This window comes from Rhinoderma darwinii, chromosome 4 (genome assembly GCF_050947455.1).
Source record: "Rhinoderma darwinii isolate aRhiDar2 chromosome 4, aRhiDar2.hap1, whole genome shotgun sequence".
In the NCBI taxonomy this organism is placed as follows: Eukaryota; Metazoa; Chordata; class Amphibia; order Anura; family Rhinodermatidae; genus Rhinoderma; species Rhinoderma darwinii.
Window position 1 is genome coordinate 3,932,519 of NC_134690.1, and position 139,962 is coordinate 4,072,480.

General features: G+C 46.5%; 1 protein-coding gene across 1 annotated transcript; it reads left to right on the forward strand.

The window, feature by feature from the left end:
* The first annotated feature begins 39,915 nt into the window (after positions 1–39,915).
* Positions 39,916–104,207, forward strand: LOC142759172 (vomeronasal type-2 receptor 26-like). Its single transcript, XM_075861092.1, has 8 exons — positions 39,916–40,292; positions 40,660–40,824; positions 67,902–68,096; positions 70,737–71,028; positions 81,694–82,515; positions 102,485–102,700; positions 102,862–102,985; positions 103,105–104,207. Exons 1-8 carry the CDS (start codon positions 39,916–39,918, stop codon positions 104,010–104,012), a joined length of 3,099 nt encoding a protein of 1,032 aa, XP_075717207.1. The 3' UTR covers positions 104,013–104,207.
* The last annotated feature ends 35,755 nt before the right edge of the window (positions 104,208–139,962 follow it).

Below are 139,962 nucleotides of genomic sequence, written 5' to 3' on the forward strand. Positions count from 1 at the left end.
GCAGACCTAGCAGATAATAATAGCAAAAATAAGTGACCAGGGCAAATCTGGAAGATAATAAAAGCACTTATAGGTGACCGGGTCTGATCTAGCACATGATGATAGTACTTAAAGGTGACTGGTGCAGTTCTTGCAGATAATAATAACACTTACATGTGACCAGAGTAAATTTTGCAGATTACAATAGCACTTACAGGTGAACAGGGCAGATCTTGCATATAATATTAACACTCACAGGAGACCAGGATAAATCTAGCAGATCAGAATAACACTTAAAGGTGCCCAGGGAAGATCTTGCATATAATAATAACAGAAGAAAATGCAAGGAATGGATGCAGCGCTAAGACAGGTATTGTAGTTAAAAAATAAACTCTGTTCCCAATTTTATTTCAGAGATATATTAAAAATGAAAAAGTATGATCCAGGTACATGGTATGGTACGTGCGTGTGGGCTGTGCTTACGCATTTCGGACGTCTACTACGTCCTTATTCATGATGGAAAAATTTAAAAAAAGTTATGGCTCATAGAAGGAAGGAAGTGTAAAACGAAAATGTAAAAAAAAATAATGGCTTGGACACTAAGGGGTTAATAGCATTTATAGGTGATCGGTATAAATCTAGCAGGTAATAATACCACTTACAATTAATCGGGGCAGATACAGCAGATAATAATAGCACTTACAGGTGACAGGGGCAGATCAAGCATCAGGGAGGCAACCCCATCACCTACCTCCGATCCGGAGAAGGTAAGTCAGGGCCGCAAGGCCCAGAGAAGAATCAAAGCCCCAAAAAGTGGAGCCGCATCGGTAAGTATGGGAAGTGCAGAGGTCAGAGGAGCCACTCGCGGTCTTTTGGTCGCGTATCGCCAGCTGCCTCTCCAGATACGAGGAGGCAGGGAAGAAGGCTGATGGCACAAGCCGTGGATGCAGAGAGGTGATAGCTGCCCGGATCGTGGAACTAAAAAAGGACATTAGCTTGCTGGAAAGCAGGCGCCAGGAACTACTGGAGGGCGGTGGACCTTTCAAGGAGAAACTTATTAATGAGACCCGGTTTGAGGAAATGACCAGAGGTCCCCATGGATGAAAATGGTTGGGGATAGAGGAAGGAGAGGAAGCTCATACCTCGATCCTGACCTCATTGGACGGCCAGCTCCCAACCACACAGCACAGCGGGATCCCAGCAGAACAGGTGGCGCTACCACCGAGCACTGGATCCACGGGATCATCAGGAGATGAGGGCCAGTGGCTGGCGGACAGCGGGCGAGGAGGGGCGCTGATGGAGGTCATCCGCCAAGTAGAGTCGCCTGCCCAGGACTTCCAGGGCTTCTCGTTTGGGGAGGACCTTGGACCTGATGTCAGGGTCTGAAACAAAGGGGAGAACGCAGGACCGGCCGAGGAGGTGAGGCTGATATATTGCCCCCTGATGGCGGCTTTGGCTGAGGTGCTAGGCCGCTGTGCAAACTCCGCCGCTCAGCCAAGCCCATGCACTGATGTGTGCACGGAGCAGTTGGGCAGGGAGATTAAACCAAGGAAAAAGGCACCCGGTGTTGACCCTGCTTGTAGTAGCAGAAGAGGCAGTAAGGGAACAGCAGAGAGGCCAGACACGGTGTAAGAAGTGATTCCCAGAGCCGGGAGGGACTTACCGGCAAATGATGGTCGGACCCCGGGCAGAGCAAAACCTGTGGTGCTGACATCCCCGGTTGCTGTAAAAAAGGTCCACGTCAGCAGCGGTGCAGGGAAGGCCTATGATGAGGTGGGCTCAGCCAGGGAGGAAGGTGTCAGCGGGGAGACCAAAGCGGCTCCCTGGCTGAAAGGAGCGGCCGGAGTGAAGAGGGAGAAGCATCTGCCCCAGCACTTAAAATTACAGTGGTTGACAAAAGAATGGACTTTGTGGAAGGCCCTCCACAAAAAGAAATAAAGGACACTGAGGGAGAGAAAACCCTAAGTGAAGTTGAGAATGGCAGAGGGCAGGGTGACAAGTCTCCTAATGGGGGTGTGATTTTACCCATACCCCAAGGTAGAATGCATCTGCCGTCACCCAATGAGGCAGAAGGGGAAGTGGGGGGAAATATAAAAATAAAAATATGATAGCCCTTAAAACCCCTAGCCCAGCCTAGTGAAGTGATATAAATGGGGGGGGGGGCTGAATGTAGGCAGTGAGGAAGGTGCGGGGGAGTCAGGTATGGAAATAGAGGTGCAAGGGGCAGTGGAGGAGGTAGGTGATAGGCAAGGTGTAGGTGGTGGGGTGGAACGGGAGACTTGTCTGGCAGGCACGACCACTCTCCATTCTGCACCAGTTATGGCAGGAGTTGAGGTTGGCCCGAGGAGCTACGCCAGCATAGCAAGAGGGGCAGGGACACCACTATTGTCCCTGGGCTCTGGGGACGGCATATTGCAGCGGCATCTCCTAGAGGCCATAAAAAAAGGGGATAGATCAATACTAGTAGAGGGTGGAGAGGTGGACATGGGATTCTAGATCGAAAAACATGCTCTGGGGTCTTTCTCAGAGGAAAGGAGAGGACAAACCGTATAGTCTCTCCCGACAGTCGGGCAGGGGACCCGTAGGAATGTGGCCCGTCTCAAGTGGAGGGGTAAGGATGCATGCGCAACAAGATCTAGGGTTGTGGAGCGTCTCCTTGGGATGGTATTCAGGGCAAAATACATCTTTGCCCTGATCCACGCCTACCGGACCCCCGAGTTTGATATTCGCTTTGTTCGCACCAAGGGGCTTGAGCTCTTCTGGGGGAACTATGAGCTAGTAAAGAACGGACCCGTATGAAAAGACTTTGCTGTCCAGGCTATGACCCGCCAAAGCGAAGGTCAAAAGAGTGACGGTGATGACCCGAAATTAATCACTCTCTTGCTTTGACATCATGACCTGGCTCGGGCGCTTTGGCGAGGTCATGAAGATGCCTAAAAATAATTGCTACGAGCACGGCATTTGGTCTGGGGCCTGGACGTTTATGGTCAAACTAAAACATTCAGGTCACTCAGTTTTCCACATCCCTTCCTCAGCCTTCCTGGGAAGGGACAGAGTCCTGGCCTTCTACCAGGGGCAGCCGAAGCTGTGTCACAGGTGCGGTGACCCCACACACTTCAGTGCCAACTGCAATGAGAAGAAGTGCACATTGTGTGGGGAAGTAGGCCATCTCGCTGCATCTTGTGCGTGGATTCACTACCACCTGTGTAGTGACTTCAGTCACCCGTACAGCCAGTGTCCTCGGTCCTTCTCCAATGCGGTTTCAGTCCCAGTGCAAGGGGTTAGCCTGGGGACTGGCAGAGGGGAGGGGACCGAGGGGCCGAGTGCCAAAACATCTGCCCAGCTGAGAAGAACGAAAAAGCGGAGGATGGAAAGGGAGCAGGGGAATCCCCAGGAATCTGTGGTGAACCCTGTCCCTGCCCACCAAGCAGCTTAGGCTCCTTAGTACAGCGAGCTGGATGAGGAGGTCAGGAGGATAAATGCAGACGCGACTTCCTCACATCCCTCACATCAAGAGAGTGTGGATGAGGGAGGGAGGGAGTGGCTAGAACTACGACGGAAAAAAGAAAAAGAAGAAAGATCAAGGGAATGTAAGATCTCCCCCTCGCCAGATTAAGTGCCGGAGAAAAGCGAAGCCGGCTCCCCTCTTATTGATCTCTTCAACCGGTTCAGGGCCTTGGAGGACATCCCGGCCTCCACACAGTTGGGAGAGGCAGGAGGCCCTGGGCCGGAGGGAGGAGGAGCAGAGAGGCCTCGAAGAGGCCGTAAGTCTCCAATTCCTGGGGTCGCTGGTTCACTGGAGCGGAGATCGGCCCGGAGACCAGAGAAGAAAGGAATGCTCAAGAGAGTGGTGAGGGGGATATGGTAAGGGGGATGGATATAACGCAAAAATCTCTCAAACAAAGCATGGCGTCCTCTTTCTCAGAGGCTGATGGGGGTAGGAGGGATGGGAGGGAGAAGAAGAAGGTCGTCCAATCCAATCACAAATGATGGCTGTACTCTCCCCATTGACGTTAGCGTCCATTAATGTCGCTAGCTTTAAGTTGGATAGGGCAAGATTCATGGCCTTTGATTTTCTCAACCGATTTGAGGCTGACATTTTATTTTTGCAAGAGACCCGGCTGTCAGATCTGACCGCAATATATAAAGCCGAGAGGGAATGGAGATCTGGGCCCTCGTACTGGTCTCTTGCGGCCGAGCCGTATAGAGGGGTGGCGGTTCTTTTTACTTCACCAGTGAAATGCCGCGCGGGTTATTGAATTGGAAATGGGGAGGTGTTTGATTCTTGACGTCCTCATGAAGGGACAGGAACTCCGCGGGAGGTACCAAGGAACCGCAAGGTGTCAGTAAATAGTAAAACCGTTACAGGACTGATTGATAGTACAGGATCCCTAAAATTATCCAGATTAGGGATAATGGAGGTGGTCAGATCCTTTTTCTCTCAGTTCTTGGGTAGGTAGGAGCAGGATCGAGACAAGATGGCGGCTTTCCTGGCTGAAGCCATTCCTAAGCCAGGAGTAGACTCCTGCTTTGGCATTTTGATAGAGCCAATGAAGGAAGAGGAAGTAAGACTGGGGATTGAGAGGCTAGCCCCCAAAAAAATCCCCAGGTCCGGATTGCTTAGCGTTCGAGTATTATAAGACCTGAATTTGACTCCTCTCTTGACCATGGTGTTTAATGACTGTCTTTACTCGGGCAGTCTGCCCAGGTCAATGAGAAGGTCGGCCTTGATTGTTCTATCAAAGGGAAAGGATCCGACGCGTATTGAGAATTGGAGACCCATAGAACTTCTCAATACGGATAGGAAGACTCTGGCAAAAATAGAGTTTAATCGGTTGGTCCAATTTGCGCACCAGCTCCTCTTGGGGGCACAACACTGCTCTGTTCCATGGCGCAGTACGTTTAGTACTGTTCTCAGTGTCCGGGAAGCCGTGGAAAGGGGCAGGGCGGGCCTTTGGGAGGGGTATGTGCTGTCTTTGGATCAGGCAATCGGGTCGACCATGAGTACCACTGGGCTGTCCTTTTAAGGTATGGTCTGCCGGGGGAGTTTGTCGATTGGCTTAAAGTTTTATATGTGGGGGCAGAGACCTTCCCGCTTGTTAATGGTTGGTTGGGCCGTTCTTTTGTGGTGGGCTCTGGGGTTCGCCAGGTGCACAAGGAGGGGAGGTTGCAGATTCAATAGACACTCCAAGAACCAGAAGCGGGAATAACTGGAGACCACAGTAGGGTTTAAAGAAAATTAGTCCGGTTCCCAACAACTGGTGGTAAATATCTCCACACATGTCTTAACTGCTACTGAATTGTCTGTATTAAATAAGGCCTTATCATTTTGTCCAACCCCTCAGGTTGATTGGTTACATCTAGATGTCGACTTACATAATTTTCGTAGAAATGTAAGATAAAAAACATGGTTCTCACTTAGGCACCAACCTTTGATTACATCAGCGAATACAAATAGAACTGAACTAACACTGAAATAATGGGGTTTGTACAATATAAGTAATACTCAGCCACCTAATAATATGCATGTGGTGGAGACATTTATCTCTACAGTAAAAAATGGCATTGAAGAATTCAAGGGAGAATGGTCTAGAAACCATCATTTCTCAAATACAAAAAATATGTCATTTGAAGAGATCAGTGCCCTTAAGGGATTGGTGCATAACGACGACCTAGTGATTAAACCCGCTGATAAAGGGGGTGCGGTCGTCATTATGGACTGATCCATGTATATTGGGGAAATCAGATGACAATTGGATGACAATTTGGTTTACTAATGTGTTGAGGTGCACAGATCCTTAAACGGATGAAGGTGGTTATAGACAACCCCTATGCCGTTGATTTGATAGATAAGGATTTACATACATACTTAATACCCTGTGTCACATAGGGTTTGTAGACCGACTGGGCCGTACCGCCTTGGCAGTATGGCAGCTGGCCAACAGGGCACAGGTTACTGTCTATAGTTTGCATAGGGTACCTGTGGCAGCTCGGACAGTAGCAAGGCAGGCTCGGCTGGGACTAGGCAGCAGGTAGACCTCAGGCGTGGAGTAGTGGGACAGGCTTGGAATACAGAACAGCACGACTACAGCACAGCACAGCACTTGACCAGGATAGCACGGGATACAGGATACAGGTACAGGGAACACTGGGAACTGGAAAACACTAGGAGACCATTTGCTCAGACAAACTAGGATATGACAAACAACACTCAGGCATGGAAGCAAGGGGCTGAGCCCTTCCTATAGTCCAGAGCAATCATGGGCTGATTTCACTTTAAAGTCCAGTGTGCGCACTGCCCCTTTAAGAGCGGGCACAAGCGTGCGCGTGCACCCTACGGGACCCGGCCGAGGTTAGTGGAAGTGAGTGCTGGCATCTCCTGAGGAGGAGACATGGGTCTGCGCTCGCAGACCCATGGCTGCGGCCATCAGGGGGTGAGTGAACTTGATGGCCCGCGGCCATGGACATGATAGTATCGCTCCTCTTACGCCCCCTCTTCTTGGGGACAGAGCGAGAGAGAACCTTCTTCAGAAGGGTAGGAGCATTGAGGTTCTCCTCTGGCTCCCAGGACCTCTCTTCAGTACAAAACCCCCTCCAATCCACCAAATAAAAAGTTTTTCATCTCACTATCTTGGTGTCCAAGATCTCCTTAACCTCGAAAGTGTCTGAAGGGCCGCTGAAGGCAACCACAGGGCTAGGGGTCTTGGTAAAGCGTTTCAGAACCACCGGTTTCAGGAGAAAGACATGGAAGGAGTTGGGGACCTTGAGGGTAGGAGGCAGTCGAAGCTTGTAGGTGACAGGGTTGTTCTGCTGCAGGATCTCAAAGGGTCTGAGGAACCTGGGAGAAAATTGGTAGTATGGCTGTTAAGGATCTGCCAGGCACAGTTTCTGTATCCACGCCCATAGGTAATCAGTCTGCACCTGCTTCTATGTCTGTGAGACTGACTCCATCTTCCACCACTCAGGATAGCAGGCTTAGGAGTGGGAGAGCCTATCACAGCCTGGCCAGACGAAGCTAGCTCCCGCCCTCTGTCTATTTATATCTGCCTTTCCTGTTCCTCCTTGCTTGTGATTCTTCTCTGTTGGTTTCCTGGCCCTGCTGAAGCTTCTTGAACTACTTGTCCCTGCTTCGTATTGACCCTGGCTTACTGACTACTCTTCTGTTCTGCGTTTGGTACCTCGTACACTCCTGGTTTGACTCGGCTTGTTCACTACTCTCCTGCTCTGCGTTTGGCACCTCATACTCTCCTGGTTTGACTCGGCTCGTTTACTACTCTTGTTGCTCACGGTGTTGCCGTTGGCAACTGCCCCGTTTCCCTTTGTTCTGTGTTTCCTTGTCTGGTTGTCTGTCGTGCACTTACTGAGTGTAGGGACCGTCGCCCAGTTGTACCCCGTCGCCTAGGGCGGGTCATTGCAAGTAGGCAGGGACTGAGTGGCGGGTAGATTAGGGCTCACTTGTCTGTTTCCCTATCCCTGTCATTACAATGGCCCTCTCAGTTGAATATTCCTGGAGGACAGCCAGACCTTCATGCCAGGAAGTAACTGAGGAGGTTCTCTTCTCCTTGTGTCCGCCTTCCGTTTCTTGTGGTCGACCGCCAGCAGGATAGAGGATCGAGTCTGCTGCCAGTTCTGCTGAAAGTCACTAAAAGCCGTGTCAGCAGCTAGTAGCTCGGACTTATCAGGCACCAGGGGAGGAATTTGTGGGTGTTGGCCATAGACAATAAAGAACGGTGTATTCCTTGTGGACTCACTGTTGTGATTATTGTATGAGAATTCAGCCCACGGGAGCAACTGCACCCAGTCATCATGCTGCTTGGAGATGAAGTGGCGTAAGTAGTTCTCCAAGATCTGATTGATCCTCTCAACCTGATCATTGGACTGAGGATGCTAGGCCGAGGAAAAGTTCAACTTCACACCGAGGAGTCCGCAGAGGGCTCTCCAGAACTTTGAGGTAAACTGAACCCCCCGATCAGACACAATATGCAGCGGCATGCCGTACAGGTAGAAGATGTGTTGGATGAAAAGCTTGGCCATTTGAGTAGCAGAAGGAAGACCGGTCAGAAGAACGAAGTGGGCCATCTTCGAAAATCCATCCACAACCATCCAGACAGTACTGCATCCAGCAGAGAGAGGCAGATCAGTGATAAAGTCCATAGCTATATGCTGCCAGGGAGCATCAGGCACAGGCAATGGCTGGAGAAGGCCAGCAGGTTTGGAGTGAGCGACCTTGATAGCTGCACACACTGAGCAGGTAGAAACAAAGTATATAATGTCCTTGGGCAGCGCGGGCCACCAGAAATGACGGGCAATCACATCCCGGGTCTTACGGGTCCCCGCGTGACCTGTCAGTCTAGAGGAGTGTCCCCAGCGGAGGATTCTCCCTCGGTCAGCCAGGCGCACAAAAGTCCTCCCAGGAGGACTGTCCCTATCTCTCGGAGGATTGACAGAGACAATGCAAGATCAATAATGTTCTGTGGAATTTCCATGGTGTCTTGTGTCTTGAAAGACCTGGACAAGGCATCGCCCCTCACACTCTTGTCGGCCGGGCGATAATAGAGCTCAAACTGGAACCAGGTCTGATGAGGGTTCAGCTGTGGGGCCGTTTGAAGATAGGTGAGGTTCTTGTGGTACGTAAAAATCATGATGGGATGAGCTGCGCTCTCTAGTAGATGTCTCCACTCCTCCATGGCCAATTTGATGGCCAGTAACTCTCGATCCCCAATCGAGTAGTTGTGTTCTGTGTAAGAAAAGAGCTTAGAGAAATATCCACATACCATTGACTTTCCCTTGGAACCTCTCTGGAACAGGAGTGCATCAGTACCGAGAGAGGATGTGTCCACCTCCGACGAGAACTGTAGAGAAACATCTGGATGATGGAGAATAGAGGCTGACGTGAAGGCATTCTTCAGGCTTTTGAATGCAGACTCTGCCTCAGGAGTCCACACCTTGGCGTTCGTGCTCTTCTTAGTGAGGTTAGAGATAGGAGAAGTCAGTGAGGAGAAGTTTGGAACAAACTGTCTGTAAAAATTGGCGAATCCCAGAAAGCGCTGTATGGCCCTCAAGCCTTGAGGATGTGGCCATTCCAGGACGGACTTTACCTTTTCAGGATCCATCTTGAGACCTCTATTTGAGACAATGTAGCCCAGGAAGGGTAGAGCAGCTCTCTCAAACACGCACTTCTCCAACTTGGCATACAGACGATTCTCCCTTAACCGCAGCAAAACTTTACTGACATGTCTCTGTGTAGTCATAGGATCTGGAGAAAAAAATCAAGATGTCATTAAGATAGACTACTACACAAACATGGAGGAGGTCACGAAAGATGTCCTTAACAAACTCCTGGAAGACCGCGGGAGCATTACACAGGCCAAAGAGCATTACTAGATATTCATAGTGTCCATCACGGGTGTTAAATGCAGTCTTCCATTTGTCATCCTGGCAAATCCGGATAGGATTGTAAACCCCACGCAGGTTTAGTTTGGAAAAAATCTTGGCACCACGTATACGATCAAACAGTTCTGAGATCAATGGCAATGGATACTTATTTTTCACCGTGATCTGGTTTAGACCCCGGTAGTCAATACAAGGACGCATAGAACCATTCTTTTTGACAAAGAAGAACTCGGCTCCTGTCGGGGAGGAAGACTTCTGTATGAAGCCCCTCTCCAAGTTCTCTTTAACATAAGCGGACATGGACAGAGTCTCTGGCAAGGAGAGAGGATATACCCTACCACGGGGAAGGGATGCACTAGGAATCAGCTCAATAGGACAGTCATACGCCCGGTGTGGGGGCAATGTCTCTGCCTCCTTTTTGCTGAAAACGTCTAAAAATGCAGCATAATAACCAGGCAATCCTGTCAATGACCGAGGCAGATGAGGCTGAGCCGAATGAATCTGCACCAGGCAACAGTTGTGACACTCGGGGCCCCACTGGAGAACCTCTCAAACAGGGCAGATCCGGTGCACATCCTATACAAGTGACATATAAAATCAGCGACAGTGACAAAGGCCGTGGGTCGGCCGAAACGTCCTATCGTCCTATCAATTCGCTTACTACTACAATACCACCATTTTTGTTGCAATAAAACTTAAATATAGCTTGCATCTTGATCTCTTTTGTATTTTTGTGTGTGCTGGGGTTATATTTCTTCAGGACTGGGGCATGTAGTCGGAGCTAAGGCAGGCCCAGCAGCACGGGGTTAATGGAGTTGGATAGGACATAGATCAATAGAAGTTCGGAGTGGAGAGCCCCTACTTGGAGCCTCAGCGGCTTGGTCACAGCTATAACTGGGTCTGGCAGGGGTAGTCCATTTACCGATGCAACCATCAATGGTCTCTCCAGAGGGGTAGTGGGTAATTGAAGAAGGTCCACCAGGTCTCTACAAATTAAATTAGCAGTGGATCCAGTCCAGAGTCCAGATACGCAGAGACCTGATGTGTTTTATCACCGGAAACTATGGTCACGGGTATGGATAATTTAGACGGGAGTCCTTCTTTGCCCTAGGCTTTGGGGCTTTTGGGGACACAGACGCACCACATGGCCTGCGAGGCCGCAATAAAGACAGAGTCCCGAAGTGCGTCTGTGTTGTCTCTCCTGGGTAGATAGCTTACATACAGTAGGTCCATTCTCACAGACTCCTTAGGAGGATCGGCACCTGAGGACAGCAAGGAATGCTGCAAGGTAGGGAGCGGATTAGGAAGACCTCCCTCCCGATGAACCTCTTGGAGCCATTCTGGGAGACTTCTATTAATTCCGGGCGGCCAGAAGGATGAGGTCATCCAGGGTAGACGGCAGGTCTTGAGTGGCAAGTTCGTCCTTAATTTTAGGAGACAATCCATGCCAGAATTTAGCCACCAGGGCCTCATTGTTCCACAACAGTTCTCCCACTAGGATGCGGAAGTGGATGGCGTACTCGCCCACGGAGAGGTCTCCTTGGCGTAGGTTCAGCAAGGAAGCCACTGCAGAGGAGACTCGTCCAGGTTCCTCAAACACCATGCGGAATGTGCGGAGGAACCCATGGAAGTCACGGGTCTCTGGTCCTTGTCTCTCCCAGATAGGGTTCGCCCATGCAAGGGCCTTGTCAGTAAGAAGAGAGATGATGAAAGCGACCCTTGCACCATTAGACGAAAATGCGCTTGAATACAGGCTGAAGTGGATCTGGCACTGGTTCAAAAATTCATGACAGGTGCCTGCATCTCCATCATAGCGGTCAGGAAGTGGCAAAGAAAAACGAGGATCAACATTGCCAGGAGGTGTAGTATGAGGACCAGTACTGCCAGGAGGTGTATTAGGAGGAACGGCAGCTTGTGCCTCCTGCCGACGTGCGAGACTGTTCAAGGACTGAAGGAGTTGGTCCTGTCGAGACCGGAGGTCTAGCATAACCGTCCGCATATCTTGTGACGTCATCTTGGTCTTGGATCGACCAGCGGGGTACATGGCCCGAGCATACTGTCACGTAGGGTTCATGGACCCACTGGGTCGTACCACCATCTTATAGTCCAGGGCACTCATGAGCTGACTTCACATTAAAGTCCAGTGTGCCCGCTGCCCCTTTAAGAGTGGGCACGAGCGTGCTAGCGCTCACCTTCGCGACCCGGCCGAAGTGAGTGGAAGTGAGCGCTGGTGTCTCCTGAGGAGGAGACTGGGGCCAGTGCCCGCAGACCCATGGCTGCGGCCATCAGGAGGTGAGTGAACCTGACGGCCCGCGGCCATGGACATGACACCCTGTTATGAAGTGACTCCTTTGCTTTACATTTTGATCAAGATTCATAAAAATCTAAAGTCACCCCCTGGTAGACCTATTGTCTCAGGCAGAGAGTCTCTTCTTAATCCAATAGCTATCGTCTTAGATAAGGTTCTAAGTCATATATTAAGGATACTTCAGATTTCCTGACTAAAATCAAGTTGGTGACAGTCCCACCTAATGCAATTATTTTGTCCTTTGACGTCACAAGCCTGTATACCATTATCAACCGTGATAGAGGTTTGGCTAGCGTCAAGAAGGCCCTTCATACAACATCATATTCAGATGATTGTAGGGAATTTATTCTAGCTCTCTTGGATATCGTTCTAACTAATAATCATTTCTTGTTTGATGATAAATTTTATTTACGGTTAAGAGGTCCAACCATGGGGAAAAATAAGCCACATATGTCAACATCGTTATGGCAGACCTTGAGGAGACGTTCATCTATGTATCCCACCACATATTTGGCACTGAAATGGCATATCTAGGGAAAAACATCAATTTTTACTTTGCACCATCCGCAGCGCAATCATTTATGGAAAAGACCTGTGGGGTGAAAATGCTCACTACACCCCTTAATAAATGCCTTGAGGGGTGCAGTTTCCATAATGGGGTCACTTCTCAGGGGTTTCTTTTAATTATTTCACATCTGAGCCCCTGCAGTTGTGAACCAATACTTTGTAAATCGCCAAATTAGGCCTCAATTTGACATGGTACGCTTTCACTCCTGAGCCTGGTCGAATGTCCAGGCAAAAGATTAGTGCCCCATGTAGGGTGATTCTAAAATCAGGAAACCCAGCATAATAATTAGAGAGCTGTCTTGTTATGGTGGCACTAGCTGGGCACCACATATTGGCATATCTATGGAAACAATCCCATTTTCACTCTGCAACATCGAGTGCACACTAATTTCTACAAAACACCTGCAGGGTTAAAATGCTTACTACACCCCTAGGTAAATGCATTGAGGGGCGTAGTTTCCAAAATTGGGTCACTTCTGGGGGGGTTTCCACTGTTTTAGGCCCACAGGCACCAAGAACCAATCCAGCAACATCTGCACTCCAAATGGTGCTCCTTCCCTCTGAGCCCTGCCGTTTGCCAAAACAGCAGTTTATGACCACATATGGGGTATTGCCGTACTCGGGAGAAATTGCTTTACAAATGTTGCGTTCTTTTTTTCCTTTATTTGTTGAGAAAATGAAAAAATTTGCGATAAAGCTACGTCTTATTGAAGAAAAAGGATTATTTTGTTTTCACTGCCCAATTCTAATAAATTCTATGAAACTTCTGTGGGGTCAAAATGCTCACTACACCTCTAGATGAATTTCTCAAGAGGTGTAGTTTCCTAAATGGAGTAACTTTTTGGGCGTTTTCATTGCTTTGTCCCCTCAGTGGCTTTGCAAATGTGACCTGGCCTCCGCAAACCATTCCTGCTCAATGTGATCTGCAAAAGCCAAATAGCTCTCTTTCCCTTCTAAGCCCTGCCGTGTGTCCAAACAGCTGATTATTACCACATGTGGGGCATTGTTTTACTCGGGAGCAATTGCTTTACAAATTTTATGCTGCTTTTTCTCCTTCAGTCCTTGTGGAAATGAGAAAAAATTAGCTAAACCTACATATTCTTTGAAAAAATTTTGAATGTCATTTTCAGGGCCTACTTCCAATAATTTACGCAAAAAACCTGTGGGGTAAAAACACTCACTATACCCCTAGATAATTTCCTCAAGGGGTGTCGTTTCCAAAATGGGGTCACTTGTGGGGGGTTTCCACTGTCTTGTCCCCTCAGGGGCTTTGTAAATGTGACATGGCCTCCGCAAACCATTCCTGCTAAATGTGAACTCCAAAAGCCAAATGGCGCTCTTTCCCTTCTAAGCCCTGACGTGTGTCCAAACAGCCGTTTATTACCACATGTGGGGTATTGTTTTACTGGGGAGAAATTGCTTTACAGGTTTTGTGGTGCTTTTTCTCCTTTAGTCCTTGTGGAAATGAGAAAAAAAATCGCTAAACCTACATTTTCTTTGAAAAAATTTAGATTTTCATTTTCACAGCCTAATTCCAATAATTTCTGTAAAAAACCTGTGCTGTCAAAATGCTCACTATACCCCTAGATAATTTCCTTGAGGTGTGTAGTTTCCCAGATGGGGTCACTTTTGGGGGATTTTTACTTTTTTGGCACCGCAAGAGCCCTTCAAACCTGACATGGTGCCTAAAATATATTCTAACAAAAATAAGGCCCCAAAATCCTCTAGGTGCTTCTTTGCTTCTGAGGCCGGTGCTTCATTCCAGTAGCACGCTACGGCCACATGTGGGATATTTCCTAAAACTGCAGAAACTGGGCAACAAATATTGAGTTGCATTTCTCTGGTAAAACCTTCTGTGTTATAAAAAAAATTGTATTAAAAATGTATTTCTGCAAAAAAATATGACATTTTTAAATTTCACCTCTAATTTGCTTTAATTCCTGTGAAAAGTCTAAAGGGTTAAGAAATATTCTAAATGCTGTTTTGAATACTTTGAGGGGTGAAGTTTTTAAAATGGGGTGACTTTTTGGGGGTTTCTAATATATAAGGCCCTCAAAACCACTTCACAACTGAACTGGCCCCTGTAAAAATAGCCTTTTGAAAGTTTCTTGAAAATTTGAGAAATTGCTGCTAAAGTTCTAAGCCTTGTAACGTCCAAGAAAAATTAAAGGATGTTAGAAAAACGATGCCAATCTAAAGTAGACATATGGGGGATGTTAATTAGCAAAAATGTTGTGTGGTATAACTGCCTGTCTTACAAGCAGATACATTTAAATTGAGAAAAATGCTAATTTTTGCAATTTTTCGCTAATTTTTGGTGTTTTTCACAATTAAATACTGAATATATCGAGCAAATTTTGCCATTAACTTAAAGTGCAATGTGTCACGAGAAAACAGTCTCAGAATCGCTTGGATAGGTGAAAGCATTCCGACGTTATTACCACATAAAGTGACACATGTCAGATTTAAAAAATGAGGCTCTGTCAGGAAGGTCAAAAGTGGCTAAAGAGGGAAGGGGTTAAGACATAAAATTTACAATGGTCCATTCCACCAATTCCATCCAATAATTGGATACTACTGTCTACGTGTCATGGGAGAGACTAAGCATTGACTTATATATCAAAACAACAGATTTCCATAATTTATTACTCTATAACAGGTTTCACCCAATAAATATGGTTCACTCACTAAATTTAAGTCAACTACTTTGGGTGAAAAGAATTGTCACAGACCCAGAGAATCATGACACAAGACTGAGGGACATGACAAATAGATTTGTTAGGAGAGGCTATCCTAGGAAAATAGTAAGGAGACACTTGGATAAGGCTATGTTGATGGATAGAGATGTATTATTGACATCTAATAACAGAGTTGATAAATGTAGCAGGATTGCGATGGGTAGCACTTTTAGCCAATATAGCACCAACATAAGGAGGATTATCCATAAACGCTGGGCTATGCTAGATAATTTCTATAAACATATACCTGAATTCTCTCTACCTCCTCTATTTTCATATAAAAAGGCCAAGTAATCTGAGAGATAAAATAGTTAAGTCAGATATACGGACCTCTAAATCTGTGGGTCAAGACACACAATCTGGAAGGAAGGGTAGCTACCCCTGTATGTCACTTGACAATTGCCCCCTTATGCTCAAGGGAATATCTTTACACACCCTCTTTCATCAGAGAAATTTGACATTTACTTTATGTTGGTAAGACGACTACCGAATGCCGTTTAAGACTCAATAATCACAAATCAAGTATCCGTACTGGTAACAGTGAGTTACCTGTTGCTAGACACTCTGTGGAAGCAGGGCATCCTGGTGATAGCCTTAGGTTTATGATTATAGCTCATGTTCCACCATTGAAACGGGGGGCAATAGAGAAATTATACTCAAACAACGAGAAGTAAGATGGATCCATCGCCTAAACACATTGGCTCCACATGGTTTAAGTTTCATTATCGATATGTTTTGGTGTTTTGGTATTTTTGATGCTATCTGGTATTCAGTGAGGGTTACTTGCCCAATTCCCCGGGCCCTATATTGAGTTTTAATCTGTTATCTATAGGTAGAATGTGATATATCTTTATTTTATATCTCTTTACTGTCATATCGAGCCAAATTGGGTAATTTTCACTATTTTTATATTTTCACATAATATTATTGGAAGTTGGCTGAGCACTCACTGGTCGAGAAGAACACAACTGATTTGAGTATTTTTGTACCAAAACTGTTCTCTATGTCATGACAATAAGATAGTATTGTGAAACCCTTTCTACGCCTGACCTCATATTAATTTTCTCTGCTACGCCTGATTGTATATTAACCATCTTTTTGTATACATCTTGGTCATTCTTTTGTACTTTGGTTGGTTGTCCTATATTGCACACATATTGGTCCTATGACTCTGACCGCTCGTTCAGTGTGTCATTTGCTGGTCATTTGACTCTGATCACTCATCAGCCATCAGTCACGTTCCAAAGGGGTAAGAATATCAGGGACAGAGTGATGCATAGTTGCTTTGATCCTATACCTCAAAAAGGAACATGGCTTTATAGGAAGATTCCAGGTACATACAAATGTGGTAGTTGTAGAGCTTGCAACTTTATCCAGAATGGGAGAAAATTCTAAAGTGCCTCCACCAAAATCGAGTATGATATACGAGATGTTGTGAATTGTAAAACAGCAGGTGTGGTGTATCTTATTACATGTCCATGCCCACTGAATTATGAGGGTAAAACTGTTAGGCAAATTCCGGCGCCAAATTAGGGAACATGTAGGAGATGTGACAAATGTCAGAGATACTCTCATATCTAAGCACACACGTGCAAAACATCATGGTAGAGCAGAATGTTTAAGATTTCAGGCGATTGAACTGGTCCGTCCTCCAAAACGTGGAGGGGACTGGGACAATCTAATCCTGAGAAAGGAGGCCCATTGGATCTACAGATTTGCATGTACACAGCCAGAGGGTTTAAATGAGCAGACAAACTATACCTGCTTTATTTGAACATATGTCCTTCTAGAGTCTTCTATAAGTGGACTTTGTACTTGCTATTTTTATTTATGTTTACACTCATCTGTAGTCATCTATTAATTTCTAAGTCTCTAATATTGGTATAGTTGTCCTCTAATATGATCAGAATTGTACTACTGTATTAAACACTATTATTGCCTTCTCATTCACACCTAGTGTGTGAACAGAGGGTTTGCTTGACTAGTGGCTGCCAGATTGCAGTGTTGAGCTGGACAGCAATCTTTATTCTCACGTCAATATTTTAGCTCTGTCCCCTAGATGGGAGGGCTTTGGGCAGTAATGAGATGCACTCTGAGGTCTGTTTCTGCGCCTGCGCGTTCGGTATGATGATGGTGGTGGGCTTCCGGGTACGTCAATTGACGCGCCGGGAGTCACATGACCATACGTCACGGATGACACGGGCGACTGTGATTGGCCGTCTTTGAGGCTTAGCCTCAGCCCAAGGGGAGGAGTATTAATGATATAAACTCTGAGTCCTTAGTGAAGCGTCCGCTGACATCTATGCGAGCACGCTTCCGTGAATATCTGTTACAGATCTATATCACTGGTGCTTCAGCCAGGTTGATAAAAGTACAGACCCCTGATGAAATAATATATAGAAACGCGTAGGATCAGATGAGAGAGGGATTGTAGAGTAGGCGACAGTGGTATCGTTGGGTAACCCCAGCACTAGGGTACATAGGAGCGGTAACTGCAGGCTCTGGTGTGTTGCAGGGTCCCATTCGCTGATACACCAATGCTTAAACGCTGATCCCATATTTTCAAGCATACTCAATTAGAGGAGGGTTCGCAAACAAACCAGCAATTGCAGTATATATTTAATACCTTTTTTAACAAGCACGGTGGGCTCTTCTCACAGTGGTGATTGTATCCCTGTTTTTAGAGAGTTATCTAATAAAAATTATAAGTTTTACTCATTAATCACTTCAGCGAATCGCTATATAAATAAAGATTATTATTATTATTATATGAGCCTGTTTTGATCCCATTGTTTCTTTGGGGTGGGTCGTTACACATCCCGAAGTTGACATTGGTGACCCTAGAGTGGATCGTGCTCCTTTATATAGGGGTATGATCTTCCTAATTTTGGGCCGTTCTGAGATTCAGAAATATAGCGCTTCCTTGCTGATGCCGTTTGACATTTATTTCTCCTTTGAAAATGATTGTTCGGTATTTAGGACAACTTCCCAATCTACAAGCTTGTTGGTCTATAGCGTTTATGTCAGTAGTAAAAATCGGGCAATTCTAGATGTAACAGTACAGCGGATAGGTATTTCAATTTACCTTTTCCAAGATGGTGACCATGGTCCCTTTTGAGCTAATACGCAAGCGCGCATGACGCGCTCTGTCAGGTGACCTCCTTCTCACCTCCTTCTCACGACTCTCACCGATCAATTATATGATTGGCTGTTAGTGAGATTCGGAGTAGTCGATGTGAGAATATGCTGTGGGTTTCTTACAATGCCGAGACCTCGGCGTGTCATGTTGGTAATAATACATTACCTTGAATTTCATACTTATAACTGGTGTGATGTCCGTGACGACTCGGGGGTGAGTGCCAGCTGTAACTCATGTCATTATGATTGACTCTTTAATGCACATTTATTGTTATATATGTTTATAAATTATATCAAATTATTTATTCACATGTCTTCCACATGTCTCTGCACTAATCATGATACTTTTGGCTCTGTAACGTCATATTGTATTTTGCACTTTAACATTAATCATGTTTGATTATCTTTTCTTGCCTATTTGTATTTTTGCACCCTATATAAATACTTTGAGCACATATATTCATTGCTTGACAATGCCTTCAATGGGAAGGTGAAACGTTGCCTGTATGTTTGGTGATTACATTTTGGACTTTTCTATACTATTGGAGTGCTGCCTTTTCTTTTGGATTGTGGTCTATGTTCACATGTAAATGTGCCAAAAGTGCTACATGATCGTGACATGGTGGGATGTGTAAAACTGTAATGAATGGGCTTGATTATGAATTTAAAAGGACTGTATAGGTTGAACTGAGCATAATAGGGATGCGGCGTTAGTAAATGTACATCAGGCCCGTTCTGTAATTCAGACCTTTAGGGAATCTTGTGTCTATTTAAAGGATCTCAATAGCTTCCCAATTTAAAATCATTTTCTTCCAGTCCCCCCTCTCTTGGGAAAACCTTCACTATGGGGAAAACTTTCATTGATTTTGTCTTGCCGTAGTGTATTTCAGCAAAGTGTTTTGAAACACCAGAAACGCTACGTTGCTTAGGGTGATAAATGTTGGTCAAGTGTTCACCAATGCGTCTTTTTAAGGGTCTTGTGGTACAGCCCAAGAGAGGCTCAACAGGGCGGCTGCTCTTTTTTCAAACCACCACCTACCTCCAGGTGAGCACAGTCATAATATCATGATTTCCTGCCCGAGCACCAATTAATGATGGGACGTGGTGTCGTTACCTTGCATTTGTGGTGAGCAGACCAACTTGTTTCTGTTTTTCTTTACTAGATAATAATAACACTTACAGGTGACAGGAGCAAATGTTTCAAAAATTAATAACAGAGAGGACTGGAGAAGATCTAGAAAATTATAGTAGCATTTACAGTTGAGCAAGCCAGATTTATCAGATGATAGTAATAACACTTACAGGGGACAGGGTGAGATATAGCAGATAATAATACCCATTACAGGTGATCGGAAATCATTACACTTACAGAGGACTAAGGCAGACTCAGCAGATAATAATTACACTTACAAGTGTCCAGGACAAATTTAGCAGATGTTATTAACCATTACAGGTGGGCGGGGCAAATCTTGCAGATAATAATAACTCTTACAGCTGAACGGGCAGATTTAGCAGAAAATATTGGCAGTCACAGGTGACCGGGACAGATCTAGCAGATATTATTGACACAGGTGACCGGAGCAAATTGCATAAAATAATAACACACATGACAGGGGCAGATCTAGGAAATAATAATAACACTTGGAGGTAGCCAGGATAGATCTAGTACGGATGTAGCCATCTTTAACTTGGTTCTGATAACTTGCTGCTTCGTGATATCACACAACAAAAGCCATTAAAAATGCATTGAAAAAGTCAAGATAAGAGACCTAGCCACTGTTTATTTAATGCATTAATAGTCAAGGTAAAGATGGCTACATCTGTATATAACAATAACATTTACAGTTGACCTGTCAGATCTAGCAGATAATAATAGCACTTACAAATGTCCAGGGCAGATCTAGCAGATAATAATAGCACTTACAGGTGACCAGACCAGATCTAGCAGATAATAATAACACTTACAAGCTTATAATGACCGGGCCAAATCTGGCAGATATTAATAACTCTTACAAGTGTCTAGGGCAGATTTAGCAAATATTAATAAGCCTTACAGGTGACCAGGGCAGATCTTGCAGATAATAATAACACATAAAGGTGACCATGGTAGATCTTGCAGATAATAATAGCACTAACAGGTGACCGGGATAAACATATCAGACAATATCAATAATTACAGGTGACCAGGGCAGATCTTGCAGATAATAATAACAACACATAAAGGTACCCGGGGCAGATCTTGCAGATAATAATAACACATAAAGGTGACCAGGGTAGATCTTGCAGATAATAATAGCACTAACAGGTGACCGGGATAGACATATCAGACAATATCAATAATTACAGGTGACCGGGGCAGATCTTGCAGATAATAATAGCACTTACAGGTGACCAGGGTAGATCTTGCATATAATAATAGCACTAACAGGTGACCGGGATAGACATATCAGACAATATCAATAATTACAGGTGACCAGGATAGATTTAGCAGATAATAATAAGACTAACAAGTGACCATAAAAGATCTAGCAGATATTAATAATACTTACAAATGACTAGGGCAGATCTTGCAGAAAATAATAACACTAAAACATGACTGGGGCTTGTCTAGCAAATAATAATAGTACTTACACATGACCAGGGCAGATCTTGCAGATAATAATAAAACTTACAAGTGACCAGGGCAGATCTTTCAAATATTAATGACCTCACAGAAGACTAGGGCTTTAGATGTAGCAGATAATTAAAACAACACTTACAAATGACTAGGGCAGATAATGATTACACTTACAAGTTACCAAGGCAAGTCTAGCAGATATGAATTACCCTTACAGGTAACCATGGCTGATCCATAAAATAATAATACCACTTACAGGTGACCGGGGCTGATCTAGCAGATAATAATAACACTTGCAAGTGACCGGGCCAAGATCTAACAGATATTAATAACACTTACAGATGACTAGGGCAGATCTTGCAGAAAATAAACACTAAAAGTTACCTGGGGCTGGACTAGAAAAATAAATAAATAAATAAAAATAATAATAATAGCACTCACAGATGACTAGGGCAGATCTAGCAGATAATAATAGCTCTTACAGGTGACCGGTGCAGATCTAGCAGATAATAAATCTTACAGGTGACCGGGATAGATCTAACAAATAATAATAGCACTTACGGCATACATCTAGTCGATAGTAAAAACACTTACACGTGACCGGGGCAGATCTTACAGATAATAATAACACCTACTGGTGACCAGGGCAAATGTTGCAGATAAAAGTAACAACACAAAAAGGTGCCCGATGCTGATCTAGCCGATAACAATAACACTTAAAAATGACCAGGGCAGATCTAGCAGATAATAATAACACAATAATAATTCTCTAGACGTATTGCTTGCCCGCTTGTTGTAGTTTCAGTCCTGAATATAAAAAGATGATGAGAGATCTCTGTACTGACCTGTGATATATTTATACATATACCGTCTTTTTTTCTTTTTTTAGCTAACCCTAATTTTAATAATCTTTCTGGGTATTGTAGTCCACCCAATCAACTGATTAATTTAGTTGCCTGCCTTAGGACCGGCTCAAGATCATTCTTGTGCACTGGTGCCCAAAACTGTATACAATATTCCATGCGCGGTCTGACTAGTGATTTATAAAGTAGTAATACTATGTTCTCGTCATGTACATCTATGACCCTTCTCATGCACCTCATGATCTTATCTGCCTTGGCAGCAGCTGCCTGACACTGATAGCTACAGTTCTGTTTACTGTCACTAAATCCTTTCCTATGTCAGTGTTGCCCGGTGTTTGTCTTTTCTCCTTTTCTTATGCAGATGTATATTTATATATATTTGGTATAAGGAGCCATATTGTTCTACAATGGGATAAATGACAGAAAGTGCTGAAATATATCTGCACCCATGGTCACTACTTTATGCCACAAGTCAACACTGCTGGGAACCTACATAACATTCACGTACTACACCTGTTCAGGAGGAATAAGTGACACTTTTATATAATCTTAAACTAAAGTTTAGGCACTTAATGTCGAAGTTCATGTTCTATTATTCTTAAACAAAATATATGGCCAAAAGTATTGGGACATACTAATTATTGAGTTGAGGGGTTTCAACCCCACCCATTGCAAATAGGTGCATAAAATCCAGCACACAGTCATGTATTCTCCATGAATAAACATTTCTAGTATGATGGGTCATAAGGAAGAGCCCAGTGACTTTACATGTGGCACTGACATAGGATATCACAAGTTAGTTTGTGCAGTTACTGATTTGATATATCTGCCCCGTTTACCTGTTAGTGCTATTATTATCTGCTACATTTGCCCGGTCAGTTGTAAGTGTTATATTAATCTGCTAAATTTTCCCCGTCACGTGTAAGTGTTATTATTATCATCCATTAGATCAGCTCTGGGCACCTGTAAGTGTTATTATTATCTGTTAGATCTGCGCTGGTCACCTGTTGTTATAATCTGCTATGTCAGCTCTGATAACCTGTAAGTGTTATTTATATTAGTAAGATCTGCCCCGGTCACCAGTAAGTGCTATTATTATCTGCAAGATCTGCCCCGTTTACCTGTAAGTGATGTTATTATCAGTTAGATCAGCCCTGGTCACATGTAAGTGTTATTATCTGCTATATCAGCCACATATGTCTGTAAGTGTTATTATTATCTGCTAGATCTGCCCTGGTCACCTGCGAGTGCTATTATTATCTGCTAGATCTGCCCTGGTCACCTGTATGTGTTATTATTATCTGCTAGATCTGCCCTGGTCACCTGTACATTTTATTATTAACTGCTAGATCTGCCCTGGTCACCTGTAATAGTTATTATCTGCTAGATCTGCCCTGGTCACCTGTAAGTGCTATTATTATCTGCTAGATCTGCCCTGGTCACATGTAAGTATTATTGTTATCTCCTAATCTTCCACGGTCTCTTGAAAGTGTTACTATCTGCTGGATCAGCCACATATGTCTGTAAGTGTTGTTATTATTATCTGCTAGATCTGCCCATGTCACCTGCAAGTGCTATTATGATCTGCTAGATCTGCCCCGGTCACCTGTACATGTTATTATTATCTGCTTGATCTATTCTGGTCACCTGTAAGGTGTTCATATTATCTGCTAGATCTGCCCTGGTCACATGTACATGTTATTATTATCTGCTAGATCGGCCCCGGTCACATGTACATGTTATTATTATCTGCTAGATCTATTCTGGTCACCTGTAAGGTGTTCATATTATCTGCTTGATCTGCCCTGGTCATCTGTAAGTGTTATTATTATCTGCTAGATCTCTTATTTTCTATCAAAAATATAAAACATTACAAGTGAAAATTGATCAAAACAAATGTTCAAAACAGAACATGAAACAAAAATCAAATCCACATATACACAGAACATAATATACTAATCAAACCAAAACATAGTTTAATAACAATTTCCCTTTTTTTTCTCTGTCTTCATTTTATCCTTTCCCCCTTGATAAACATGATGTAATCATAGAATTAAAATAAACCTCAATCAACTAAACCATACAAAGAATACATAACAATAGACGTCAGAGGTTATAAGACTGGTCCAGCCCACTCACATACCAAAACCGATCCAGCTACACTCACATAATAATACCGATCCAGTCACACTCACATACCAATACCGATCCAGCCACACTCGCATACCAATACCGAGCCAGCCACACTCACAAACTAATGCTGATCCGGCCACACTCACATACCAATACCGATCCAGCCACACTCACACATCAATACCGAGCCAGCCACATTCACATACCACTACCGATCCAGCCACATTCAAATACTAATACCGAGCCAGCTACACTCACATACCAATACTGATCCAGCCACATTCCCATATCAAGACCGATCCAGCCACACAAAAAATAATACTACCAAACAATACAATAACTCTCCACTTACCATGGACCATTTGCCTCTAAAACTGCTTAAAAAAGTGAAAATATATACACACACACACACACACACACACACACACACACACACACACTTAAATACAATACAACATATACAAATATAACATATAATCACACTGAATTCACAATACAAGACAAACAATATAAGCCCTATAATACCATAACCAAATCAATATACAAAACCCAAAGACCATGGTTCAGTGCCATGTAAGCCTTTTATGCTAAACCATCTATATTTCAAAACAAAAATCTAAGGTGATAGATGTTTCAGCCCACCACCAGGATGTTGGAGGCTGCTAGGCTAAGGAACCCTAAAAGAGACACCCCTCCACAGGAAGGATGCCTTGAATGCAGCCAGCTTTTCACACGCCAAAGAGCGTACCTTCACCAGGTTACCAAGGATGTTCCTACTTACCTCTTCTACTGGGAGGATTTTCCGACACATCGAAAATAAACATTGTGTATTCAAAGTGTAGAACCTACCCACTGCACTAACTAAGAATAAAGTGTTCCGGTACCTACCACCCAGGTCTCTAAATGTCCCATAGGCCCACTCCACAAAGGAGAAGCCAACCAATGGAAGCCCCAACCCGATTGTAGACCTCTATATAAAAGGTACAATTAAGCAGGAAATGTTCCATGCTTTCCAGAGTGTCACCACACTCCTCCCGGGGACAACTATTTTCCTCAGAGTTCCTGTACTTCAAATTATCCCAAAACATCGAGGGTATCCGAACTGAATTTAATAGACTAAACCCTACCTCCAGATCTGACCTGGGCAGTAACTGATGATCGGTATCTTCCGAAAATGAGTCGATAGGCCCCTTATCTCCTACATCCCCAGACCCCACTGATGGATGACCTTCAGAACCAGTGTAGCTTATTCTGGGAGATGCTCAAGTGGTGTGCGGAGGTCCTTCACTCGACCTCTTGTTTCCCATTCCTGGAAGAAAGACTGAAATCATCCCCTACAGGAAACTACCCATGGAGGAACCCACTCTTTCCAGAGGCTTGACAAATAGATTTTTTTTAAAAAGTGTTTACTAGGAACACCAGAGTGTTGACCATACACAACCCCCTTTGTCTCCTTGTGCGGTATGTCATCTCTCTCTTAATTAGGTTCAGTTTGTTTCCCATAATATTTGGAAAAACAGACCATAGATCAGAGTCCAGAGAGGTTCTGGCAAAATGCAGGTAATATGTAAAATGTAAAATGTACTTGTCTGCCGAACTGGCAAGAGGAGTGTCACTGTTACGGACAGTGCAGGCGCGCTCTTCTCTCTTCAGCTCTTGTACTGTCTCCAGAGATCAGTCTTGTCCTTGTCTGCCAAAAGCTGAAGAGTGAGAGCGTGCGCACGCACACGCTCTCCTCTCTCCAGCTCTAGCTGTGACACTGTCAGTAGCTGATTGGACAATGTCAAAGCCATATTAAATGCCCCCTTGCCATTAGACGCCCCATTGACATTTCACGGAGGAGGGTAGAATTTTTTTTTAAAGTGCTCCATGATTTGTGCAGCCCTGCCCATTACATGCTGCATTCAGCTGCACATGTATGGGCAGGTGAAAGCTTCTCTTTAAAGGGAACTCAATATTTTATTTTCGAGAATTTAGCTCCTTATTAATCGCCGCTATTTTACCGCTGGATGAATTGTTTGCTTGTGAACGGGCACCATTTAGCTACTCTCTGATCAGTCTTAGTTTCTTGCCTGTATCCTCATATTCCTGTAGATATGCTGTGATTCTGGAGCAAAACATTAAAATGGATTTGTTGGTTTGGAGAACCCAGCCCCCTTTGGTAAGGCCGGGTGGAGAAACTCTGCTGCCATCTCTTTCATCTGCCCTCTGTGAGGGGTTAACGTTGCCAGATCTTGCTGTGGCTGTACTTGCCTGGGGAGCCCTGCGGTTTCCTCGTGTTTTAAGAGGGGGGTGCGGGGGATACATCTCTGTGTCCCCGGCTTGATCTCTTTACACCCCCTGTCCCGCGGCCGGTTGATGCTCCACAGCCCCCCCTGCCAGCCTACCCCGGGAGGCTGGAGCCTGTGAATCCTTCTCCATGCTGTAGAAACCATTCACTCCTGGAGAGAGAGGGAGCAGCTCTCCACAAACACCTGATTCCTCCAAAAAACGAACTGGGAATGAGCTCAAGCACCACTAACTCCTCCTCTACCTGTGGCTGCTGGAAACAGTATCTGAGAGATCTGCCCATGTCATCTGTATGTGCTATTATCTGCTAGATCTGCCCGGTCACCTGTAAGTTTTATTATTTTGTGCTAAATATACCCTTTTTTTAATGGCCGTGTTCGCGGACCGCAGCCTCATCTTATCTGCTGACGGCCACGTCCGCAGACCTCCTTTCTGTGACCGACTTCTCCTTTCCCAGAGATGTCAGCTCATCTGTCAGATCTGTCCTGTAATGTCCACGAGGGGGCCCGTGCTGCGCTGGTGCCCGGCCTTTAAGGGCCAGCACGCGCATATGTATTTAATTAAGTCATTATTTCCCAGACCACCCTGAACTATAAAAGGGCCCTGTCATTTCACTCCTTGCCTGAGCGTTGTTGTAGTCTTCCCATGTTTGTATTGCAATTGGTCCATTAGTGTTATCCTGCTCCCTGTGTTCCAGTGCCCTGCTACCTGTATCCTGTATCCCATGCTATGTTTTGTCCCTGAACCTGTCTAGTGTTGGAGTCGTGTTGCTGCTGTTATACGCCACATCTGGTGTAATTTGCCACCCCTGATATCAACCTCCACGTATGGCGCAACCTGCCACGCCTACTGCTATATGCCACGTCTGGTGTCATCTGCCACTCTTGGTATCACCACCCTAGCCACATCATCCCTGCCACATCTAGTTCCATCTGTGCTAAAGCCTCTGCCATTGTCTGGACTATCTCATGTACCCTTGTGCTATGAACTCTTTGGATAGACGTTTGCATAGACTATGATTTGGCCAGCTGCCTCTACGCGGAGCGGCCTATTGGGTCCACATACCCCTAGATCGTGACAGTATGCTCAGGCCATGGAACCTGCTGGCCAATCTAAGACCACAGATCAGGTGATACAAACAGATATGTGTGACCTACGTGCAAGCCAGGATAAACTCCTCATGGCAGTAAGTACCTTCATCGCACCCGACTTGGCCAACCTCCTGCTTCTCTTCCGGATGCTGCTTCTGTTCCACTGCCCGTCACTTCTCCTGTCTGTTCCGGATCCATGGTGTTGTTGCCTCTACCTCCCCGCTATGATGGTGACCCTAGAGCTTGTATAGGTTTCCTCAACCAATTTATTTTAGGCAATGAGCTCATCTCTTTCCCTCTGATGAGGCCAAGGTAGCATTTATCATTTCCCTTCTCGCTGACAAAGCCCTGGCATGGGCAAATCCCATCTTGGAATGTGAGGGACCTGAATTCTCGGCCCTAGCTTTATTCCTACAGACTTTTTATACTGTGTTCGAGGAGCCGGGTCGAACATCCTCTGCAGCGGCCACTCAGCTAACCCTCAAGCAAGGGGTGTCCACAGTAGGAGAGTATGCTATCTCCTTCCGTACCCTGGCAGCAGAATTGGTGGTGACCTTTTGGCAGGGACAGTCCTCACACATCAAAGACGAGCTAGCAGCCCATGATCTTCCTTCTACCCTGGATGCTCTTATCCTGTTGGCTACCTGGATCGACATGAGGATCCAGGAACGTGCTCAGGAGGTTCGGCGGGAGAGACATTTCACACAGACTGGCGCCCTCGTTCCAGAGACTATTGCCTCCTCCTGTTGTCCTACCTGAGGAACCTATGCAGGAAGACAGAATAAAACTGTCCGAGCAGAGTAAACAGCACAGGCACTCTTCAGGTCTGTGTCTGTATTGCAGCCTTAAAGACCATTGCGTGCGACAATGTCCACAAAAAAAAAGGAAACTCCAGCACCTAGAGTTGGTTGGAGAGACAACCCTAGGTGGAACATTCCTGTTACCATCATCTCTGGTGAGAAATGACACTCCTCCTCAGCCTATCTGGACTCTGGAGCAGCTGCACATTCTAGTGGATCGCCTAAATTTACCCACAGTTCTTCTGGAGAGATCCCTGGCGGTTGCCTCTGTGGATAGACTACCTTTTCCTGATCCTGTCATATTAATCACTAAACCACTGACACTGCAAATCTGAGTTCTCACTTGGAACAGAAAACATTTATCGTTCTACCTTAGTACGTTGTCCGGTTCTCGACTGGAGTTCTGCAGAGGTCCTCCAATGGGAGCCCAAATGACTTGCTCCTCACAGTCACTCTCCGATCTACCATCACATTATGCTAGTTTTGCAGACATCTTCAGTGAGAAGGAAGCACAGACTCTTCCGCCCCATCACATCTACGATTGCACTTTTGAATTACTTCCTGACGCCTCTACACCTCGAGGTTGAGTTTATCCCCTCTCCCTGCCAGAGACTCTAGCCATGTCTGTCTACATTAAGGAGAACCTCGAGAGAAGGATTGATCTTCAGGTCATCCTCTCCAGCAGAATCCAGATTCTTCTTCGTGAAGAAAAAGGACTGATCTCTTCGTCCATGTATCGACTACTGGTGTCTGAACCAAATTATGGTTAAGAATAAGTATCCCGTACCGCTTATCTCAGAACTTAACAATAGAATTCCTGGGGCCAAGTTTTTCACAAAGCTGGATCTACGCGGAGCTCATAACTTGACCCGTATCCGCAAATGTGACGAGTGGAAAACCGCATTTAACACTCGAGACGGCCATTACAAATACCTCATGATGCCCGTTGGACTATGTAACGCTCCAGCTGTGTTCTAGGAGTTTGTAAATTATATTTTCCGGGATCTGCTGTATGTCTGTGTGGTGGTCTATCTGGACACCAGCCTGATTTACTCACCTGATTTGATAACACATCGGAAGCATGTTCTCCAAGTTCTCTTGCGGTTAAGGGGGAATCACCTATATGCTAAATTTGAGAGATGTGTGTTCAAGAGGAACTCTCTGCCCTTCCTGGGCTACAACGTATCTGACCATGGTCTAAAGATGGATCCAGAGAAGGTGTGATCCGTCTCAGAATGGCCACAACTACAGGGTCTTCGTTCCATACACTGATTTCTGGAATTTGAATTTGCTAAATTCTATCGGCAATTCATCCCGAACTGCTCATCTCTGACTGCTCATATTATCATCTGCTAGATCTTTAATGGTCACCTGTAAGAGCTATTATTATCTGATAAATTTGCCCTAGTCATCTGTAAGTGGTATTTTTATCTGCTAGATCTGCCCTGGTCGCCTGTGAGTATTATTATCTGCTAGTTTAGCCCTGGTCACCTGTGTTATTATAATTAGCAAGATCCTGCACAGTCACCTGTAAATGTTGTCATTATCTGCTAGATCTATACCGGTCACCTATAAGTGGTATTATTATCTGCAAAAATTTGCCCTAGTCATTTGTAAGTGTTATTATTGTCTGCTAGATCTGCTCTGGTCATCTGTAAGTATTATTATCTGCTAGATCTGCCGAGATTGCCTATAAGTGTTAATATTATCTGCTAGATTTGCCCTGGTTGACTGTAGGTGTAGTTATTGCTAAATGCTAGATCTACCACAGTCACCTGTGTTATTATTTTCTGCAAAATTTTCTTCGGTCACCTGTAAGGATGTTATTATTGTCTGCTATATCTGCCCCAATCATCTGTGTTATTCATTTTTGCTAAATTTGCTCCGGTCACCTGTAAGTGTTATTATTATATGCTAGATCAGCCCTGGTCACCTATATATGTGTTATTATTATGTGCTAGATCTGCCCTGGTCACCTGTAAGTGCTATTATTATCTGCTAGATCTGCCCCGATCAGCTGTAAGGGTTATTAATATCTGCGTTATTTGTCGGTTAACCTAGTTGGTTGTAAGTCTAATTAATGTCTGCTAGCTAAGTCTGCCAAATCATCTGTAAGTATTAATAATATTTGCTAGATCTGATCCTGGTCACATGTAAGTGTTAAAATAATTTGATAGATTTTCACTAGTCACCTTTAAGTACTATCATTATCTGCTAGATCTGCCTCCGTCACCTGTGTTATTGTTATCTTCTAGATTTGCCACAGTCACCTGTATGTGTTATTATTATCTGTAAGATTTGCCCCGATCCCCTGTATGTGTCATTATTATCTGCAAAAATTGTCCCAGTCACCTTTAAGTGTTTTTAGTATCTGCTAGATCTGCCCTGTCACCCGTAAGTGCTATTGTCATCTGTCCCAGTAACCTGTAAGTGCTATTGTTATCTGCTTCATCTGTCCCAGTCATTTGTAAGCGTTATTATTATTTGTTCGATTTATCCTGGTATCCTGTGAGTGTTATTACTATCTGAAAAATCTTCCCTGGTCACCTGTAAGTATTATTAACATCTGCAAAATCTGCCCTGGTACTGTTATAATCTGCAATTTTACCCCTGTCACCTGTAAGTGTTATCATCTGCTAGTTTTGCACCAGTCAACTTAAGTACCTACATTATCTGCTAGATCTGCCTAGGTAATTTGTGTTATTGTTATCTGCTAGATTTACCACAGTCACCTGCAAGTGTTATTATTATTATCTATTAGATCTGCCCCAATCACTTTTAAGGGTTATTCATATCTGCTAGATTTGGCATGGTCACTTGAAAGTCTAATTATTATCTACTAGGTCTGCCCCAGTCATCTGTAAGTGTTAATAATATATGATAGATCTGACACAGTCACCTGTGTTTTTGTTTTCTCCTAGATTTGCCACGGTCACTTGTTAGTATTATTATTACCTGTTATATCTGCCCCGATCACCTGTAAGGGTTAATAATAACTGCTAGATATGGCCCCGGTCACCTGTAAGTGTTATTTATATCTGCTAGATCTGCCTTGATTACCTGTATGGGTTACTAATAACTGCTAGTTTTATCCTGGTCACCTGTAAGTGTTATTATTGTCTGTTAAATCAGCCCCAGTCACCTGTAAGTGCTATTATTATCTAGTAGATCTTACCTGGTCACCTTTAAGTGTTATCATTATCATCTACCAGATCTTTCCTAGCCATCTGTGTTATTACTTTCTGCAAAATTTACTCTGGTCACCTGTAAGGGTTATGACTATCTGCTAGATCTGGCCCAGTCACTTGTAAGTGCTATTATTTTCTACTAGATCTATACCGGTCATCCAAAAGTGCTATTATTATCTGCTAAATTTGCCCTAGTCATCTGTAAGTGTTATTATTATCTTCTAGATCGGCCCCGGTCACCTGTAAGTGTTATTATTACCTGCTAAATATGCCCGATCACCTGTAAGTGTTAATATCATCTGCTAGATCTTCCCCAATCACCTGTAAGTGCTATTATTATGTGCTAGGTCTACCCCAGTCACATGTCATTAATATTATAATCTGCTAGATCTGCCATCTGTAAGTGCTATTATTAACTGCTAGTTCATCCACTGGCACTTTTTATTGTTATTATTATCTGCCAAATCTGCCCCACCCACCTGCAAGTGTTATTATTATATGCTACATTTTCCCCGGTCACCTGTAAGGCTTATTAATATTTGCTATAGCTGGCCCTGTCACCTGTAAGTATTATTAATATCTGCAAGATTTGGCCCGGTCACTTGTAAGATTGTAAGTGTTATTTTTATCTGCTAGATCTGCCCCTGTCAATTGAAAATGCTATAATTATCTTCACAATTTATCCTCGTCACATGTAAGTGTTATTATCACTTGCTAGATTGGCACTATTCACCTTTATGCCCTGGTCAACTGTAAGACTTAATAATGTTTGCTATTTGAGGCTCAGTCACTTATAAGTGTTATAATTATCTATTTAATCTGCCCTAGTCACCTGAAAGTGTTATTAATATCTTCCAGATTTTGCCCGATCACTTGTAAGATCGTAAGTGTTCTTATTATATGCTAAATCTGCCCTAATCCCCTGTAAGAGTTATTATTATCTGCTAGTTTTGCCATAGACATCTTTAAGTGCTATTATTATCTGCTTGATCTGCCCCAGAATCGTGTAAGTGATATTATTATCTGCAAGATGTAGCACGTCGGGTTTACTCACCTCCCAACGGCATGCATCCGTGAGCGCTGGTCCCCATCTCCTTCCTAGTAGATGCCAGCGCTCACTTCCGCTCCGTTCTGCTGTGTCCCATAGGCGCGCACATCAGGAAATCATCATAATCAACGTCCCATGACTTTCTGGTCTATAAGAAGGCCCCAGCCCTTCTAATCCTTGCCTGAGCGTTGTTAGTTTTCCCAGTCTGTCTTGCAAATGGTCCCTTAGTGTTTCTCATTCCAGTTGTTACCCGTGCCCTGTTATCTGTTCCTGTATCCCGTGCTGTTCTTGTTCCTGTGTCTACTAGTGTTGGAGTCGTGTCTACTGCACCTGCTTACATTTGCCACGTCCAGTGTCATTTGCCACGTCCAGTGTTTTCTGCCACGTCCAGTGACTTCTGCCACATCCAGTGTCTTCTGCCACTCCCAGTGTCTTCTGCCACGTCCAATGTCTTTAGCCACATCCAGTGTTTTCTGCCACATCGGATACTGCCCGCCACATCTGGCGCTACCTGCTGCACCGGCCTCCTTCCGTGTTGAAGCCAAAGCCACCATCTGGACTAGTACAGGTATCTAAGCGTTACTATCTATTACTGACTTTCATATAGACTTTGACCTGGTCAGCTGCCTCTCCGCTACAGCGGGCGGCTTAGTGAGTCCACATACCCTGTGATCGTGACAGTACACTCAGACCAAGGAACCCGCTGGCCACACCAAAACCGCAGTCCAGAAGATACAGACGGAGATGCATGACCTACGCACACGTCAGGATCAACTCCTTGAAGTGGTAAATACTATCATGGTTCGTCTGGATCTACTCACTGTTCCACCTCCGGTTCTTCCTCCTGAGGCTTTTGCTGTGCCACTGCCCGTTGCTCCTCCTGTTTGTTCCGGATACACAGTTCATCTTCCTCTACGACGGTGATCCCAGAGCATGTAGAGATTTTATTAATCAATGCACGGTTCCATTTAGGCTACAGGCTCATCTCTTCCCCTGCAAGGAGGCCAAGGTAGCATTTATCATCTCCCTTCTTGCTGATAAGGCCATCGCATGGGCGAATCCAATCTTGGAGCAATAAGGACCTGTATCCTCGGACCTAGCCTTGTTCCTGCAGTTCTTTTGTGCTGTGTTCGAGGAGCCGGGTCGAACATCCTCTGCCGCAGCTACTCGGTTGACTCTCAAGCAAGCGGTTTCCACAGTAGGGGAGTATGTTATCTCCTTCCGTACCCTAGCAGCCGAGCTTGCATGGAACAATGAGGCACTGGTGGCGACCTTCTGGCAGGGTGTGTCGTCTCACATCAAGGACGAACTGGCAGCCTGCGACCTTCCTTCTACCTTGGATGCCCTCATCCTGTTAGCCACTCGGGTTGACATGAGAATCCAGGAGCGCACTAAAGAGGTTCGACAGGAGAGCCGGGGTCACAGACCAGCACCCTCAGTCCAGAGACCACTATTGCCTTCCCCTAGTGTGCTACCTGAAGAACCCATGCAGGTAGACAGAGTCCAGTTATCTGAACAGGAGAAGCAGCGCAGACGCTCCTCTGGACTATGTATGTATTGTGGCCTTAAGGGTCATTTTGTGCGCCAATGCCCACAGAAACCGGGAAACTCCAGTACCTAGGGTTGGTTGGAGAGGCAACTCCAGGTGGAACGTCGCGTAACGTTAAAACCTCTCCCAAATTATCGATTCCTGTGGCCATCGTCTCCGGAGAGACGTCACATTCTTCCTCCTACTATGTTGACTCTGGAGCTGCTGCTAATTTCATCCAGCAGGATCTAGTGGACCGCTTACGTTTACCCACAGTCCGTCTGGAGAGACCCCTGGCTGATTATACTCATCACGGAGCCATTGACACTACGGGTCGGAGCTCTTCACTTGGAGCAGATCACCTTCCTGGTACTACCTAAAGCTATCAATCCTATCCTGATGGGTCTGCCATGGCTCCGCCTACATGCCCCGATTCTTGACTGGAGTTCCGGAGAGGTTCTTCAATGGGGTTCCAGATGCCATAGCCATTGTCTGTCACAAGTCCGTCCTATTATGCCACCTCTGCCTCAATCACTCTCCAGGCTACCATCTCAGCATGCCAGTTTTGCTAATGTCTTCTGCAAACGAGAAGCTGAGACGTTGCCTCAACATTGGAATTATGACTGTCCCATTGAACTGGTTCCTAATGCTTCTCTTCCCCGTGGACGGGTATCTCCTCTCTCCTTGCCAGAGACTTTATCTATGTCTGCCTATATCAAGGAGAATTTGGAGAGGGGTTTTATTTGAAAATCTTCCTCCCCAGCTGGAGCCGGCTTCTTCTTTGTTACGAAGAGAGATGGATCTCTTCAACCCTGCATTGACTACCATGGTCTCAACCATATCACGGTCAAGAACATATACCCATTGCCACTTATATCCGAGCTGTTTGATCGCATACGAGGAGCCAACAAATTTTCTAAGCTGGATCTGCGGGGGCTTATAACCTAATCCTGATTCGCCGGGGTGACGAATGGAAGATGGCATTTAACACCCGTGATGGGCACTACGAATACCTAGTGATGCCCTTCTGACTGTGTAACGCTCCCGCAGTGTTTCAGGAATTTGTCAATGATATTTTCCGAGATCTCCTCTATATGTGTGTTGTAGTTTATCACAATGATATTTTGATTTTCTCCCCAGATACGATGACCCATCATAGGCATGTCCGTCAAGTTCTTCTGCGACTACGAATAAATTGCTTATATGCCAAGTTGGAGAAATTCATCTTTATAAGGAAGTATTTTCCCTTCCTGGGCTACATCATCTCGTATCAAGGTCTTAAAATGGATCCTGAGAAACTAAAGTCAGTCCTGGAGTTGCCACGTTCTCAAGGCATAAGGGACATACAGCGGTTCCTGGGATTCGCCAATTTCTACCAGCAGTTTATTCCAAACTTTTCGTCTCTGATGGCTCCTATCTCTACCCTTACCAAGAAGGGTGTGAATGCCAAGGTATGGACTCCAGAGGCAGTGTCCGCATTAATTAGCCTCAAAAAAGCTTTCACTTCAGCTTCGATCCTCCATCATCCTGACGTATCTCGGCAGTTCTCATTGGAGGTGGGCGCTTCCTCTGTTGGTGTTGGTGCACTACTGTTCCATAGGAGCTCCAAAGGAAAGGCAGTGGTATGTGGCTACTACTCATGACTTTTTTCTTCTGCTGAGCGCAATTACTCTATTGGAGATCGGGAGCTACTGGCCATCAAATTGGCTCTGGAGGAGTGGAGACATCTTCTAGAGGGCGCAGCTCACCCTAACTTGATCTACACCAACCACAAGGACCTTACCTACCTTCAGTCCACTCAACGACTAAATCCTCGTCAAGCCAGGTGGTCACTGTTCTTCACCCGTTTCCAATTTCTGCTCCACTACCGTCCCGTTGACAAGAATGTGAGGGCCGATGCCCTGTCCAGATCGTTTCAGACGGACGACACGGTGGAGTCCCTTCAGACTACCTACAGATGATTTGCAAGGACAATGAAGGAGACCCATCCTTTATTGTCACTGCAAATCTTCTGTAGGTTAGAGAAATCCCTCTGGGGAGGACTTTTGTTCGGTTGGCAGACAGGAGAAGAATTCTCCACTGGGGACACAGTACTAAACTAGCTGGGCACGCTTGTGTCCATAATACTAGAGACTTGATTGCTCATCACTTCTGGTGGCCCACGCTACCTAAAGATGTTCTGGACTTTGTCTCTGCTTGCACGGTGTGTGCTTCTAACAAAGTTACTCACTCCAAACCGGCCGGCCTGCTTCAACCTCTGCCTGTACCCAATGCCCCCTGGCAGCACATTACAATGGACTTTGTGACAGACTTTCCCCCCTCAGCAGGATGCAACACTGTCTGGGTGGTGGTGGACCGGTTCTCTAAGATGACACATTTTATCCAGCTGACCGGCCTACCTTCTGCTCCCCGACTGGCGAGTTTCTTCATTCAACACATGTTTCGCTTGCATGGCTTGCCTCTTCACATTGTGTCGGACCGGGGGGTTAAGTTTACCTCAAAGTTCTGGAGAGTCCTCTGTAAACTCCTGTATGTGAGATTGGACTTTTCCTCAGCCTATCACGCCCAGTCCAATAGGCAAGTTGAGAGGATCAACCAGATCATGGAGAATGATGTCTGCCACTTCATCTCTTCACAGCACGATAACTGGGTACAACTTCTTCCATGGGCTGAGTTCTCGTACAACCACCACACAAGTGAATCTACCACTACCACTCCATTTCACATTGTGCACAGTCAACATCCTAGAGTCCCTCTTCCAGTGTCGACTTCATCCCAGGTACCCGCTGCTGACTCTGCATATGGGGACTTACTACAAATCTGGCAACTGACCCGGTTCTCTATTTTGCTGGCAGTCGATTGCATGAAGCAAAATGCAGATACAAAGAGAAGAGAGCCGCCTCAGTATCTTCCGGGTACTAACGTCTGGCTGTCCTTTCAGAACATTCGTTTGAAGGTGCCCTCATACAAGTTTGCTCCCAGGTTCCTTGGTCCTTTCGAGATTCTGCAATAGATAAACCCTGTCTCCTATAAGCTGTGACTGCCTCCTACCCTTAGAATCCCCAACTCCTTTCATGTGTCCCTCCTGAAACCCATGGTCCTGAACCGCTACAGCAAGACTTCTAGTTCCACAGTTGCTCCCAACAGTTCTTCTGATATATTCGAGGTGAGGGAGATCCTGGACTGCAAAAGGGTAGGAGGAAGGACTTTCTATTTGGTGAACTGGAGAGGGTTTGGTCCTGAGGATTGGTCCTGGGAACCGGAAGAGAACCTCAGTGCTCCTGCTCTTATTAAAAAATTCCTCTCTCGCTCTGGCCCCAAGAAGAGGGGGTGTAAGAGTGGGGATACTGTAGCGTCCATGGCCACGAGCCGTCGGGTTTACTTACTTCCCGACGCCCGTATGCATGGATCCGTGAGCGCTGGTCCGCATCTCCTTCCTAGGAGACGCCAGCGCCCACTTCCGCTCCGTTCTACTGTGTCCCGTAGGGTGCGCGCACACGCTCGTGCCCGGCCTTAAAGGCACATCAGTAAATCATCATCATCAACGCCCCATGATTTCCTGGTCTATAAGAAGTACCCAGCCCTTCTGGTCCTTGCCCGAGCGTTGTTAGTTTTCCCAGTCTGTCTTGCAAATGGTCCCTTAGTGTTTCCCATTCCAGTTGTTACCTGTGCCCTGTTACCTGTTCCTGTATCCCGTGCTGTTCTTGTTCCTGTGTCTACTAGTGTTGGAGTCGTGTCTACTGCACCTGCTGTCGTTTGCCACATCCAGTGTCTTCTGCCACGTCCAGTGTCTTCTGACATGTCAAGTGTCTTCTGCCACGTCCAGTGTCTACAGCCACGTCCAGTGTCTACAGCCACGTCCAGTGTTTTCTGCCACATCGGATACTGCCTGCCACGTCTGGCGCTACCTGCTGCACCGGCCTCCATCTGTGCTGAAGCCACAGCCACCGCTTGGACTAGTTCAGGTATTTAAGCGTTACTATCTATTACTGAATTTTGTATAGACTGTGACCTGGTCAGCTGCCTCTCCGCTACAGCAGAGTGGCCTAGTGGGTGCACATACCCTGTGATCGTGACACTAGATCTGCCCCTGTCACGTGTAAGTGATATTATTATCTTCTGCTAGATCTGCCCTCGTCATCTGTAAGTATTATTATCTACTCGATCAGCCCCGGTAACCTGTATGTTCTTTTATTATCTGCTAGATCTGTCCCTGTCACCTGTAAGTGCTAACTGTCAAAATAAACCACTGAACACTTGAAACAAGGATACAAATCTCATTGGACACGGATATCAAAGTCCTAAAGGAACAAGACACCATAAAATAGGTCATTGATCACTGAAGACCAACAACCTAAGACACTAAACTACTGGGCATTAAGACTGGGATACTAACATAAAGAACATCATGCACTGGAAAGCAAAAACACCAGTTGCCAGGGAATAAATCATAAAATTGTTGGACACCAGGTCACTAATCACTGTATACCAAGACCATGGACACTAACCCACTGGACACTTGAGACTAGAACACAGATCCTATTGGACACCAGAGACCAAGGCAGTAAACCACTAGATACCAGGGATTAGGGCACAAAATCACTGCACACCAGGGACTAATACACTAAATCACTTGCCACCAAAGGCTAGAGTAATAAGCTCCTGGACATTACAAATGAAGACCCTAACACAGGAGAAACGGAGGCACTAAATCACTGGACATCGGGGACTAGAGCTCTAAACCGTTTGACTGCAAGTACCTGGGCACTAAACCAATAGACATCAGAAACTGGGGCACTAAAATTCTGGACAGCAGAGACTGGGGCACTAAACTACTAGATACATGAGAATAGGACACTAATCCACTGGACACTAGAGATTGATGCTCTTAACCACTAGACAACAGAGAATGGAGTACAAAATTACTGGGCACCAGAGCCTGGGGCACTAAACCACTAGACACCAGAAGCTGGAGAACTAAACCACTGGACACCAGAGACTGAGGAGCTAAACGACTGGACACCAGATACTGGGGCACTTATCCACTGGACACCAGAGAAATAAATCACTAGACACCAGAGACTGGAGAAGTAAATCATTGGACACCAGAGACAAGGGCTCTAAACTACTGGACACCAGAGAAAGGGACATTTATTCACTGGACACCAGGGACTGGAGAACTAAATCACTGGACACCAGAAACTAGGGCACTAAACCACTGGACAGCAGAGACTGGGACAATAAAAAACTAGACAACATAGACTTGAGAACTAAACCACTGAACACCAAGGACCAGGGCACTAAACTACTGGACACCAAATACTAAAACACTAAACCACTGTACACCAGAGAAAGGGACATTTATTCACTAGACACCAGAGACTGGAGCACTAGATCACTGGACATCAGAGACTGGAGAACTAAATCACTGGACATCAGAGACTGGATAACTAACTCACCGGATACAAAAGACTGGGGCTCTAAACCACTGGACAACAGAGACTGGAGTACAAAACCACTGGGCACCAGAGAATTGAGCACTAAACCACTGGACACTAGAGACTGGGGCAATAAACCACTGGACACCAGAGACTGGGGCACGTATCAACTGAACACCAGAAACTGGAGAACTAAACCACTGGACACTAGAGACTGGGGCAAGTATCCACTGAATACCAGAAACTGGAGAACTAAACCACTGGACACTAGAGACTGGAGAACTAAACCAATGGACACCAGAGAATGGGCCACTATACCACTAGACACCAGAGACTGAAGAACTACACCAATGGACACCAGACACTGGAAAACTAAAACACTGGACTCCAAAAACTGGAGTACAAAAGCACTGGACACAAGAGACGGGGGCACTAAACCACTGGACACCAGAGACTGGGTCACTAATCAATTGAACACCAGAGACTGGGGCACTAAACCACTAGACAACAGAGACTAGAGAACTAAACCACTGGACACCAGAGACTGGAGAATGAAACCACTGGACAGCAGAGATTGGGACATTAAACTACTGGATACCAGAGACTGGTGTACTAAACCACTGGACACCAGAAACTGGAAAATTAAACCACTGGACAGCAGAGACTGGGACATTAAACTACTGGATACCAGAGACTGGAGCATAAAACCACTGGACACCAGAAACTGAAGAACTAAAGCACTGGAAACCAGAGATTTAAGTACTAAACCCGGACACAGAGACTGAAGAACTAAACTAATGGATACTAGAGATTGGGGCACAAAACTACTAGACACCAGAGACTGGGGTACTAAACAAATGAACAGAAGTGACTGGGACACTAAACTACTGGACAACAGAGAATGGAGAGCTAAACTACTAAACACTAGAGACTGGAGAACTAAACCAATGGACACCAGTGACTGGGGTACTAAACCAATGGATACCAGAGACTGGGGCACTAAACCAATGGACACCAGAGACTGGAGAACTAACCAATTTATACCAGAGACTGGAGAACTAAACCAAAGGACACCAGAGACTGGAGAAATAACCAACTGGACACCAGAGACTAGGGCATTAAACCACTGGACACCGGAGACTGGGGCACTTATCCACTGGACAATAAATGCTGTGTAATATTTCCGTAACGAGTCTCTGCTATAAATGATTGTCCCTTATTTCTGGTATTACAAATAAGAAGCAGATAATAACTATTATATATAAAGAACAGGCGACACCCCGGCTGCAGCTAAATCCAGACCACACTGAGATGTATTATACTGAAGTGTATAAAAGGGGGGGGAGATGCTGACATCTAGTACATTGTCCCCTGTCCTACACCATGCTTCATGACCCTGCGCTCTACAGATACCCGCTCCTGTTCTGTGTTATATGGGGGTGCTCTGTGTTATTTGGGAGCCTCATGCGCAGACCTCTACTCTCAGCACTCACCAGGACTGCCCTGTTACTTGTACTGATTCTGTATGTGACACATTGTAGATCCCAGAATCCTCCACCAGCCTGTCATCTGCTCCTAGCCAGGACTCTTAAGGATTATGAATATTTTCGGGACGGAGACATCATTATCGGAGGAGTTTTCACAGTCAACTTGTGTATGAAAGGATTTAATCAACATGGCAGTTTTCAAATTTACATCTGTATGGGGTAAGTGTGAACAGACCAGTGTTCAGGACCCTCATGTACAGTCAGTGTTAGGCTCTGTTCACATCTGCATTGGGGTCCCGTTCTGACGTTCCGTTGGAGCCTTCTGTCAGAACGGGACCCTGAGCAGACACAATCTGACACAAACGGAAACCAGAGGTTTCCGTTTTCATCACCATTGATTTCAAGCCTGTTGTTTTTCTAGAAGCAATAGCTTAGTCGACTATGCTATTGCTTCCTGCAAAACGACGGGTTCAGTGCACAACAGAGACAAACAGAAACCATGGACACCGGATCCGTCACCATTTAAATCAATGGTGATGAAAACAGAACCCTCTGGTTTCGTTTGTGTCAGCTTGTGTCTGTTCAGGGTCCCATTCTGAAGGAAAGCTCAGACGGAACTTCAAATCGGGACCCCACACAGAAGTGAACAGAGCCTTAGGGTATGTTCACACGGCCAAATTTCAGACGTATACGAGGCGTATTATGCCTCGTTTTACGTCTGAAAATACGGCTCCAATACGTCGGCAAACATCTGCCCATTCATTTGAATGGGTTTGCCGACGTACTGTGCAGACGACCTGTTATTTACGCGTCGTCGTTTGACAGCTGTCAAACGACGACTCGTAAAAATACAGCCTCGTCAAAAGAAGTGCAGGACACTTCTTTCAGACGTTTTTGGAGCTGTTTTCTCATAGACTCCAATGAAAACAGCTCCAAAAACGAGTTGGTAAAAAAATGAGTTGGTAAAAATGCGAGTTGGTAAAAAAACGTCTGAAAAGCAGGGTCTGTTTTCCCTTGAAAACAGCTCTGGATTTTCAGACGTTTTGGTTGACTACGTGTGAACATACCCTTAGGGGACGTAGGCAGCCAAGAACCTGCACTTGTCGCTCCCTTACTCCATTATTTGCAGAGATGTGCTGTAGTGTCATTTATGGGAATCCAGTCAGTCAGTTCAATTTATGGCCAAAAATTGCTGAAATATTTACACAGTTTACAGCATAAAGGAGGTTTTCTCGTTACCTACATTGATGTCCGTTATATATTATGATGGGGGGGGGATGAGTTATAATGGAATAATAGATTCATTCATTGACATGCTGCAGTCTCTCACATTTACTATTACTCAGCAGTGGATGTCAGCTCATATGACAAGTCATCATTGTGATGACAGAGGCTCCAGAGCAGTCTACCCAGTGAGATGACGGCTCCTGACACTGTCCAGTAGAGGGTCATCCCATTTTATAGAACTTCTGCTGCTATAAATCTTCTTGGGCTTCCACACTGTTATATGATGTCCTTCAGGTTCAGTCTTTCTCAGACCGAGCTTGTCTCACAGAAGTAAAAATCCTTCTTGACCCCACAAGTGTTAGGGTATGTGCACACGATAACTGCAATTATGTCTGAAATTACGGAGCTGTATTCAGGAGAAAACTGCTCCAGAATTTCAGACGTAATTGCATGTACTCCCGTTTTGCGGGGCGTCTTTTACGGATGTAATTTGGAGCTGTTCTTCATTGGAGTCATTGAAAAACGGCTCCAATTACGTCCTGCACTTCTTTTGACAGCGACGCGTAAAATGACAGGTCGTCGGCACAGTACATCGTAAAACCCATTGAAAGTATTGGGCAGAAGTTTGCCGACGTATTGGAGCTGTTTTTTCAGACGTTATTCAAGGCGTAAAACGCCTCCATTACGTCTGAAAATAGGTCGTGTGAACCCAGCCTTAGGACGTTCCTGCGTTGGACTTCTCTGGTTGGTGTCTCTCATCTCCATGCCACACATGATGGGCAGATCTGTTGGTCAGTCTTGCTCTGTACCATGTGCTGATGCAAGAGCAAGGTCAGGACCTCTGTGCAGGAGGGACTGGAAGAGGAGACAGCTCTGCTGGTTTATCAGGAGGTGGATGAGGAAGAGGAGGAGATGGAAACATTAACAACAGCTTGAGGAAGAAGAAAATCTTGACCACACATCTGCTGGTGGCACATGTTAAGTGTGAGCATGAAAACAAACAGGGTGAAGAATTCCAGTAAGGAGTGCAGCGTGATGTCTCCCGGTCCTCCAGCATGCTTACAGGTTACAGGAATTACCAACAATTTGTGTGTATTTTAAGAGCTTCCTATTATTGAAGTGTTAGGCTGGGTTCACACACACTATTTACGGACGTAATTCAGGCGTTTTAGCCCCGAATTACGTCCGAAAATGCGGCTCAAAAGCGTCTGCAAATATCTGCCCATTCATTTGAATGGGTCTTACGATGTTCTGTGCAGACTGTCACTTTTTTTACGCGCCGCTGTCAAAAGGCGGCGCGTAAAAAAGATGCCCGCGTCAAAGAAGTGCCTGTCACTTCTTCAGACATAAATGGAGCCGTTTTCCATGGACTCCATGGAAAAACAGCTTCAATTATGTCCGTAATGGATGCAGCGAAAGACGCCTTCACATGCAATTACGGCTGAAATTATGGTGCTGTTTTCTCCTGAAAACAGCTCCGTAATTTCAGCCGTAACGGACGCTGCCGTGTGAACATACCCTTACAGTCTTACACAATGTTGGGCTCTGTCAATTATCTGCAGTTATATATTCCAGCTCCGTGTACAGGAGGCTCAGACATTCCTGTGGAGCGACAAGTAAGGGTATCTTCACATGAGATCCTGTATATACACAAGCCTGGACCAGCAGGTGACAACAGAGAGGAACAGCAGGACTACCCAGAACCACAGCTATGGAGGATACAGCAGACAGACAAACCCAGATACCAGCTAAGGAGTAGAAGTAGCCCCCCCGCCGCTGCTAGAGGCATCTGTTATTACACTGGTGGTCACTATCATGACTAGCTGCTATGGAGGAGCCCCAACCAAAGAGCCAGAGCGGGAACATACTCTACAGCAAATGTATCAGACATAGGCGCCAGCCTGGCCCCACCCATTATTACTCTGGCCACACCTCCAATACCAACCTGATCTTATCGGAGACGCATCATTTTTTATTTACTAATTATGAATCTATATTGAAAAATATATTTATAATCTGTGTCTTTTTCTGATTGTTATTTTTTTTCTATTTTCTTTACATGGTTATGGGGCGGCCATCTTGTCTGAGCTGCTGCAGTTTTAGAGATTTGCTTTACAGCAGACGTCAGGACGTCTCAGTCAAATGTGTCAGGTTGACTCCTCATTGTCCTCCACTGTTCTCTACTCCAGTCTAGTTCTCCATTCTTGTGCCAATTTCATATCGTAGGTCAGCACTGGAGTCCAGGCACAAGCAATCTATGATTGATCCTTCTATCAGGACAAGTGTTGCATTCTGGGAGGTGCCAGGTATTGGGGACTGTCTCACTGACTCCTGGACACACATTGGTCATGGGGGTTGGTTAGTTAGTGGAGCCGGTAGTTTTCTGGTCACATTGAGATCTACCAGGATTTCTATACTGTTATTAGAGTCCGTGTCTATCATCCTTGACCGCAGATGCTAATGTTCTATTTTTCTCTGGTCTGTGTGTGATTGAACAGTCACCTTTTATATCATTAAACAAGGAGAGAAAAAAACAAAAAACACCCAGCGCACATCGTGCATCATCTCTTGTTTAAAGTGACAAAGGGTCGGCGTTGTGCTTACCTTGTGGTGCTGCACTAGGAGCACAACACCCAGAAGTGCCTGTATGGTCTCAAAGGACTGCAGCTGGTAAATCCGTGCAGGGGCTGTCAGGGCTCCCTCAGCAGATCGAGATAAATGGAGAAAAAAAGGAGGATAAAATTCTCCAGCGCTGTCCAAATGTTGTGGAATTGAAGGATTCAATCCAAGGCAAGAAGTTTAAATAAGATATATGTTTAATGGATAAGAATGATACGCATTACGAGATCAGACCGATCTCTTCATCAGGCAAAGAAACATACATGATGGACCCAGCAGGGTTTAAATAGCTTAAAAAGACCGCCAAAAAGAATGTTTCTGGGGTCAAAGGTCAAAGGCAAAAAAAAACAAACTTTAATAACAAAAGCAATAGAACAAATACCCAAAATTGATAATACACATAGAGACTGTAGACATGAACTTTGTTACTGTTCTGCAGTGTATGTGGCTCAGTGTAGGAGAAACATGAGAGGACTTTTGCCGTTGTGCTCGTGGAATTAAAAAAAATGGTTCAAATTGTAAAAGATACAGCTATGGGGACCCGTGTGGCCCCCAGCTATGCCAATCTTTTAATGGGGGATTTCGAAGATTCATACATCTTGAACCATCCCTGGGCTTAACCAAATATACTGATGTACAAGAGGTACATTGATTATCTCTTCTTTCTATGGAAAGGAGATAAGGGTAAAGCTATACTGTTTTGTGGATCCCTAAACAATAACTTGTGGGGTCTCACTTTCACCAGCAATTTGAGTGATACAGCCATTGAATATCTGGATCTTGTTATTTCATTCACTAATCACCAATTTACATAGTTACATAGTTAGTACGGCTGAAAAAAGACACATGTCCATCAAATTCAACCAAGGGACGGGAAAAGAGAAGGAAAAACCTCTACACATAGGAGCTAATACTTTTTTGTTCTAGGAAATTATCTAACCCTTTTTTGCAGCATCTCCTGTCCCTGCTGTGACGGCTCCTGCGGTGTCTCCTGTCCCTGCTGTGACGGCTCCTGCGGTGTCTACTCTCCCTGCTGTGACGGCTCCTGCGCTCGGCTATTCCATAGATTCACAGTTCTCACGGTAAAGAAAGCTTGTCGTCTCTGCAGCTTGAACCTTTTTTTCTCCAGACGGAGGGAGTGCCCCCTTGTTTTTTGAGGGGGTTTTACAAGGAACAGGATTTCACCATATGTTTTGTATGTGACATTAATATATTTATATAAATTAATCATGTCCCCTCTTAGTCGTCTTTTCTCAAGGCTAAATAGGTTTAATTCTTTCAATCTTTCCTCATAACTTAAATTCTCCATGCCCCTAATTAGCTGCGTTGCTCTTCTTTGTATTTTAAACAACTCCAGCACATCCTTTCTATGAACTGGAGCCCAGAACTGGACTGCATATTCTAGATGAGGCCTCACTAATGCTTTGTAAAGTGGCAATATTACATCCCTGTCCCGCGAGTCCATGCCTCTTTTAATACACGACAATATCCTGCTGGCCTTTGAAGCAGCTGATTGACACTGCATGCTGTTATTTCGATTATGATTTACAAGTACACCCAGATCCTTCTCAACAAGTGACTCCCCCAGTGTAGCGCCCCCTAGGACATATGATGCTGCAGATTATTACACCCAGATCCTTCTCAACAAGTGACTCCCCCAGTGTAGCTCCCCCTAGGACATGTGATGCCTGCAGATTATTACACCCAGATCCTTCTCAACAAGTGACTCCCCCAGTGTAGCGCCCCCTAGGACATATGATGCATGCAGGTTGTTGGTACCCAGGTGCATAACTTTACATTTATCTACATTAAACTTCATCTGCCAAGGGTGTAACCCATCTGGTCCCGGGGCCTTGTGCACATTTATTTTATTTAATTTAGCTGGGACCATATCTACATTCATCCAATTCAGTATATCAACTGATATATTAACAGCACTGGCACCGGCTACATCAGCTGCTCTTTCTTCAGTTGTATATACAGAGCGGAAGAACCCATTTAGTAACTCTGCCTTCTCTTGATCCCCTGTGACCAACTCCCCATTACCATTATCTAGGGGTCCTACATGTTCAGACCTTGGCTTTTTAGAAATTATATACTTGAAGAATTTTTTGGGATTTGTTTTACTATCCTTGGCCACCTGCCTTTCATTTTGTATTTTTGCTAATTTTATTACCTTTTTACAGATTTTATTAAGCTCTTTATATTTTACAAAGGCTACAGCTGTATCCTCAGATTTGTATTTTTTAAATGCCTTTTTTTTGTCATGTATTGCCCCTTTCACAGAAGGTGTAAGCATGTGGGGTTTAATTTGAGTCGTTTATACTTGTTACCTATAGGAATACATTTTGCACTATAATAACTCAATGTAGATTTGAAAATCTCCCATTTATCATTTGTTCCATTATTTGACATTAGTTCTTCCCAGTCCATATCCTGAATTGCCGCCCTCATCCTGGGGAAATTGGCTTTCTTAAAATTAAATGTTTTTGCCCTCCCAGCCAGCGTTTGTTTTTTACAGTATAGGTAAAATGTAACTATATTATGATCACTGTTACAGAGGTTTTCACGAACATTGACATTCCCAACAAGATCTGCATTATTAGAAATGACCAGATCCAACAGAGCTTCACCTCTAGTCGGGTCTTCCACAAACTGGCCCATAAAATTTTCCTGCAACAGGTTGAGGAAATGTCTCCCCTTTGCAGTTGAAGCTGAACCATGACACCAATTAATATCCCGGAAATTAAAATCTCCCATTATCACTACAGTACCCGCCTGTGCAGCCCGCTCCATCTGTTTATATAGCTGACCTTTCATCTCCTCAGTTATATTGGGGGGTCTATAGATTACACCAAAAGTAATTTTTTTCAGTGTTTACTTCCCTTTCTAGTTCCACCCACAAGGTTTCAACCTCCTCACAGTATTCACCCACTATTGCCTCTTTCACACTCGCCTTCATATCATTTCTCACATACAGACATGCACCACCACCTTCATATCACCTCTCACATACAGACATACACCACCGCCTTCATATCACTTCTCACATACACCACCGCCTTCATATCACTTCTCACATACAGACATACATCACCGCCTTCATATCACTTCTCACATACAGACATACAGCACCACCTTCATATCACTTCTCACATACAGCACCGCCTTCATATCACTTCTAACATGCAGCACCGCCTTCATATCACTTCTCACATACAGACATACACCACCGCCGTTCCTATTTGTCCTGTCTTTCCGAAACAGTGTAAAACCCTGTAGATTTACAGCCCAGTCATGTGAAGAGTCCAGCCATGTTTCAGCAACACCAACTATATCTATATTTTCTTCCAGTATCAAGGCCTCCAGCTCCCCCATTTTGCTTGCTAGACTTCTGGCATTTGTGAACATACACCTTAACTTGCCTGTCAGTTTTTCACTTTTATTATCAGAAATGTGATTTGACATTATTTGGGCATTTTTATTTACACTGCCGTTCTGTAACGAAAGGATCTCCTTATCTTGTTGCCTAGTCCTCTCCCCACATTCTGTTTCTCCCCCCCACCAATATAGTCTGACCCCTCTCTAACCTGGCTACCCCTTTTTTTCTACATTGACCTCCCTCCTCAGCCCTAGTTTAAATACTCCGCCACCCCAGCTAGAATTCTCTCCCCCAGCACAGCGGACCCCCTTCCATTTAGGTGCAAATCATCTGCAGAATACAGTTTGTACCCCAATGAAAAGTCAGCCCAGTGCTCTAGGAACCCAAAGCCTTCTCCTCTACACCATGCATTTAACTCCCTGAGCTCCCGCTGTCTTTCCTGTGATGCGCATGGCACAGGCAGTATTCCTGAGAATACAACCTTGGAGGTCCTTCACTTCAGCTTGTAGCCTAGTTCTTTAAAATTATTCTTAAAGAGCCTCTGTCACCAGATTTTGCAACCCCTATCTCCTATTGCAGCAGATCGTCGCTGCAATGGAGATAAGAGTAACGTTTTATATTTTTTTTAAACGAGCATTTTTGGCCAAGTTATGACCATTTTTATATTTATGTAAATGAGGCTTTCTAAAGTACAACTGGGCGTGTTTACAGTAAAAGTACAACTGGGCGTGTATTGTGTTCGTTACATCTGGCCATTTTTACTTCTTTTACTAGCTGGGCGTTGTGTATAGAAGTATCATCCACTTCTCTACACATCGCCCAGCTTCTGGCAGTGCACTCACTTCCTGCCCCAGGTCCTGCATCGTGTCGGCCACATCGGCACCAGAGGCCACATTTGATTCTGCAGCAGCATCGGCGTTTGCAGGTAAGTCGATGTAGCTACTTACCTGCAAACGCCGATGCTGCTGCAGAATCAACTGTAGCCTCTGGTGCCGATGTGTCCTCGCTGGTCCGACACGATGCAGGACCCGGGGCAGGAAGTGAGTGACGTCACAGCGTGATCTCTCGAGAACACGCTGTGTGTCTGCACTGCCAGAAGCTGGGCGTTGTGTAGAGAATGCATGATACTTCTATACACAACGCCCAGCTAGTAAAAGAAGTAAAAACGCCCCGATGTAATGAACACAATACATGCCCAGTTGTACTTTTACTTTAAACACGCCCAGTTGTACTTTTACTTTAAACACGCTCAGTTGTACTTTAGAAAGCCTCATTTACATAAATATAAAAATGGTCATAACTTGGCCAAAAATGCTCGTTTTTTAAAAAAAAAAACGTTACTCTTATCTCCATTGCAGCGCCGATCTGCTGCAATAGGAGATAGGGGTTGCAAAATCTGGTGACAGAGCCTCTTTAAAGCTCCTCCACCTACCATTTATTCTGTCGTTGGTACCAACATGGACCACGACAGCTGAATCATCACCAGCCCCTCCCAGCAATTTGTCCACCCGTTCCACCACATGCCGAACCCTGGCACCAGGGAGACAGCAAACCATTCGGTTGAGGCGGTCTTGGCGACAAATTATTCTATCCGTCTTCCTGATTATAGAATCCCCTACGACTATCAATTGTCTTGGCTTACCTGCATTACCATCCCGCCGACTACTAGATGGGCTGTTCTCCCGGCTGTTAGGGAGATCAGTATCCACTAGGGCTGCCATTTCTGAGACTGACAACCTCGCATCATCACCCAACTTGGCAGTTTTGGTTGGAATGTCAGAAACCGGATCGGCCGTCCTTGTCTTTGACCCCTTTCTACTGCCCCTAACTACATTAACCCAGCTACTTACCTGATCCTGCTCACCCATGTCTTCACCCTCGAGTTCTAACCCACTAACTGCGTGCTCCGTGAGCAGCAAGCTCAGCTCAAGATTGTCTATCCTCCTCAGTGTTGCATTCTGCTCCTCCAGATCTCTAATACGAGCTTCCAGGTGACCAACATGCTCACATCTGCCACAGAGGTATTCACCCTGGAACTCCGGCTCCAGTCGTGCATACATATGGCAAACTGTGCACTGAAGAAAACCTCCAATCTTGCTGGCCATTATCCCAGTTACAAAAAAACAGCGAACAGTTGTTAATGCAAAAAGAAAAAGAAGAAGAAGAAGAGTACTTACTGGGGCTTTAACTCCTCTTTTGAACTCCGGTTTTTGGAACTCCACTTGATATACAAACCACTTGTTTTTTCAAGCCCACAGAGCAGCTTTTCAAGCCCACAGAGCAACAAAAACCTTCTTCAAAAAAGTAGATACAAATAGCTATTTGGATTACAAAAGTGGACATTTTTCAAAATGGATAAAGAACATACCATTTAGCCAATATAAAAGAATCCGAAAAAATTGCACACTAGACAAAGATTTTGTCACTCAGTCAAGAATTCAAATCAAATTCCACAGGAACTTCCTTCCCCATCAAACATCGCCTCAACTGTAAATCATCTAATGTTATTTACCTAATCACTTGCACCTGTAAAAAACAGTATGTAGGTAGAACAATACAACCCCTACACTGTCACCTCAACAAACATAGGTCAAACTGTATGAAACAATTTATGCAGCGCAGCATATCCCGTCATTGCACTACCGAACATAAGGGAGATTTTAATTGTTTTTTGATCACTCCAATTGAACACATCGACCCCTCTCTCAGTAACAGTTTTGAGAATTTATGTAAAAGGGAGATCTTCTGGATCTACAAACTAGAGACCCTCAAACCTATGGACCTCAATGAGGTCACTGAAACCATCATTTGACACCTGAAACTGTGTTAGAGGCGGTAACCCGTCTCCTTAGCAACTAGAGACGCCAACCCGTCTCCTGGCTTCCGAGCGTTAACGCTCGATCTCCATAGCGACCTGAGACGCACATCCTGCGATCCCCGTGGTAACTGGCAGACACATATTCTGGAACATTCCTTAACTATGATTTACAGTATCCCAGCCCTTGAAGTTTTAATCTTTGATCACACGGTTAGAAATGTCAATGAATTTTTTAATTTTCAATTGTAACCATTTTTTTTAGTTCCACGAGCACAACGGCAAAAGTCCTCTCATGTTTCTCCTACACTGAGCCACATACACTGCAGAACAGTAACAAAGTTCATGTCTACAGTATCTATGTGTATTATCAATTTTGGGTATTTGTTCAATTGCATTTGTTATTAAAGTTTGTTTTTTTCGGTTTTTTTTTTGCCTTTGACCTTTTACCCCAGAAACTTTCTTTTTGGCGGTCTTTTTAAGCTATTTAAACCCTGCCGGGCCCTCCAGCATCATGTATGTTTCTTTGCCTGATGAAGAGATCGTTCCGATCTCGTAACGCGTAGCTTTCTTATCCATTAAACATATATCTTATTTAAACTTCTTACCTTGGATTGAATCCTTCAATTCCACAACATTTGGACAGCGCTGGAGAATTTTATCCTCCTTTTTTTCTCCATTTATCTCGACCTTTTATATCATGAAATAGATATGCAGATGCTAATCTGGCATGACTAATGTATTACCAGTAACAAGAAAATACAGATGCACACCGCAGGCGTGTTTTAGAAGGAGCTGACCAACTCTTTTGTTTGTAGTATTTGCATGGGAGCGGTGACTGCTTCCATTTTGGTCGTGCTCTTCACCCACCTGTCCTGGGCTGTATTTAAGGCATCATTTAGACGAGCGTGATATCCGCGCGTGCGACGCGCTTGCTTTTCACGCTTGTCGTACGCACCTATATTAGTCTATGGGGCAGTGCAGACATTGCGTGAATTTTGCGCAGCACGAGTGTGTTGCGTAAAGCTCACAACATGTCCTATATTCGTGCGTTGTTCGCGCATCACTCACCCATTGAAGTCAATGGGTGCGTAAAAAACACGCATGACACACAGAAGCTCCAGCGTTGGATGCGCATTTTTCACGCATCACTTGTTATGTCCATGAAAATTACTTTATAAAGCTGGTCCAAACAAGCACAAACCAGGAAGTGCTTGAGTTTCCTCTGCGAGTTGGCCACAGTGAAAACTCCACCCAGACAAGTACAGGCATGCCACGTGGGTTGGATATCGAGAGGCTTATCAGCCTGGTGCAGGAGAAGGGCGAAATATGGGACACCTGTGCGGAGTCCTACCATGACCGCACGGCCAAGGAGGACGCATGGGAGCATATAGCCCAGGCGCTGTTTAGCACGGAATGGGAGAGCAGCAGGACCCACGACCGCACTATAATGGGTGAGTACATGTCTTTATAAACAATGCAATGTCACCCCTATTGAAGTAGTGTGTCCCTGTCTGTGTCTTTTGCTAAATACCCAACTTTAGTTTTGTGTTGCTGCCGCATCACCGTGTAGAACAGGGGTCTCAAACACGCGGCCCGTGGGCCGTATGCGGCCCCTGGGGCTGTCATCTGCAGCCCGTGGGACACAGAGCCGCTAGTATCGGCTCTGCTCCGAGACTCTGGAATTCCCTGACATCGCTGTCCACATATGAACAGCGATGTCTGGGGCTTCCCCAGAGCCGGAGTCCCGGGCAGAGCGCTAGTACAGGCTCTGCTCCGGGACTCTGTGGAATTCCCTGACATCGCTGCCCATATATGGACAGTGTGTCAGGGTCTTCCCCAGAGCGGAGTCCCGGGCAGAGCGCTAGTATTGGCTATGCTAGGGATTCTGGAATTCCCTGACATCTCTGTCCACATATGGTAAGCGATGTCTGGGGCTTCCCCAGAGCGGAGTCCCGGGCAGAGCGCTAGTATCGGCTCTGCTCTGAGACTCTGGAATTCCTTGACATCGCTGTCCACATATGGACAGTGATGTCTGGGGCTTCCCCAGAGCCGGAGTCCCGGGCAGAGCGCAGGTACAGGCTCTGCTCCGGGACTCTGTGGAATTCCCTGACATCGCTGCCCAAATATGGACAGTGTGTCAGGGTCTACCCCAGAGCGGAGTCCCAGGCAGAGCGCTAGTATCGGCTCTGCTAGGGACTCTGGAATTCCCTGACATCGCTGTCCACATATGAACAGCGATGTCTGGGGCTTCCCCAGAGCGCAGTCCCGGGCAGAGCGCTAGTATCGGCTCTGCTCCGAGACTCTGGAATTCCCTGACATCGCTGTCCACATATGAACAGCGATGTCTGGGGCTTCCCCAGAGCCGGAGTCCCGGGCAGAGCGCTAGTACAGGCTCTGCTCCGGGACTCTGTGGAATTCTCAGACATCACTGCCCATATATGGACAGTGTGTCAGGGTCTTCCCCAGAGCGGAGTCCCGGGCAGAGCGCTAGTATAGGCTATGCTCTGGGGAAGCCTCTGACATCGCTGTCCATACATCGACAATGAAGTCAGGGGCTTCCCCAGAGCAGGAGTCCCAGTGATGTCAGGAGCACAGCTGGAGTCCCAGGAAGAGCCTACTAGCGCTCTGCCCGGGACTCCAGCTCTGGGGTTGCCCCTGACATCTCTGTCCATATATGGACAGTGATGTCAGGAGCAGAGCTGGAATCCCAGGCTGCACTAACAACTCTACTATTATATCATGTACTTTACTCCAGTCACTAGAGATGAGCGAACTTATGAAAAGTTCGGTTCGGCAGGTTCGCCGAATTTCATGAAAAAGTTTGATTCGGACCGAACTAGTTCTGACCGAACCTGTAATACAAGAAAGCCCCTAAAAATCGTGTATAACACTGTTTAAAAGCCCTAGAAGCCCTGTATAACACTCTTAGGTCACCCATGAGTGTATCCAAGTACTTTTGAGCTGTCTTTAAGGCAAAGTTAGTGTCAAAGTTACGCCAACATGTATGGCTATAGGAAAACGGATGGGACACGGTGATAACTAACAGAAACCACTGCACTTGTGCATGTTGTATGCTTAATGCATTGTTAAAAAAGGTACAAAAATTAACCATTTTTGGTGGCAGATGCCTGCCAGGGTTCATACATATAAGGTGGTAAAAGAAGAAGCAATGGCTTTTGACAAGACCTCAAAAAATTTACCCTTTTTATTGGCAGATGCCTGCCGGGGTTCATCCATACATGGATGTAAAAGCAACAAGCAATGGCTTTTCACAAGCCCTCCAAAAATTTACCCTTTTTATTGGCAGATGCCTGCCGGGGTTCATCCATAAATGGATGTAAAAGCAACAAGCAATGGCTATTCACAAGCTCCAAAAATTTACCCTTTTTATTGGCAGATGCCTGCCGGGGTTCATCCATACATGGATGTAATGTAAAAGCAACAAGCAATGGCTTTTGACAAGCCCTCCAGGCCTGCTTGTAGCAGACGGGCGGCAGTGGAGGTGTATTGGTGGTAGTAGAGGTAGCCAACACAGACAGCAAGGATGGTGGTAGTAGTAGTAGCAGCACATTAAAAAAAGAGACTGGACGACAGTCACAGGACAAAGCCCTGTGGTGGGGCAGTCCTCAGGCCTGCTTGTAGCAGACGGGCGGCAGTGGAGGTGTATTGGTGGTAGTAGAGGTAGCCAACACAGACAGCAAGGGTGGTAGACTGGTAGTAGTAGTAGCAGCACATTAAAAAAAGAGACTGGACGACAGTCTCAGGACAAAGCCCTGTGGTGGAGCAGGCCTTAGGCCTGCTTGTAGCAGACGGGCGGCAGTGGAGGTGTATTGGTGGTAGTAGATGTAGCCAACACAGACAGCAAGGATGGTGGTAGTAGTAGTAGCAGCACATTAAAAAAAGAGACTGGACGACAGTCACAGGACAAAGCCCTGTGGTGGGGCAGTCCTCAGGCCTGCTTGTAGCAGACGGGTGGCAGTGGAGGTGTATTGGTGGTAGTAGAGGTAGCCAACACAGACAGCAAGGGTGGTAGACTGGTAGTAGTAGTAGCAGCAGCACATTAAAAAAAGAGACTGGACGACAGTCACAGGACAAAGCCCTGTGGTGGGGCAGGCCTGCTTGTAGCAGACGGGCGATAGTGGAGGTGTATTGGTGGTAGTAGAGGTAGCCAACAAAGACAGCAAGGGTGGTGGTAGTAGAAGTAGCAGCACATTAAAAAAAGAGACTGGACGACAGTCACAGGACAAAGCCCTGTGGTGGGGCAGGCCTCAGGCCTGCTTGTAGCAGACGGGCTGCAGTGGAGGTGTATTGGTGGTAGTAGAGGTAGCCAACACAGACAGCAAGGGTGTTGGACTGGTAGTAGTAGTAGCAGCACATAAAAAAAAAGAGACTGGACAGTCACAGGACAAAGCCCTGTGGTGGGGCAAGCCTCAGGCCTGCTTGTAGCAGACGGGAGGCAGTGGAGGTGTATTGGTGGTAGTAGAGGTAGCTAGCCAACACAGACAGCAAGGGTGGTAGTAGTAGTAGCAGCACATTAAAAAAAGGGACTGGACGACAGTCACAGGACAAAGCCCTGTGGTGGGGCAGGCCTGCTAGTAGCAGACGGCAATGGGGGTGGATTGGTGGTAGAAGTAGTAGCAGCACCAACAGCGGCACATTAAAAAAAGAGTGGACAGGACAGAATCCCGTAGTAGCAGGCGGCAGTAGCAGGCGGCAGCGGCAGCAGCAGCAGCAATGTCAGATCTGATCAGTGGCATCAGGCACAGGGGTTTTAAAATCCTCACCGATCCACGCTTGATTCATTTTCAGAAACGTGAGATTTTCCAAGCTGTTGGCGGACAATCTTGCACGCTTAGGGGTGACGAAGCCCCCTGCCGCGCTGAATACCCTCTCTGACGCTACACTGGAGGATGGACAAGACAGTACACCCATGGCAAACTGGGCCAGTTCTTGCCAATGATCCAATCTGCTCACCCAGAAGTCCATGGGGTCTGGGATCAGCATTTCTGACGGAGAAAGGGCACAGTCCAGGTACGAGTGAACCTGGTTGTTTAGGTGCTGCACCTGGTGATGGTGAACATCCCTTTGGTGACTACGATGTGTGTCAGGTCGGGGTATTGGATGTAAAAATGTTGTCATCATATTTTCCAAACTGAATTGGCTGCTGCTGCTGCCGCCTATTGCAGAGGTAGCTCTGCCAGAGGCGGTGGAACGATGAGACAGTGGGGAGCGGAGAGTGGCCCCCCAGTCAGACATGCTTGCAGCAGGTGTTTGCCGTTTGAAAGCCGTGACAAGCTGGCTGCATAGCTTCTCTCGATAATAAGCCAATTTTGCCTCCCTCTCGGAAAGCGCAAAAAACTCCCCCATTCTGGCTTTATACCGAGGGTCTAAAAGTGTGGCTATCCAGTACTCATCTCTTTGCTTCATGCTAACAATACGACAGTCAGCGCGCAAGTAACGAAGCATACAGCTCGCCATCCTGGCCAGCGTTTCAGAGGGCCCGGTTGGTTCCATCTCCGCCCCATAATGCCATGGTTGTCCATCATCAAGGTCGTCGTCAGACTCGTCATCACCACCATCACTGTCATGTTGTGCGGCTGCCTCGTCCCCTATCCCTTCCTGTGATTCCATCTCCAAATCCAGCTCCTCTTCAGGTCCTGTTTCCTCATCCTCATCCTCCTCCTCCTCCTCAACATCCATAGCCAGATGTGATCCTTCCTCCATCCTTTGCTGAATCATCGCTGTGAGCGTTTGCTCCATAATGAATATCAGCGGCATAACATCGTTCATTCCGCTAGCGTCACGGCTCACAAATCGTGTGGCCTCTTCAAAGGGCCTCAAAACGCGACATGCGTCTCTAACCAGCTGCCAGTGCCTGAGCTCGAAATTACACTGGCTCCAAACGCTGCCCGTCTGCTGCATCATGAAATCATTCACGGCTTTCCGCTTTTCGTACAGACGGTCCAACATGTGCAGGGTGGAATTCCAGCGTGTTGGAACGTCGTTAATCAGGCTGTGTTCTGGGAGATTGTTTTGACGCTGCAAGTCCAGGAGGGCGTGCTTAAATGCATACGAACGTCTAAAGCGAACGCAAACCGTCCTGGACATGGCCAGCACACCCTTCAAACCAGCATATGACTTTAAGAAGCGTGTTATGACCAGATTGATCACATGTGCCATGCAAGGAGCGTGTGTCAGGTGACCTAGACGCAGTGCAGCCACAACGTTCTTCCCGTTATCAGAGACAACATTGCCCAGTGTGAGTTTCAGAGGAGACAGCCAGCATGCGATTTCCTCCTTGATGCACAGCAGCAGCTCCTGCCCTGTGTGGCTTTTCTCGCCCAGGCTCAGCAGGTGTAAGACAGCGTTGTGGCGCTTCACCTTGCACCTATGAAAAGAGGAGGGAGGAGGAGTGGAAGATACGCTGTGTCCTGTCGGGGACGGGAAGACCTCCATTGAGGAGGGCAAGGAGGAGGAGTAGGAGGAGGAGGATGGTAGGCGCCTGGTGTCCGGAGTTGAACCAGAAAGATACAAGCGTGGAGGTGGTAATGCCTGGCATTGCTGCGGTGGTGCATCGGACTGAAAAATATTGACCCAGTGGGCCGTGAAAGACATGTACTGTCCCTGCCCATAGTTGCTGCTCCACGTGTCAACGGTGGCATGTACCCTGCTGCACACGGATAATTGCAAGGACTGGCACACCTTTTCCTCCACGTGCTTGTGCAAGGCAGGGACAGCTGTTTTGGAGAAGTAATGTCGGCTAGGTATTCGCCACCTAGGCTGAGCGCACGCCATCAATTGCTTGAAGCCGGCGGAGTCGACCAGGTGGTACAGCAGCGACTGCACCACCAACAACTTAGCCAGGTGTGAATTAAGCCGCACGACAAGTGGATGACTGGGTATATATTGTTGATTATTGGACAACAATTCCGTAATGGATAACTGACGGGACGTAGGAGGAGCACTAGATGACAGTGATGATGATGATGATGACAACGACATGGTGGATAAGGCCTGGCTACTACTTAGATGACAGGGACTCAGAGCAGCAGCAGCGGCAGAGGGGTCTTCATTAGATGTACATGATGATGGTGGGGCATGTCGATTGTCCCACATTGCCTTGTGATGCCGCTCCATGTGTTTACGTAGAGCGGTAGTTCCTACATTGCTGCCCTGCCCACGCCTTACTTTCTGCTTGCAGATACGGCACTGTGCCATGTTTTCATCCTCCGGGAAGGTACAGAAAAATTGTCACACGGCAGAGTACCGTAAAGAGGTAGTACCACGTCCACCACCACCACCACCACCACCACCACCTGAGCTTGCCCTTTGTCTGGCAGGCTTTTTTCGGGAGCCTACACCAGCATCAGTGTCGCCGTCACCGGCTCCTGAGCTGACCCTACCGCTGCAACGTTTTGCAGATTGACTTCTGCCCCTACCTCGGCTTGGCTGTTTATCACGGCCAGTGCCGCCACTACTACCCTCCTCCTCTGACGCCGTCATCACCTCGTCACCTGGTTCCCACGTCCTGTCTAAAACAACATCATCATCATAGCCTTCCTCATCATCCCCGCCACTTCTGTCACTGTGTTGTGAATGTGATGTGACATCATGGCGGGCTCCATGCCCCCCCTCATTACTGCATCTGCCACCATGGCTACCACCACCAACACCCCCACTACCGCAGCTATGCGTCTCGGACACCGCTTCCACCTCCACCACCGCCGCAACACACTCCGTTGGCTGACTCGCGGAAAACAAATCATCATCATCACTATGTTGTTCAGTATCTTCATTCGCACCCGAGGAGATGTCTCTTAGGACTCTCAGGAAAGATGTCTTCCCGCTAGGAAGGGGGAGCGAAGACATAGATGATGGAATGGGAACGCTAGAAATACCCATATTACTACTGTCACTGTGCCAAGGAACTGTAGAGGATCTGGAATCCAACGAAACCTGGCTTGAAGCCTGATCGTCAGAGTCTTCCTGCTGAGATGACCGCGAGCCAGCCAACCAGTCCACAATGGCCGTATTGTCTAAAGTAACCCGCCCACCGGAGGAGATGGACAAGTCTGGCTTGCTGATACTGCTACTACTACCAGCAGGCTCATGGCTGCTGCTACTACTGGAACTGGACACATGTCTTGTGCCACAAATGCTGGTACAGGGTCTGGCACCAACAGATCCAACATTTGGACTGGAAGAGGAGACGGCATTGGTGTTTTTTCCTCTACCCAGTCCTTTCACAACCTTTTTTTTTACCAGCAAGTGGAGTGCAGCAAGTTGAATCAAAACCCGGGGGATGAGCCCCTTCTAAAAGCGTATTCACACTGACACTGGCTTGGCAAATGGCAATGAATGAGAATTTCTATCAGCCACGCCGCGGTGCACTCAGGGAATGCTGGGCCTTGTAGTACTACGTCTACTACAAGGCTACCTGTATTGCAAGTTGGATTGTTATTTGTTTGTTATGTTAACGGCCGGCGATGAGCCCCTTCTAAAAGCGTATTCACACACTGACACTGGCTTGGCAAATGGCAATGAATGAGAATTTCTATCAGCCACGCTGCGGTGCACTCAGGGAATGCTGGGCCTTGTAGTACTACGTCTACTACAAAGGCTGCCTGTATTGCAAGTTGTATTGTTATTTGTTTGTTATGTTAACGGCCGGGGATGAGCCCCTTCTAAAAGCGTATTCACACACTGACACTGGCTTGGCAAATGGCAATGAATGAGAATTTCTATCAGCCACGCCACAGTGCACTCAGGGAATGCTGGGCGTTATAGTACTACAAAGCCTGCCTGTATTGCAAGTTGGATGCAACGGGGATGAGCCCCTTATAAAAGCGTATTCACACACTGGCTGAGTAGTGAGTAGTGGATGAGCCCCTTCGATTGCTGGATTCCTGCCTTTTAGATTCCTAAAGCTTTCCCTTACTGCACAGAGATGCTATCCCTACAGCTCCTGTCTGTAAAATGGCCGCTGAGCTCCGTGCATAGACTTTTATTGCAGGCTTGAGCCCGCCCCTATGCTGCCTCCCGATTGGCTGGGAGAGCCGTTTGCAAGGCATTATGGGGTAGCCTGATGTCAGGTGATCTTGTGAAATCCTCCATTTTAGATGTAACATATGGCAGGCGCCAAAATGTAGCCGGGTTCGGTCAAAACGGGTTCGGCCGAACCCGGTGAAGTTCAGATTCGCTGCGAACCGAACTTTTCCCGAAGTTCGGACCGAAACCTGGTTCGGTTGTCCCTGTTCGCTCATCTCTACCAGTCACATCCAGAGCTGCACTCACAACTCTACTGTAACAGCATGTACTATACTCCAGAGACATCCACAGCTACACTCACAACTCTACTGCAAGATCAGTAGATGCAGAAGCAAACATCTTGTCTTATACTCCAAATAAATCTAGAGCTCCAGTCACAACTCTACTATTATATAATGTTCTATACTCCAGCCACATCCAGAGCTGCAGTCATAACTCTTCTGTAACATCATGTCCTATACTCCAGTCACATCCAGTGCTGCAGGCACAACTGTACTGTAACATCAGGTCCCATACTCCAAACAAATCCAGAGCTGCAGTCACAAATCTACTGTAGTTTGAGTGCTAGAAGCGGCTCTGCTCCGGGACTCCAGCTCTGGGCAAGACCCTGACATCACTGTGGCAGCATCTAAAGAGGGCACTGCGGCAGCATCTACAGAGGGCACTGTGGCAGCATCTACAGAGGGCACTGCGGCAGCATCTACAGAGGGCTCTGCGGCAGCATCTACAGAGGGCACTGCGGCAGCATCTACAGAGGGCACTGCGGCAGCATCTACAGAGGGCACTGCGGCAGCATCCACCGAGGGCACTGCGGCAGCATCCACAGAGGGCTCTGTGGCAGCATCCACAGAGGGCACTGCGGCAGCATCTACAGAGGGCTCTGCGGCAGCATCTACAGAGGGCTCTGCGGCAGCATCTACAGAGGGCACTGCGGCAGCATCCACCGAGGGCACTGCGGCAGCATCCACAGAGGGCACTGCGGCAGCATCCACAGAGGGCTCTGCGGCAGCATCCACAGAGGGCACTGTGGCACTATCTAAAAAGGGGCTGCCCAATCTTGACATGTGTGTCTGCCAAACGCTGCTAACTGAGCCGCCGGACTGCATTTAGCGACACTTAAACTGGAAAGCTGGATTGTCTAAATGAGCACGTGGAGAATTCTCTCAAATTTTAAACCTAGCGCTATTATTATAGTAATGTAGTATTATTATTCTAGTAATATAGTGTTATAGTTGTTCAAATAACTAATTGATTAATAATAATTTTGTATTGTATCAAATTTGAAAGCAATGCGGCCCGTCAACTTCCCATTTTTTCTATATGCGGCCCACTTACCCGGCCGAGTTTGAGACCCCTGGTGTAGAATGTACTTTGCTGTGTAGGGCCCCTCAAGTAGAGGCTGGACGCAGCCGCAGGGTTAAGGGAAGCCGGCATGACCGTCCTGGTAGGGAAAGGGTTAATGAGGTGAGGGAAAGTTGGGTTGGAAGGAGCTGAAGGAGGGACGGGGAGGAGTTAAGGGGGACGGGGGGGGCTGTTACTGCGCTTCCCGCTGTTTCTCGGCATTGAGCCGGAAGCAGCGGGAGGAGTAACACAGAGTAAGCAAGCTCCCCGTTGCCCGGTTTTTTAGAAATGGCAGAAGCCATTATGTTAGAGCGGCTGCGGGCCGCTGCTGTGCACCACGGTCCCGGATGGCTAGAGGAGACCGTGGCTGCAATAACGAGGATCCCGGACGCCGTTTCGCCACGTCGGGCACGGCGTTCGGGGTCTGTTGAAAGGGACAGGCTCTCCTCCCCCGGCCCCCTTACGAGCATGGCTATGGCGGCGGGGGGGGAGTCGGCAACAACCGCTCTTGCGCTGGGCAGGCAGAGAGCGGTGCCAGGGGTGACGGCGATGCAGGCTGGGTCGACCCGTCCCTCTCGGCGGTCCCGACCTCCAGAGCGCCTCAGTCCGGAGGTAGTCCCGCGGACACGGCGTCGCAGAGGGAGCCCGATCCCGGACGCTGCAGGCCAGGCAGCTGGGAGGACCGCCCCTTCCCAGGCCCTGCGTCCTGGCAGGAATCCCAGGCCGCGACGGGGTCCGGCGGTAAGCAGGGAGTCGCAGGCTGGGCTCCCTGTCACCCCTCCCCCATCAGATGGAAGACGTGGAGAACAAGGTACGGCCGCCCCGCATGGTGATGTTCCGGCCAGGGGGCAGGCTTCGTCAGGATCGTCTAGACGGACGCCTAGAGCTGCAGCGACGTCGAGGCAACAGGTCCGGTCGGAAGTCTGGGTCCCGGCGGTCGGGCGGCAGGTTGCCGGCCCATTGGTCAGCGCGTCCTCATCCCCGTTCCGAAGAGGTCGTTGGGAGGGACAGTCGTCGGCGAGAGAAGAACTGGAGGAAGGTGAACTGGACGTGTATCGTCGAGGTCAGGATGGTCCGGCTGACGGGAACACAGCGCCTGTGCAGCCCGGTGAGTGTATAACTCCATCATTGTCTTATCCAGCGATTTTTATGTCGGGTGTCGGCGGGGGGGCTGCTAGCATTGCATCGGGGGCTGGTAGTGGCGCGGGCGGACGCGACGGAGCGGGTTTGGCAGATTTAGTGGGTTGCTTACGGGAGCTGGTGGGGCGCCTGGATAGGGCCGCGGCGCCGGTAGTAACGGAAGTGTCTCCTGCGATAGTTTGGGAAGGCCCCAGGGACGTGGGATCGTTACAGGCGCGTCCTGCGGTGGCGGTTAGAGAGGCGGTCGCGGTGTCGGTACAGACCGAGGCACAGAAGGACGGCGATCGAGTGCGTATGGACGATCGTGCTCGGGGGGAGGTGTATGTTTGTTTTGAGGGTCCGTTGGGTGCGCATTTAAAGCAGGAGGTGCGCGATCGGATCTGGAAAGACGAATATGTTGAAATTTTTTCTCTCTTGCCGCTGGCTAAATTTAATTTGGATAAGAGCAAGCGGGATGAGAGTAAAAAGGACGAGGAGGAACGGCGGCGGTATAGGCTGATCCCGCAGACGTTCGTTAATTGGTCGCAGGCGTTCGCCATATTGGCTAGTGTGATAGGGGAAAAGGCGCCGGAAAATTGTTCGGCGCTGTTTTGTTATTTTGATGCCATTGGGGAGGCTCATAGGGCGTATGGGGGTCAGGCGTGGCTGTGATATGATGAGCAATTCCGTCAGCGGAAGGCGGTTCGGCCGGCGATTCGGTGGGACCAGAAGGATATTGCTCTCTGGTTACGGGTTACGGCTCCGGTTAGGCAGCCCTTTCCCGGGAGCGGTGGCCAGGGAGGCCAGTCTAGTCAGAGTGGACAAAGCGGCGGGGGAAAGGCGGGGTTTTGCTGGCAATTTAATGAAGTTCAGTGCAAGTTCGGGGCCACGTGCAAGTTCAAGCACGTGTGCTCCGAGTGTAATGGTGCATCACACGGGGCGGCAAAATGCTTGCGAAAAAAGAGGTCAGGGAACCAGCACGGGACTGGTCAAGGGGGTGTCGCCGGTGAGGGTGGAAAGGATGGCCCCTTATCTAAATGAGTATCCGGATAGGGCGGCAGCTAAGTTGCTTTATGAAGGGTTTCGTGTTGGGTTTGTTATTCCTCCACCTCCTTATGAGGTTCCGGTTACGCGGAGGAATTTAAAATCGGCTTACTTGCATGCGGAAGTCGTGTCGGAAAAGTTGTTAAAAGAAGTTTCGTTGGGTCGCATGTCGGGGCCATTTGTTGAGTCGCCGGTAAAAGATTTAGTTGTGTCCCCTTTGGGTATTGTCCCTAAACGCGAGCCCGGAAAGTTTCGTTTGATTCAACATTTATCGTATCCCAAAGGTTCGTCGGTAAATGACGGGATTGATCACGAGTTGTGTTCCGTAGTTTATACCTCATTCGATAAGGCGGTGGGGTTAGTGCGGGCTGCGGGTCCTGGGGCGCTGCTAGCAAAAACTGACATCGAGGCGGCGTTCAGGTTGTTGCCGGTTCATCCAGAAAGCCAACGGCTGTTGGGTTGTTTTTGGAATGGGGCTTTTTACGTGGATCGGTGCCTTCCGATGGGGTGTTCCCTTTCTTGTGCATACTTCGAGGCGTTTAGTAGCTTCGTGGAGTGGGTAACGAGGGGGGCATCCGGGGTCGACTCGTTGATACATTACTTGGATGATTTTTTGTGCGTTGGCCCGGGGGGTTCGCCGGTTTGCGGTAATCTGCTTCATGCTCTACAGAAGGTGGCAAGGGATTTTGGGATTCCTTTGGCGCCGGAAAAAACGGAGGGCCCGGTAGCGACGATTTGTTTTTTGGGAATCGAAATAGACTCGGTGGCAATGGAGTGTCGTCTCCCGGCGGATAAGTTGGGTGCTTTGAGGCTGGAGGTTCGACGGGCTTGTAGAAGGAAGAAAATGTCGCTGAGGGAGCTTCAGTCGCTGCTGGGGAAGTTGAATTTCGCTTGCCGGATTATGCCGATGGGAAGGGTGTTTGGTAGAAGGTTGGCGGCGGCAACGGCGGGAGTGCGTGCGCCGCATCATTTTGTGCGGCTCAAGGAGGAGCACCGAGCTGATCTTCAGGTTTGGGATGACTTCTTGGGCCAGTACAATGGTCGCTCGCTATGGATGGCCCCAGCGCAGGATACGAGTGATTTGAATATTTTCACGGATGCGGCTGGGGCGGGTGGCTTTGGAGCTTACGGGGGAGGTCCGTGGTGTGCAGGTCAATGGCCGGCTAGCTGGGTGTCCAGTGGACTCACGCGGAATCTGGCCCTGCTCGAGCTGTTTCCCATCGTGGTGGCGGCTACCATTTGGGGGGACAGGCTCAGGGATAAGAAGGTCCGTTTTTACTGCGACAACATGGGGGTGGTGCTTGCCATTAACAACATCACGGCGTCTTCTCCTCCGGTAGTTCAATTGTTGCGACATTTAGTGTTGGTGTGTTTGTCGTTGAACGCGTTGGTGGTGGCGGTGCATGTCCCGGGTGTACGGAATTGTATTGCTGATGCTCTTTCTCGCTCGCAGTGGGACCAGTTTCGGCAATTGGCCCCGGGAGCGGAACGTCTCGGTTTGGCTTGTCCGGAGCATCTTTGGGATCTGGTATCGGTCCCGTAGAGCAGCTGTTACAAAGGTCTTTGGCGCGCACGACGTGGAGTGCTTATGCTGCTTGTTGGAGGCAGTGGGAGGAGTGGGTAAGAGAGTTGGGTGACGTCAATACGGATAGAGACAGGTTGGTGGCACTTTTGTATTGGTTAGGGGATGCCTGGGAGGCGGGGTTTTCAGTAGCGAAGGTGAACCGGTTCATATCTGCTGTGGCGTTTGGGCTTAAGTTCATTAGCATCGGTATGTCGTTCTTCAGATGAAATGGATCTGTTCCGGTTGGCTTTTTCGTTAGCGTTCTTCGGAGCATTTAGAATAGGTGAGTTGGTGTCGCCAAGTACTAAACAGGCAGGGGGGCTGAGATCTGGGGAGGTGAGCCTTTTTGCAGATCGGCTGGAGGTATGGTTGCGTATATCTAAAACTGACCAAGTAGGGAAGGGTAAACTGATAGTTTTGTTCGCTCTCCCGGGGTCGGTCATGTGTCCAGTGGAGTGCATGCGGGGTTTTACGAGAAACAGGGGGTCTCCAGATTTGCCTTTGTTACGTCATGAGGACGGGTCGTTTTTGTCCAGGTTTCAGTTTGGAGCTGTATTTAAAAAATGTTTGACGGCAGTGGGGGTTGCGGCAGGCTCATATTCATCTCATTCCTTCCGGATTGGCGCAGCAACGGAAGCGGGGCGCTGGGGGTTGGATGACGAGGGGGTGAGGCGTATTGGTCGTTGGGAGTCTAAAAGGTTTAAGTCCTATGTCCGCCCCCATATGTTGTAATTTTGTTGTTTATGTTTGAAAATGTTATATGGTGGTGCCTAACTGTGTTTTCCGTTTCAGATTCGCCTCCTTGTCTGGTGTGGTTGATGGGTCATTCGTACGTGCACTGGGGGGCTTTGAGGGCGGACGTCCGCCCTGATGGTAGCCAGTTGCGCATTCCGCGACAGGATGCGGTTGTGCATTGGCTGGGTTTTAGAGGTATGTCTTGGAACAGGGTGTTGGCGGAATTCCAGACATATGTGCGGCTTGATAGGGTTCCGGAGGTTCTAGTGTTGCACGTGGGTGGGAATGATTTAGGAGTCCGCCCTTTTCGTGAGTTGGTGCGGGATATCAAACATGATATGTTGTGTTTGTGGGTATCTTATCCCAAGTTGGTGGTAGTGTGGTCGGACATAGTCCCAAGAAAGCATTGGCGGTTAGCTAGATCGGTGGAGAGAGTCAATAAGGCTCGCATAAAAGTTAACCGGGCGGTGTCTCGTTTTGTGGCAAAGAACGGGGGCATTTGCGTGAGGCATAGGGATTTGGAGTCAGGAGTGGGGAATTTTTGGAGAAGTGACGGGGTTCATCTGACCGAGGTTGGCATTGATCTTTGGAGCTTGGCGATAGCAGAAGGCATAGAAAGGGCGGTGGTGGTGTGGAGGAACTCACAGGCTTAAGGTGGTCAAGGCCTGTTTCGCGGTGGCGGGGGGAGTCCTTGAGGCCAGTCAGTACAAAATGGTGGGGGGGTCGCATCGGGGGTATGCGTCCCCCAAAAAAGGTACATGGTTGAAGACTTCATCGGGTGTTATCCCTTTGAAGTGGTCTTCTGGTAGAAGGTATATCACTTGAAGGCTTCATCGGGTGTTATCCCTTTGAAGTGGACTTCTAGTGGTCGGTATATCACTTGAGGGCTTCATCGGGTGTTATCCCCTTGAAGTGGACTTCTAGTGGTTGGAGCCATCTGCAGAGGTGAACGGTGCTTCCGAGCTGGTTTACGGCTGGAGGTAATTGGTGGTTTGCAGATGGCTAATTCGGTGTGTTCTTGAAAGGAACATCTGAAGGGGCTTCAAGGACTTCCTCTGCTCGGGTTAATGTTAACGTTTAATTGTTATTTATGATTCTGACCCATGTTGGGTCATGTGAATTATTAGGAGGAATTCTCTGGTGGATTCCTAACTAGTTATCCGAATGTTTCGGATTTAAATTGTTTTTATAAAACTGTGAAATTAATAAACGGCTGCTGTGGCCATTTCACATCCAACCTCGGTGTCATGTGTCTTTACTAAATGGGGGTGGGGGGATAGTATGGTCTAAGGTTAACACACGACTCTACCTAGGCAGGTCAAGAAGAGGCTGGACGCAGCCGCAGGGTTAAGGGAAGCCGGCATGACCGTCCTGGTAGGGAAAGGGTTAATGAGGTGAGGGAAAGTTGGGTTGGAAGGAGCTGAAGGAGGGACGGGGAGGAGTTAAGGGGGACGGGGGGGCTGTTACTGCGCTTCCCGCTGTTTCTCGGCATTGAGCCGGAAGCAGCGGGAGGAGTAACACAGAGTAAGCAAGCTCCCACCCTCCCACCCTTGGTTTGTTACTCCTTAGGTCTTATGTACGTCCGTCTATGAGTGTTGTGTGTTATTTTGTGTGCTTATTTAACTTGTTTTTCTTTTTTCCGGAGTAGGTTCTGTTGTCATGGCAGCTGGCGGGGGGAGTCCTTGAGGCCAGTCAGTACAAAATGGTGGGGGGGTCGCATCGGGGGTATGCGTCCCCCAAAAAAGGGTCATGGTTGAAGACTTCATCGGGTGTTATCCCTTTGAAGTGGTCTTCTGGTAGAAGGTATATCACTTGAAGGCTTCATCGGGTGTTATCCCTTTGAAGTGGACTTCTAGTGGTCGGTATATCACTTGAGGGCTTCATCGGGTGTTATCCCCTTGAAGTGGACTTCTAGTGGTTGGAGCCATCTGCAGAGGTGAACGGTGCTTCCGAGCTGGTTTACGGCTGGAGGTAATTGGTGGTTTGCAGATGGCTAATTCGGTGTGTTCTTGAAAGGAACATCTGAAGGGGCTTCAAGGACTTCCTCTGCTCGGGTTAATGTTAACGTTTAATTGTTATTTATGATTCTGACCCATGTTGGGTCATGTGAATTATTAGGAGGAATTCTCTGGTGGATTCCTAACTAGTTATCCGAATGTTTCGGATTTAAATTGTTTTTATAAAACTGTGAAATTAATAAACGGCTGCTGTGGCCATTTCACATCCAACCTCGGTGTCATGTGTCTTTACTAAATGGGGGTGGGGGGATAGTATGGTCTAAGGTTAACACACGACTCTACCTAGGCAGGTCATGTATTTTAGCGGCGATTTCTGTGTGCGTTACCAGAATTTTTGTGCAATGATGACTATCGGTTGCTCATGATGTTTTTCGATTACAGAACAACGGACAATTTGAACGACATCGAGGAGGAGAGTGACCTGCCTGAGTCTCTGCCGCAAGCTCCCAGCAGTCGACTGGTGCCCCTTACCCCGGAGCCAACACCCCAGAACCCGGCCCCAGTAGAGTCGGCCCCTGCCGAACTCTCTACACAAGAAACCCCCCCCCCCGCGACAACCACCCAGACGCCGACGCAGTCAGCAGCCAGCCGCCGGGGCCCAGGTTGATTCTCGGGTCCTGGACTACCTTCGTCGAGCGGCCGACAAGGACGGGCAGGATTTCTTTGCGAGGGGAATCGTTCCACTGCTGCGGAGGGTACCTGTGGATAGGGTGGCACGCCTCCACTCGGCCATAATTTCCCTCATCGATAGCGCCACACCCCCCACAATCCGCACCACTGCTTCACAGCTATCGAGCAGTGGCGAGGATTCGCCGTGGCTACCACCACATCCAATTTTTTTTCTACCCCCTCCACAAAATGTTTACCTGAAATGTATTTTACTGTACACTCACACACTGCTGGGCTTGTCCCAAAATAGTTGCACACGTTCAATGAGGTAATAGTTCATCTTTAGGGGTTTGCCATTGTTTGTAAGAGATGTGAATGTTGGCGTGCTGTCATGTGACAATAGCCACAGAAAGGACAGTCGCTATTGGAGGATAATAAAATTTGGGTGACCATAATTCATTCTCATGCAAACAGTTTCAGGAATGGCAAATGGCAAGAACAAACCCCAACAGATGTAAGCTCGCAACCCACGTCAAGGGTCCTCATGTATTGCGAGTCCCTAACACTACAAGCCCCTAACCTAAAACAACAAACACTGGCCACTTGTAACCTGTGGACAGAAAAAACAAAGAAATATGCGACCCTTTAAATGACATCAAGCCCCCATGGTGGGGCTCCTGATGGGCTCTCAAAATATGCCGCCAAACTTTCCCGCACTCGGAGTCCGGATGTGAGAGATCTCCCTAGTGGAATTGCCGAGACAGAGTCGCTGGTGGGTGCATGTTTTAGTATATATTCAGCATCAAATGTAGCATCATGAATGCGGCAGAAGTTATGCAGAACTACATACGCTTGTATGACACGTGTCACATTCTGCGGGGACAATTGCATTGTAGACAGAAACACCCGCCACCCGTTTGACATAATGCCAAAGGCACATTCCACACATCTTCGAGCTTGGCATAGGCGGAGATTGACCATGCGGCGACGCTCATCCAAGCCCCAACTTGCAAAAGGCCGCTTTACTTGCCTTGTCAGGGCAAACCCCTCATCTGCAACTATGACATATGGGATTGGTGGGCCGCTGGAGCCAGGGAGGATGGAAGGTTCCGGCACCGCCGGTTGATTATTCCAAAGTCGTTTACCCATTCTTGATGAACGGAATATGCGGGCATCAGCAGAGCTTCTATACGAGCCTATGTCTACAATTGTGAAACAATAATTTGTGTCTGCCAAGGCCAACAATACCATGGAAAAAAACTGTTTGTAGTTATAGTATCGTGAGCCACTGCGAGGGGTCTTCTTCACACGAATGTGTTTGCCGTCTAGGGCACCAATACAATTCGGAAATTGAGTTGCTCGAAGAAATCCCTCCGAAATTCGGAGCCACTGTTCTGTCGTGGGCTGAGGCATGACCGTGGTCTTTAAGCTCTGCCACAGCACAACACAGGTGGATGTCACAATGAAGGAAATGGTGGTCACTCCCAAAAGAAATTCAAAATGTAACGAATGGTAACTTTTGCCTGTGGCCAGAAAACTAATGGCAAGATAAAACCGAAACAATAAACAACACATGTTAGGGCGGACTTGTAAAACATACAGCGTCCTCTAAGAACTAATTGCAACTGCACACATACCTCAAGGTCACAAGCAGGCGTTCCTCGGGGAAATGCAGCGTCTCATGTTGGTATTCTAGTAGGTGATTCCAGGGCGAATCTGCGCAAGCAGAAGATCAAAGGTGGACACAGACATGCGTCAGAACGCTCTAAATTTTTCGGGGGGACGACGTAAGTCCTCATAGAGAGTATGAAAGTGCCCTTTGGAGGTTCATTGGGCCACAAGTGGATGAACCCAAATGCGACTTCTTCTACGCGTCTGGTGCTGCAGCATGGGTCGCCGTTCACCAAAACGACGCAAAATCATCCACGCAAGCAGCACACGTGCCAGCGACTGAGAAGGCATAAATGTGGCTTGCAAGTCAAAACACGTGTCAACTGTTTAAACACACACTGGGGTTTCTGCAGAGGCTGAAATAAGGCGGACAACCTGTTCACCCAGCAAGCAGGGGTTGGGCCAGCCTGCCTATTTGTAGGCTGGCCTGCATTAACTACCCCTGCATTTTTTTTGCGTGTTTTAAACGCAGGTCGCGCGCGCGTAAAAAATGCAACAACGCTGCGTATACGCATGCCAAACGCAATGGCAACGTGTGCAATACGCTGCGTGTTTTACACACGCAAAACACACACGCTCGTGTAAATCAGGCCTAATTAGAACAGAAAATATTGGGTTCCTACCTGTCCTGAGCTCACTGTGGGTTCAGCCCAAGAGAGAGAGGTAAGTCTCCAAAATAGGGATACAATGTTCAGTGTAGGGACCCCTGTATGAGGTTGCCTTGTCGTGGCAGGTGGGATCACACATTTTGATCAAACTGAGCGCTAAGAACCTCACATTTATTAACATAATAACTATAGCAGTAATGCAATAAAAATAATACAAATGCATAATAAACAATAAGTGTGTGTATATATATATCTTATCGCCTGCATTGTGCATCTGCCTTTTCTTGTTACTAGTCACCTTTTATATCATTTTCTATCATCTCCACAGACCCGTGCCTCTGTATTACAAGTATCTTCTGACTTTCCGTTTTGCCATTGAGGAAATTAACCGAGATCAGACAATTTTACCTAATATCTCTCTGGGATATCACGTATACGACTCGTGCGCCGATAGCAAGAAGGCTGTGAAAAGTGTCCTACAGATTTTATCAGGACCGAGAACGACCGTCCCCAATTATTCCTGTACCGGGCAGAGGAAGGTAGCTGGTTTTATTGGAGATCACAGTTCAGTGACTACCGTGTCCATGGCTCAGATACTGGCATTATACCGATACTTACAAGTAGGTGGCATTCCCTTACATATTGTAATGACTGGTCAATACTAAGGGATTGGTAGAATCAGGTCCTGGAGATTCATGAAGGAACACTTGTAAGAACTGCTGGGATTAGTAGTTCTACCGCCTTCCCGGGCTCCTTTAATATATTCCAAATGAGCCAACAACAGGAAAGAATGGCAATAGAGTAATCCTGCCAGTGACGTGTAAAAATGGAAGGTTTATTTGTACTCACAAACAAGTTATAAAACAGCAAGTAGTAAAAAAAACGTGGCACACCAACTCAGCCCGACCCTGGGTTTCACTGTATCGGCTTCTTCCGGGGCATGTGACGCGGGTATCGCAGATGTATTTTAAACCTTTTAAAAAAAAACAACCTAAAAGTCAATGTAATTGCATTTTCCCTTAACCCCTTCACGCTCCTTGACGTACTATTACGTCATGGCAGCTCTATCGTTCGCGCTCCATGCCGTAATAGTACGTCTTGCAGTTAGAACAGCGGTGCGCGCGCCCGGCGCGTTCATGCGCTGTGATAGCTGCTGTTTCTGACAGCAGGCTATCACGGCATAATGGGACGGGACCATTTACTATGGTCCCGCCTCGCCGATCGCCGCTATTGGCTAGTCAGTGAGTAACTAGCCAATAGCAGCGATCGGTCTCATTCAGCACAGCAGTGCTCGAGCCCGGCGTTCCTGAGCTGTGATAGCTGCTGTTTCTGACAGCATGCTATCACAGCATAATGGGCCGGGACCATTTACTATGGTCCCGCCTCGCCGATCGCCGCTATTGGCTAGTCAGTGAGTAACTAGCCAATAGCAGCGATCATTCTCGTCACTTCCTCTCTCTGACCTCACATCCTGCTGCAACCGCCCTGAACGCCCTGTTGGAGTTAGCGAGGCGTTGAGATCGGTTGTGAGCAGAGAGTCAGAGAGAAAAGAAGTGAAAAAAAGTGAAAAAAAGTTTCTAAAACAACGTTTTTTTTGCTTCCCACCACCCCATCCACTACCCACTCCTGTTCCCTTCCTCTTTGAGTTCTACCCACGTTTTTTGGTCAGTGATCTCCTATCACTGACCACTTTTCAGTCTTCAGGACCACATTTCTTGGTCCCTGGGGATTTTTTTTTCATTTTTTTCTATATAAAACATAAAACAAAAAAAAAAATATAAAAAGAAAAAAAAGAAACAAAAAAAAATAGTTAGTTTAGCCAATTTTGAAAATTTAACTGGTTAGTTTAGTATTAGCCCCTTCCCGCTCCTTGACGTACTATTACGTCATGGCAGCTCTATCGTTCGCGCTCCATGCCGTAATAGTACGTCTTGCAGTTAGAACAGCGGTGCGCGCGCCCGGCGCGTTCATGCGCTGTGATAGCTGCTGTTTCTGACAGCAGGCTATCACGGCATAATGGGACGGGACCATTTACTATGGTCCCGCCTCGCCGATCGCCGCTATTGGCTAGTCAGTGAGTAACTAGCCAATAGCAGCGATCGGTCTCATTCAGCACAGCAGTGCTCGAGCCCGGCGTTCCTGAGCTGTGATAGCTGCTGTTTCTGACAGCATGCTATCACAGCATAATGGGCCGGGACCATTTACTATGGTCCCGCCTCGCCGATCGCCGCTATTGGCTAGTCAGTGAGTAACTAGCCAATAGCAGCGATCATTCTCGTCACTTCCTCTCTCTGACCTCACATCCTGCTGCAACCGCCCTGAACGCCCTGTTGGAGTTAGCGAGGCGTTGAGATCGGTTGTGAGCAGAGAGTCAGAGAGAAAAGAAGTGAAAAAAAGTGAAAAAAAGTTTCTAAAACAACGTTTTTTTTGCTTCCCACCACCCCATCCACTACCCACTCCTGTTCCCTTCCTCTTTGAGTTCTACCCACGTTTTTTGGTCAGTGATCTCCTATCACTGACCACTTTTCAGTCTTCAGGACCACATTTCTTGGTCCCTGGGGATTTTTTTTTCATTTTTTTCTATATAAAACATAAAACAAAAAAAAAAATATAAAAAGAAAAAAAAGAAACAAAAAAAAATAGTTAGTTTAGCCAATTTTGAAAATTTAACTGGTTAGTTTAGTATTAGGGTTAGTTAGTGTCAGGGAACCGTCAAAAAGCGTAGTTAGGTATAGTGTCAGGGAATTTAGCGTCAGGAATCGGTCACCGTAGATAGGCTTAGCGTTAGGGATCCATCACCGTAGTTAGGTTTAGCGTCAGGGAAGCTCGGAATAATTAGATAGGTTTAGTGTCAGGCACCCGTCACCGTAGTTAGGTTTAGTGTCAGGGAAGCTTGAAATAATCTAGATAGGTTTAGTGTCAGGGAATCGTCGCCGTAGTTAGGTTTAGCGTTAGGGAAGTCCACATAAAATTTAGTTAGGTTTAGTGTTAGGAACCCTCGCCCTAGTTAGCTTTAGTGTCAGGGAAGTCCACTTGCTCTCTAAAAACAAAACACACATTTGTGCTAGTTGTGCTATCCTATTGCTCCCAGTTAGGGATTTATTTTTTTGCAGTATATAAATTTTGTCTTCGCACAACAAGCATGTCCCAACGGACATTTACTGCTGAAGAGGCGTATGCATTTCTGGCCTCCGACACAGACTCGTCGGATGGCGATACACTATTTTATTTGTCTACCTCCTCATCCAGCGATGAAGAGGAGGGACCCCCTAGGAGACGCCCCAGGACCACCACCATAGTAGAAATCCCTGAGAGAAGTGACCCCACAACAAGTGATACCCCTGAGCGAAGTGACCCCATTTGGACGCCCACACCAGACCATTATGAACCCCAAATCCCTGAGTACACGGGCAGCCCAGGCATCAAATTTAACACGGCAGGGTTCAGTGAGATGGACTTTTTCAAGTTCTTCTTCACTGATAACTTTATAGAGCTAATGGTCACCCAGACTAATTTATATGCCCAACAGTATATCACCAAGAACCCCAACTCATTTTATGCCCAATCCCAGAGGTGGACTCCTGTAAACGCAGCAGAGTTGGGCAAGTTCTGGGGACTGCTCTTGAACATGGGGCTTCTAAAAAAGCCATCCATTAGGACCTACTGGAGCACGGACATCCTATACCACACCCCGATGTACCGTATGGCCATGTCCAGGATGCGTTATGAGGCAATACTTCGCTTCCTACATTATGCCGATAATGAGCAGTGCCCACCCCGAGATGACCCCAGTTTTGACCGTTTATATAAACTGAGACCCCTATTAGACCATTTCAGTGCCCGGTTTGCCCAAGCATACACCCCCGAGAAGTGTATTTCCATTGATGAGTCCCTGGTACATTTTAAAGGGAGGCTTCAATTCCGCCAATACCTGCCAAGTAAGAGGGCAAGGTATGGCGTGAAGTTGTATAAGCTGTGCGAGAGTGCATCAGGGTATACATATAAATTCAGGATATATGAAGGGAAGGACAGCAGTATTCAGCCCCCAGAATGCCCCCCCTTACTGGGAATTAACGCAAAAATTGTGTGGGATTTGGTGCACCCACTGCTGGACCAGGGTTACCACCTCTACCTGGATAATTTTTATACCAGCGTCCCGCTCTTCAAGTGCCTCGCTTCCAGAAGGACTGCGGCATGCGGCACTGCTAGAAAAAATCTTAGAGGCCTCCCTAAAACACTGCTTGGGCAAACACTCAGAAGGGGTGAGAGCAGGGCACATTCTAGTAGCAACATATTGTGTGTCAAGTACAAGGACAAGAGAGATGTCCTTGTATTGACAACAATACATGGCCACACCAGTACCCATGTACCTGTACGAGGTACCAGTACAGAGACCCCCAAACCAGATTGCATCCTGGACTACAATAGGTACATGGGAGGGGTGGACTTGTCAGATCAAGTCCTGAAGCCCTACAGCGCTACGCGGAAATCGAGGGTGTGGTATAAGAAGCTGGCCGTGCACATCATACAGATGGCATTGTACAATGCGTACGTGCTACGTCGATGTGCAGGCCAGAGGGGAACTTTCCTGGAATTTCAAGAGGTGGTTATAAAGAACCTAATTTTTGGCGACCAGGAAGGAGGGGCACCCAGTACTTCTGGAAGCGAGGCCACACGCATCGTACCAGGGCAACACTTTCCAGGAGAAGTTCCCCAAACTGGCAAGAAGGGAAAAAGTCAAAAGAGGTGCAAAGTGTGCTATAAGAGGGGGATAAGGAAGGACACAACATACCAATGCGACACGTGTCCCGAAAAACCAGGGCTCTGTATGAAAGATTGTTTTAAAATTTACCATACATCCCTTGATTTTTAATTTACCCTGATGCACTCCGCACAGCTTATCCCCCTCATCTTTCCCTTTTGAGCCCTGCCATGTGCCCAAGCAGCAAATAACAGCCACATGTAGGGTATTGCCGTACCCGGGAGAACCCACATTACAATTTATGGGGTGTATGTCTCCGGTGGCACATGCTGGGCACAATATATCGGACACTGAAATGGCATATATGTATAGGAAATTGCAAATCTCACTTTGCACCATCTACTGCGCATTACCTTTTACACAATAACTGTTGGGTCAAAATGCTCACTACACTCTAGATGAATGTCTTAAGGGGTGTAGTTTTTAAAATGGGGTCACTTCTCGGGGGTTTCAACTGTACTGGTACCTCAGGGGTTCTGCCTACATGACTTAGCACCAGAAAAGCTCCAGTAGGCTAAATGGTGGTCCTTCCCTTCTGAGCCCTGTCGTGTGCCCAGGCAGCTAATAACAGCCACATGTAGGGTATTGCCGTACCCGGGAGAACCCACATTACAATTTATGGGGTGTATGTCTCCAGTGGCACATGCTGGGCACAATATATCAGACACTGAAATGGCATATATGCATAGGAAATTGCAAATCTCACTTTGCACCATCTGCTGCGCATTACCTTTTACACAATAACTGTGGGGTCAAAATGCTCACTACACCACTAGATGAATGTCTTAAGGGGTGTAGTTTTTAAAATGGGGTCACTTCTCGGGGGTTTCAACTGTACTGGTACCTCAGGGGTTCTGCCTACATGACTTAGCACCAGAAAAGCTCCAGTAGGCTAAATGGTGGTCCTTCCCTTCTGAGCCCTGTCGTGTGCCCAGGCAGCTAATAACAGCCACATGTAGGGTATTGCCGTACCCGGGAGAACCCACATTACAATTTATGGGGTGTATGTCTCCAGTGGCACATGCTGGGCACAATATATCAGACACTGAAATGGCATATATGCATAGGAAATTGCAAATCTCACTTTGCACCATCTGCTGCGCATTACCTTTTACACAATAACTGTGGGGTCAAAATGCTCACTACACCACTAGATGAATGTCTTAAGGGGTGTAGTTTTTAAAATGGGGTCACTTCTCGGGGTTTTCAACTGTACTGGTACCTCAGGGGTTCTGCCTACATGACTTAGCACCAGAAAAGCTCCAGTAGGCTAAATGGTGGTCCTTCCCTTCTGAGCCCTGTCGTGTGCCCAGGCAGCTAATAACAGCCACATGTAGGGTATTGCCGTACCCGGGAGAACCCACATTACAATTTATGGGGTGTATGTCTCCAGTGGCACATGCTGGGCACAATATATCAGACACTGAAATGGCATATATGCATAGGAAATTGCAAATCTCACTTTGCACCATCTGCTGCGCATTACCTTTTACACAATAACTGTGGGGTCAAAATGCTCACTACACCACTAGATGAATGTCTTAAGGGGTGTAGTTTTTAAAATGGGGTCACTTCTCGGGGGTTTCAACTGTACTGGTACCTCAGGGGTTCTGCCTACATGACTTAGCACCAGAAAAGCTCCAGTAGGCTAAATGGTGGTCCTTCCCTTCTGAGCCCTGTCGTGTGCCCAGGCAGCTAATAACAGCCACATGTAGGGTATTGCCGTACCCGGGAGAACCCACATTACAATTTATGGGGTGTATGTCTCCAGTGGCACATGCTGGGCACAATATATCAGACACTGAAATGGCATATATGCATAGGAAATTGCAAATCTCACTTTGCACCATCTGCTGCGCATTACCTTTTACACAATAACTGTGGGGTCAAAATGCTCACTACACCACTAGATGAATGTCTTAAGGGGTGTAGTTTTTAAAATGGGGTCACTTCTCGGGGGTTTCAACTGTACTGGTACCTCAGGGGTTCTGCCTACATGACTTAGCACCAGAAAAGCTCCAGTAGGCTAAATGGTGGTCCTTCCCTTCTGAGCCCTGTCGTGTGCCCAGGCAGCTAATAACAGCCACATGTAGGGTATTGCCGTACCCGGGAGAACCCACATTACAATTTATGGGGTGTATGTCTCCAGTGGCACATGCTGGGCACAATATATCAGACACTGAAATGGCATATATGCATAGGAAATTGCAAATCTCACTTTGCACCATCTGCTGCGCATTACCTTTTACACAATAACTGTGGGGTCAAAATGCTCACTACACCACTAGATGAATGTCTTAAGGGGTGTAGTTTTTAAAATGGGGTCACTTCTCGGGGGTTTCAACTGTACTGGTACCTCAGGGGTTCTGCCTACATGACTTAGCACCAGAAAAGCTCCAGTAGGCTAAATGGTGGTCCTTCCCTTCTGAGCCCTGTCGTGTGCCCAGGCAGCTAATAACAGCCACATGTAGGGTATTGCCGTACCCGGGAGAACCCACATTACAATTTATGGGGTGTATGTCTCCAGTGGCACATGCTGGGCACAATATATCAGACACTGAAATGGCATATATGCATAGGAAATTGCAAATCTCACTTTGCACCATCTGCTGCGCATTACCTTTTACACAATAACTGTGGGGTCAAAATGCTCACTACACCACTAGATGAATGTCTTAAGGGGTGTAGTTTTTAAAATGGGGTCACTTCTCGGGGGTTTCAACTGTACTGGTACTTCAGGGGTTCTGCCTACATGACTTAGCACCAGAAAAGCTCCAGTAGGCTAAATGGTGGTCCTTCCCTTCTGAGCCCTGTCGTGTGCCCAGTCAGCTAATAACAGCCACATGTAGGGTATTGCCGTACCCGGGAGAACCCACATTACAATTTATGGGGTGTATGTCTCCAGTGGCACATGCTGGGCACAATATATCAGACACTGAAATGGCATATATGCATAGGAAATTGCAAATCTCACTTTGCACCATCTGCTGCGCATTACCTTTTACACAATAACTGTGGGGTCAAAATGCTCACTACACCACTAGATGAATGTCTTAAGGGGTGTAGTTTTTAAAATGGGGTCACTTCTCGGGGGTTTTAACTGTACTGGTACCTCAGGGGCTTCTGCCTACATGACTTAGCACAAGAAAAGCTCCAGTAGGCCAAATGGTGGTCCTTTCCTTCTGAGTCCTGCCATGGGCCCAAACATCAGTTTATCACCACAAATGGGGTATTGCCGCACTCAGGACAAATTGGGCAACAAAATGGGGTGTTTTATTCCTTGTGAAAATAAGAAATTTTGAACAAAAATTACATCTTAATGGAAAAAAATATCATTTTTTTAATTCACAGCCCAATTCAAATAGGTGCTGTGAAAAAACGGTGTGGTCAAAATGATAACAACAACCATAAATGAATTCCTTGAGGGGTCTAGTTTCCAAAATGGGGTCACTTCTGGTGGGTTTCCATTGCTTTCATACCTCTGGGGCTCTGCAAATGCGACATGGAACCCGAAAACCAATCCAGCAAAATCTGGACTCCAACAAACACATAGCGCTCCTTTCCTTCTGAGTCCTCCCATGGGCCCAAACGGCAGTTTATCACCACAAATGGGGTATTGCCGCACTAAGGACAAATTGGGCAACAAAATGGGGTGTTTTATTCCTTGTGAAAATAAGAAATTTTGAACAAAAATTACATCTTAATGGAAAAAATATCATTTTTTTAATTTCACAGCCCAATTCAAATAGGTGCTGTGAAAAAACGGTGTGGTCAAAATGATAACAACAACCATAAATGAATTCCTTGAGGGGTCTAGTTTCCAAAATGGGGTCACTTCTGGTGGGTTTCCATTGCTTTCATACCTCAACACCTCTTCAAACCTGGCATGCTGCCTAAAATATATTCTAATAAAAAAGAGGCCTCAAAATGCACTAGGTGCTCCTTTGTTTCTGAGGCTTGTGTTTTATTCCACGAGCGCACTAGAGCCACATGTGGGACATTTCTAAAAACTGCAGAATCTGGACAATACATATTTAGTAGTATTTCTCTGGTAAAATCTTCTGTGTTACAGAAAAAAATGGAATAATATTGAAATTCAGCAAGAAAAATGAAATTTGCAAATTTCACCTCCACATTGCTTTAATTCCTGTGAAATGCCTGAAGGGTTAAAAAACTTTCTAAATGCTGTTTTGAATACTTTGAGGGGTCTAGTTTTTAAAATGGGGTGTTTTATGGGGGTTTCTAATACATAGGCCCCTCAAAGCCACTTCAGAACTCAAGAGGTACCTTAAAAAAAAGGCTTTTGAAATTTTCTTAAAAATATGAGAAATTGCTGTTTATGTTCTAAGCCTTGTAACGTCCAAGAAAAATAAAAGAATGTTAAAAAAACGATGCCAATCTAAAGTAGACATATGGGAAATGTGAACTAGTAACTATTTTGGGTGGTATAACCGTCTGTTTTACAAGCAGATGCATTTAAATTCTGAAAAATGCAATTTTTTCAAAATTTTCTCTAAATTTTGCAATTTTTCACCAATAAACACTGAATATATCGACCAAATTTTACCACGAACATGAAGCCCAAAGTGTCACGAGAAAACAATCTCAGAATCGCTTGGATAGGTTTAAGCATTCCGACGTTATTACCACATAAAGTGAAATATGTCAGATTTGAAAAATGGGCTCTGAGCCTTAAGGCCCAAACTAGGCTGCGTCCTTAAGGGGTTAACAAACAGGTGCGGTATAACAACATCATATGTGATATACAAAAATACATATAAAATAATATAAAAAACACCGACATATGCAGAGGAAACATAATTGATGTTCAGAGATCCCCTAAATGAATGTACAAAATATTATCAAAATGACAAACATGATGTATCCATATAGTACAAAGTGATGACCTCCATAAGTAAATGCCACTAAAAAGAACTACAAATATCCTGATACCAGAGTAAGAGGATCGGGGGGGGGGGGTGTATGATCCATCCAGAGAGGAACGAAGATGAACTAATTCATAAACAGGGGAAACTATGTAACCAAAACCGATCACATGATGTGATCCATCCAATAGAAAAGGGTATAGTGAGCTCATTCATAAAGAGAAGAGCTGTGTAACTGCTCCAGATCACATGGTAAGAACTGACCAATCACAAGGTGGCTGTATCTTTTATCATCTTGTTCGCTCCATGGATCCTCCCCCACGCACCCTCCAGCTAATGTGGGATGTTCTGCAGTCAGCGCGGCTCCAGATACCTGAGACCACCGACCAGCACCTTATCGAGTCCCTCCCAGCTCGTCTAGCTGCTGTCCGTGCTGCACATGGCGGTTAATCTGGATATTAGCTGCTGATCATAATAATGGGACTCCACTGTTTATATCCAGAGCATGACTTGAAAAGCAAGACACAAAAATATTTTCACAAATATGACAAAAAAATATCTCAGCTCCGAAATTCCATGAGCCACACAGACCAAATAGTCTAAAAATAACACTCTTTTTTAATCCATACATTTGGACAAACTGCCCCCCTATAAACACTGTATATACAAAGAGTTATAGAAGATAATTAGAAACAACCTCAGATGAAGACGACCACAACCCCAGCCACATAAATATCAAGTCACAGTCTATATATTAGTGGCCCATCAGACAAGGTTCAATGTCTAGAACAAGATCCTCGATGTAAAGAGACCAAAAGGTATTTATATTGTCACGTTGGGTTTGTGGACCCACTGGGCCGCACCCCCTTGACGGTATGGCAGCTGGCCAACAGGGCGCAGGTTACAGTCTATAGTTTGTATAGTGTACCTGTGGCAGCTCGGACAGTAGCAAGGCAGGCTTGGCTGGAACTTGGCAGCAGGTGGCCGTCAGGCGTGGAGAAGCAGGACAGGCGTGGGATACTGCACAGCACGAATACAGCTCAGCATGGCACTTGACCAGGATAGCACGGGGTACAGGATACAGGTACGGGGAATACTGGGAACTGGAAAACACTAGGAGACCATTTGCATAGACAAATTTAGCGTATGACAACAACGCTTAGGCATTGGAGGCCGTCAGGAGATGAGTGAGCCTGACAGCCCGCAGCCATGGGCATGACATATATAATCACTACCAGGATGAATGACTTACCTGTGGCCGGCATGACTTATCCTGGTATTGATTATATATATATACCTATATGTCTCTTTACACCAAGGATAATAATGGACCCACATTGACCTATAATGGGGTCCATCAGGTTCCGTCACATTGTCCAAAAGTAGCACCACATCCACCATTATGTTGTCAAATATGTTGTAACCTGCTCTGAATGCAGATGTGAACAGAGTCTTAGTCTTTGTCCATACCCCCGGGATTTCATATACCTTGGTTCACGCCTTATGTTCCAGACCCTTTTCCTAATATAAATTGTCTTCACTCTTCTGACCTTTTCTAAATATATTTTAGCTGTTGTACCGATGACATCATATAAATTTTCTTCTATTGATTTCTTACGTGTCACCATCTTCTGTAGATCAGCTTCGGTGCTACAAGTTCTGTTCTAAACAATCGAAATCTTTACCCAACGTTTTACCGAACAATACAAAGTGACCAGAAGTTTTACTTGCTGTTATCTAAGATGATCCAGTTCTTTAGATGGACATGGGTTGGAATCATATTTTCAGATAATGAGAGTGGTAATGAAGAGATGCAGCTTTTGACACAATATCTGACCATGGATGGAATCTGTGTGGCCTACACTATAAAAGTCAACAATGAGCCTCTACAGTTCATAGATAATATTGAAAGAAGTAACTCCGAGATTATTAGACAGTCATCAGCCCAGGTCATTATACTCTGTGGGACGTATTCTGAACATGTTGGAGATCGGTTATATTATTTACAAGGTGTGCTCCATGATAAGACTCTGGTCTTTGGTCCGGCTTTTGGTTCAATGACATATCTTGTGTACCATCACAGAGAAGCATTTAATGGGAGTTTGGCTCTTGAACCTTCTCCACTGCCTGTACCAGATATGAGAAGCTTCTATGAAAGTTTCCAGACTATAAGTCATCCAGAAGATATGTTACTGGCTCATATATGGCTGTATAGCCTGCGCTGTTTATCAAGAGATCCTCAAATGAATGAAATCCATCAATTTATATACAAGATATCTCTTCATAACTGTTCTGAGACACTACGGGTAACAAATTTTTTTAGCTTTCAATTCAAAGGACTCTCTGACCGAGTGTATAAAGCTGTTTACTTATTGGCACAAGCTTTACACGATCTACACATGTCTACAGGCAGACGATCTGATGATAAGACCGCTCTTCTCCATAAATACAGACAACGGGTAATTACTTGATAGAACAAATTGCAATAAGATGGTTTTGAAAAGTAGTAACATTGATGGGCACAGACCCCAATGCTCTTGGTTTGGTTTTAGTGTTGATACCTTCACCATGTAGTCAATGTTTGAGGTGTTTACTGACCATGTATTAGGATTTTAGATTTTCAGTTACTTGGGTGAGGAATAGAACAACATGTCTTATTAGAAGTGTCAGCATGTAGCACAATCCTGGTAAGGTCAAAGTAAGTTTGAGCTCGGTGCTGGCACAAACACCAACACGTTGGAAAAAGTAACATATACAGACTAATGTTCTCCACTAACCTCTCCCTGATCATGGGTAGTTTGAACAAGTAAAAAAAACTCCAGCCGGCAGCCAAAGAGTTTCTTCTAGTCAGACCCCACCCCTCCTCACCCGTCCTCTAGTCAGACCCCACCCCTCCTCACCCGTCCTCTAGTCAGACCCCACCCCTCCTCACCCGTCCTCTAGACAGACCACACCCTCCTAACCCATCCTCATGTCAGACCCCATCCCTCCTCTCCCGTCCTCAAGTCAGACCCCACCCCTCCTCACCCGTCCTCTAGTCAGACCCCACCTCTCTTCTAATCAGACCCCACCCCTCCTTACCCATTTTATAGTCAGATCACAACCCTCCTAAGCCCTCCTCACTTCTCCTCACCCCTCCTCTAGTCAGACCCCACAGTTCCTCATCCCTCCTATAGTCATACTACACTCCTCCTCTCGTCAGACTGCTGCCCTCCAAACCCCTCTAGTCAGACTCCTCCCCTCCTCACCCTTCCTCTAGTCTGACCCCACCACTCCTCACCCCTCCTCTAGTCAGACACCTCCCCTCCTCACCCCTTCTCTAGTCTGACCCCACGTCTCCTCACCCCTCCTTTAGTCAGGCTCTAACCTTCCTCATCCCTTTTCTAGTCAGACCCCAAACGACCCCAACCCTCCTCTAGTCAGTCCCCACCCGTCCCCACCTATCCTCTAGTCAGACCCCTCCCACCTCACCCCTCATCTAGTCAAACCCCTCCCCACCTCACCCCTCCACTGGTTAGACCCCACCAAACATCACGGGATCTGGTCGTGGGTAGTAGGTGACTGTCTGCTAGCTTAGAAATCTTTCTTTGTAGTTACTGCACTACTAACCTCTTCTGCCTTTACTGAGGGGGGACTATGACTGGAAATTATGATGGTGAACTGTGGCTGACAATTGATGGGGGAGAAAATTTGACTGGAAATTATATAGAGAACTGTGTTTGGAAAGTATGGGCGAACTTCTGCTGGTAATTATATTGGATATGGCTTGCAATTATAGGGGTTCCAGTGGCTGGTAATAACAGAGGTACCGGTGGTTTTACATTTATTGGGGAACCTGCAGCTAGTGTCAGTTGTTTGCAAAGTCCTGCCTGATCGTTTCAGCCATTGGATAATAAATCTGCCAGAGTAATCAAGTAACAGTCCAGCTTCTGTACACATATAAACAGCAATAGGTCGTCAGGAAACAGTCCAAGTTTAGTACACAGAGAAATGGCAGTTTGTATTAACATAAGGCAGATAGGAACAGGGGCGTAACTAGAAAAGACTGGGCCCCATAGCAAACTTCTGACTGGGGCCCCCCCTCCCCTGGGTGTCACACAACACCCCCCCTTGTAGATAGTGCCTTTTTTACAGCCCCCCCCTGTAGATAACGCCATACAGCCCCCCCTCTGTAGATAGTGCCATACATCCCCCTGTAGAGTACGCTATACAGCCCCCCCTGTAGATAACGCCATACAGCCCCACTGTAGATAACGCCATACAGCCCCCCTGCAGAGAACGCCATACAGACCCCCCTGTAGAGAACGCCATACAGCCCCCCCTGTAGGGAACGCCATACAGCCCCCCTGTAGAGAACGCCATACAGCCCCCCCTGTAGAGAACGCCATACAGCCCCCTGTAGAGAACGCCATACAGCCCCCCCTGTAGGGAACGCCATACAGCCCCCCCCTGTAGAGAACGCCATACAGCTCCCCCCCTGTAGGGAACGCCATACCGCCACCCCCCCCCCCCCCTGTAGGGAACGCCATACAGCGTTCCCCCCCCCTGTAGGGAACACCATACAGCGTCCCCCCTCCCAAAAAAATGCGACCTACAGTGTGTCCTACAAAATACATGTATCCCCTCTCCACAGGATCTCCACAGGACAGGGGATACATGTGTGATCGCTGGCAGCGATAGGGAGAACGGGGGACTGAAAGTCCCCTGAACTTCTCCATGACTAACCTCTGACTTCCGGCGTCTGCGCAGCTCAATAAAAATGAAAGGAGCGCTGGTCACGCATGCGCACAAGCACGACCGGCGCTCCATTCATTTCTACGGAGCTGCCGACAGACCCCGGAAGTCCGAGGTTTGTGATGGAGAACTTCAGGGGACTTTCAGTCCCCCGTTCTCCCTATCCCTGCCAGCGATCACACATGTATCCCCTATCCTGTGGAGATCCTGTGGAGAGGGGATACATGTCCTGTGGAGAGAGAGGGGATACATGTCCTGTGGAGAGGGGATACATGTCCTGTGGAGATCCTGTGCAGAGGGGGATACATGTCCTGTGGAGAGGGGATACATGTCCTGTGGAGAGGGGATACATGTCCTGTGGAGAGGGGATACATGTCCTGTGGAGAGGGGATACATGTCCTGTGGAGAGGGGGGGATACATGTCCTGTGGAGAGGGGATACATGTCCTGTGGAGATCCTGTGGAGAGGGGGATACATGTCCTGTGGAGAGGGGATACATGTCCTGTGGATAGCCTGTGGAGAGGGGATACGTGTCCTGTGGAGAGGGGATAGATGTCCTGTGGAGAGGGGATACATGTTCTGTGGAGAGGGGATACATGTCCTGTGGAGAGGGGATACATGTTCTGTGGAGAGGGGATACATGTCCTGTGGATAGCCTGTGGAGAGGGGATACATGTCCTGTGGAGAGGGGATACATGTCCTGTGGAGAGGGGATACATGTTCTGTGGAGAGGGGATACATGTCCTGTGGATAGCCTGTGGAGAGGGGATACATGTCCTGTGGAGAGGGGATACATGTCCTGTGGAGAGGGGATACATGTCCTGTGGAGAGGGGATACATGTTCTGTGGAGAGGGGATACATGTCCTGTGGATAGCCTGTGGAGAGGGGATACATGTCCTGTGGAGAGGGGATACATGTCCTGTGGAGAGGGGATACATGTCCTGTGGAGAGGGGATACATGTCCTGTGGAGAGGGGATACATGTCCTGTGGAGAGGGGATACATGTCCTGTGGAGAGGGGATACATGTCCTGTGGAGAGGGGATACATGTCCTGTGGAGAGGGGGGGGGGATACATGTATTTTGCTCTATTTTGCGCCTTCAGGACCAGACACCGTTTAGCCATTTTTAGCACGTGTTAGTTAAATGGCTATAACGTTTTTATTTGTTGGGCTAACGACGTGATTTTTGCGACGTTTTTTCCGTAGACAATGCAGGTTTCATTTTTTATTGTTTTTATACACATCTTTTTTGCTATTTTAGAATTTTTATTCATAAAGTTTGAAAATAATAGTAAAAAAATAAGCTTTTTTACATTTCAGCTATTTATTTTTTTTGGTAATAACAGTTTTACCCTAAAATAGACCTTTTATTTGTGATCGTCATTGTCTACGTAAATTTTTATATATTACATGTCTATATTAGGGTAATTGGGTCAGCGCTAGCGTTACAACAATGATTGGCGGGGGGAACGTGTTTTTTTGGGGGTGGGTATTTTATGTGTATTTATTATTTACATTTTTTTTGCACTTTACTTTATTATTTTTTTATTACTATGGCCTGTCCCCCAAAGGTCAAAGAAGACCTTTGGGGAACTTTATATATTTTTTTTCTTTCTTTTACACCATGTTTTTCCACTGTAACTGGAGCTGCACAGCAGCCCCAGTTACAGGGGAAATCAGCCCTCACATAGTGACGATTGTCAGTGATAGGGCTGTGCTGGGTCTAGTAAGACCCAGCAGCAGTCTGCCACGAACGGCACCCGGCGATCATGTGACCAGTCACATGATCACCGGGAGGAATAGAGACAGCGCCGCTGCTGCTGTCTCTATTCCTGTACACAGCGCGCATTGAGCGCTGTGTACAAGTGATCAGAGAAGACAGAAGCAGCGAAAGCTGCTTCTATCCTCTCCTCAGCGTCCCCGGCAGTCACTGACATTCAGCTGCCCGATCGCGCGGGCAGCAAGTTAAAACACGAGCCGTAGAAAGTCTATGGCTCGGGTTTTAAGGACCCTGACCGCTGGCCGTAAAAATACAGCCAGCGGTCGGGAACCAGTTAATGGCAGTGCGGGGAGATACCTCCCTGCTCTGCCGTAGTGTTCAGTGGCGTCCCGCTGTAGCAGCCATAGCGGCTGCTAGCCGAGCCTCCGGCCATGGTGGGGGCCCGTGCCGGCGGGCGACACGGGCCCCCTCATGCCGCGGGCCCCGTAGCAGCCGCTACTGCTGCTACGGCGGTAGTTACGCCACTGGATAGGAACTAGACCACAAGCAGAAAGCTTAATAGTCTAGTAAGGAGGTACCACAAGGCTCCGGCTTATACAGGAGCCACAATAGGGAGACCAATTAGGAAATTAAGACAATGGAAGCTAGAGAGCAGAAATCAAAGAGAAGCTAGACACTAAATAAATTCACTTTGGACTGGCGGCGGGGGCACATACAGGTGTGTGGTGGGTGTAAAGTTACCAGGAAACCCCTCAGTGACCAGGCCAGTAGGTCCTTACATACTGTTGTACTCAACTTTATCCGCGTCCTTATGAATGCAGATACAATTTGCAGCACTGGCAAGGCAAGGGAATCATCAGTTCCCTGCCACACAATTCGGCAATTTACTACTAATACAGGCGGTGCAATGCAGGCGACAGAAATACGTAATCACGCCACCTGCCTTGTTCTGCTGGAGCATGCCTGGTCAAAAGAGATCAGCCCTGTATTACTGGAGGAGAGGACGGTGTGGTAACAGGGACAGGTGTGTGCAGCACTACATACAGGTGTGGCACTTCAGGGGGCAGTGTGTGACTCTATTGACATGGGCATTGTCTGGCACTACCAACAAGGGCATCTGTGGCGCTAACTAAAGGAAGCACTGAGGTATTTTTTAAAGGGAGCACTATAACACTATCTGTAGGGGACATTGTGACACTATCTACAGGGGACAGTGTGTGACACTATTGACATGGTTAGTGTGTGGCACTACCATCAAGGGCTAATTGGCGCTAACTACAGGAAGCATTGTAGCACTATCTGTAGGGGACATTGTGGCACTATTTACAGGGGAGGTGTGGGGCTCTATCTACAGGGGGCAGTGTGGTTCACATTCTAAGCTGCTTGTTATACTATATGTAGTGGTCAGTGTGGCGAAACCGGATCAGTGGGGGTCGGTTTACGCCAAGAGAATGTGGGCGATAGATTCAGGCGACACAGATTAACAGGGGACAAGCCACAGCGGCGCGTTTATTAACAGGGACAGACACACACAGAACCAATGCATCGCTGCTTCTCCCCTCTGGGCTGGATGGGACAGGCTACCTCACTATGGGGTCTCTCCACTGTACCTTTCATCCTTTGGGGTGTCTCCAGATCCTCCTTAGTTAGATGGGACTCCAGCACTTGTCCTCTATTACTGTCCCTAGGTCAGGTACCATCTCTGAGGTAGACAGCCCCTGCCTGCAGCTCACACTGCTATCTCATCCTCTCCTGGGCTGCAACTAACTGAGAACTCATCCAGCACCACTATATCCCTCACTCACCCCTCCCTCAGGAAACAGGCCCCCTCCTTTTTCTTATTTACATTACACAAGTTCCCGCTCTCAGCCTGTGACTAATTCTCCTTCAGTGTAAGATTAACCCTAGAGGGGGAGGACAGTGAAGCAGCACTGAATACAATACAATACAAATCAACTGGTTATCAAACATAACGTAATGCAGTTTGAGGGGACATATCCCCATCTAGCACCGGGCGCCATCTAAGCTATGGCACCCGGATGGCGGGAGTGCGACGGTTTGCGGCAGGCTTAACCTGTATTTGGGTACAATGCCTGTAACCGTCACCCGTTCCGCCACAGACCTCCCCCAGCTTAGATCCAGAATCAGTCCTGCTGACCCTCTGTCGGGTCAGTGATGAAATCTGGGCCCGGTGCTGTCAGTCTCCGCCCATCAGTGTCCTGCTGCCGAGAGAGTCCATCAGCATTCCCGTGGTCCCGGCCCTTTTTATGAGAGATGGTAAAGTTATAGGATTGTAAGGCCAGGCTCCACCGTAGTAAACGCCCATTGTCCCCGACGGTTCGGTTCAACCAACTGAGAGGACTGTGGTCTGTGACTATTGTGAACTCCCTCCCATAAACGTAGGGCTGGAGCTTCTTTAGAGCCCACACGACAGCCAGGTTGTGTATGCCCTCTCAATGGTTGTGTATGCCCTCTCTCGGTCCAGCAACTTCCGGGAGAGGTACGCGATCGGGTGTTCGTGGCCCACCTGGTCCACTTGGCTCAGTACCGCTCCCAGCCCGACGTCTGAGGCATCGGTTTGGACTATGAACCGCCGGTGGAAGTCAGGGGCAGCCAGGACAGGGGAGGTGGAGAGGGCAGTCTTAAGGCTCCCGAAGGCCGCCTCACAGTCAGGGGACCAGGGCATCAGTCGACTGAACCTTTTGGACGTCAAGTCGGTCAAGGGCTTGGCTAGGGTACTATACTGCGGGATAAATTTTGGGTAGTACCCTGTGACTCCCAGAAAGGCCCTAACCTGCTTCTGGTTGGCCGGCCGGGGCCAATGGAGAATGGCCTCCACCTTGGCCGGCTCGGGCGGATCTGTCCGCTGCCCACTCGGTGACCCAGGTAGGCGACTTCTGCCATCCCCATCTGGCACTTGTCAGGGCGGATGGTGAGGCCGGCGTACCGGATGCGCTCCAGGATCTGCGCCACGTGCCCCAAGTGTTCCTCCCAAGTCTCGCTAAAGATAGCGATATCATCCAGGTAGGCCTGGGCAAACTCCTGACACCCCACGAGGATCCGGTCGACCACCCTCTGGAAGGTCGCGGGGGAGTTCTTCATCCTGAATGGCATGCACATAAATTCAAACAGGCCGAACGGGGTGAGGAACGCCGAGCGCTCTTGGGCTTCCTTGGTCAGAGGAATCTGCCAGTAGCCCTTGCTGAGATCCAGAGTGGACACGAAGCGTGCCCCTCCCAGCCTATCGAGCAGCTCATCAATCCGGGGCATCGGATAGGCATCCGTAACGGTTACCTTGTTCAGCCGCCGGTAGTCTATACAGAACCTCGTGGTTTTGTCCTTCTTGGGGGCCAACACATTGCCGGTGGCCCAAGGACTGTGAGATGGTACAATGACCCCGATCTCCAGCATTTCTTCTACTTCTTTTCTCATCGCGGTCAGCACTGAGGAAGCCACTCGGAACTCGGGCTGCCTCAGGGGTCGGGCTCCTCCAGTGTCGACCTCGTGAGCGACTAGGGAGGTACGTCCGGGGGACGCGGTGAACAAGGCCTCCTGGGCTGATAACACCTCCCCCATCTCCCTACTCTGCAAGCGCGATAGCTGGACTTCAAGCTGCACATCTGCCAGCCCTGTCTGGCGTCGGGCCTCTGCCAGTAGGTCAGGGATGCGGTCCACGTCAGGGTTGTCCATGGGCGGGCAGCATATCGCGACCGCTCCTACCTCCCTTACAACATAGGCCTTGAGCCGGTTTATGTGGTAGTTCCGTACCCGCTTTTCTGCTTTGTCGTGGGCTACTAGGTAGTTCGTCGTCCCCTGTCGCCCCACTACAGTGTACGGTCCAGCCCAATTGGCCTGCAACTTGTTGCCTCGTACTGGCGCGAGGACCAGCACCTTCTCCCCCACCCCCAGCTCTCGGGTTCGGGCGCTACGGTTGTACTCGTCCCGTTGACGGCTTCGAGCTACTTCCAATCGCTGATGGGCCAAATCCATCAGCCGTGCTAGGCGCTCCCGCATTTGGCTCACATAGTCTACTACCGGGATCTCCGGGCTTGCAAACTGCCCTTCCCAACCTTTCCAGACTAAGTCCAAGGGTCCCCGGACCCGCCTCGCGAACAGCAACTCGAATGGGGAGTACCCGGTAGACTCCTGCGGCACCTCTCGATAGGCAAAGCTGCTGCAAGGAGCGGTCCCAGTCTCTCCCCTCCGAGTGGACGTATCAGAGTAGCAACTGCTTGAGGGTACCGTTGAACCTTTCACACAGTCCGTTCGTTTGGGGGTGGTAGGCGGTGGTTCTTAGAGAACTCACCCCGTGCCGATTCCAGAAGTCCTGCATGAGTTCTCCCTGGAATTGAGATCCCTGGTCTGTGAGTACCTCACGCGGGAACCCCACCCGGCTGAAGATGTCCATGAGTCCCTGGGCGACGTGCTCGGCATCTATGGAGGACAGAGCCACTGCGTCCGGGTATCTAGTAGCGAAGTCTACCAGGTTTAGGATGTAACGCTTTCCCCCTCGGCTGGGGGGATTAATGGGGCCGACCAGATCTATGGCCACCCGCTGGAAGGGCTCTCGGATGAGGGGCAGCTGCTTGAGCGGCACCTTGCACGGGGCCCCCGCCACCCGTTGGCAGACAGGGCACGAAGCTCGGTACCGCAGCACGTCCTCAGTCAGCCCTGGCCAAAAGAAAGCCTTCGAGAACCGGGCCCTGGTGGACCTGTTCCCAGTGTGACCCGCCGCGGGTATATCGTGGGCCAGGGCTAACAGTCGTGCACGGTAGGCTTGGGGAACAAGCAGCTGCTTGGAGGCGGTCCAGGGCGACGCAGGCTTGGTCGGGGCTTCGACCCGGTACAACAGCCCGTTGTCCCACTGGAACCCTGCCTGGGCCCCTCCACTGGGTGGTCGATCGGCAAGGCTACGGGCAGAGGACAGGGAAGGATCCGTATGCTGGGCCTCCCTAAAAGCGACCCTATCCACCTCCCCAGGTCTGTCGGTCAGTTGTGAGGCGTCAGGGGCTTGGGTACTTACAACCGGCGGTTCGGGGGGCGGGGCTTCCGCGAGAGGATCCTCGGTGGTTACACGGGTCGGTGGTGGAGGCCGGTAAAGGTTCTCCCGGGCTTGGCTGTGGGTCACGGCCCCAGCGAACTGACTTGTGAGACCGTTCCCAAGGTCGTTCCCCAATAAGACATTGGCGGGGAGATCCGGCATGAGCCCGACTTCGACCTCCCCTTTTCCGGGGCCCCAGTCCAGGTAGACTCTGGCGTGGGGAATGGACCGCTGCTGTCCGTCCGCCAGGGCAATCCGGGCTAATTGCTGGGGAAGAACCTTAGACTGGGGAACCAGGTACGCTCTTACCAGGGTGAGGGATGCCCCCGAGTCACGGAGTCCTTGGACGGTGCGGCGTCCCAGTACCACGGGCTGTCGGTGGCCCTGCATGCTGGCAGGGACCTGGTTCGTCACGAGGCTCGCAAGCTCTACGTGGTAGACCACCTCCTCCACCTCTGGTGCATCTAGGAGGTGGTCACACTCATCAGGGTCGCCCGCCTCCGGGCAAAAGGCGACCCGGGTTGGGGTTGGTCTGGGAAAGGGCACCGTTGATTGGGCCAGGGGGCAGTCCTGTCGGATGTGCCCCGGCTGGTGGCACCCATAACACTGGCGGGAGTTCTTGGAGGGATCAGGGCGGCCGTAGGCAGCGGCTGGGGTCTCATCTAAGTTGGCCGGGGTGGTTCCACTATTTTGGTAGGGGCTCGGAGCTCTCGGCGTTGGTCCTGACGCGGAAGGCTTCTCCACTGGGGTCGGTGGGCCAAGAACTCGTCGGCCAGGGAGGCAGCATCTTCAGGGGTGCTGGGGTGGCGGTCCGCGACCCAGGCACGAACGGGGACCTCCATCCTGGAGAGGAGTTGCTCCAAAATGACGAGGTCCTCCAGGGCCTCCCGACTGAAGGCCTTCTTCCCCTCGGCCCACCTGAAGCAGCTTAAGCGGAGCTGGGCTGCCAGTTCCACATGGGTACCCTGGCCGGCGAGCGTCAAATTACGGAACCGCTCTCTGTAAGTCTCTGGGGTGATCGCATACCTCTTCAGCAGGGCGTCCCGGAGGCAACCGTAGTCCCGTCCGTCCTCTGGACCTAGGCTCCGGTAGACTTCAAGGGCCCTCCCTTGCAGGCTGGGCCCCACGTAGCGAGCCCATTCGGTGGTGGGGATGTCATGCACCTGTAGCTATGTCTCCAGCATGGTTAGGTGCGCATCGATATCCGTGGAAGAAGGATCCAACTTGGGGAGGTCGTTGTATCGTAGTTGGGGTATTCGGGGCCCGGCAGGGATTGGGGTTGTTGGTTCTGGGGGTGCCACTGCACGGGCCAAGGCCCCAACGATGATCAGGTGCTCGGCCTCGGAGCTTTAAGGCCCCAGAGCGGTCAGCAGATCCCCCATCCGCAGGGCCTGGGTGTCCAAGATGGCGCTACGGCCGGTTCCCTGGCGACTGGCCGGTTCTTCGGGGCAGTAGTCAACGTCACCCTCGGCCATCTCTCCCATCTCGGCCGGGTTCGCCAGGTCCCAGGCTTGGAGCTTCTCAATCAGCCGATCCTTGATGTCGCGGGACGAGAAGGCAATACGCCAGAACCGGCACAGCTCTTGGAGTGTAATTCGGAGGTAGCTGCCATAGGGGACAGCCTCTGCTCCGCCGGGAGGATCCATAGAGTCAGGCTCCATGACTGGGGATTTAGGTGCCTGTGGTCCCCCTGTACTGCAGCACGTGTGGCAGTCCGCCCTTGAGGTCTGGCCGCGAAGCGCCGGATGGTACCAGGGTACCTATCCCCTGCCGCTTCCCCTAGAACGGGCTGAATCTATCCCACCGCTGCCACCAAATGTGGCGAAACCGGATCAGTGGGGGTCGGTTTACGCCAAGAGAATGTGGGCAATAGATTCAGGTGACACAGATTAACAGGGGACAAGCCACAGCGGCGCGTTTATTAACAGGGACAGACACACACAGAACCAATGCATCACTGCTTCTCCCCTCAGGGCTGGATGGGTCAGGCTACCTCACTATGGGGTCTCTCCACTGTACCTTTCATCCTTTGGGGTGTCTCCAGATCCTCCTTAGTTAGATGGGACTCCAGCACTTGTCCTCTATTACTGTCCCTAGGTCAGGTACCATCTCTGAGGTAGACAGCCCCTGCCTGCAGCTCACACTGCTATCTCATCCTCTCCTGGGCTGCAACTAACTGAGAACTCATCCAGCACCACTATATCCCTCACTCACCCCTCCCTCAGGGAACAGGCCCCCTCCTTTTTCTTATTTACATTACACAAGTTCCCGCTCTCAGCCTGTGACTCATTCTCCTTCAGTGTAAGATTAACCCTAGAGGGGGAGGACAGTGAAGCAGCACTGAATACAATACAATACAAATCAACTGGTTATCAAACATAACGTAATGCAGTTTGAGGGGACATATCTAGCACCGGGCGCCATCTAAGCTATGGCACCCGGATGGCGGGAGTGCGACGGTTTGCGGCAGGCTTAACCTGTATTTGGGTACAATGCCTGTAACCGTCACCCGTTCCGCCACAGTCAGCACATATCCACTAGAGCTCTAACTATTTATTAGAACTTTTAATATAAAGGTCTTGGCTGGGGGATGCGTGCAGACCAATACTCGTAGCATAAAAACCAGAGGGTAGCGGGAGCGTGGTTAAAATAATTTGTTTTGCATGAAATGCCCCTTTAAAAACCTGTGTTTGCCCCGGGGAGTGGGGGGGGGGGTTAAATTTACAGACCCTGAACAGAGTATAAAATTCTAGACCTAGGTAAAAATATATCATCATACTGAAATAGTCTACTTGAGAATCATGTCTGGTCATGGCCAATGTAAGGCTATTTGATGTAAGGGAAAGAGGATAATAGAGAATTTGGGGAGGAGAGGGAAACCTTTTGTCACAGGTGTTTCATACATCTCCAGTAAAGGCTATAGACCCAAGTAGTGTATTTGCTAGTGAGAATAAGGAGATTTACATAAGAGAGAGTCGGGATGCACCAGCCACAATTTATCAATTTTTCTCCATTTAGTATAATAATAATAATAATAAGATATGACATTTGGAGGAGCCAAGTCCTGCATTTCTCTACTGGCCAACAAAACCCACTTTGAAATTATAGGGCAATTTGTGGGCCAAAGTGAATTGTAGAAAATCAACCTGGAGTTTTGTGAGAAGTTTTAGGGGCATTAGAATGGGTAATGTCTAAAAATGATAAAGTCGATTTAAAGTACCGGAGGGAGGGGGTCTGGCATTGATACGGGAAGTTGCTTATAAGGCTCTGATCAGTAGGAATATTCAATGGAGGGCCCTCCGTCTTTGTCGTATTGCCCTTATAGACAGAGAGCCTACCAGATTCTCATAGAAGGGCATGATGGCTTACCAGGGAAGGAAAGTGGTTACAAGGGGAAGTAGTGGTAATACAGTGAAGGAAATAAGTATTTGATCCCTTGCTGATTTTGTAAGTTTGCCCACTGTCAAAGACATGAACAGTCTAGAATTTTTAGGATAGGTTAATTTTACCAGTGAGAGATAGATTATATAAAAAAAAAAAAAAGAAAATCACATTGTCAAAATTATATATATTTATTTGCATTGTGCACAGAGAAATAAGTATTTGACCCTTTTGGCAAACAAGACTTAATACTTGGTAGCAAAACCCTTGTTGGCAAGCACAGCAGTCAGACGTTTTTTGTAGTTGATGATGAGGTTGGCACACATGTTAGATGGAATTTTGGCCCACTCCTCTTTGCAGATCATCTGTAAATCATTAAGATTTCGAGGCTGTCGCTTGGCAACTCGGATCTTCAGCTCCCTCCATACGTTTTCGATGGGATTAAGGTCTGGAGACTGGCTAGGCCACTCCATGACCTTAATGTGCTTCTTTTTGAGCCACTCCTTTGTTGACTTGACTGTATGTTTCGGGTCATTGTCGTGCCGGAAGACGCAGCCACGAGCCATTTTTAATGTCCTGGTGGAGAGAAGGAGGTTTGCACTCAGGATTTGACAGTACATGTCTCCATTCATTCTCCCATTGATGCGGTGAAGTAGTCCTGTGCCCTTAGCAGAGAAATACCCCCAAAACATAATGTTTCCACCTCCATGCTTGACAGTGGGGACGGTGTTCTTTGGGTCATAGGCAGCATTTCTCTTCCTCCAAACAGTTGAGTTAATGCCAAAGAGCTCAATTTTAGTCTCATCTGACCACAGCACCTTCTCCCAATCACTCTCAGAATCATCCAGATGTTCATTTGCAAACTTCAGACGGGCCTGTACATGTGCCTTCTTGAGCAGGGGGACCTTGTGGGCACTGCAGGATTTTAGTCCATTATGGCGTAATGTGTTACCAATGGTTTTCTTGGTGACTGTGGTCCCAGCTGCCTTGAGATCATTAACAAGTTCCCCCCGTGTAGTTTTTCGGCTGAGCTCTCACCTTCCTCAGGATGACCCACGAGGTGAGATTTTGCATGGAGCCCCAGATCGATGTCGATTGACAGTCATTTTGTATGTCTTCTATTTTCTTACTATTGCACCAACAGTTTTCTCCTTCTCACCCAGCGTCTTACTTATGGTTTTGTAGCCCATTCCAGCCATGTGCAGATCTATGATCTTGTCCCTGACATCTTTAGAAAGCTCTTTGGTCTTGCCCATGTTGTAGAGGTTAGAGTCAGACTGATTAATTGAGTCTGTGGACAGGAGTCTTTTATACAGGAGACCATTTAAGACAGCTGTCTTTAATGCAGGCACCAAGTTGATTTGGAGCATGCAACTATTCTGGAGGAAGCTGAACTCTTAATGGTTGGTAGGGGATCAAATACTTATTTCTCTGTGAACAATGCAAATAAATATATATAATTTTGACTATGTGATTTTCTTTTTTTTTGTTTATATAATCTATCTCTCACTGGTAAAATTAACCTAGCCTAAAAATTCTAGACTGTTCATGTCTTTGACAGTGGGCAAACTTACAAAATCAGCAAGGGATCAAATACTTATTTCCTTCACTATATGTGGTAGAAGGGTTTGAGGGGGAGAAAAGTAGGAGAGGCAGAGAGAGAGTGTGATGATACTTAGTGGTGCCTTTGGTGTGAAAGAGGTCTGTTGGACTGTGGTGGGGAGCAGGCAACAAGAGAGCTGTTGGTGTCTGGTGAGGGAGGCAGGAGCAATAAAGCGATCAGCATGCATGTTGCCCCTCTTATACCTTGTCCGTGCACATCTGTATGACATCACCTGCTCATGCATGTGCAACGGGGGGTCCATGGGACTGTTTATGGCTCATCCCATGGAAGCTCAATACCTGGTGAGGGTGGGGCAGACAGTGGGAATGCATTGGATGTGTCCACTGTCTTCTCCCACCTCCCCTGGAGGGTAGAGATACACACCTATCTCTGGAGGAATATCTACACTGACATGTACATAGATATAACACTTCTCTTTATAATCGCCCTGTTGTCGGGAACACGACAATGACATTTGTGGAAGTTTTTGTCAATTTGTATTTACCCCCTCAACTTCACTCGTTACTGGTAATGGTGGTAGATGGAATGAAGTGTAATTTTGGATTTAGGTACTCCGAATATCACTTATCCCCTCAAGTACACCTTACTGCCAGTCCTCAAACTCAAAAGTCCATAGAAACGCAAAGCCCATCGAACAAACCTCAAAGTCCATAGAACGAAGTTAAAAGTCCATAAAATGTGTGTACCTTACCTACTGTATCTCTAAGGGTTCCTACACACTTCCCAATCATAAACACAAAATGTAAAATAATCTAAAACACAAAAATATTCCCCCCAAACCATAGGTATATGTACATATAGAGATTCATGCTCAAACAGCATTTCTCACTACTCCTCCATAAACACGTGAAAGGTACACAAATTAATGGGGTGACTACAGGCTGTAAATATATGCCCGCCTATACGTACATACTCACTCACTGTGGGACGGGCATGTCCTCACTGAGTTTGCCTAGAATGTCTATATGTACACCTTGAAAATTTTTGTATGACACATTGATTTATATTACACTACACAAATATATATACATAAACTCGGCAATTGCTGGTCACAGGACAGTACTAAATCCTTAATCCAAGTTCATGTTTTAAGCCTGACCTAGTTTACTTAGTGGACAACTCCTTTCACTCATCAGTACTATCACAGGGTGGATGAGCAGGTTGAAGAGCAAAATTACTTTGGGGTTGTACCCGAACAGGCTCACCCACCAGAAAACCTCTGAGTCTCTTTTCAGGGCATGCAAAACCTTGGTAGTCTTGTCATGCTTTAATGGGATGGAGGCTCGATTCTCAGACCCTTTACACTTCTCCACGATATCCTCTTCCTCACTGAACCCAAGAGGGATCAGATGGAGTCTTACAGGAGCATCTGGGTGGATATCGAGCCCCTACTCAGGGGTGACTGGAGTTCTTCCGTTCTGCTACATCGATACCTATGACAATACAAAAAGGTACAATGCTCCTTGGAGGAGTATTGCTCTTCCGGTGTAATTAGTCACATAGATGGTGTAGTAAACATATTGCACTCGGGACCAACACCAATACCCTTGACCCATGTACCTTAAGCTTGTAGAGGGTATTGGGTTGACCTTCATCTCACAGGTCCCTTCGGTATCTCAAGACTGTTGTCAAGGCACCTGGTTCTAATAACCTTGGCAGAGGATCAAATCCTCCTTCTTCCAACATCTATCTGTACAGATATGGATGGCTGCCCTTATAGGTTAGGATATCCAAGGGGAGCTGCGGATGAAGCATTGTTTTGTGGTTCTTCACAATACTCAGGTTTGTGGGACTATTTCCCCGTCTTACCAAACCCATTATCTTAAAATCAAGATATGGGTGTAATGCCAGGATTACCTTCCCCTGTCAATCTTTCCTAAAGGAACACCCTAGTTAAACACAAATAATCAGCCATACATTTATTCACTGTATTTAATTGCACTCGCATTAGGCCTCAGATGAAATTGTGTTAAATGTCTGAACCTCCCAGGTCTGGGTGCACAGTATAACATATAACACTACACCATAAACTTATGTTACCTGCCCGGACCTCGCTACTGGAATTCACATTAAAATGATAATTCCAACATTATATCCTAACTAGAGAGCAATTAAAACATTCTGCAATTATAGATGTAAATGCGTTACCATCCTGAACTTCAAGGTCTAGCTGCGCAGTATAACATAACACTACAAGTGAACTTATGTTACCTGTTCACACCTCTCTACCTGATCTTAGTTCTCAGAACTAGCAAATACACCATTATCCAATGGCTGAATCACCAGTTATTTTCCTGGAGTGGTTTTCTTATTATGTATTATAAATATAGGCAACACCCATATAGTATAAATACATATTACTGATAACCAGGGATACACCACAATAGAATCTGTGAAGGAACCACAAATGAAAATAAAAGGACAACTGGGGACAAACACAAAAGAGCATAAACAAACAGTACAGACATCAAAGAGATAACACCTCACTGTGAACATGTAATTTATGGACTACTAAAAATTCACAGCTGAACTCCTCCCCAGTTGTGGTTAGTCACCTATATCCATGAGCACATGGTGGAGCACATAAGGCTTTAAGGACACTCTAAAGCAGCGATTTTGTCCCTGTCTAAATCCACCATTTGTTGTCATGTGGCCATTTTCTATTCATTCTTTACTAGGCTTTCCACGGTTGCTTATGCCATGGCAGTTCCTAGCAATATGTCCCATCTGACCACATATAAAACATTTAACAGGACCACATTTCTTAGTACCCAAAGACTTTCAGTACTTAGCAATATGGCCTGAGCCGGCACATGCAAAACATTTAATAGTACATGTTCTGCTGGACTTAGGGCAGTCACCAGCCAATGATCTCTTAAAGTTATGCATGGCTAGGGACACACTTCTGATTATCATACGCTTACATTGGCGTAGCACTTTAGTAACCTTGTTACCTTTGGTTTTCTGGATGGGATCACGGTTTGGGACATCTGATAAATCACTTTGCTATACCCCCTTTTTGCCCTGTAGATTCAAACTTACAGCGGAATCAGGCCTTGACTTTAGTGACAAAGACATGGGCGGTAAAAATTGTGAAAAATCCTCTATGATGTTTTGCATACTGGTTACCAATTGTGACCTAGCAGCAAACTTCTCATTTAACTTGGCAATGATCACATCCGTAGAGGCTGTCTTATCCTTAAACACATTGATCCCAGTATCTACAGGGGTAGTGTGTGGAATTATCTACAGGAGGCACTTTGGCATTATCTACAAGGGACACTGTGGCACTATCTATAAGAAGCAGTGTGTAGCAATATCTACAAGGGACACTGTGGCACTTTCTACAGGAAGCAGTGTGTGGCACTTCCTACTGGGGTACAGTGTGGGACACTATCAACAAGGGGCACTGCGTGTGGCACTATCTAGCCTGATTTTTATGCTACCAGTAGTGGCAGCACATATCCACTAGCCTAGTCCTTTTTTTATTAGAGCTTGTAATATAAAGGGCTAGGCTGTTGGATAATTTATAGTGTAAAAACCAGAGGATAGCGGGAGCGTGGCGAAAATAACTTGGTTTGAAAAGTATACGTTTGGAAACCACTTTTAAAATCCATGCATTTATTCCTACAAAAGGACCTGCAGACATAAGGACACAAGATCATGTAGGCAGGTCTTTAAACAAGAGAGTAGAGCAGCAAGACTACATATAAAAGAGTTTGAGCTGCTGAGTAAGTCCTGGGTCTGTATAAGTTTAGGGGGTCTGCATTTAGAAGCTCAAGTCTGAAGTGTGTATTAGTTTTGCGGGACAGGTTTGGGGGTCTGAATTTAGGTGTCTGGTGTCTCTATTTCGATGGTTTGTTCTGGGGTCTGTATTTATTTAGGGTGCCTGTTCTGGGTCCGTATTTGTTTAGGGGGCTCTGATCTGGGAACTGCAATAGTTTAGTCTGGGGTCTGTATGTATTCTAGGGTCTGGTCTGGGGTCTGAATTTATTGGTCTGAGTTAATGTATGGGTCTGGGGTCTGAATTTGCTTAGTAATCTGGTATGGGGTATGGAACAATTTAGGGGGTTTGGTGTCTGAATTTTTGTGTTTCTATAGAGGCTGGAAATGGCTGCAGTAGCGAAAAGCAAAGAGGACTCAGCAGAAAATTATACAGTGGTCTGGAGAAGTCACCCTAATGGTTGGCATCAGATGGAGAAGAAAATAAAAAGAATGATTCCGATCAGGGAAGACATCACTTGTGAGTCACTGAATTTATAGAGGAGTGGTCAATTCTGTCATCTGGTCAAGTTAATACTTGTATTCCACAAAGTCTTTGTGTAGTCCAGGTCTAATAGACAAATCGGTGTTACCATTCCCATTGTCATGAGGATGTGTGCCTACACAGTGTGATACTGTCAGCCAAGGTTGGAGACTGTTAGTATGTAGGGATACAGCCCTTTGAAAAGGGAAATCATAACACATATTGGTCAATGCTCACACAGAAAGGTGGTATTGACTATAGACAAGTCAAGGTAGGGCGGCGGTCGAGAATGAGGGTCCAAGTTTGGAAAACAGCCCACGGCCTATGGTCTACTTAAAGGAACAGTGTCATCACAAATAATTTTTTTATATGTTAAAGATGTTAGTGCTTTAATAAAAACGTTTATTTTCATTTGTGTGTTTGTGTTTTACTGTTTCTTATTTTTTACACTTTTTCTTCCCTATGGGGGCTGCCATTTTTTGTTCCATTTCTGTGTGTGTCGATTAACGACACACACAGACATGGAACACGGCAGCCACAGTCCCATAGGGACTGCGAACGGCTCCCGTCCCATTGACTGCCGTGTACGGCGTCTGTGTGGGAACTGCGCATGCGCCGCTCCCACACAGTCCTATTCGAAATTGGCGCCGTCCGGCGCCATTTTCCTGTGGACCGGAAGTCGCGGCCGGACAGTAATATTACTACTTCCGGTCGCGGCTTCCGGACTTGTGCACATGGAACAGCGGCAGCAAAGGGAGCGGACGGGCCGGAGGGAGCCGCGGCGGCAGGAGCAGGTAAGAGATTTCAATGTATGTTAGTGTTTGTGTGTGTTTACTACTGTATGTAAACCTACTACACTGTGGGTTACCTCAAAAAATGGCGACACACAGTGTAGGAGGTTACACCGTTCAAACCCCTCGTTTATCCCGGCACTAGCCAGGATAAAGGAGGGGGGGATGCTGAGAGCACACTAGAGCGAGGGCTTTTAACCCAATGTTGCAATGCTGCAATTTTGGGAACAGCTCCATCTAGTGACCAAAAATGGGTAGTATTATAAATTAGAAATAATTTATAATATGACATGGACTCGTGCAAAAAAATAAAAAAAATTTGAACAATGTTTAATCACCCACACACTAAATGTTTAATTTTTAAAAAAAAAACATGTTTTTCTGGCAACACATTCCCTTTAATCCACCATTGGTGTTACCCCAGAGGTCCTCAGTGGTCTCTAAGATAGCTAATGTTAAAGTGGCAGGGGGCATGTCCTAGCATGAGATGTGGGCATATGTGGAGTCACAGAACTCAGACAATCCTTCATACTAAACCCTATCCGGCGACATGTCCTACCAGATAAGCAGCCTCTGCCTGTCAGTGTACTGGTCGGAGCCTGGTGACATACCGCTATCACTGCCCTGCAGATGTGGCTGGATGAGGTTCACTGGTGTGATATCTTGAGGCACCTTAATGCCAAGACCAGATTTGACTTTTATGTATGGACATAGACAAACCAGTGGCTTCTTTATTGTCCAGTCACTTTACAGTAAATCCTATGGGACATGTACAGTTCCCCTCTGGTTTATCGATGACTCTTTGCACTTCAGTAGAAATAGACATTAAACATGAATGTGAGTGGTTTCCTGGGAGTAACAAGACACATTTGCTTTTTTCATTTTCACAGCTTCACCGTTATCTGGGAAGCCAAAAAGATATTAATGGAAATCGTCTCTTCTATGAAAATGGAGAATTCTCTACACAATATACCATTGTGAATTGGCGCAGTTTAGAGAATAGATCACATGCATTAAAATATGTTGGATCTACAAACCAAATACAAAATGATTCTACATTTAATATCAACGTAGAGGACATCTTATGGAAGAATAGCATCAACAAGGTGAGATGGCGGCTGCTCTGGGTCAGTGTAGGATGTGCAGTAGACTATTTATCTTTCCATCATAGAGGATCAATGTATTATAGCCTAAGGATCTTCGAAGGACCTTAGACTATTTAGACTTTTTTCTACACAAACAATAAGTTCTGATTGTTTTTTCTTAGGTCCCCGAATCTCAGTGTTCAGAGAATTGTTTACCAGGAACCCGGAAAGTCTCAAAGTCCAGAATCTATTCCTGCTGCTATGATTGTGTCCAGTGCTCCCCGGGAGAAATCTCCAACTTGACAGGTATGAAGACATTAGAAATAGGTGTTCTCCACTGATCATTATGGAGGGAGGGTATATTGACCACATTTTGGATACTGAATATTCTGTATATTGATGTTTTTTATGCTTCTATTTCCTAGACAGTGAAAGCTGCATGAAATGTACAGATCTCGACTGGCCCAATGAGAAGAAGGATCGTTGTGTTCCTAGATTGCTGGAATTTCTCTCCTACACAGATGACACAATCGTCCTGGTTATTTGTCTGGTTTCTATTATATTTTGTTTTCTTACATTCATGATTCTTATGACTTTTATTTTGTACCAAGACACGGCCATTGTGAAAGCCAATAACCGAAACCTGAGCTTCCTTCTCCTGGTCTCCATCATGCTGAGCTTCCTCTGTGTCTTCTTGTTCCTTGGACATCCAGTGGACCTCACTTGCCTGCTACGTCAGGTCTCATTTGGAATCCTCTTCTCAGTAGCCGTTTCTTGTGTCTTGGCCAAAACTGTCATGGTGTGCATCGCTTTCAGAGCCACCAAGCCCGGCAGCGCATGGAAACGCTGGATTGGAAGCAAGTGGTCAAATTCCCTGGTGTTGTTCTGCTCATCCATCCAAGTAATAATCTGTATGGGTTGGTTGACTCTAGCACCTCCCTTCCCGGAGCTGGACATACACTCCTATCAGGGAAAGATCATTGTGCAGTGTAATGAGGGCTCGGTTATTGGGTTCTACTCTGTCCTGGGTTATATGGGGGTCTTGGCAGCTGTTAGTTTTATTACAGCTTTTTTAGCTCGGACGTTACCGGACAGTTTTAATGAGGCCAAGTACATCACCTTCAGCATGCTGGTGTTCTGCAGTGTCTGGGTAGCCATGATCCCGGCTTATCTAAGTACCAAAGGGAAATACATGGTGGCTGTGGAGATATTTGCCATATTAACCTCTAGTGCTGGACTTTTAGGGTGTATATTCTTCCCAAAATGCTACATTATCTTATGGAGACCAGAACTGAACTCAAGAACACATTTACTGGAGGGAAGAAGCAGATGAGACTATTGTTTAATGTTCAACGATGATGTCGATGATCCTACATAAAGAACACGTGGTTTACTTATGTTAGATATAACACTTCAGCTTCACCCCATAAAACATATCCTCTATGATGGGCCTGAATGGTTCGGGACAATATGTTGGACCTTCACGCAGCTCATAAATTGTATTTTAAATGTAACCTTTCATTTATAAAAATAGACAAATCCTCAGTTGATATGAATCGTGGGGTCATTTATTTTCCAGCTTCAGTTTTTTTCTTGTCCTTCACTGAACATGAGGTTGTTCTTCATCTATCAGAGCTTGTTTAATGCCATAGGAATGTATAGAGTATAGACTATTGTTGTGTCCACGGTCGCTGACAGCCAGCACGCTACACTTACTGGCAGCCGCGACCGTGGGACACTGAGGATATGTCGGCGTCTCCCAACCAGGAGACGCCAACACACGCGGCTGCACTCTTCTGCCTCTATTGTGCAACAAAACATTCCCTAACCTATAAAGGGTGCTTAACCCCTTCCCGACATATGACATACAGTTACGTCATAGTCGGGTAGAGGTAGTATAGAGCGGGATCACGGAGTGAAGCCGCTCCATACGATGCGGGTGTCGGCTGTTTGTTACAGCCGACACTTCAGAGTAATGAGCGGCATCGCGCTCGAGCGCAATCCCGCTTGTTCAACTCGTTAAATGCTGAGGTCAATAGCGACCACAGCATTTTTAATCGTTAGAAAGAGGGGATCGACCCCCTCTAAAAGCTCATCTTGCCCCCCGCAACACAATCACGGGGGGGTGATAGTTGCTATGGCTGCCTGGGGGCCTAATGAAGGCCTCCAGGACTACCATCTTTGTGCATGGCAGATTCACGATATACTGCAATACATTACTATTTCAGTATATCGTGCAAGCGATCTAACGATCGCTGGTTGAAGTCCCCTAGGGGGGGCTAATAAAAAAAGTAAAAATGAGTTAAATTTAAAAAAAAATATTGTGTTAAAAAATATATATATATATTAAAAGTTAAAAATAAATCTTTTCCCATTTTCCCCCTAGAGAATAGTAAAAAAGTAAATAAATAAACATAATTGGTATCGCCGCTTCCGTAAAAGTCTGAACTATTACAATATATCGTTATTTAACCCGCACGGTGAGCGCCGTAAAAAAACAAGAGTAAACGCCAGAATCTCTATTTTTTAGTCATCTAATCTCCCAAATAAAATGTGATCAAACCATTGCATGCAACCCAAAATGGTATTATTAAAAACTACAGCTTATCCCGCAAAAAATAAGCCCTCATACCTCTTAATCAACGGAAAAATAAAAAAACTTATGGCTCTCGGAATTTGGCGACAAAAAATACATTTTCTTTTTTACACTTAGGTTTTTACTTGTAAAAGTAGTCAAATATGAAAAAAACAAAATATATTTGGTATCGCCGTAATCGTATTGACCCACAGAATAAAATTAACATGTTGTTTTAATTGCACAGTGAATTGCAAAAAAACGGCGCGCAAAAAACCACGGAGGAATCGCTGTTTTTTTTAATTTTCTACCCCACAAATATTTTTCTTCCTGTTTCCTAATACATTATATGGCAAAATAAATGGTGCTACGAAGAACTACAACTTGTCCTGCAAACATTAAGCCCTCATAGTATTATATCGACGGAAAAATAAAGATGTTATGGCATTTGGAAGGTGGGGAGGAAAAAACGAAGATGAAAATCTGAAAAAGGGCTGCGGCGGGAAGGGGTTAAAGAGGCTCTGTCGCCGATGTGGCCGACACGATGCAGGACCTGGGGCAGGAAGTGAGTGACGACACAGCGTGATCTCTGGAGAACACGCTGCGTGTCTGCACTGCCAGAAGCTGGGCGTTCTGAAGAGAAGTGGATGATACTTCTCGTCAGAACTCCCAGCTAGTAAAAGTAGTAAACACGCCCCGATGTACGCACATAATACACGCCCCGATGTACGCACATAATACACGCCCAGTTGGACTTTTACTTTAAACACGCCCACTTGGACTTTTGCAAGCCTCATTTGCATAAATACAAAAATGGTCATAACTTGGCCAAAAATGCTCGTTTAAAAAAAATAAAAACGTTACTGTAATCTACATTGCAGCGCCGATCACAGGCAATAGGAGATAGGGGCTGCAAAATCTGGTGACAGAGACTCTTTAAGCACAAGAGAATCAGGAAAGACAAAAGAGACTGTAATCCAGCGCTTGAAGGTTAGTAAAAGGAATCGTGGTTCCAATTTTATTTGTATTACAAATTTTAAAATATCAAAGTGCAAAAAAGTAAGGGATGAATCGCATTGTTTGTTCGCCTACGCGTTTCCGACACGTCCTGTGTCCTTAATCATGGAATGTATGAAGGTCAATGTCTGCTCCCGACGTTTATATCCGGTGTGCGCGTTCAAGGTAAATCTCAACACCACCTGTGTTTACCGGAAGTAAACAACATCAGGTGCCGCAGGACAAGCAGTTAATGTCAATATTTCGCTATATATATATATATATATTCAGTTAATCACTATGTTAGCAAATATGCGCTCTTCTATGAGAGCTCTACAATATTGTATTAGACTGCATATGCATTTACTGAACTTATTATGCTAATAAATTCGAAAGACCGGATATGAACGAATCGGGAGGCAAATACCGAACCATACAACATAAGAATGAAACTGAAAAATAAACAACGAAAAACTAAAATAATTGTAAAATGCTGGATGGAAAGCACCAATATTGTCTCTCCATACAAAATATTTAAAATGTTCAACTATATGTGACACAAATATATACGTCGGATTTTTTACTTATTGTGCTAAGCGGCTATTCATGATGTTTACTCATCGTACGGCAGCAACCATTTAACACACAAGGATATATAATAAATACTGGAAAATGCTGAAAAATATTTTAGAAGATGTTGTAAACGTATTCATTGTAATAGTGACAAGGCGGATTATTGAATTACAGTAAAGCCCAAAATATGAAACAGACACTTCTGGACAAATAGGACGTACCATCGGATAAAGAATGGTTTATATATCAAAAACGTAAACCATAAATGAATTTAAATTCAAAGAGAAAGGGGGGGCATCAGTTAATTGATCAGTAGTGGAGCATGAGTTCCCTTTTCAGGTTGAGCCCCCTCGGGAACCTAGTTTTGAGGCTGTATATCCAGAAGGCCTCCCTGTCTAATAAGGTCTGTTTCATATTGCCACCTCGTGCAGAACATATTGTTTTCTCAATTTCATATCTTTTAAATGAATTAATTGCCCGGTTGTGACACATAATGAAATGCCTGGCAGCATTGGAGATACCAGGAATGTTAGGATTCCTGATATGACCCAAGTGCTCCAAGATTCTGATATTACATTTTCTTGTTGTGCAACCAACATACGTCAAATTACATTCTCCGCATTGTGAGAAGCTAGACATGGACCGCACAATCCACAATATATACGTTGATCTGAGCCGCTAGGCATAATTTAGAAACATGAACATGAGGTTCTTTGTAAACATTTTGATCAAACTGTATAAGCCCACTTGCCACTTCACGGCGACCTCTTTAAAGTGGGTCCCTACTCTATTGGCTGAAGCACCGCATGGCGGACCCTGCCACCGCAGCACCGCTCCCGCAGAGGGAGCAACCCAGAGGCCAAAAGCACCCATGCAAACAGACCGTGCCAAGCCTCCTTGGCTCTGGGCCACGTCCCCCCACAAGTGCAGCACTACAGCAACAGACACCACCAGACAGCACCACAACATGTGAACAGATGGAATGAGCTCACCTTGCCATGCGCCCCCAGTGGCCAAATGAGAGCACAAGCATGAGCAGGAACACTTATGAGGTCATTCCTGAATTAAAATCAGCTGGGTATTTTTTCAAATGCGTGGAGTGCTGGTACCAAGTAAAACAAAAGAAATGAGGAGGATAGACTATACAATATCAGCATTGTGAGAAACTAGACCTGGACCGCACAATCCACAATATATACGTTGATCTGAGCCGCTAGGCATAATTTAGGATTCCTTATATAACCCAAGTTCTCCAAGATTCACATATTACATTTTCTTGTTGTGCAACCAACATACGTCTTATTACATTCTGTGCACTGATGAGCTGCAGGATACCCCCCCCCCCCCTTCCCCTTATGTTCTTCTGGTTACAAGAGAATCAGTTGGCACTGCTGGGACCAGTAGTCCTTATGGACATTCAGCTGTTCACTGCCCACAGAGGTGCAACAGGCGCTGCGGTATAAGAGTATGGAGGTGCTGGGCTTCGTAGCTAAGATCATATGTAACACAATGCAAGTAGAGAGAAAAAAGCCACACACAGCCCTGTCTGACGTAGAAAATTATTTGATGCTTGTAAAAAGGTGTGGGGGGGGGGGGGGGTTAGTTTGAATTTTTGTTTTTTTGGAACATTATAAAAATCTTTATGAAACTTTTTTTAACTTTTTTTATTAGTACCCCTATGGGACTTGAAGCAGCGATCGTTGGATCTCATGCATGATATACTACAATACTATTGTATTGCAGTATATCAAGATTCTGATATATCGAATATTGTGATCCGGAGGCAGTGCTTCAAAGGACTACAAAGACGGCAAACCTGGTGGCCTTTGTTTTTAAGTTTCCCAGGCTGCCATAACAACCACTGTAAACGGTTGATCGCCCCGCTGGTTGGGGGGAGATGGCGTGTTTGGAGCGAGCTCAGCCCGTGAGCACGCTCCATACTTCCCATTAACGGCTGCCACGAACCAGTACATGACATGTCGTTAAGGGGTTAAAGAATTTTCTACGTCAGACTGGGTGAGTGCGGCTTTTTTCTCTCTATTTGCATTGTGTAACCTATAAAGGGCTCCCCCCTTCCACTCCTTGCCTGATTATTGTTGTGGTATTCCCATGTTAGTCTGGCAAATGATCCCTTAGTTGTATCCTGCTCCCAGAGTTCCCATGTCCTACTTTCTGCATCTTGTATCCCGTAACCGTGCTTATTCCTGAGTTGTAACTAGTGTTGGAGTCGTGTTGTCATCTGCCACGTTCAGTATCATCTGCCACGTCCAGTGTTGTCTGCCGCATGCAGTCATCTGCCGCGTCTAGTGTCGTCTGCCGCGTCTAGTGTCGTCTGCCGCGTCTAGTATTGTCTGTGCCAAGTGTCTACTACACCAAGTGCCTGCTTCTCCGAGTATCTGCCAGATCATCTTCCCAGGTACTCTTCCCCAGAGACTGTTACGGACTGTTGTTTTGGCCGGCTGCTACTCCGCTACGGTGGCGCGACCTAGAGGGTCCACAGGCATGACAGTATGCTCAGGCCATGGTTCCCAATGGTCAACCTAAGATGGCAATTGAGGTGATGCAAACCCACATGCGTGACCTGCAGTCATGTAAGGATCAGCTCCTACAGGCAGTAAATTCGATCATCAACCATTTAGATCATCCTACTGCACCTTCTCTGGATGCTGCTGCTCCATTACCTGTTACCCTTCCTGCCTGCCCTGATCTTCATTTTCGGCTGCCTTTACCCCGCTTCGATATGACGGGGACCCTAGGGCCTGTAGAAGCTTCATCAATTAATGTATGATCCACTTTAGGTTACGTTCCCATCTCTTCCCATCTGATGAGGCTAAGGTAGCATTTATTATTTACCTCTTCGCTGGCAAAGCCCTGGCATGGGCGAACCCCATCTTGGAACGAGAGGGCCTGAATTCTCTGACCTATTCCTGTTTCTAGAGCATTTCTGTACAGTGTTCAAGGAACTGGGTCAAACATCCTCTGCAGCTGCTTCACTGCCAACCCTCAAACAAGGGGAGGGAACTGAACGGAAGTATGCTATCTACTTCCGTACACTGGGGGCGTAGCTGGCTTGAATTAGGCCCTGGTGGCGACTTTTGGCAGGGTCTTGCTTCCCATATTGGCGGCTCAAGAACTTTCTATTACCTTACATGCCTTAATACTTCTGGCTACCCGGATCGACATGCGGATCCAAGAATGCACTCTGAAAGTACATCGGGGGAGGAGACTGTCAACCGGCACCAAAATTACAAAGGCTGCTACTACCCTGTCCTACTACATCTACGGAGGAGCCCATACAGGTAGACTCTGATTGTCCAACCAGGAATGGCAATGCAGACGATTGACTGGATTGTTTCCCTACTGTAGCCACAAGGGACATTTTGTGCCAAAATTAGTCCACTTATTCTAAACTGCTGGTCTACTCCAACCTCTGCCAGTGCCTGTTGCTCCCTGGCAACACATTGCTATGAACTTTATCACGGATCTTCCCTCTTCTGCTGGATGTACTATGATCTGGGTGGTAGTCGATTGTTTCTCCAAAATGGCACATTTTATTCCTTTAACGGGCCTCCCCTCAGCTCCTCATCTGGCAGATCTGTTCGTCCAACACATCTTTCATTTACATGGACTACCTCTTCGTATTGTTTCTGACCGGAGTGTACTGTTCACGTCTAAATTCTGGAGAGCCCTATGTAATCATTTAGATGTGAAGAAGGACTTCCCTTCGGCCTGTAACCCACAGTCTAACGGTCAAATGGAGAGGACCAGGGGCGTGGCTTAGCTATGGCGCCATGAGCACGTGTCCCGGACTAGCTCCAATGTACCGAGCACAAAATCTGTAGCTTCACCGTGCAAATCCTGTTGGAAATGAGCGTAAAACATAGAGGATCCTCTTCTACACCACCCCACACTCTTTACGGGTCCGCAGCTGGGGCCAGAGCATAGACCAGTTCCTTACATCGTCGTGCTCCTCAGCGACTTCATCCAACATGGAGGACATTGCGGCACCCCACTCGCCTCCCTCTCTACCAGAGATCAGCTGTCAGCGGATATCCCGGTCCCCATCACAACGAGAAATTGCAGACTTCCCCTGGATCCAATGTCCACTTACCGAGGTAAATCAAGGAGCCCCCTCCACTACAACACTTCTCCCTGGGATGGCTACCGCCATTTTAGAATTGTCTCCCACGACGGGGGAATAATCAGGACAGTCAGGCCTCTACGCGGATCTGCACCTCCTGCGTGAATTAATTCAGAACCTTCAAACCAGGCAGGAGCTAAACTCCCTTGCCTATAGAATTCAGCAGTCTCATCAGCAAGCCCTATCTCATATTCGTTCCAACATCAATAGACTAGACAGCAGAACACATGCAACAGAGCAGAAGGTGTCGACCATTGACACCAGAGTGGCATCCCTTGAAAGAGCAGCTGCCATGAACAGAGCACACATACAATCCCTAGCCCTCCAAATACACAACCAAGAAAACAGGGGATGTAGGAATAACGTTCGCCTTAAGGGCTTCACTGAACATGGCCCAGAGAATGATCTCTCTACAAGGGTCTCCATCCTCTTTAACATTCTCGCTAATAGACCTCCGGATGCCACTTTCCTAATGGATAGAATCCACAGGGTAGCTCGCTCGGGCCTGATTGACCCCTCTAATCCAAGAGATGCATTATGTCGTCTCCACTATTACACTGATAAAGATGTGTTTGCGCGAGGTGCTTGGTCACACAAACCAATATCTGTTGAAGGCGGTACAGTCACAGCAGGGGCATAACTAAGAAAGACTGGGCTCCATAGCAAATTTTTGACTGCCCCCCCCTGGGTAACCAACGGTGCCACAATCCCCACCTTCCCGACAATGAACATTAACCAGTTCTGTGTGCAATGTAAAAACACAACTAGGCCGCCAAATGTACTCTTATTAACATTTAGTTACAGGGTTATATATAATGTAACAAACAGTTAAGCACTGATATTATAAAACAGTTTTTATCACTTAATTATGTAATTTCATCGTTTGTTTAAAAAACTGACCTGAAACTCAAAGCACTGGGACATGAAGGACTTGTTTCCATCTGTTCTTGGTAACTTTTAAAGTGTAAAAGTACAACCTAAAGACCATAATGATAAGATATCAGAATTTATTTTAACATAGCCGTATAACATTCATTTAAATGTCATTCAGCAAAACTTACTTGGAACTGTAAGGAGCAGAAAAAAACTTGTTTTCATCTCTTGAGAAAGATGTGTAATTGTTTCCAACTTTTAAAATTCACAAGTGCAAAAACAAAGCAACTAAAGTCTAAAAAAAGGGGGAAATGTTATAATCTGTCTGCATGTGCTACTCTGTTTTTTACAGAAATGATTGCAGTATTAGTTATAACAATGCATTAACAAGTTGTAAACTTATACTGTCAAAACCAGAACCGAAATGACCAGTAAAATGATTGATCATCCTAGAAAAAAAATCATTTATTTGAGGTTTGCGATTCTAAGTATTTTTTGGCTGCTACTACTGTACCAGTGCTAAGGGCTGAATATACTGTGGAACCTCTCCAAAACACCACCTCTTTGAGAAGACCACCTTTTTTTTTAGTAGACCACCTCCTTATCTAGGAAATATCAAAAATAGAAAGAAATGTTGTATCCAGCGCTCTTGGTAATAAAATCAAACAATTTATTTGGTCATCATAAAACAGGACAGTTTAAATAATGAAACAAGTAGAAATATCGAGGCACTCACCGGATATTCAACAAACTTCTTTATTTCTGGATCTCGGTCAGGATGTGGAATTAGCCTACGGCCGTTTCACGTGCGTACACGCTTTCTCAAGGCCTTGAGAAAGTGTGTACACACGTGAAACGGCCGTAGGCTAATTCCACATCCTGACCGAGATCCAGAAATAAAGAAGTTTGTTGAATATCCGGTGAGTGCTGTACTGATCGATGAGCACCTCCGGGCAACTTGGCTGCTATAATCAGCAAAGATAAGAAGACCATTTTATATGCTCCGTTTATACAGGTGATTCTGGTTCAGCAGTGCCAGACGTTTTTTCCTTCTATCCAATCAACAGTTTAAATAATGATCCCGGGAAAACGCTTACGCGTTTCAAACCACTAGGGTTCTTAATCATAGCTCAGTTTCCCAGCTGCAAGTTCACACCTTATAGCCTTACACCTTTAGTCATGTGACTTCCTGTAGGTAGGGCTAACATTAACCTCATCAGTGCCACATAAGAGAAGCGTCACAGAAAATAACTTATTACTTCACATAATGTAGAACTAGTTGATTCTATAAGGCTGATATTACATATAATATGTATCTTGTGGTATATACTATTATTATGTTGTTCATTGAGAACCAGATACTGAATGTGTTCACTTCACAAACTTTGGAAGTATTTCAGGTGTGCACATTGTCCAGCATCTCTTATGAACCTGAATGTGCAGATCGTATAGAGAAATTCTAAGGGGTGCTACAACAGCTCCGTACTATCTCATACACATGATATAACCTGAAGTTATGCTGGACCTGCTAAATAATGGGAGGGATTATTACCTTCTTTTATAGGGTTTATTATATTTCAGCAAAATAGTATTTTATACTGCACCTAATTGAGAATGACATTTCTAAGCATGAAAACAATATTTCCAATCTTTTGACTATCAATTGAGTTACAAATACGAGGCATTAATGAACATTGTTACTGTTGTTGCACCTTCCACAGCTGAATGGTCTTGCCTGACAAGTATTCTCTCATTCATGATGGTTGTAAACTGTCTGATCCCCCTCCGTAAACCCGTGGCAATGTAACGAAGTTAATATATAGGCATGAAGTCATTCTGAAAGTACATTCCTCTAGGGAAGCGTGTGTCAAATTTTAGGATCCATAATGCTGCCCTATTTAGCAGCAGCTTCCTCCAATATCCACCTCTTTTGGGTTTAAAGGGAACCTGTCACCAGCATTTCACCTCTTGAACTTTACTTATTCCTCACTGGTCGCTGCTATCAAAAGTTCATTGCCGTTATCCCCTCTCCTAAACACCTCCTCCGACTGTAAATAACGGTTTGCAAACATTTTGCGCCTTTTATCGTAATAATCCGGTGTCCCTTTGTGTGCACACACCAGAAGAGGTCATCAATGCACAAGCGTGGGATTTTGTGTGCTGGGGGAAGGCGAGGAGCTGTCCATCAAAAGTAAGGAGACGGGGTAAACTCGAGAAGACTTGATGAAGATATGACTCTTTTCAAATGAAGATATGTCTCTTTTATGCTCATTAGCATACGGTGCGGGAACACTAAAAAGCTGAATACTAAAGCTAGAGAGCCGACTAAGAAGACAATTCTAGGTTATATAGAAATTATTTTTCACCCACTGCCACCAGGTATTGCTGGTTTAATAGGTGAAATGCTGGTGACAGGTTCCGTTTAAAGACTCTTTTTAGCCCATATACCCAAAATGATGTCACTTCGCGGTGATGGGTCTCTATGAAGTGCTTGGCGGCTCCTGATTCATTGCATTTGTTAGGATGTTTTATGTCACTATTTCTTTATAATCTGCACTGAAAGGAGTTGAACTAATTATCTTTTACTTATATTGTTTATCCTGATCAGTGTATTTCTTTTCAGAATACAGATATTTATCTCAGGATTTAGCACCCGCAATACTCTTTGCCCGATTAAGTTTGGCTATGGAAGAGCCTCGTGCTTTTAATCTTATGTCAATTGTTTTTCATTCTTCCATAAAGTTGCGGTGTTGAGTGCATATTCTTTTGGCTCGTATGTTTTCTCCTATAGGTAGCTTGTCAATCACGTGTTTGGGATGTGCACTTCTTGCGTGTAAAACAGAGTACCCTGATGTGGGTTTACGATCTAAATTACTGCATATGCCCGACTGTGATGCATTCCCTGCTAGTATAAGGTCTAAAATCAAAATTGTTAGGGAATCTGTATTGTACGTGGAAACCAAATTGCTGTCATTATTATGTAAATAATCTATGAATTCCTGTATCAATATGACAGCACCCAAACCATATTATTAACTCCTCGTCTATATAACGATCGTAGTAATAGATGTTGGTAATATATGGGTTCTAATTAGTATAAATTAAGTATTCTTCCCACCAGGAGACGGATATTCACTAAGGAGGGCGAAAATGTAGCCCCCATTGAGCAGCCCAAACACTGGAGGTAAAAACTGTCATCAAACAGGAAATAATGATGTTTCAAGAGGTGATCTGTGACATCAATAATGTATTCCTTTAATTCCTCTTTATAACAGGTATATTGGTTTAGTTGGTCCCATAGAGCTATAATAGCTTTCTCACGTGGGATCGAGGAATACAGAGCTGTGATGTCACAGGTCACCCACCCAAAATTCCTGTCCCCTTTAAGTTTGTCCATTACTTTTAGCACTTCCTCACTGTCTTTAATATAACTGGGTGGTCTTTCCATGAGATATTGTAGTTTATTGTCAAGCCCCTCGCCCAGTCTCTCAGTAAGTGATCTTATACTAGAAACTATAGGTCTTAAAGGAGGGGGAAATCTGTCCTTATGCACCTTGTGCAACGTATGAAATATTGGAATAATGGGATGATCACTATTAAAGTATTTAATTTCTTTATCTGTCAGGACTCCTAAACTTAACCCCTCTTGTAGGATATCACCTAAATGCTTTTTGAAAATATTTGTGGAGTCTGTAGACAGTTTCCTATATGTCTGTGTGTCACTCAGCATGGACATAATCTCCCTTTCATAGAGGCCAGAGTGTAAAGTCACTACTGATCCTACTTTGTCTGAACTTCTAATTATAATATGATTTAACTCCCTTAATTCTTTTAGTGCTATATTCTCTCCTTTGTGAGGTTTGGGATATCATACGCCGGGAGTGGTGGCAGCGTCTCCACCTCTTTCTTGCTAAAGACATCCGAGAACGTAGAATAATGACAAGGCAATCCTGCCAAGCACTGAGGCAGAGGAGGCTAAGCCAGAAGAATCTGTATCCAGCAGCAGTTGAGACACTCGAACCCCAATAGAGGACCTCTCCAGAATTCCAGTCCATGACTGGGGCATGTAGTCGGGAGCCAGGTGAGGCACAGCAGCATAGGGTTGACAGCCTTAGACAGGACAAAAAATGAGATGAGCTCAGAATGAAGGGCTCCCACTTGACGCTTCAGCGGCTTGGTCACAGCGACAACCGGGTCTGGCAGAGGTAGTCCATTCACTGAGGCAACAATCAAAGGCCTCTTCAAAGGGGTTGTGGGCAACTGGAGAATGAAATTAGCTGCGGATCCTAAGTCCAGATAGGCAGAGACCCGTTGCATCTTTTTGCCGCACGCTATGGTCTTGGGAATGGACAATTTAGAAGAGAGACCTTCTTCACCCAAGGTTGCCTCTCCAACCAACCCTAGGCTAGGGGGTTTTGGGGGCACAGACGCACAAGATGGCCTCGGAGGCCGCAATATAGACAGAGTCCCGAAGTGCGTCTGCGTTTTCTCTCCAGGGTAGACAGCTTGAAATGGTCCCTCCTTAAAGACTCTGTTGGAGGAACAGCTGATGAGGACAGCAGGGTTTGCTGTGAAGTAGGAACGGGCTAGGGTGTCCTCCCTCCCAACGAGCCTATTAAAACCGTTTTCGGATCCTTATGTCAATCCGGGCGGCCAGAAGGATGAGGTCATCCAGAGTAGACAGCAGATCTCAGCCGGCAATCTAGTCCTTAATCTCACTATACCGTCTCTGCCAGAATGTAGCCACCAAGGCCTCATTGTTTTGCAACAATTCTCCCGCTAGGAGAGTGCTGAAGTGGTTGGCATACTCGCCCACGGTAGAGTCTCCCTGGCGTAGGTTCAGCAAGGAGGCAGCTGCCGACGAGACTCATTCAGGCTCCTCAAACACTGTACTAAATGTCCGTTAGAACCCCTGGAAGTCACGGGTCTCTGGTCCTTGTCTCTACCAGATAGGGTTCGCCCATGCTAGCGCCCTGCCAGTGAAGAGAGAGGCGATGAAAGCAACCCTTGCGCCATCAGTCGAAAATGCCCTTGCATACAGCTAAAGTGAATCTGGCACTGGTTCTAAAATCCCCTGCAGGTCTTCGCGTCTCCATCATAGCGATGAGGTAGCGTCAAAGAAAATCGGGGATCAGCACTGCCAGGAGGTGTAGTTGGAGGATCTGTACTGCCAAGAGGTAAAGAGGAGGAAGAGCAGTTTGCACATCCAGCCGATGTGCAATAATGTTCAATGCCTGGAGGAGTTGGTCCTGTCGAGATCGGAGGTCTAGCATATCCGCCGGCATCACTTGTGAGGTCATCATGGTCTTAGATTGACTAGTGGGTCCATAGCCTGAGCATACTGTACTGTAGGGTGAATGGACACACTGAGCTGTACCGCCTTAACAGTATGACAGCTGGCCAACAGGACACAGGTCAAAGTCTATAGTTCGTATAGGTGTGCCTGTGGTAGCTTCAGACAGTAGCAAGACAGGCTCGGATGGGACTTAGGCAGCAGGCAGGCACCAGGCGTGGTGTAGCAGGACAGGCATGGTACTCAGTGCAGCACAACTCCAACTCAATACGGCACTTGGACCAGGAATAGGACGGGATACAGTTTACAGGTAGCAGGAACGGGAAAACTAAGAACTGGAAGACACTTAGGTAACCATTTGCAGAGCCGAACATAGATAATGACAACAAATCCCAGGCAATGCAGGAAGGGGCAGGGCCCCTCTTATAGTCCAGAGTGTTCATGGGCTAATTTGGTTATTTAATTAAGTTGCATGCTGGCCCTTTAAGAGCGGGTACGAGTGTGTGTGCGCACTCTATGGAACACAGCAGAGTGAAGTGGAAGTGAGCGCTGGCATCTCCTGAGGAAGAGATTGGGGCCAGCACTCACTGATCCATGGCTGCGGCCATTAGGAGGTAAGTAACCTGGCGGCCCGTGGCCATGGGCATTACATTATCTTACCTACCTTCCCACACTTACTGATTGGCTGTACCATTATTTGCCTTTTTCTCTCTAAAGCATCCCCCCCCCCCCCCCAAGAAAAAAAGGTGTAGGAGAGAGAGGCAGGTGTTACACACAGGATCACCACTTAGGTGATGCTGAATACATTTTATTTCTTATGTTAATGGTGGCCATGTACCTTCTGGAATACTCTCCACCCCCCCTCTATGTTAATTCCGTCTTCTCACCCTTCTCCTGATTTCAGCTTCTTGAGCTTTATAGAGCAGTTATTTCTTATTGAATCTTTGCCCACAGATATCCTTTTTCTGTTCTGTACATTTTATTTATACATTTAGATTGTATTTTCTCCACTTGAGGTGCCTGACAGGTTTTGCAAAGTACTCTGTGTTTCCTGATTTATTTTTGTATGGGTTCACTTACTACGTCATTCAATATCCAAGGTCTTAACACACCACAAAAATGCAGCCACATTTTTACTTTGTTTAGAAAATCCAACATTGACTCGATCTTTTCTAAGAAACACTTTTCCGTTTCAATCATATTCTTGTTCTATCCCATTCCATGTTCCAAACACGTTTCCACAGCGCCCGTACCTCAGCCCCTGGAGGCACCAGCACAGCATTTAGAAGCCCTTTAAACTGTTCACAAAATAACAAGACCAAGAAGGTCCCTGCTTATATCTCAGAGGTAAAATACCAAATCCAAAATGTCCATTTATAAACTCATATGTTCGAACACCTAACAGGTTTCCTGGTTGCTGAAGGTATTAGATACATTTTCCTTTTTACTCAGAAGGGACTCCAGTCCTAGGCTATGACATCAATACAATTTTGGAGCCCTACCTGGACTCTTCTAAATGAACGCCTCCCCCATCACATAAATTGGTGCGGAGACTACAACTATTTTTGACATCCATATATTTCAGAGGTGAATGCATAGCCCCAATTTTACTTCTTGGGTAGACCCCAGTCTTATTCCAGGCTGAATTACCTTTTCTAATCTGGGCGAATGGTCCCTGTAGAGATGGAAATACGCATGCATTACAGTCTCTGATCAGGCGCCAATATCTATTACCATATAACTTTACTCCCTCCCAAAATGGTCTTTCACATGGGTCCTAAATGAGACAGTCCTGCAGAATAAAAAATGCCTCAAATTCTCTGTAACTCAAACTGAAATATATTTAGGCAAAATGAAAGTCCAGATGTCTCAGAGCCAAATATCTCAGGGTCTCATGAAGCTGTGCTCAGAGGGGTCTTGATCAACATCCGCACCGGCTTGAAGAGACAAAGGAAAAACAAATGAACTCCGTCCTCTCACACATTTCTGTACTAGAGATTCCACATACACGAGCTCAGAGACATTCAGGGCAGGAAGAGCTTCTTATACTGAAATCAATTAAAAGACCTTCTCAGCATTAAAGCTGCTAGAGCGGTGGTCCTGACCAACTGTTACGTCCATGGCCGGGGATCACCATTCTAACTCACCCCCTGACGATCCCGGCCATGGACACCTCTCTGCTCGGCGTCCTCCTCCCTCTGGCAGGCACCGGCACTGTCTTCCGGGTCCTCGCGCCGTTCCCCGCAGGGCGCGCGCGCCCGCGCGTGCACGGCCTTAAAGGGCCAGTACGCGTCCAGCTGCCAGTAATCAGTTATTAGCCCAAATGGCTGCTGGACTATAAAAATTAGCTCTGCCCACTGGTTCCTTGCCTGAGCGTTGTTGTATACCCTAGTCTGTCTTGCTAAAGGTCTCCCAGTGTTTTCCAGTTCCCAGTGTTGCCCGTTCCTGCTGCCTGTACCCTGTATCCCGTACTATCGTTACCTGCTGTAAAAGCCAAGTCGTGTCTTCCGCCGCATCCGCGACGTCACCTGCTGTGAAAGCCAAGTCGTGCCTTTCCGCTGCATCCGCGGCGTGACCTGCTGTGAAAGCCAAGTCGTGCCTTCCCGCTGCATCCGCGGCGTCACCTGCTGTGAAAGCCAAGTCGTGCCTTCCCGCTGAATCCGCGGCGTCACCTGCTGTGAAAGCCAAGTCGTGATCCTGCCACTGTCTACTATTACGTCAGGTACCTGTTTTGAACTATAGACATTGTTTTGTACCTAGTTGGCCAGCTGCTACCCCGCTACGCGGTACGGCCCAGTGGGTCCACACCCCGCGCCGTGACAGTACACTCAGGCCATGGACCCCGCTGGCCAAGTCAAGAGTCTGTCACCCTCCCAAGCCATGCAGGCAGACCTGCAGGATCTGCAAGCGCGACAGGATCAACTCATTGTGGCAGTAGACTCCATGGCGCAGCATCTTGGTGCACTAGTTTCTTCCGTCATCGCTCCTAGTGAAACTCCTCCGATCAACCCTGCAGCTACACCTCCTGGCAGCTCCAGTTCGGACTCTCGGTTCTCACTGCCATTGCCACCACGGTTTCATGGAGATGCAAGTTCGTGCAGGGGGTTCCTGATATTGCCACCACATCGAGAATACGACTGTCCTATCGACTTGATTCCTGACTCTTCTCCCCCTCGCGGTAGAGTATACCCTCTTTCCTTGCCAGAGACCCAGTCTATGTCGGCCTACATTAAAGAGAATCTAGAGAGGGGCTTCATACGAAAGTCTTCATCCCCGGCCGGAGCCGGGTTTTTCTTTGTCAAAAAGAAGGATGGATCCCTTCGACCCTGCATTGACTACCGGGGTCTCAATCAGATCACGGTGAAGAACAGGTACCCCTTGCCGTTGATTTCTGAGCTCTTTGATCGTATACGGGGGGCAAAATTTTTTTCCAAGCTTGACCTGCGGGGGCCTACAATCTAATCCAGATCCGTCAGGGAGACGAGTGGAAGACTGCCTTTAACACACGTGATGGACACTACGAATATTTGGTCATGCCCTTCGGACTGTGTAACACTCCCGCAGTATTTCAAGAATTTGTGAGTGACATAATTCGTGACCTCCTCTATGTCTGTGTTGTGGTGTACCTCGATGATATCTTGATTTTTTTCCCCAGATCTTGTGACTCATCAGGGCCATGTCCGCCAGGTGTTGCTTAGATTAAGAGAGAATCATCTCTACGCCAAGTTGGAGAAGTGTGTGTTCCAAGAAAAGTCTCTTCCCTTCCTGGGCTACATTATCTCTGATCAGGGTCTCAAGATGGATCCTGAGAAGGTCAAGGCTGTCCTGGAGTGGCCACGTCCCCAAGGCTTAAGGGCCATACAACGCTTCCTGGGATTCGCCAATATCTACAGACTATTCATCCCCAACTTCTCTTCTCTGACAGCTCCCTTCTCCACCCTTACTAAAAAGGGTATGAATGCCAAAGTATGGACTCCAGAGGCGGAGATCGCATTTGAAACCTTAAAGAAAGCCTTCACGTCTGCCTCCATTCTGCACCATCCTGATGTGTCTCTGCAGTTTTCGCTAGAGGTGGACGCCTCCTCTATTGGCGCCGGGGCTCTATTGTACCAGAGGGGTTCGAAAGGCAAGACGGTGGTATGTGGTTACTACTCCAAGCTGTTTTCTTCTGCAGAGCGCAACTACTCGATTGGGGACCTGGAGTTACTAGCCATCAAGATGGCTCTGCAGGAATGGAGACACCTACTGGAAGGCGCAGCTCATCCTATCCTGGTCTTCACGGACCACAAGAACTTGACCTATCTACAGACGGCTCAAGAACTGAATCCTCATCAAGCCAGATGGTCATTGTTTTTTGCACGGTTCCAGTTCGAACTCCACTACCGACCTGCCAACAAGAATGTGAGGGCCGATGCCTTGTCTAGGTCTTTTGAAACAGAGGACACTGTGGAGCCCCCACAGAATATTATCGATCCCTCCTGCATCTACCCTGTCAACCCTCTGCAGGTTAGAGGCATTCCCCCAGGAAAAACATTCGTACGGCTGGCAGACAGAGGAAGAATCCTTCGCTGGGGTCACTGTTCCAAGCTGGCAGGACATGCGGGTGCCCGTAAGACCCGAGACCTGATTGCCCGTCAGTTCTGGTGGCCCACGCTGCCCAAAGACGTCATAGACTTTGTCTCCACCTGTACGGTGTGTGCAGCCAACAAGGGTCCCCACTCCAGACCAGCCGGTCTGCTCCAACCACTGCTGGTGCCCGAGGTCCCCTGGCGGCATATTGCTATGGATTTTGTTACGGATCTGCCTCCCTCTGCAGGATGCAGTGTGATCTGGGTGGTGGTGGATCGTTTTTCAAAGATGGCTCATTTTGTTCCCCTGACTGGCCTGCCTTCTGCCGCTCGACTGGCTGACCTCTTCATGCAACACATCTTCCGTCTGCATGGATTACCTCTGCATATTGTCTCGGATCGAGGGGTCCAGTTCACCTCTAAGTTCTGGAGAGCACTCTGTGGCCTACTCGGGGTAAAGTTGGACTTCTCCTCAGCTTATCACCCTCAGTCCAATGGGCAAGTTGAGAGGATTAATCAAATTATGGAGAACTACCTACGGCACTTTGTTTCCAGAAGACATAATGACTGGGTGCAGCTGCTTCCGTGGGCGGAGTTCTCTTATAATAACCATACCAGTGAGTCCACCACTTCCAGTCCGTTCTTTATAGTCTATGGCCAACATCCTCGAATACTCCTGCCCGGCTCTACTATGTCTCAGGTGCCTGCAGCCAATTCTACCTTCAGGAACTTTCTGCAAATATGGCAGCAGACACGGTCTTCTATTCTGCTGGCAGTGGACCGCATGAAGAGAAAGGCAGACACTAGAAGACGAGAACCTCCCCAGTTTCTTCCAGGTACAAAGGTCTGGCTGTCTTCCAGGAATATCCGGCTGAGGGTGCCATCTTGCAAGTTTACTCCCAGGTTCCTTGGACCCTTCGAGATTCTCCTGCAGATCAATCCTGTGTCGTACAGGCTTCGACTGCCCCCTACCCTCAAGATCCCTAATTCCTTCCACGTCTCCTTGCTAAAACCCGTGGTTCTAAACCGCTACTCCAGGACTCCTAGTTCCGCAGTGGCTCCTGGCAGTTCATCCGGAACTTTTGAAGTGAGGGAGATCCTGGCCACCACGAAAGTAGGAGGCAGGACATTTTACTTGGTGGATTGGAGGGGATTTGGTCCAGAGGAGAGGTCTTGGGAGCCAGAGGAGAATATCGATGCCCCGGTCCTCGTGAAGAAATTTCTTTCCGGCTCTGGTCCCAAGAGGAGGGGGCGTAAGAGGGGGGATACTGTTACGTCCATGGCCGGGGATCGCCGTTCTAACTCACCCCCTGACGATCCCGGCCATGGACACCTCTCTGCTCAGCGTCCTCCTCCCTCTGGCAGGCTCCGGCACTGTCTTCCGGGTCCTCGCGCCGTTCCCCGCAGGGCGCGCACGCCCGCGCGTGCACGGCCTTAAAGGGCCAGTACGCGTCCAGCTGCCAGTAATCAGTTAGGGTATGTGCACACACACTAATTACGTCCGTAATTGACGGACGTATTTCGGCCGCAAGTAGTGGACCGAACTCAGTGCAGGGAGCCGGGCTCCTAGCATCATACTTATGTACGATGCTAGGAGTCCCTGCCTCGCTGCAGTACAACTGTCCCGTACTGTAATCATGTTTTCAGTACGGGACAGTAGTTCCACGGGGAGGCAGGGACTCCTAGCATCGTACATAAGTATGATACTAGGAGCCCGGCTCCTTGCACTGTGTTCGGTCCGGGACTTGCGGCCGAAATACGTCCGTCAATTACGGACGTAATTAGTGTGTGTGCACATACCCTTATTAGCCCAAATGGCTGCTGGACTATAAAAATTAGCTCTGCCCACTGGTTCCTTGCCTGAGCGTTGTTGTATACCCTAGTCTGTCTTGCTAAAGGTCTCCCAGTGTTTTCCAGTTCCCAGTGTTGCCCGTTCCTGCTGCCTGTACCCTGTATCCCGTACTATTGTTACCTGCTGTAAAAACCAAGTCGTGTCTTCCGCCGCATCCGCGGCGTCACCTGCTGTGAAAGCCAAGTCGTGCCTTTCCGCTGCATCCGCGGCGTCAGCTGCTGTGAAAGCCAAGTCGTGCCTTCCCGCTGCATCCGCGGCGTCACCTGCTGTGAAAGCCAAGTCGTGCCTTCCCGCTGAATCCGTGGCGTCACCTGCTGTGAAAGCCAAGTCGTGATCCTGCCACTGTCTACTATTACGTCAGGTACCCGTTTTGAACTATAGACATTGTTTTGTACCTAGTTGGCCAGCTGCTTCCCCGCTATGCGGTACGGCCCAGTGGGTCCACACCCCGCGCCGTGACACCAATGACTCGGGAGCCACATGTAACCCACACCCACTCCTGTGTGGCTCGCTAGAAGAACCCTGAGTAACAACTATATGTTCTTCATACTATATGACATCCACATTATCACAATACAGACATGTACTTACCACAGAGGAGTGCCGGTTTGGGTGTGTTAAACTACAAATTTAGATATTTACCTGCAAATTAAAATTTCATGATTCATAATCGTCTTAGCTGCCCCCATACAGTATAATGCTCCCTTAGCTGCCCACATATAAAGTGTCAGTGTTCACATAGATAGTGCCTCAGTGCCCATGTAGAGCAGAAACCCCAGCCAGAGTGTCAGCAATGCTCTGGCCCAGGGATTTTGTTCCCGTAGAGGCAACTGATGTCAAAGTCTATATTTGGACAGTGACGTCATGGGCTTTCCCGAGACAGGAGTTCCACAGTTAAAGTAGCGCTGTGAACAGAGAGTCCTCGACGAGTAGAGAGTGAATGCTGAAGCCAGGAGCTGACGGTTCCCTGCTTCAGCTTTGGAATCAACTGTATCTGCGTCCTGGGGGCGTAGAAACAGTTCACACCAGGACATACCACCAGCCGCCCGGGACTAAACCCAGAATCCGGGGCTGTCCTACTAAATCTGGGATGGTTGGGAGGTATGAAAAATGGCCACTTAGGAACTTGGATTGGTTAGAGAAGCTGTTACCATCTACCCCAATGCTAAGTCAAAATCTTACATTTATTCCCTTTTTCTACTACAGACATCAAATGCAAAGCCTTATTTTGTGAGGGCGTAGGAGAGCGAGCTGGACGTGCAATTCTCCACGACTGTCATTACAGATTCTCAGGCTGTGTTAGGATTCAAGAAAATTCCTCTCAATTGCTTATACGCTGATATATAACCCCTGTGTTTATGGAAAGATCATATCTGGGCAGTTCAGTCCTACTACTAGCAATGTCTGTCTATGGAGATGACATGACTGTGTGCTGGATTTTATGTACGTGCTAAGCAATGATTGTGTCTGACACTCCTGACCTCAATCATTAGGAGGGGGTGCACATACTTTTGGCCCTATAGTGTATAACTAGTGACTGTTATCTAGTGGTAATATAGACAGACATCAGACATCTTTATATTCCGGCTTCTGCTGACATTTCTGTTACAATCATCATTTCATCTGGAGATTATTTCTACGAGGTTTCTCTGTGATGTATTTCTGCAGGTTTATCTATAAAAATAAATCTGCGCAGGTGGAGTCTTTTTTCTGGACACTAGACCGGGAATATCCGGCAGCGAGGTGACATCCCTGGGGGCCTGTCATGTAGCTCGGGACCCCAGTCTCCTGATGATCACTGATGAGGACGCTGTTTTCTACATCTCTTCTATATAATAATTGCTCTACTGAATCAGGAGAGGTGACATCCCTGGGGGCCTCTCATGTAGTTCGGGACTCCAGTCTCCTGATGATCACTGATGAGGACGCTGTTTTCTACATCTCTTCTATATAATAATTGCTCTACAGAATCAGGAGAGGTGACATCTCTGGGGGCCTCTCATGTAGTTCGGGACTCCAGTCTCCTGATGATCACTGATGAGGACTCTGTTTTCTACATCTCTTCTATATAATAATAATAACAACCTACAAGAGCCGCACAGTTCAAAGTCTTCACATAATCTTTATTATAACATCAATCACAAAATCAGAGTAAAAATACCGGAAATATAACAGGAGATAAAATATCACTCTGGAAGCAGTCACGTCCTGGAGTCAATTACTCAATGTATACAGACATATAAAGTGTGATCACTGACATATATCCATACAGTGCAAGATACAATCATGTCTAATACATATAACAGCTTAGTAAAAAAGTACCAATACAAACCAGGGGTGACCGAGTGCCCAATGCGCGTTTCGCCGTTGCTTCTCCTTGTGGCATGCCTCTTTTATATAATAAGTGCTCTACAGAATCCGGGGGGGGGGGGGAATCTAAGACAATTATATTCCATCCTTAATACATTGTAATAAAGTAACTAACCAAAGCTCCATTGCGGAGAATCAAGGCCAGATTTAGGGGTTGAGACTTTCAGTCAGTGAAGAACAGTAAGATAATGGCCTAAAGTATCATTTTCAGGGTCTGGTCTAGAGTCTGAATTAATTTTAAGGTCTGGGGTTTAAATATATGTTGGGGTCTAATCTGGGGTGTGGATTAACTTTGGGGTCTAGTGTAGGGTCTACATTAATTTAGAGGTCTTGTCTGAAGTCTCGATTTCTTTTAGAGTCTGGTCTCTGATCTGAATTTATTTTAGGGTCTGGTCTGGGTTTTGGATTCATTTTGGGGTCTAGTCTAGAGTCTACATTTATTTAGGGGTCGGGACCGAGGTCTAAATTAATTTTAAGGTCTGGTTTGTGGTTTGAATTCATATTTGGGTCTGGTCTGAAATCTTGAAATATAATTTTTTTTAATGTTCTACATCTGTAGTAATGAGCGCCGCATGTTATTATTGTATACAGGACCGTAATAAAGTATTATATATAACACCGCACTGCACAAGGTCGCTGTTATTTTCTGTCATGATATAGACCTGATACAATAAAGCTGATCTGTCCTCCTGGGTCTTGTAGTACTACAGTAACATTGTTATTGCTTTTTAGTCTTGTATGAAATTATTACTATTGTGGATAGAAAGATGCAATAAGATTTCTTTCTCGTTATTCTCCCGGAGGTGCAGTGATGAGTTTGTCTCTGGTTCCCACATCTTCTGATATACTGTGTTATTATTAAAGATACTTGGAGGTGAAGCTGTAATGTTGGGTTTTCTCGAGTGATCCCCCTTTAAAAAAAAATAGAACCGCGGACTAATAAATGTAGAAAAGGATTTTTACTGAACACAAAATCATCTAATTGCTTCTCACCAGGGTCATACTCTCGAAGGGACACCCACTGCTACTACTCCCATGACTCTCAGTAACCCAGCCTTTCCCAGGATTACCAATACCAGGCCACGTTCCTGACCTCCAGACCCACTGTAGCTTCCTTTCCGGACCCACCTATAGGAAACCCCTGATTCTCCCTACCAGGCCACTTACATAACTCCCCCGGGTGTGAACACTCTTCCGTTCATTGTCCTCTTCTGAGGGCTGACTATTCACACCGCCATATCAGACTCTCCAGTGCTGCCACACCTAGAAATAGTCTGACAGAATACCCTCTACCCCGTGACTTCTGCCTTCTACTGCACTTTACACCACAACAGTCCCTGTCTCCGTACCACATGGGCTTTGGTTACCCTCCGGCATCCACCTCTATCCACAGCCTCCAGCTTTCTACTGTTCTGGACCAAGACAAGCCGCTTCGTTCAGCAGATCCTCTGTCTCAATAAGCGCTCGTTACTTACTGAGTTCTGTTCCCCTTTCTCCCTTTAGGTGCCAAAATCCCCTTCCTTTTTTGTGCTCTTGCACATTACCCTCCTAACATTGTGGTGATGCAGCATATCACGTCTCCACGCTCTCTTCGGCCAGTACCAGATACTTCCATCACCTGTCAGCACCTCACCTCTTCCCTGTCCTCATTTCAGTCACTTGTCTCCTGATGACAGCACCGCCGGGCTCAGTTCTGCAGAATATCACGGCCTGCACCTGCCAGGACATGCACAGACAAGGAAAAAGCACAAAAACATATTACACCACAACTGGCGTCCCGCAGCATCTTACATACAATGGTATACTATTTTGAGAACAATACATGTCTCAGTCCATAGGCTGTAGTTGGGGGTAGAGTGAATGGGGCAATAATTTCACCCTCCTTACAAAGTTATAATTCATTTTTTACTTGGCTTTTGGGATTTCTTCAAGAATTTAAAGTCTTGATATTGTGGACCACAAAGTGTGTTTATATACAGATATCAGAAGTGGCTTATCAAGCAATCTACAGCCATATGACCACCTCCATAGCCTTGTCCTTGAGTTGTATCCCCACAAGTGGTTTTCTCTAAGTTGAACCTATGAGCCATACAAACATGAATTTATTCTGTTCATAAGGATTGCTTCAGGTGTTAACAGTGGCCCTCACCTGGACAGAGAAAGAAAGAAACATCTCAGGACCAACACATATTCCCCACAGAGAGAATGCGCTTGTTATAAAAATAGTGGCCTTTGTGGAACTTCCATGTTGCCTAAGCCAGTGTCATCAATCTTTGGAAGATGTCCACATGATGGAACTAATCCACCAGCAACCCAGCTAGTTGGGCGTTCCATTGACAGGCCGGTGCAGGCTGGAGGTGTACTGTTATTTATAGGACAAAAATACCTGCAGAGACGGCTGGTGATGACCTGTGGTAGACGACTGCTGCTTCAACCATGCCTCTTACTCAATACTGCCAGTTTAGCTTTCTCCTCCATGGTGTCCAGCGTTACTAGTCCCTGCACTGACAGTAGAAAGAGCCACAACTACACAAATGTCATATATATTTTTATTTATAATCTTTATTTTACTTTTACATAATGTAATTACCATATACAATGCATTCATTACAAATTTCTACAAAAGGAAATATAAACCTTACTCCACCTCCCTCCTACCACATGGATTGTGAAGGAGAGAAAAAAATAAATGAAAAAACTCACAAGCCTCAACAAATAACTTGGACCACAGTGAAGGTCACGCATCTGAGGATTGTACTGACCCCAACTTTATAGAAACCCTCATAATTACAATTCTTTTTTCCAATTTAGGCCAAGATGCACAAGTTATTATATGAGCGGACATCCATCTACCGGAAGTCTCACCAGAAATCACAGTCTTATGGCTCCGTTCATGTGTAGAGTGTAAGGACACTTCAGACATGAGAGACAAATAAAAGGGTCAAACAGCACGACCATATTCATTAATATCCCTCAATTCTGGAACATGTGAAGATCATACCCATGAAATCAACATTCAGACATATCTCACACAACTAGAGGTTTGACACAGCCCAATACTATATCTATAAAAGGAGAAAGGATAATAGAGTCCGTGCATTCACATAAATCCAACTATTTGTGGTCAACACAAGGAGAAGACATGTGAGTAGTCGGTAATATATTGTGCCATCTCTCATCTGACAGAAACTCTAAATCGTGTTCCCAGTGTATCATAGACTTATAATTACATTTAGAAGTGACATAAGAATTAATTATTTTATACGACACCCGCGTTCCCCCCTTTTGCAATTTAGAAGAAATTAGAAAGTGTAAGATGAGTGAAGATTGTTCTGCAGTCGATAATAGAAGAAGCGGCACTTTGTAAGTTCTGTATCTAAAAAACATCTGTGTTAGCCAAGAAAAATTCTCAAAAGAAAGTATCTCCCCTCCGTTATATATCTGAAAAACAGCGATCAGTCCTCACTGTCCAGAATTCTGAAATCTCACTTTCCTGGAAACTCGGAAGATGATAGTTATTCCATAAAGGAGAATTGGACAGAAGTGACTGATTGAAAATATCTGTTTAATTTCTTCCCAAACTCTTTAGAACATAATATATTAAGGATCATTTCAAAACTTTGATCCTCCCAAAACACCAAATTCCTAAACCTGAAATATGTTTTGGCATTAAAACAGCGAAGTAATATCACATAAATAGGAAGATGACCCCAATAAGATAAAAGGACGAAGCTGTGAGGTCAGGAAGTGACGCTCCAAGTCAGGGATGGAAATCCCCCTCATTCATAGGTGCAGTAAAGTAAAACAATTTCATTCTCAGCCATTTTATCTCCAAATGAACTCAGACAAGATGCTATTAGCCAATCTGAATATCTTCCTATCCAGCCAAGGGGCGAGCTACTGAAAACAAATAATAATTGAGGAAAAACAAAAGTCTTGAATAAACAGATTCTCTCTGCCTTAGATAATGGAAGACTACCCCAGGTCTTAAACCTGGATTTTAATGTTTTTAAGCAGAGGTCTAACATTTACATCAATAGAATTCTCTAACCCTGGAAGAAATTAAAAGTCCCAAATATAGAGTGGAAGAACCTGTTTCTACTGCCATTAACTTCAATCATCTCCCACTTCACACCTGCCTATTAGAAAGAGTGTAGACTTTGTCTAGTTTATTCTGAAGCCAGAAAAATATATAAATCTGTTGACTAGCTGTAATACAACGGGAAGGTCCTCAGAGGTATTAGAGAGGTACATCAGAAAATCATCTGCGTAAAGAAAGATTTTATCCTCTCTCCCCCATGTACAAAACCTCTAATCTGCCAACCAACCCGAATACGCTTGGCAAAGTGTTCAATAGTCAATGAAAATAAATGGGGATGAGTGGAAAACCCTGTCTTGTAACTCTAGAAGGAAAAATAACTCAGACAGTGAACCGTTAATAACTAGCCGAGCCTTTGGATTAGCGCATTGCAACTTGATCCAGCGGACAAAATTATATCCAAAACCATATTTCTCAAAAACTGCCCAAATGTAGGGCCACTCCACGCTGCTGCCAAAAGCTTTTATGGCGTCCAGAGACAGAATGGAGTGGCCCGCTGTTCCCACACGGATCTGAATGTTATAGAACAATCTCCTAATGTTGATGTTTGTAGATTTATTAGGAACAGAATCATTTAGATGAGGATGGACCAGATAAACAACCAGTATTGCCAATCTATTGACCGTTACTTTGGCCAAGAGTTTAGCACCACAATTTAATAAGAAGATTGGCCGATATTGTTAGGGATCTGCCAGGTACTACGTCTAGGTATACTCCTGGGATTAAATAGAAAAGAAAAAAGAAAAAAGGGATTTCAGAAATATAAATAGGCACTCTTGGGCTCAATAAAATTGAATAATTATTTTATTTCTTGAATCCAGATAATACCGGAAAGAGTAAATTTATACATACAAAAGACAATTTAAAAAGAGAAATCTCCTGGCCAGGGAAAGAACATACGAGTATTCTTCAAAACACAAGTGATATTACCTAATAATTGTGTGGCATAATGTATGTGTGGTAAACGATTTTACAAAAAAGTTTCCAATAGGAAAACCGCCATAATATGTTCACACCTGCGGTTTCCAAATATATATTCAATGTGTATCAAAATATTACCAAGAAGCCTGTTTAAGACAATGGTTAATCATATAACATGTAATAAGCCTTCAGAGTATAGGTAATATTACAAGAAAGATATAAAGTATGATGTATATGAGTAACACACATTTACAAAAGGATTTCTTGAAAAACCGCTAGACTGTATTCACATTTGCGGTTTCCAATCATATATGTATTTGGTATAATAATATTGCCAAAGGACCTTTTGAAAGTAACTATTGATGATGTAATGTACAATAGACCTTTCAAGACAAGATTGATATTACCAAATGGATATATAACATGATGTATATGTTATACAATTATATAATTGAATTTCAAAATGGAAAAACCGCTGGACTGTATTCACACTTGCGGTTTCCAACCATATATGTAATATATATCAAAATATTGCCCAAGGACCTATTCGAGGTTACTGTTAATGATATAAACAAGGAAGATATTTTTTTCAACGTATGTAATATGTTTTGGCTCTCAACAATAAAAATGGCCTCACTAATTGAATAAATGTGATTATGAGCACGTTTTTTTCACTCTCATCGAGTAGATGGATAGTTCCAATTCAAAGCTGATCGCAATAGGAAGTCTCTTCCCAGACCCACGAGTCTGTATGTAGCTCTCAGGCAATTGAGTGTTCGAAGAAAAAAAAAAAAAAAAATCAATGGGGCGGGTAGTGACGTCCTAACCCTGCCCAGAGAATACCTGTCCAGTTTTGAAGACCTTCTGTGGAAAGGAACATACGTTGGAATCATTACCTATTCGGCTGCCGGCGTGCGATTCTGCCCGGCTTGGTCTGTTCCTCTTGGAGTGCCTTCTTTTCGTCTGAAATTTCAGCGCATGATCCTGCATTTCTGGGCTCTTATCCCAGTGAGTACAACGGTTGTTACCAGCATGGATCTATAGAGGAAGGCGCCAAGAGAAGTAATTGTGAAGTCGTGGCTGTTTTTTTTAAATCAATTGTGTGACCATACAGGCGAATTTTCCTCCTGAGGAGATCTACTATACTTTCTACATCGGAGTAAATTATCTCCTTGCATGGTCTTTCTGGCACTTATTGGATGTCGGAGGTGAAGGTAAAAATCCATTGAAAAGCTTATAATATTTAAAAGTTTTTTTCTTCGAACACTCAATTGCCTGAGAGCTACATACAGACTCGTGGGTCTGGGAAGAGACTTCCTATTGCGATCAGCTTTGAATTGGAACTATCCATCTACTCGATGAGAGTGAAAAAAACGTGCTCATAATCACATTTATTCAATTAGTGAGGCCATTTTTATTGTTGAGAGCCAAAACATATTACATACGTTGAAAAAAATATCTTCCTTGTTTATATCATTAACAGTAACCTCGAATAGGTCCTTGGGCAATATTTTGATATATATTACATATATGGTTGGAAACCGCAAGTGTGAATACAGTCCAGCGGTTTTTCCATTTTGAAATTCAATTATATAATTGTATAACATATACATCATGTTATATATCCATTTGGTAATATCAATCTTGTCTTGAAAGGTCTATTGTACATTACATCATCAATAGTTACTTTCAAAAGGTCCTTTGGCAATATTATTATACCAAATACATATATGATTGGAAACCGCAAATGTGAATACAGTCTAGCGGTTTTTCAAGAAATCCTTTTGTAAATGTGTGTTACTCATATACATCATACTTTATATCTTTCTTGTAATATTACCTATACTCTGAAGGCTTATTACATGTTATATGATTAACCATTGTCTTAAACAGGCTTCTTGGTAATATTTTGATACACATTGAATATATATTTGGAAACCGCAGGTGTGAACATATTATGGCGGTTTTCCTATTGGAAACTTTTTTGTAAAATCGTTTACCACACATACATTATGCCACACAATTATTAGGTAATATCACTTGTGTTTTGAAGAATACTCGTATGTTCTTTCCCTGGCCAGGAGATTTCTCTTTTTAAATTGTCTTTTGTATGTATAAATTTACTCTTTCCGGTATTATCTGGATTCAAGAAATAAAATAATTATTCAATTTTATTGAGCCCAAGAGTGCCTATTTATATTTCTGAAATCCCTTTTTTCTTTTTTCTTTTCTATTTAATTCATATCAGGAATGGCACCGTGCTATATTATATTGCAATTTTGGGTTCTTTAGGTATGGTTTGTAAAAACCACATCTGTTTTTCTTTATATCATACTCCTGGGATTAATCAATCCACACCTGAGGCCAGACCTCTTAGACTGACACCGGCTCCAACCAACCAGGGTGGCAGGCTCAGGAGTGGGAGAGCCTATCGCGGCCTGGTCAGTAGGAGTTAGCTCCGCCCCCTGTCCTTTATTACCTGCCGTGTTCTCTTCCTCAGTGCTTGTAATTCTTCTGGATTCCTGGCCCCACTGCTGCTTGCTCCAGCCTGCTTCTGCCGTGCTTCTGCCTTGCTGCAGTTCCGCTTATCCTGCTTCGCTTTGCCCCTGGCTTGCGTCCTTCTCCGTGCTCACGTTGGTATACTCCACTTCATCCTGGTCCTGACTACTCATTCACCGCTCCGTTTCCTCGCGGCGTTCCGTGGGCTACTGCCCCTTCCCTTGCGTGTTCCCTGTTTGTTCTCCCGTGCACTTAGACAGCGTAGGGACCGCCGCCCAGTTGTACCCCGTCGCCTAGGGCGGGTCATTGCAAGTAGGCTGGGACAGGGCGGTGGGTAGATTAGGGCTCACTTTCCCTTCACCTCCTTCCTGCCATTACATAATTACAAGCCCATACCTAGTCTACCATTTCTCCTACGCTGACGCTATCATGGACCCCCTTGAGACCCTGACCCAGCAGATGCAGGGCCTCTCCCTACAGGTCCAGGCCCTGGCCCAGAGGGTCAACCAGGGTGACGCTGCCTTGGTAGTACCCCTCACCTCACCTCTAGAACCCGACCTCAAGTTACCTGACCGGTTCTCAGGGGACCGTAAGACGTTTCTCTCCTTCCGGGAGAGTTGCAGACTGTATTTCCGCCTGAAACCCCACTCCTCAGGTTCCGAGAACCAGCGGGTGGGTATCATCATATCCCGACTCCAGGAAGGGCCCCTTCTCCTTGGCTCCTGACGCCCCTGAACTTTCCTCTGTTGATCGTTTTTTCTCTGCCCTCGGACTCATTTATGACGAGACTGACAGGACTGCTTTGGCCGAGAGTCAGCTGGTGACCTTACGTCAGGGTAGGAGACCGGTTGAGGAATACTGTTCTGATTTTAGAAAGTGGTGCGTAGCTTCTCGGTGGAACGACCCGGCCCTAAGGTGCCAGTTTAGGTTAGGATTATCTGACGCCCTGAAGGATCTGCTGGTTAGCTACCCCTCTTCTGACTCCCTTGACCAGGTTATGGCCCTAGCAGTACGACTTGACCGACGTCTCAGGGAACGTCAGCTTGAACGTTTCAATGTGCTCCCCTCTGACTTTTCTGCGATCCCCCCGAGGTCCCGTCTCCTCGCCCCTCCACGGAGGACTCGGAGGTACCTATGCAACTCGGGGCCTCCATGTCCCCTCGACAACGTAGGGAGTTTCGCAGAATGAATGGTCTCTGCTTCTACTGTGGGGACGACAAGCATCTATTGAACACCTGTCCCAGGCGCAAGAATAAAAAGCCGGAAAACTTCCGCGCCTAAGTGATCATCGGGGAGGTCACTTGGGCGCACAGGTATTTCCTGTTAATGTGAAACGCAATAAAATTTTGCTTCCCTTTCAGGTCTCGTTTGCTGGCCGGTCTGCCACGGGCAGTGCTTTCGTGGATTCTGCCTCATCTGCTAATATCATGTCTGTGGAATTTGCTATGTCTCTAAAAATGCCTTTTATTGATTTACCTTATCCTATCCCTGTAGTAGGTATCGACTCCACTCCCCTTGCTAATTGTTATTTTACTCAGCATACTCCTGTTTTTGAACTCCTGGTTGGCTCCATGCATTTGGAGCAGTGCTCTGTACTGGTGATGCAGGGATTATCGTCCGATCTGGTATTAGGTCTTCCCTGGTTGCAGTTGCATAATCCCACGTTTGATTGGAATACTGGGGATCTCACCAGATGGGGTTGTGAATGTCTGATGTCATGTCTTTCTGTTAACTCTATTTCTCCCCGGGAGGAGGTAAACACGCTTCCTGAGTTTGTTCAGGACTTCGCCGATGTGTTTTCTAAGGAGGCCTCCGAGGTGTTGCCCCCCCATAGAGATTACGATTGCACCATCGATTTGGTGCCTGGTGCCAAGCTTCCTAAGGGTAGGATATTTAATCTTTCATGTCCTGAACGTGAAGCTATGAGGGTGTATATCCAAGAATGCCTGGCCAAGGGTTTCATTCGCCCCTCGACTTCTCCTGTAGGTGCCGGCTTCTTCTTCGTGGGGAAGAAGGATGGTGGTCTTAGGCCGTGCATTGATTATCGTAACCTGAATAAGGTCACCGTAAGGAACCTGTACCCTCTTCCTTTGATTCCGGATCTTTTTAATCAGGTTCAGGGAGCCCAATGGTTTTCTAAGTTCGATCTACGGGGGGCATATAACCTTATCCGCATCAAAGAGGGGGATGAGTGGAAAACTGCGTTCAACACACCCGAGGGTCATTTCGAATACCTGGTCATGCCCTTTGAGTTGTGTAATGCCCCTGCTGTCTTCCAGAATTTTATTAATGAAATCCTGAGAGATTACCTGGGTAATTTTCTTGTTGTGTACCTTGATGACATACTGGTGTTTTCCAAGGACTGGTCCTCCCACGTGGAGCATGTCAGGAAGGTGCTCCAAGTCCTTCGGGAGAATAATCTGTTTGCTAAGACTGAAAAATGTGTCTTTGGGGTACAGGAGATACCATTTTTGGGTCAAATCCTCACTCCTCATGAATTCCGCATGGACCCTGCCAAGGTTCAGGCTGTGGCGGAATGGGTCCAACCTGCCTCCCTTAAGGCGTTACTGTGTTTTTTAGGGTTTGCCAACTATTACAGGAGATTTATTGCCAACTTCTCGGTCGTCGCTAAGCCTCTTACGGACCTTACTCGCAAGGGTGCTGATGTCCTCCATTGGCCCCCTGAGGCCGTCCAGGCCTTTGAGACCCTCAAGAAGTGCTTTATCTCGGCCCCCGTGCTGATTCAGCCCAACCAAGAGGAGCCATTTATAGTGGAGGTTGACGCATCCGAGGTGGGAGTGGGGGCCGTCTTGTCCCAGGGTACCAGCTCCCTCACCCATCTCCGCCCCTGTGCTTACTTCTCTAGGAAGTTTTCGCCCACGGAGAGTAACTATGATATTGGCAACCGCGAACTTCTAGCCATTAAATGGGCTTTTGAAGAGTGGCGGCACTTCCTGGAGGGGGCCAGACACCAGGTAACGGTCCTTACTGATCACAAGAATCTGGTTTTCCTAGAATCGGCCCGGAGGCTTAATCCTAGACAAGCTCGGTGGGCACTATTCTTTACCAGATTTAATTTCTTGGTTACCTATAGGGCTGGGTCCAAGAATATTAAGGCTGATGCTCTGTCACGTAGTTTCATGGCCAATCCTCCTTCCGAAAAGGATCCTGCTTGTATTTTACCCCCTGGTATAATCGTTTCTGCCACGGATTCTGATTTAGCTTCTGATATCGCGGCTGATCAGTGTTCAGCTCCCGGGAACGTCCCTGGGGACAAACTGTTTGTTCCCCTGCAATACCGGCTAAGGGTACTCAGGGAAAACCATGACTCCGCTCTATCTGGTCATCCTGGCATCTTGGGCACCAAACACCTCATTACCAGAAACTATTGGTGGCCTGGGTTGCCTAAAGACGTTAGGGCTTACGTCGCCGCTTGTGAGGTTTGCGCTAGGTCCAAAACCCCTAGGTCCCGACCTGCGGGCCTACTATGTTCCTTGCCCATTCCCCAGAGACCTTGGACCCATATCTCCATGGATTTTATCACCGATTTGCCCCCATCTCAGGGCAAGTCGGTGGTGTGGGTGGTAGTAGTCCGCTTCAGCAAGATGTGCCACTTTGTGCCCCTTAAGAAGCTACCTAACGCCAAGACGTTAGCTTCTTTGTTTGTGAAACACATCCTGCGTCTCCATGGGGCCCCAGTCAATATCGTTTCTGACAGAGGGGTACAATTTGTTTCCTTATTTTGGAGAGCTTTTTGTAAAAAGTTGGAGATTGATCTGTCCTTCTCCTCCGCCTTCCATCCCGAAACTAATGGCCAAACGGAAAGGACTAACCAATCCCTGGAACAATATTTAAGGTGTTTCATCTCTGACTGTCAATTCGATTGGGTCTCATTCCTTCCCCTTGCTGAATTTTCCCTGAATAACCGGGTCAGTAACTCGTCAGGGGTCTCCCCGTTTTTCTGTAATTTCGGGTTTAACCCAAGGTTCTCCTCCGTTTCCCCTGGTTGTTCCAATAATCCTGAGGTAGAGAATGTTCATCGGGAACTGTGCACTGTCTGGGCCCAGGTTCAGAAGAACCTAGAGGCGTCCCAGAGCGCACAAAAGATTCAGGCTGATAGTAGACGTTCTGCTAACCCCCGGTTTGTCGTCGGGGATTTGGTCTGGTTGTCGTCCAGGAACTTGCGCCTTAAGGTCCCGTCCAGGAATTTTGCTCCCCGATTTATTGGACCTTATAAGATCATTGAAGTCCTCAACCCTGTATACTTCCGTCTGGAGCTGCCCCCATCCTTTCGTATACATGACGTCTTCCATGCCTCCCTCCTTAAACGCTGCTCCCCGTCCTGGTCCCACTCGAGGAAACCTCCTGTTCCCGTTCTCACCCCTAAGGGGGTGGAATTCGAGGTGGCCAAGATTATGGACAGTAGGATGGTCCAGGGCTCCCTCCAGTACCTGGTCCATTGGAGAGGATACGGGCCGGAGGAGAGGACTTGGGTACCTGCTCGTGATGTTCACGCTGGGGTATTGATCAGGAGGTTCCACCTTCTCTTCCCTACTAAACCGGGTCCTCTTAGTAAGGGTCCGGTGGCCCCTCATAAAAGGGGGAGTACTGTTAGGGATCTGCCAGGTACTACGTCTAGGTATACTCCTGGGATTAATCAATCCACACCTGAGGCCAGACCTCTTAGACTGACACCGGCTCCCACCAACCAGGGTGGCAGGCTCAGGAGTGGGAGAGCCTATCGCAGCCTGGTCAGTCGGAGTTAGCTCCGCCCCCTGTCCTTTATTACCTGCCGTGTTCTCTTCCTCAGTGCTTGTAATTCTTCTGGATTCCTGGCCCCACTGCTGCTTGCTCCAGCCTGCTTCTGCCGTGCTTCTGCCTTGCTGCAGTTCCGCTTAACCTGCTTCGCTTTGCCCCTGGCTTGCTTCCTTCTCCGTGCTCACGTTGGTATACTCCACTTCATCCTGGTCCTGACTACTCATTCACCGCTCCGTTTCCTCGCGGCGTTCCGTGGGCTACTGCCCCTTCCCTTGCGTGTTCCCTGTTTGTTCTCCCGTGCACTTAGACAGCGTAGGGACCGCCGCCCAGTTGTACCCCGTCGCCTAGGGCGGGTCATTGCAAGTAGGCAGGGACAGGGCGGTGGGTAGATTAGGGCTCACTTTCCCTTCACCTCCTTCCTGCCATTACAGATATGCATCCAGTGACAAAACACCTTTCCCCTTATTAAGAATTTGTGTTATATTTGATTCTAACATAGAAGGGGAAGAGCCTCTTGTTCATATGAGGATTCCAAGACACTTTTGCGTTCCGACAACACGGAGGTCTGGAATTTAGAATAAAGTTCAAATGAGATCCGATTCCCGCAGCAGGCTATTCAATTGATTGGCGAATCTAGAAGGGGTCCTTTTGCATTGGCCCATTGTGGCCATAACTACAAGAATCGATCAGCAAGTCAGCTCATTGATTAGCGCTCGTTTGCTCCTATTACAAGGAGCTATTATCAGTAATATTTGTGGACAAGCACTCGTTACTATGGTCACTAGTGGGCATACATTTATACTGTATCGGCAGCACGTCTCCCTGTTTACACACCAAGATGTTCTACCGACAACAATAATATTTTATGCTGCATAAACTATACACAGGGCAATGATCAGGATGGAAGAAGCGTTCTGTGAACACTCATTTGCCCAATTATTGGCCGTGCAAAATAGTCCTAGGTCTCCTTGAACATCAGAAATGGAAGGTCAGGACATTGTTAAGACACTTCTCCATCTTCCTTGTTTTATATCTAGCACCCAGTTCATGTATAGTTCTGTGACAAAAACCAAAGCAATCTTATCCCGATTATTATGAACTTTATTGTCCCTATCGCTTATTGCCAAGATGTTGTGTCTACCAGCCTGCTCCCAAAGATATTAACCAGGAACTCACCTAGCCTCCCGCTTCATCATACCTCCCTCTACAAGAGAAAATCCAAGAACTCTGTGCCTTTATGTCTAAAAACTGATGTAGCGTATACTGTGCTTCCATCCACTTCTCTTTCAATATTTATACTTATGTAGAAAAAAGTGAATTTCCGCCTTATTGCGTTTACATTTAGGCGGAGTCTCCTCATTAGCGTTTGATATTTTACATTCTACAATCATCCTGATGAGCAGAACGCTAATAAAGTCCAATACTCTCAAAAAACTTTTTGTCTAGGTGTATCCTCCCATATTGGTATTTAAATTCAACCAGTAGGGGTTCAGCTTAAACTGTGGTTTAACATAAGTTTTACCAAGTTCTAATGTTACCAGTAGAGGACAGTTGTCGGAAATACCTATAGATTCATAGGACACATTTTTAATATAAAGTGTCATAAAAAGATTTACTAGGGCCATGCCGATAGGTGAAAAGACCTCATGAGATTTCTAAAACAGGATAACATCAATCTATTTGTCAGCCTTATTCCACCATCATAGTTTCCAAAGAGGAGAAATGCATCCTAATCCCATGTCCCCCCAGCCTTCACCTATCCCTC

Excerpts from the sequence above, each read along its gene's own strand:
- LOC142759172 (XM_075861092.1), top strand. The coding sequence starts at position 39,916 with ATGGATACTAGAGATTGGGGCACAAAACTACTAGACACCAGAGACTGG. Across the intron at positions 71,029-81,693 it reads CATTATACCGATACTTACAA|ATCAGCTTCGGTGCTACAAG; the intron begins GTAGGTGGCATT and ends CATCTTCTGTAG. Across the intron at positions 82,516-102,484 it reads TCCATAAATACAGACAACGG|CTTCACCGTTATCTGGGAAG; the intron begins GTAATTACTTGA and ends TCATTTTCACAG.